Source organism: Epinephelus fuscoguttatus, linkage group LG20 (assembly GCF_011397635.1).
Source record: "Epinephelus fuscoguttatus linkage group LG20, E.fuscoguttatus.final_Chr_v1".
In the NCBI taxonomy this organism is placed as follows: Eukaryota; Metazoa; Chordata; class Actinopteri; order Perciformes; family Serranidae; genus Epinephelus; species Epinephelus fuscoguttatus.
The window spans coordinates 33264954-33402528 of NC_064771.1; the positions used below are offsets into that span (position 1 = coordinate 33264954).

A 137575-nucleotide genomic window follows, 5' to 3' on the forward strand; every position below is an offset into this window, starting at 1 on the left:
GTGCCCTGGCAAAGACATAAAAACATGAGCTCATCGGAGCACTCACTTCTTTAGCTACACCGACAGAAAAAGATGTCTTTAGACTTTTAGGCACACCGTACAGACAGCCTCATGAAAGGGACTGGTGATGAGTAGCCAATCAGAATGCCTGAAGTGGTCTCATAGATGATGATGATGAATGATTGATGACAATGAAAAGTGCAACTATGCTCAAACTACCTGTTTTAAGTATGTTTTACTGAACTGACTTGAATGCTAATTTTATTTCAGTTTTTTGTATGGATGCATTGTATTTGTATTTATCACAAACAAATCAATAAATTAGCTAACAAAGATAATTTCATCTTTGAATGGCTTTGTCTCTTCAGTATCTCTGTCTCTAATGTACTCCACAAACACTTCACACACATACACTGATCGCTCACTGGTGAACACACACAAGAGGTGGTGTCCCTACTACAGTCCGTCTGCTAGCATCACATCTTTGGCTCGTCTTCCCCTAATGTTTTCACTTATGCTTCTTTAAATGCTTACTTAAAAAAAGCTTGTTTTTGGGTGCAGTTTTGGTGCCCCCCTCTGGGAGACGCCCTGGGCAGCCACCTATGTCAGCTACAGGAGGATGATCTGCTGACAGCAGGTGAGCATTGGCTTCTGCTTGGATATAACAACACCACTGCAGTAAGCTGTAATATTACAACTGTAACATCTTATTTGAAAATAATGATTCATTTAAATCTTAGATCAGGGGTTGTCAAAGTTGTGGTGCCAGTTAAGCCAGCATATGACAGAGGGACGCATAGAAAGAGCTCACCCACTATGACTTTATAATCACTTATTTATGACATACTATACTGTGCAATTTATAACATTTTGATAACGTACTAACACTTAATAAAACTATGACAATCATCAGTCCACAATCATACTACATGTGAAAGAAATGAAATTAGCCAACAAAGAATAATGTCGCAAAACAATAAAAGAATATGGATGTGCAAACTTGCTAATTTTGTCTTTTCCTTTTTAGGGTCCGGGCACCTAAGCTGACAGGACACTATTGTAATCCTAGATATTCTTCTTCCGAGGAAATCATACTTCCCATGGGTGAAAACTCACCAAACTTTGCACAAAGGTCCAGTCTCATGCCAGATATCCTCAGCTGTAAACTCAAGCCAATAGTCCTGATGGTGGCGCTACAGCAAGCGTCTAAAGTTCAAAACTTTGAAAAGTCATAACAAATCAACCATACGTGCTACAACTTCACAACTTTCATCAAACTGTAGCCCCAATACTGAAGAAACTTTTGTACATTTAAACCTATTAAAAATTATGAAGTTCATCACTCTGTTTTTTTTTTTTTTTTCAAAAACTGTAAAACATCTTAAACCTATCTCCTCCCACAATTTTTGCTCAATTGACACCAAACTTGCTACAGAGCATCTTCAGACTGTCCTACACAAACTACGTTTGTCAGATTTTTGATTTATCAAAAATTTAGCCTACAGTGCATCAGAATGTTTGACTTTAAATGGTACTGTAAACATATACATGCAAATTCTTCCTAAATAAGTCTTCAATGTTCAAAATTCTAGAGTCATGGTAGATGATGTGTGGCAAATTTCAGAATTTTATCTCAAAACTGAATTTTTGACAGCATTTTGAATTTTGCTCTAATGTGAACAATTGGAGTCAATGTAAAAATGGTAATTTTCAACATCAGTTTTTCACTTATGGAGCAAATCAATCACTGTTACAAACAAATTACCAACATCTCCATGCTGTCTAGATGCAATATGTGTATTTTCAGATTTTTGTTTCGATAACTGAATTTTTTACAGTGGTTTGAAATCTGCTTTTCCATGCATGGACGGCTGCTAAACCTGCATGTCTGGCTTAGTCAGTTTGTGAAGCTACACATGAATTGTCACTGACTAATTAGCTCAGTGAGATAGAAACTGATTCTTAGTCTCAAAGGTTGTGAGTTCAAACCTCAGCTGATGCAAAAGGCAGATTGTGTTGCTAAATGTCTTCCAGTTCTTCTGCTTGTTGTTCAGAATTGCCTAAAAATGCCCGGATCCGACCCATCGCTGCACAGCAACTATAATTTCTGTTTGTTTTTTGTGATGTGCTATAAAAAGGTGTTAAGAGTAGAAGATATGACTGGCTGCAAAGGTTAAAGGTCAAGCCCTGGGGGTGAACATTCTATATTCAATGCATGGATCATTTGGAGTAGAAATAGAAATATATTTGAGTATATAAAAAATAAAAATGAATACGTTATTTTTGGTATAGATTTCAAGGGGACGCAGGGGGCTCGTAACTTGTGCATTTGTCTCCCCTGGTAAAACACTTAAGTAGTAGAGGGACTTTTATTATGACAAAATTAAAGACATTTCCACCATAAACTGATGCAGAAAAGGCACAAATTGGTGCATCAAAGTTCAGCAGAATGCAGGAAATTAAGTGTTTGATGCACCAAATTTTCTGGTGGAGACCCTCAGACCCCCTGGTTCATATTTGTCCTCCTAATATTGCAACAAAACCTATAAGTGCTTCTGTTTGTGGCGCTGAAGAACAAGCTAGGCCTACATAATATTTAAAAAGATATAATAATGAAACTGGGATGTGCAACATAATATGAGTAAAAAAATATCACCTAAAGACATAAGACATCATTAAATATCTAACAAAGACAATGAAATGAAACAACATCACATCCCTGGCACAGATCATGAGCAACAGCAAAGTGGGGCATTAACCCACATTAAGGTCGAGGCTGCAGAAGACAGAGGAGACAAATATAGACCATTTCAAATTGTGTCTGCAGTCCCTGACGCTTCGCCAGCTCTGTCCACATACAGACACTTTCTCCTCACAGTCTGTAAAACAGAAGGTGTGAAGAGTGTCCATGTACAGAGAGGATATGGCTACTGTTCCAGCCATGTGGCTTTAAATGTAAGCTGTTGAACTGTTTGCATTTACCCCGAGCTGTGAATACACTGACTCCAGTGTGCTGCTTTTGTTTTATTCCAGAGACTGTGTGAGGATTGTGTGTGTGAGGCTGGCTGTAATTTGAATTCCTCAGGGACAAATGAGAATATGAGATATATGATATAAAGTGCAGGTTGCAGAGAGATTGGTTGCCTTGGCTCTGCCTCTAACATGCAGGGTGACTCAAGCAGGAGATGTTCTCGTTAGAAGGAGAGACTGACGCTCCTATTCCCGCGACATCATCATCCCACACTAGTGGGGCTCCACGGTGTGCGATGTGATGCTCAGTCCTGCACAGTAGCAGCTACAGGAGGCGTGCGCGTCTCTGCCACAGGAGCACCGGAGCAGCACCGGAGCAGCGGCCAGCAGGCTATCCACCGGGCATTGGACACATCGAGAGACAGAGCGCTTTTTTGGGGGGTGCTCATCCCCCGCCTCCCACACTACCCCGAGCGATGGCATTTACGGATCGATCATCGGGAGCGCGTGAGTTATCCTCCTTATACAATCCGTGCAGTGTCTTTCATGTGACGGATACAATGTGTGTGTATCTGGGTGTCTAATCACAGCCATGTTTTGGTCATCGCACCAACAGCCTCGTTTTCAAACGAGCCACGGGGATGTAAGCTTTAACATAATCATCATCATCATCATCATCGTCATCTGCTGCTGCTGTGTTTATTTATTGTACGCGCAATTTATTTGCAGTGTCCACAGCTGATGCATACATCTCCTTAAAGGAGACGCGTGGTGCTCGGCCCTTTGGCAACATCAGCATCACACACACACACGCACGCACACACACAGAGCGATGCCATGGCCGCAGGCAACCTTCAACTTCAGCTCAGTGCTGATGGAAAGCGGTCAGCAAAAGTAGCCCACATCTGTCGGGTACTTGTTCTCTGGCCTCGTTTCATCACTGCATGCTCATATCCAAGTCTTAAACACACTTACGGAAATCTCACAATAGCCCTCTACAAATGCACCAACCAAAAACACTTCATGTCAACATTGGATCATGTCTTTTTTATTTGCAGTCAAACTTGGTGTGACTGTGTGTTACCTAACCTCTCCTGTGAAACAATAGCTTCACAGTGGAAGGAGAAAAAAAAACCTGCTTGTGGGGCTGTTGGAACATTTTGTCTTGGAAATACAAACTCATCAGGCTAAATATAGATGCTTACATTGCTCATCCCTTCTCCTTATATTAGAAGGCTTGCATGTGAATGATGATGTTTGAGATGATTACAGGAGGTAACAGCTCTCAGGATGGCTCTTTATAAAGACATCACAGCTGAACTCGCCGTGCATATCACTCCCTCGGATTGCCATTTGAACGGCAGGCTGTAGTAATATCACAATAGTAATAGTACGCCTGACGGTTCAGTAATATAAACACTCTATCCTGTGCTGCAAAAACTTACAAGCCTGCGGGAATATTTAGCAATGTCGAGCCAGCAGTTATTTTTAATCTGAAAATGTGTCAATATTTTGTCTAAAACAGAAAAAGTAAAGCGCTGGTGGACTGTCGGACCCTCTGTGGGGTGTTTATGGCTTGGTAATACAAACACTGTGCATCAGACGAATTATAGATGAATACAAAGGGAGAAAAAAAGGAAGGCAATGCATGCCCTTTTGTAGTATATCTACAACTGGATCAATCCATCATGCTGCAGGCGCCAGGCACCCACAGCCCCTAAGTGTCCAACCAGCCCTGAGCATCCTCCAGGGGATAGACGTCGGCCACCTGCCCACACAGCCCCTCTCCCTGTCCCTTTAATATTAAAGCTTGCATGTGGATGAAACTGTCCTGAACATCTGGATGATTTTAGTAGAAGTAACAGAACAACAGCCTGACTCTAGATATCCCAGAACAACTTTCTATAGAGGCATCTCAGCTTAGCTTTGACTGTATGTCACCCCCTCCAATATAATTTCAGTGTATTAATATCAATACCAGAGAACAGCATGAGTCTGATAAATAAAACCTACAAACTCTCTCACATCAAAAGCTGTGATGTCAAATGTCACCCTGCTGATGGTGCTACGAAAAGTAAAGGGATCGCCGAATTTTGTGCCAAACTATCGAGTAGATTTTGTGACATGTCAATCCAATCCCGAGAAGAAATGTTGGCTTTGCATGCTCCTGCAAATTATGAATACGCTTCACTTTATAACATAGCAGGTATTTTGAAACTCTAGGTTTCTATGTGTTTCAACAACATAGTGGTTAATGTGTGGTTACGTTAAGGTGCAAAATCCATCTGGTTATGGTTCGGAAAAAATATCATATTTTGGCTTTAGATACTACACAATCCCCGTTGGAAATGCAGCGATATCTCAGTAAAAAACAATCACTTTTGCCGGCACAATCCATGGTGGATACACACCAATGTCTTCGTAAAAAAATACCTGCTTTTGCTGGCACAATCCACGTTGGAAATACAGCAATGTCCCGATTAAAAAAAAACAACTTTTGGTGCCATCATCCCCAGGATAAACACAGCCACATCTCAGTAAATCACCTCTTTTGGTTCCACAATTCCCTTGGAAATGCTGCGCTATCTCAGCATTTCAATTACTTTTGGCGGCACAATCCGCGGTGGAAACACAGTGATGTCTCAATAAATAAAAACTGCTTTTGGTGCCACAATCCTCGTTGGAAATGCTGTGATGTTTTGGTAAAAACAATCACTTTCAGCGGCACAGTCCCAGTTGGAAAAACAGTGATGTGTCAATATAACACAATCACTTTTGGTGGCACATTCCCTGATAGAAATGCAGTGATGTCTCGGTAGAAAACAACCACTACTGGTGGCACGATCTCCGGTGGAAATGCAGCAATGTCCCAATAAAAAGATTACTTTTGGTGCCATCCTCCCCAGGGAAACACAGCCACTTCTCAGTAAATAACCTCTTTTGGTGCCACAATCCTCGCTGGAAATGCTGTGATGATTTGGGTAAAAACAATCACTTCTGGCGGCACAGTCCCCGTTGGAAACGCAGTGATGTTTCAATATAACACAATCATTTTTGGTGGCACATTCCCTGATAGAAATGTAGTGATGTCTCGGTAGAAAACAATCACTATTGGCGGCACGATCTCCGGTGGAAATGCAGCAATGTCCTGATAAAAAGACTACTTTTGGTGCCATCGTCCCCAGGATAAACACAGCCACTATCCCTGGTAGACATGTAGCGATGTCTCCATAAAAAATAATTCCTTTTAGCGGCAAATTCCCCAATAGAAATGCAGCAAGGTGTTGGTAAAAAAAAAAAACAACCACTTTTAGTGGCACAAACAATGGAAACGCAGTGATGTTTTGATTTGATTTGGTGGCAAAAAAAGGAGAAAGAAACGCAGCAACAGGACGCTAAAATATTAAGAAGTAAAAAATTGTATATGCTGGTGGCACTAGGGCATCATAAAGTCAGTAGGGTCTATCCTGTGGGGACCACGAGAGTGAGCACTCAATTTCATGGCAATCTTTCCAAAAGTTGGCAAGACATTTTAACTCATAATCAAACATTTCAACCTGCTGGTGGCGCTACCGGAAAAGCTTAGAGATCGACAAAGTTGTCACAATTCATCCTGCGGGGAGCATGCATCTCTGTGCAGAATTTAATGGCAATCAGTCTGCCTCACAGTGGTGAACCACAGACAACACTGCCATCCGTCCTCCACATATAGCGCGGCTATAAACCATAATAATATAAGGTGAGGGCAATATTAATGTCTCGGAGCTACAAACACTGAACATTAAAATAAGTGTAGATGAATACAGGATCCTTTAACTGGAAGAGTTTGTAAGTGAATGCTGCACTGGGTATCATGATAAAATGTTCCTGATTATATTGCAGTGGTGAGGTCTTCCTTTACAACAAACACAAAGGTTTTTTGTGTGAAGTGAAGCTTTAAGGAGGCCTCTTATTGTCCTCAAAGAAAGCCTGGAGTGGATTAAGAGCGGACAGCGACGTGGTGCTGAAATGCAGCCGGGTTTACCCTCACTGGTCTCTCACAGCTGAGAGAAACATGAAGCGCTGATAACTTCTATGAAGGAGGCGTGCCTCTGCTTACTCATGCTGTTTGCATTCAGATCAAGTCATTATTTCACATGCTCAGACAGGCCTGATGATAATTAGCTCCATGCCAGTCTGTCAGTCACTGCGTGTCTCTGCAGTGGCCTGTGAGAGGGGTCAGTAGGTTATATTACAAACTCCTTATTTTTCGCTTCCCATCCATCTGCAGAGCCTGATCCTGCTGGTCTTCACTCCTCACTTGATTAGCACCACTTCATTTGAAGTATTCAGCCCTCCCTTCTTGTCAGTTCCCATGGTGTCATGTCCAAAAGAGCTAATTTAAGGAAGTGAATCATGACTTTAGCCTACCTGCTAATCACTAATCACATAGCCACTGTGCTGCTGCACAGTCTCTCGCGGGCTGGGCTTGTTTTTCTGCATTTTCGCCCTCGTTAATCATGTTTTTTCCCCCCCTCGCTCTTTTAAATTGGATCCCAGCGAGCTCCTCCATGCTTGAAGCTGTTGTATAATGTACTTTGTTATGTGCTGATGAGTGCTGTTGATGCTGTTTTTCTGAAACATGATGCGCTGTGAAGTGAGGTGAGAGTACGTCCGTGATTTCATTTTCACGAGGGAATAGCCTTCCAGTTTGATTTTGTTTAGGAAATTATTCAATTACCACCAAGGACGCTGTCCAAGTACAATACACAATACAATACACCTTATATTTTTGTTTTATTTTGTTCAATGGCATCCTGACGCTTTACAGGAAAATGCATCACAACAGGTTTGGTTCTGTCATCGTGCATGATTTATAATCAGAGACACACCTGTCAAGTGTTTGTTTCATTTAATTAGGGTTTTTGACGCTGCATTGTTCCAGCTGACCTTGAGACGGGTTATTCTGGGGTAAACGTGTAGAACGAGGGTGCGTTTGTTTGTGTATATGCTTGTGTTTGGGGCGGGAGGGGTTGTGCGCTGACGCAATCAGACTGAGAACATTGGCACCTTCGATTGAACAGAGGAAGTGTTTTTCTCTGTTGAATGAATTAACTCGCAGAAGCAAATGGGAATCACAGCTGAAACCGTCGCCCTTAGCACGACTTGTTCGATGTTCTGGATAATGCTGCTCAATCTGGGAAATCATATCCTCACAAAGATCTTTTTTTAAAACGAACAAAACTGCACTGCAGTCGCTCACAGCTGCAGCAACACATTACAAGGCAAAATCATTCAAATCAAAATAATCTACCTAAAGAAACTTTTCAACTCTCAGACAAAAAGGAAGCATTTGCAAAGTGTTGCCTCAGCATTGCAAAGTCAAGAAAAACAGTGGATGATGAAGTCGATTTTATTGTTTTTTAGTGGCACATTTTGAACCCGGCAGATCTCTGAAAAACAGTGCAAATGTGCAAATTACACATTTAATTCTGACAAGCATGTAAATATGAATCTGTTTTTCACATTGTTATCATAAGCAGTATTTGTCTCTCAAACACATGGACAGTGACATTCATTAAATTTGCATCTGGTGCCAGCTTTTTGTGACTTTCTGTTTCTCCATCTCATAGATGTTAAATAAATAAAGTCAAATGTAAGATTTTAATGGACATTTCTGACTTTTTTATGTGTATCGCGTAAATGCTGCTCATTAGACGTGTCCAACAACCTTTCACCCCTTCCAACCGATGAGCCCATGAGACGACTATCTGCAGCTGTGAGTCTAATAAGTCCTCCATCAAAAACAGTAGATTACATATTCTGTCAGTGCCTTACAAAAACATTACAGCTGATTCATATGACGGTTTCCTATCTGTCCAAAGGTTTAGTTAGGATTAGGCAGAAAAATTACATGGTTTAAAGACTACAACAGTGTTGGACTCATGGTGGACAGTTGAAAAAAAACAGCAGCAGAACCAGAAATGTTGTCTTGTTTATTCCACTTATTTTTTTCATACTTGTCAAAACCTGGTGCCTACATTACCCACAATGCAACTTGAGATTCTGTTTTGCTAGTAGCAGCTAACATATCCTTGAGTCGAGAGCCTCAAGCAGACTACTTAAAGGGAAATTTTGGTTTATTTCAACCTGTCTCCTATCGTCCTAAATTTGTTTCAAGTGACTAGTGACATAAAAATAATAGTTAGCATGTTAGCCGTTAGCCTAGATACAGCCGGGGCGCATAGTAGTGTCAGACCTGTTAAAACGTAAGTGAATGGGCAACCTTCAAGTGCAAAGTTAGTCCACTAAACAAGCTTTTTTTCCACAAAGACCGCCTCATATCGTTAGGATAAATGTCAGAGAACATATAGAAAACGACATGTAAACGTGTTGTCTTACCTTACCGGTGTGCTGCCATGTTTGTTTACCATCTAGCTTATGTTTCAACAGGTCTGACGCTACTATGCGCCCCGGCTGTATCTAGGCTAACGGCTAACATGCTAACTATAATTTTTATGTCACTAGTCACTTGAAACAAATTTAGAACGATAGGAGACAGGTTAAAATAAACCGAAATTTCCCTTTAACAACTAAAGCTCATTTCCCACTGGACATAAAGCCCACTAACACCAACTAGCACCTGGCCTTTGTCTTTAGTGGGAAAGGTTATGATCGGTATTTATTCCTGGGACAAAACACTTTGCTGTAGTCATGGTTATTTATCGGCTCCAGCTCCAATCAATGGAAATATGACACTTAGGTGGACATGTTATTTCTGCCCCTTTTCCAACACGATGCCACGATGGCTTGTCGCCTCCACTGGTAACTTCTGCAACTGTTTTACAGCCATCTCTGTCCAAGCAGTAGCACCTCCAAAAATAACAAGAGCTGACTTCCTTTAAGAGGCTGTGGTATGCTTATTTTCTAAGCTAGTGCAAAGTCAGTGGTACCTTGTGAACTAGACAACCGTACGCATTGATTGGTACCAACCATGTTGGCTTTACTTGCTGGGAAGGACGCTAAATAACTCTCCAAATTTACCTCCGTCTGTAACTTCTGCGACTCTTTGTCATCTCGGCAACAAATTCCATCCATCTCCCTTGAAGCAGCACATGAACATCGTTCAAGACTTTAAGTATTTAAATCACATAAAAAAATAACCATAAGTGCTATATCGTATAGGCAACTGGACTTGCTTGCATTTCTTGAAGACGTTTCGCCTCTCATCCACGAAGCCTCTTCAGTTCTAAAAGAGTGGTACAAAGTTGCAGGCTATAAACCCTGATGAGAGGTGAAACGTCTTCAAGAAACGCAAGCAAGTCCAGTTGCCTACGATATTAGCACTTACGTTTACCATGACCTGGATGACTGAGAATCTTCACCGACAAAAAAAAATCACCATCAATTTGAGTCAAGTAATTCTACCGTAAACCAAAAAGCTACCATTTTTGTAACTACATCAAATAAAACTAAATAGACAATAAGAACTTATGTCACTACAGCTCATAGAATTTACCTAATTTACTATATTAAAATTTATGTTAGTACTCTAATAAATTCTATGTATTTCAAACATGTTAATGAACATCAACAATAAAATTCTATGGAAATTCTATGGGCTATAGTTACATAAATTGTCGAAGTCTATTCGTCTCAGTTTTATCTGATTTATATACATAAATGGTATTTGTTGTTTTATGTGAGAATTACTTGATCAATTGAACGGAAATTTTATATGTAATTGAAATGCGTAAAACTGACGAAATATATCACATAATTTCTTTGAATGCAACCACCATAACATTTTCATAGTGCTTTCTACCGCTTACAATACTGTTTTCAGGACATTTGTGATGCTGAACGTGACACACCAGAAACAAGGAAAAAACAAAAAGGCATACACATCCACAGGCAATGGGAAAAGAGTCTGTGGCCTATTCTATTGTATTTTTATTATATGCATTCCACATAATACACATTAATTTGTGCAGAAAAAGAGTATCATTTTGTCATCTCTGTTGTGAGGACAGACTAGTGAGTCAGATTAATGCGTTGCATGATCTGGACGTTCACTCCGTGTTGTTTCCTTCCCTGAGTCTGACTGTCCTCAAAACAAAAACTGAGAATCAGAGCTGTCAACTTCTTGAGAACAACACTGAACACAACACTTTTTACAAAACATAATTGTATTCATCTTCTTTCACTAACAAGGTCCTTTTGGAGGCAGCTCTGACATAATAACACACTGAAACATTTCAGAATCCTCAGCAAGACAGAAGCCAATCAAACAAAGGACAGACCATAATAACATTCTATCAGATTGTTGCTTTTTTTCAAAAAGGTGAAGATGAGGAAACTTTATTGTCCATTGCATTACATGAAACGGAAATTTGCCTTTGGCATTCTGGCAACACAAAGACAGTAAAGGGCAGTTAAAATATGTAAAATACTAAAATGTTTTGGGGGTATTTTATTATGTGTCTGAGCAGCAGAGGGAACAAATGACTTTTCGTACCCATTTTTTTCTGGCAAGTGGGACCTTGAATGTCCTGCCAGATGGCAACAGCTGGAATGATGACTGAGGGGTCTGGGTTGCCTTTTTGGGGTTTGGATCATGCTGGCCTGGTTACAGCTGGGGTAGGCAGAAATACGGAAAAAGCAAAAACCCACACAAAACAAAACAGGCAGAATTTATAAATACACTCTCCTCCTGCAGCTCTCCCCTCTGTGTCCTAAGCCCCTCCCACTAGACGACCACAGGCATGTGCTTCATACAGTAACCCAGTGTTTCCCATACACTCATTTATTTAATCTTATTTAATTTCAGCCTCTCCTTGCTGTGCTCTCTCTCTCTCTGTTTATCAGACCACAAATGAAACACGAGCTGTCTCATTTGTGGACTGCTTTGCGGGATGGAAAGCTCAGGAGATGGACCTTTGGTCAGCGGCTGTAGTGGCTCAAATTCACCTAGTGCAAATGGGTGTCATAGCAGGCTAGTGGCTAGGTCTAACTTGCGTAACAGCAGCAACAGAAAGTTTGCTAATCTGGCAGGGAGTCAGACCTGTCCAATCCCTCCTGCGAGGTGGTCTGTAGCGTGGAGTTAGACGGAGGACAGACTGTGATTTGAGGCTCTAGCTAACATTAGCTACACAAACCCGAACATGAAGCTGCAGCTATGAGCCTCTGACTCCAGTTAGCAGAAGGCTAAACTATTAGCAACATTTTCTCTCCATCTCTGAAACTCTTCGCTGATACTGACACGTGTTTTATTTCATTTAAGTGTCAATTTTTTAAAAACTGCTTTCCTTTTTTGGGTTGCTTTGCAGTGTTGTTGCCAATGCTGAAATAAAAACTTTATTTGCAGGATTCTCCGCCATTGCACCTAGCTTTCACCATCTGAAGGGTCACGCACGCACATCTGCTCAGGTGGTCTGCAATCACCTTACTATTATGACAAAATTCAGATGGAGGGCAGAAAGTGATAAATCCATATACTGTGTAAGCTGGAAATAGAGGAAACTGACTACATAAAAAGGTTGGATGAATCTGCAGGTGGCAGGTTTGGTCAGAAAAATGAAACTCATGTTGGATGTGACTCTTACAAAACCAAGAAAAGGGGGCGTCGGTAGCGTAGTGGATAGTGCCGGCGCCCCATGTACAGAGGCATTGCCTTGCTGCAGCGGCCGCAGGCTCGAATCTGGCTTGCGGCCCTTTGCTGCATGTCAGTCCCCACTCTCTCTCTCTGTCTCCCCATTTCACTCTCTGTCCTGTCAATAAAAGCAAAAAGCCCATAAAAATAATCTTTAAAAAAAAACAAAACCAAGAAAAGTAATTTTAGTTAGCTATGGGAGCGCCCTCTTTCTGAAATGACCTGTGATCGGGCAAAGTCTCCTGTAACGTGCTAGATTTTCTAAAGCCTGAAAACAAGAGCCAAGAGGAGGTGCAGAAGTCTAGGGTTCTGTTTGTCCACTTTATGAGATTTTTGCCCAGAGATGCCAAAATAACCTACTCCAGCTTTAGGCACCTGGATCAGCCAAAACCAATAATGCTGGATGTCTTTTGTGTTGTAAAACCTTTGCCTCCGGTTTTCAGCTCCATGAGTGAAGAGCTGCTTGAGTTAAGGGTTGTGTTTTTCAAACTGGCCTTCAAAGTAGGATGGGATTTGAAATGCCACAGATACTGTGTAGTTTACTTCCTGCTCAGTCTGCTGAGAGTTTGCTGCACATCGGCTGCATAAGGACGGCACAAACTGTGAATGCTTGTCTGTTTCTTTGATCGTGATGGTTGCTCAGTTTGGATCAGATGTTCTGGCACTTTCAACGATGTGTTAACGATTGCTCTCACCTGTGTCGCAGCAGGGCAGGTTCAGCATAAATGAATAAACCTCTATTAAATCAGTATTGATTTAGGTAAAATTTGAAATGGGGATTGTGGCAGAGGCCTGTTGGTGAGAGGATGAAGAAAGTGTTTATAATACAACCAAAGACTTTAAGAGTAACTTTGTTTTCAATCTGGGCCTTTCTTTTTTATTCATTATCTGACTATTCCAACCATTTACTTAAGTTATATGACATTTACACCATGTCAGCGATTAACCATTAATCTGATTTTCGCTAGCCGTGTCAAAATGTGGAAACATACTGCCCATCCTCTGGGCCCGACCGGTTAGCTAGTCTTGGCTGCTCTGCACTGCACACCAGCTGGGTCAGGTAGGAGCTAGCTAGCAACAGCATTCATTAAGGTTAGATTACCGCCAGTAGCTGTGGAAGCATTGTGCCCACCCTCTGGTCTCCTCCCTGGGAGCCCAGCTGAGCAAATGGTTTAGTTTTGAGCCGTGAACCCCCTTTAGCATTGTTAACCATTTTAGCTTTGTTAGCACTGTTAGCAGTGTCAGCACGGCTAGTGATGCTAACATAGTTAACAATGCTAAAGGGGTTTTGCAGCTCAAAATGAAGCCGCTTGGTCACCAGGGAGACTGGAGGGTGGGCACCATGTTTCTCTAACACAAAGCAACACAGAACATTAAAATTTCACCACCTCTACATGGATAGCGCTTTGAACTGCGGTGCTAAAGCTAACACTGAGTCAATGGAGTGCCAGACCAGAAGTAAAAGCTTCTCTTATTACGTGTAATTGTGCATTATTTTCCTAAATATTAACCAATTAGTTGCCAGTTAGGGTGTCTGGCTATCAAAGCTAACGGTTGTATTAACTAACTGGGGAAGGCAGCTAACGGCTAAAAGATGACATGGAGTAGTAGAGCGCTGGATGCACACAGACGGCCACAATAGCCATGCTTCCATCAGCCTGTTTAGATGCGTATCTAGAAGTATCGCATCGGAAAATTATAATGGAAACGCCAAAATTCGAATTAAAATCCCCTGATTCGCACAAACTAAAATACGCTCGCTTTAGCCGGGTTTTGGTTGATTTGAAAAAATGTTGATTCGTAAAACGGGGGATGGAAACAGTTATGTTCGAATTAAGTCTGACGTAGCGCACCTCTCTCCATGGTGATATCCACACTCCGGGTCGGGAGGGCGGTAATGCATTTACAAGCTGGTTGCCAACCGCCAGAAAACGTAGAAGAAGAAGAATGCGAGACTTGTTTTGTTTCCGGTTCTGCAGAAAACTTGCGCGAGTTTGTAGTTTTCACGAAAGTCTGTACATTTAATGGAAACACACAGGATTCGTATTTCTTTTAATGCGCATTTCCCAATGATTTGAATCACTTTTGGATGGAAGCATAGCTAATGTTTGTCCTCCATCGCAGGAATATCAGGAGAATCTCAACTAGATCTCAATACTGAAAGGCTTTCATGACATAGCGTCACGTGAATTTTTCGCTCCAGTTGAAAAATGTTCGACGCTCATGTAGACGCAATAACACAAATTTCGCGTCATTCGCATTGACCTGTGTGAATGCGCGTCTACTCACATTTTTGCATTGACTGCGTATGTATTTTCACTGTGCAAAACACTTTGCATGGCTCTAAAAATGGTAACGCTGATCTGATGGTTAATCGGTCCACCACTTTGGCTGAGAGTTAATCATATCCACAATTATTGGAGATATTGTTATGAAATTTGGTGCAGACATCATGATCCCAAGAAAGAAAAACCCCACTGACTTTGGTGATTCCCTGACTTTTCCTCCTGTGCTGCCTTTAAGATGGCATTCATGGTTTTCATGAAATATCTCAAAAACTATTGGACGTATTGCCATGAAATTTGGTGCACACGTTCAATCTCTCCCCAGTTTTAGTAATAATGACTTTTGGGATTTTATACTACAAATAAAGTTCTGTGTTTGTTTGACTGCACAGCACAAATTTGTGATAACTAACCCACCAGCAGGCTGCTTGTTAAGCTTGTTTTGTGCTTTAAGTTATTACATTTTCCAGTAATAAAAGTGTGATTGTAACATCGCAACAAAGTTAATACAGTTTACGATACATTTAACAGTAAACAGTGCTCTGAAGCTGCATTAATAACTCTGCAGCTTGATGATACTGTAGTTTCAGCACCTGAGAGCCCGGCTCAGACATGAGAATATGAGGTCATTTATCTCACTCTGCAGTATCATCACCGTTGGGCAGCATATATTAGACCCAATACGCACACACACACACACACACACACACTGAGGAAATGTCCTGCCTAGAAACAGCGCTGACATAATTCGCAGAGTGCTAATTTATGCAAAACCTATTCCATTTCCTGCGATGTCTCTGCCCCTTTTTCAAACTCATTTTCAATGTTTCCTGCTCTGCCTGGGAATCCACACACTTATGCTATGATTATGTTCATATACATAAATATGGACTTTTATGTAAGCTACTTACAGCTTGAATGACTAAATGAAGAGGGGGAGCAGAGGCCCTGCTGGCTGATGGAATATTCATAGACGGCTTTCAAGGGTCAGCAGGGGTAAAGGAAGGGGGAGACAGCCAGAACAAAGAGGGAATGATGCTGAACTGCTGTGCTCTCGTCTGTATTATATATCAGATGTTTCAATTTAGGCCCGGCTCTTGAATAAGTCGAAAAAATTGCACTGTGTCAAATGTTTTGTTTCATAACTTAATGCAGCAGATTTTTATATGTTTGACAAATTAGAATTTTGCACACAGTCATCATCCTGGGCGAAAACAGAACATAATGACCATTTCCAAAAGATGCTAACAAGTCACGACTGGTGACTAAGTGTTAATTATTTTCAATACGGCAAGTACCGAAATCCAATTAACCATAATACGTCCTCGGGCTTGCCGGCACATAAACAAAGATGAGAAACTCTTTTTGAAGTGTGGTTGATAAAAGTGTTGCAGAGCACAGAGTGTCAATCTCCTTTCATCTTTAATCCTCACAACAAAAAAAGGAGCAAACAGGAGCCAAAGTGGAGCCAGTGACAGACAAGCGGCTCCCCGGAGTACAGACACAATGTCCGTCCAGCACCAGCCAGATTTCACTAATCAGGTTTATGGCAAAGTGTAAAATGCTGCCAGACCAGTGACACCTGAAGGACATTTCTGTGCCAAATCAAAGCCCTGATAATTCCAGGAAACAACGCCTCTGAGGGATCCTCCTCCATTACCTTCAGGAGATAACAAGGTCGAAAACCCTGGAGGCGGGAGCGCATTCACAAACACACAAACACACCTCATATTCACCCTCGTCTCCCTTCATTTCCTCTATTTTTTGCTTTAATTATGTCCGCAAGTCTTTGAAGTTGCTGCCATTCAGTGTGAATCTGCAGCTTGAGTTTGCATGATTCTATAAAAAAATTTAAGGGGTCTTATTTTTGTAGTTTTGGTCATCATTTCTAGAGGCAATAACACACTGTAGTGCTCACAGTTTTAATTAGGGATGCACTAGTCTGACTTTATCAGCTCCAATACCGATACCTGGGCTTTTGGGTGCCGATCTGATTCTGATGATTAATCAATAAGCTGTGCGCCTCATTGTGTTGAAGTCTCTTATGTGCAAAGAAACATGAGGCTTGACTTAAAGATTGTGTTCCTAACTCTAAATATAACAACATAGAAAAGTACACTCAGTAAAGTGCAGAGGGGTATTCCAGGTAGGAGGTTCAACAAACTCTGAGTCTATCCCTGAACTCTGAGTTGATTTACTCTGAGACAGGAAACTCTGAGTTACCGGTTCCAGAACAGCTGATTTGAGTTAGTTCAGTCAATTCTGAGTATGTTCACTCTGAGTTAAGCCGACAATAAAAAGCCATCATCAATGGAGCTCCGACTCCACGATTCACCATGGCAACAGGTAAATAAAAGACAGCGCCTCCATTTTAATCCAGTGGATGTAGAGATATTAATGCATGTGTAGCAGACGGTGCACGTTTATCTTTAAAAGAAGAGCCTGAGTCAGAGCGAGGAAAGTGTCAATAAGTTAACCATAAAGTTAATAAAAAAGTTGATTCATCATTTATCAGACTTACATTTCCTTAATGAAGATAAAGTGGTGGAATCTGACTGTGTATCACGCTGTAGATACATTACATTATATTAATAATATATAATAATATATTTGTTCAGATTTAATCTGATGGGGAGGCTAGGCTAGGCTATTGATCAAAGACATAAAGACATGACTGTAAACTCACAGTCTGACCCAGTAATAATATGTTTGGTGATTTGCACTTGAAAAGACGTTGAGGTTAAAATATAGTAGATTTTAAAATGTTGCACATCTATTTGTATCTTGACTCAACAGCATTCAGTGACTTTATTTCAGCTACAAATGTAGCAAATTTAAAGACACTGAAATGCTGCACCATTGCTCACTCAGAAATATGAACATATAATCCCCAATATTAGGCTATAGGAGTTATGTTCCATCAGTGCGACCAATGACATCAGTGACAGAGATCATTAGTCATTGATACTACGTGTCTAAAGCTTTATACCGATTTTTAAAATTTAAATAATTAGACCTACACATTATGTGCAATAAACATTTGGGAGCTGCTCTAACAGACTGACAGTCTGATCCTTGTGCACAGTGTTATACAAAATAATAAATATAAAAAGGACGGAGGTTTGATTCTGAGCTGAGGGTGAATTCTCGCTGTGTAATATTTGAATGTAAAGACAAAAACTGATGTCCAAAGAAATGATTGATGTGCATAAATTCAGTAACTTAAGACAGTCCTGAGTAACAAACTAATATCTAGCAGGATTTAGACTGTGACAGACGGTAAATCTCCGCTAATGAATGCGCTTTGATACAAGCTTTGACACGGACTGAATGAATGAGGAAATGAAACAGAGAGGGAGGAGACAGAGAAAAACTCAGGGTTTCTTAAAGAAAACCTGCCATCGAGCAGGTTATGTTCACAGAGTCTGTAACCATGGTGATTGACTCAGAGTTTCAGTTACCTCTCTTTCTGCAACGGATAACTCAGAGTTTCCTTCATCTCAGGGTTAACTTACTCTGAGTTTTCACATAACCCGCTTTCTGGAATACCCCTCAGATCTTTGCCAGGCGGCCACGTTCTCGCTGCCCCAGCTGATAGCTTCAGGCAGCGCTTGTAATTCCAGCAGACGCACAGCAGCACATTTTTGAAGATACAATATAATTATGAGGATTTATCTATAATAAGTGAAACAGCCACAAACCTTTGATCCAACTTATTCATAAGCTTTATCTGAAGACTACAACACAACATAATAGGGAATAACAACAATAAACACAATTAAAATAAACCAGAAAACAAAAACAAAACCTGCAAGTCTAGATATTTAGGAAGGCAAAATGCTCCACTTTTGAGACGCTCCTGCTGCGGTATGACGGACCAATAGTGCGTCACAGCCAGTTTGTGGCCATGACTGTTACTATGAATGAAGGTTGGGACATGGTCCTTGACTCCATGGGAGCTCTGGCACATGCGCAAAGTAACTGGAGCTGCGATGTCAGAGGGTTTCCGCAGATGGTGCTAGAAATAAATGGATGGTCAGGAGCTCTTTCGGTGCGATCTTTTAAGCCTCCTTTGATGTGCTCGGCCTTGAACTTTTCGGATATGCTCAAATGGATAATGATGAATATAGACTAGAACATTTTTAAATAGAAAACATTCATTTATGGTAATATATATTTTTTTATTTTTATTATTTTGTTTACGATATGTTCCAACTCAGAGCCCGGTTTCACTCCAAAGTCGTCGTCGAAATCAAACGCTTGAGCAGTGACTTGCAGTGTCTAAACTAAAAAAGGCGTCCTTTAACGTTGGCATGATACTCGGCCAGTTGCCATTATAGTTTAACGCCGCCCGGGGGCGTCAGGGGAAAATGCAGCAGGACAAGGGCAGATGTTAAGGCGGCGAATGTCCAAGTGGGGTGAGCGGGAGGGGTGGCTTTTTTCCTACACCTAACCACGTGTTTGTTGTTGAAGAAAAAGAAACACCAATTTGCGGTGTTGTAATAACATAATGCTTTTATTTTGAAAGACACTGTATGTTAATGGTAAATTTCCTGTGAAAACAGAAGTGTATTTTGAAAGAGGACGATGCATGTAACAGGCAGAACTTGACACGGTGTCCCAGAACGTCAACAACCAATGCACCCAGGGTACCTTGCATGTCGTATGTGGACGTGGAAATTCCGTGACCAAACGTGGACATGTGACGAGGTCGGGGTGAGAATGTGTTGCAACTCATGGCCAACTGTGGATGCCGCAGTGAAGCAAATCAATCATCCACACGTTCTATGATAGTGCTGCATCTATTGAGTCTTTTGGGAGGCACAGAACAGATTTCACTGCGCTTGTGTTGTACCCCAATAATATGGTGTGATACGATGTCATGTGTCAGCCTTTATTTAATAGCCCTGTGTGGAGTGCAGCTGCGCCCCGTGGAATTGTCCCCCCTGGCTCCCTTATAGTTAAGATGGCAGTAAGGATAATGAACATGATTTATTCATCATGTGTTGTGCCTTACTTTGGTGGATCATAACATACCAGGTATGGAATTAATCTGCCAATGCTCCTCTTCAAAATGAGTTCAAACTTTTCTATTGATGTCAGTTTTTTTTTTTTTAAAGACTTTTTTGGGCATTTTTGCCTTTATAGATAGGACAGTTAAGTGTGAAAGGGAGGGGAGAGAGAGAGGGGTAATGAGATACAGCAAAGGGCCACAGGCTGGAGTCGAACCTGGCCGAGCCTTGTACATGGGGCGCCTGCTCTATCCACTAAGCCACCAACGCCCCTTGATGTCAGTTTCTGAGCCCAGATAAGGGCCAGAATGTGGCCTGCAACACACAGTTCGGCTCGTTTTTTCTAGCTGAACCGATTTCTGGAAAACTTGTGCCGCCTACCAGCCGGTTAAAGAAGTGAGGAGTCAGCAGTCGGTATAAAACAATCAATAAAACAGGTTTTTCAACAGTTGTGAATCAATGCAACCTCAATAGGTCCTTGAGTGTACAGTTGTAAAGGTGCACACAAATTTTTAGGCTAACTGGTCCAGTAGTATGCCAGGTTAGCTGTAGACGAACAAATTCACACACACAGCAAACACATGACCCAATGCATGATCCCCTTCAGGGTACACGTGATAGAGATAACTCAGGGTAATTCTAATCCCGTCTTTCCTTTGACTCTGTACGAAACCATATAAAATTCACGTTGCCTTCACACAGCAAAAGAATATGTGGACAAATACACTGCTGAGGAGTTAGATTTTTCCATAACGCTCATTCTTTACAACCATCACCCCGCTTTGGCTTCACTCACTTTGTCTTTTCTCTCTAACTTCTTTTCTCTCCATAGTTTTTACATAACTGTGGTGTAATATCTGTGGGCCAAGGCAGTGACCACTGATTCTCTCTTTTTCTCTTGCTTCTGAAAAAGCCATGGGCGGCCCACCTGCATCAAGGCTCTCCTCTCTATCAGAGTTTTTGGCTTTAGATGAGTCACTTTGCCATATTCTTTCAGGGAAGAAAGCCTAACCTCTCTCCAAACTTTGCTTTGCTGCTCTCAGAAAGCAACAACCTCACACCTCCTCCCTGTCCCGGCTGTTTTCATTGTTCCAGAGCAACCCCACTGACTGCGCCAAACACCACCGCCGCATCTTCTGCACAGGAACGCCGTGACGTGAGATGTGTGGTTTTTTTTTTTTTTTTTTTTTGATACGGAACCTTGAACATTGTGTGACAACTGGAGGATGACATAACAGGGTTGTAGTTGTGTTGCTTTTGTTGTTAGAGGACACCTGGTTGCTTAGGAGACTGAAGGAATGTGATGTAACTACAGTGTAATGTGACCACTCACTCTCTCAGCCCACGCAAGGCACTGTGCCGACCGTGGAGGCATAATGTAGCGTAATATGCACTCTGTGTGTGTGTGTGTGTGTGTGTGTGTGTGTGTGTGTGTGTGTGTGTGTGTGTGACCAGAGCAGTAAAACTGTGTGACAGAGGGGCTCTTAAGTACCTGCAGAGTTATAGTAAGAAGAGAGGAAAATAGACACTCAAAAGGGCCTCGTGTGTGTGTGTGTGTGTGTGTGTGTGTGATATCCTGCTTCCAGAAAGAAGTAGACGTCCGTTTTGAGCCTGGAGTCTTGGCGCTCACTGGGGATTCACACGATTCTTTTTGTGTCTCAGAAAAACCAGGTTACCCACTTGCTTGTCACTCGTTACTGGACGTGCTAAACTCTCTCTGCTGCGCCTAAAAATATCTCCTCACGCTCTGAGAATGTCTTGACCGTGTTTTATAAGAAAACGTTTGCTATTTTAATTCTGTGACATTCTTCCTCTGCGTCTACTGAAGGGAATGCACACACAAAGAAACAAAAACTGAGCAGAGTCAGGCATATTGACGACACTGTCACATCTCTCCTGTCTGGATTCAGACCTAACTAACAAAACAGCCGCCACATTGACTCAGAGGACACAAAGAATAATTTCATGTGTGAGATAATGTTTGTGTTTGCAGCAGGCCCGGGCACAGCGTATAGATTTCCAATAAATATGTAGCTGAAATACAGCGAGCATCAGAGAGAGTGACGAGGAGGCTACAGAGCAGCACCGAGAGGAAGCACTGAGGATCTGTTTGTATCATCTGTGCTGCATCATTTTATTTTGCACAGCAGAGGAGAGGTGGACTTATGTAGGTCTTTACTTCAGTGACTAAAGAGGACCAGCTGCTTTGTATTTACAACCTCGTCGTCTTTGATGGTGTGTTTTTGTGGGCCAAACACAGAGGACTCACTCGTTGTTAGCAGACAAACAGTGCTTGTTAGCTCGCCAGTGCAGGTCAGGAGGACGTGCATATGAGGTTTATATTTAACCGCTGCAGTCTTTAAAGGTGCCCTGTGGGATTTTTGTCCACTAGTGGTGCTGTGGAGCGATGTTTTGACGAGTGGGTCCCTGTTTAGTGTGGATCATGAGCCATTTTCTCATGAACTCACAACAATGTTTGAAGGATGAGGTTTGGACATTCTCCAGTGTTGCCCTTTGAATGTGTATTGTCCGAGTCAGAAGCGTTCTGACTTCCTGGAAAAAGGCGAGGGGTAGCACCTGGATAGAGCATACAGGAGGCAGGACACGACGCAGCCCTGTAGCTGGTTTATAATTTGGTCTTCAACAACCAAGTCTCTTGCAGTTCCGTTTATTTGTCTGCCGTCTTCATGCAAATGACCTTTCTTCTTCACCCTCTGATGTTGTATTTATTTTGCTTTTTGCTGGGTTTTGCACGAGCAGCATGACAGAAACTTTGACACTCTCTTTGAATTCTTTGCACAATTACCTGCTCTATTACACAGGGACTCAAATTCAAGTCCATTAAACATGCAGTGCAACAGATTCAAACATCTGCGATCTCACACACAGCTCGTCCAGGTTATATCCAAATCATTTCAGGTTTGCAGTGCATGTGTGAGAGGTGCTTTATACTCTATGCACGCAGAGGACATTAGTGCATGAACATACATGTGACATGACATTCTGGCTGACTGCAGAGGGCAATAATGCAAATGTGCACCGCATGCAAGCTGTGCTAATTCACCAGCGTCGGCAACATCAAGAGATGTAGCAATGTGCTCAGAAAAGTGCAGAAAGGAAGAAGAAGAACATGAATGCAAACTTTGCAGGTTTCAAAATATCCAATGATTAGTTTGCAAAAGTGTGAAAGAAAAACATTCAACAGGTTTATTAATCAACACAGTGTGTTTTGGTGAGACGGACTGAATATAAAGAGAACTCCACAGGGCACTTGTAACGTAACCAGCAGAATGGGTAGCTTGAAAAGCAAAAGCTTTTTACACAGGGCTGTTTAAAGCCAGTGGAAAGATGTGAGTCACAATCTGAGGTGAAGGTGCGTATGGACGCGAGGTGTAAATGAGTTAAACTTTGCATGAAAACAAAGATGATAGACTCTATTTAAAGTACGGTTGGTAGATGTACTTGACTCCAGAGCACACATTTTCAAAGATTAATTAACCTCTGAGTAAAATTCTACATACCCTGTTTGTTCATACAGCAGTCAATAATGTATTGCTATTTTCTGTCACTGTATATACCTGACAAATGTTGCTAGCATACCTTTTCTAATGTAAGCAGGTTTACAGAGTGGCATTAACTAATACTGTATGTTCACTGTTTTGTCTGAAAATTCAAAATCACAGAAAATGTCACAATTGTGAGTTTCTGGAGTTAATTACTCTTAAAGGGTACATTCGAAACTTCTCAATCTGGACCCTGGTTTCTCATGTTTTTGTGTCTAAGTGACTAATGGGAACAACAATCTTTAAAACTGGTCAAATATTGAGTGAGAGGGCGACAGCTGGCAGCAGTGAAATAGGCTGCAATGTAACCAAACGTGCACTCCGTCAGTGTAGGTCCACTAGAAGAAGTTTGTTTTTGCCACTGACAGGCTCCAAATTGTTGTTACAAGTGTCTGACAACATTATAGAGAGGATCCCTACAGAGATGGACCTTTTGTTAAAGAGTAAGATTGCTTTTGTTTAACCAGAAACAGCCCTGAATTGACTATCAACAAGCCCACCAGACTCCATTTAAAAAAACAGTAATTTAAGCATGTAAAGAGTCAACATGTTTTAACATCTAACTGGGTGAATTAAAGGTTTATTTCAATCAAACGAGAGCTGGCAGTTGTTGAAACAGTTTAAAGACAAACCAAGACAGTTTTTGTAAATTTTACTTTGTTTCCATTGACTCTGAATTTTGTGTGTTTTACAATGATAAAATCACCAATTATTTGAATGGGCTCTGGTGGGATTAACAATAGCGATTTTGGGGCTGTCCTTCCGATCATCCCAAAATGAAGGCAAATTTCGTCCTGTAAATCTTAGGCCCAATCCCAATACCCCCCCTTGTCCACTACCCCTTGGCCCTCGAAATGAAGCAACGAGGGGTAGGGGTTGAAATCTTTCCCTATGAATTGGGACACCACTCACTACGTCACTGCGTCGGTTACGTTCACGCATACGTAACTATTTTGAACAGGAAGCTGCGAGCCATCTACATTTCCAATCGGCATCTACAATGGAGTCTCCAGTTGAGTTCATCCTACCTATCGCGTTTGCTGTATTCATCATGCTTCGTCTGATGAACAACAGATGACAGGGGACTTCTGCTAGCTAGATAGCAAGCTAACCTGCTAACATTACGAGGCAGCATAGTTATACTAGCTGGCGTGTTATCGTAATGTGAAAAATCCAACAATTTTGAAGAACAGGACAGATGACTGACGCCAGCTAGCTAGCTAACAAGCAACCTGACGACGGTAACGTTGGCTATGTATGAGCTTTTTCCCCCGTCTCTTGCTCGGTGGTAGCCATGGCGATGTCTACCCCTCTCTGGCAAGTCAGCATCTGAAATCCCTCGCTCCAGAGGGCTAGTTTCATACCCACTACCCCTCGTTAAGCCCCCTACCCCTACACGCAAAAAGGAATTGGGACACCACTACCCCTCGCTGGAACGCGCAAATGTAGGGGTAGGGCCAAGGGGTAGGACTAAGGGGGGTATTGGGACGGGCTCTTAGTGAGTTCAGACTAATGACTGTTTATAAAGATGGACATCACATCTCCACTTACTCCCACTGTACAAAAATGAAGAATATGAAATGAAAAATATCCTGATACGGCTGCCGCCATCTTGTGCTCGTGACGTCATTTGGAGCCGGAGTCTGCGCAGTAGCGATCCCCGCGGTATCAAGCTCCACCGTCCCACCCAAAAGCAAGCAGCATCATTGATTGCGAACACACCAGTTGGCTCACGCAGCTGTCAATCATGATGTTAGACCCCCTTTTAATAGCATCAAATATCGAAATGAAAACAAACTGCAAAAAATGAACACTTGAAAAAACATCAGCGTGGTAAGAACTGCCTGAAATGACAGAAACCATCATTGGGAAAAATTTATTTGATGTGCACTTGGAGTATTTAATCTGGCCCATGTCCCAGCTAACATGGAGGGGGTGGGGTTTATCGATCAAGATATTTTGGCTTCACTGTTGGGAAACTGTCGTGTTGTCCATTTTCATTATACAGTCTTTGGTGTAATAGATTTTCTGTCTCACTGAAAGAACATCACATCTATTCAAGGTCCAAGTATGTGTACGAGCACATTGTGTGTCTTGCAGGAAAACCTTGGTGGTGTTGCTGCCTGCGTGGGCTGCTGTCCATGGTTACTGAAAGCCAATAACCAGATGAACCTTACACAAAGGACGGAGACAACGACTTCACGGTTCCCGGCGCAAATCAATACGACAATATCGATAATTCAGAGGGATCTATTTCCATACCCTCCTCATCATTTCCACACTGGGACAAAACATCTTATGTAACACTCCTCAAGAACAATGTTGCCTCTCCAGATCTCACGTCCCCGACTTGGACTGCTATCACTATCACTGCTACAGTGAGACACACAGAAGCACTGCAGGTTAGAAATGAACACATTATGAGCGGAAGACAAATAATATAGTAGCACACGCACCACCAGAGTTCACAATCCATTTCAAAAACTGCTCTCATGTATCACTTCCTTTTATTGTGTGGTTGATGTTACAGTCAAAGACCTCTTTTCAACACCTCCCTGTGCATCTTTTATTTCACGCCAGACGATAAAAGATAGAGAGGTGTTACATGTGTGCAGGAGCTTACTATGCACAGACAAAGAACAAGCTGGGAGCCTTTTCTCTGTGTGGCGCACGAGTGGTGTTTCTTCAGTTAATGACGAGCGAGCAGGGTCTATACGTGTGAAGTGTGCAGAGACATGTGAACTGGAACATATGGGTTCAATGCCCTAACAAGTCTGTTGTTGTGCCCGTGTCTGTGTGTAATAATTGGCTGTCGAACGCAGACCCTCTACATGTTCCTATAAACAGAGAGCCCGGCCTGCGAAGCGTTCATTCATCCCCCCCCTTCTCTTTCATCCCCTCATCCTTCCCTTCTCTCCCTCTTCTATCTTTGTTCATCCTGTCAGCTGTGTTGTAATCTACTGTAGTTGTTTGCTTTATTCTCCACAAGTGTTGCGTGCCGCTCTCACTCCGCTGCCATTCTTCTGTTTCTTCCTCTCACTCTGCTGCTGGCAGCTGCATATGAATGTTCTTAGCAGTCACAAAGTGTGTGGTGGAAAAATTCAGATACAACACCGTGATTATACTCCACCACACTAAATACTCCAAGTATGACAAGTAAAAGTACTCAGTGTGCAGTAAAATGTTTTTGGATGAATATCCCTACTTCATTAATGTGTATGTTGCATTTTCCTGCTGTAGATGTTCAAAGTTGATCTCATTTTAACTCCTTTATATACTGTTAGTGGATAGTTTTATCCAGAGCATCATATTCCATAAGATCATCATATGTCAACACGTTTTCACTCCCAACTTGTCAAATACAGCAGCGTGGTCGGTGGCCCTACGCTTCAAACTATGGCTCTCTAGGTCAGTGGCTCTTGATCTTCTAGCAACAGTTACAGACGATCAGGGACGCCAAATGGACCTGAACTTGCCTTTCAAAGCTTCTGACCACTCAGATCGCTTTTTACACTATGAGTCACACACACATTCATACACTCGTGGCCAAGGCAACCCTACAAGGTGCCACCTGCTACCCAGTTTTTTACATACTCAAACTCCAATGGAACAGCCACTGGGTATCCAATCTGGGAATCTATCGGTAAAAAAACCCCCAAAAAAACCCTCTGGAGGCACAGCCCGGACTAATGGAAGTGCAGGGGCCTCGGCGATCGCTCACGCCCTTCACTTCCGGCGGTGCCCCCAGGGAATCGCCATGTTGTTTACAAATACTTTGGGTAGAAAACCAGCAGCGTTTATCTATATATCACATTTTTCATGTCACTATATCACTGTTTAGACTAATCTGATGTTTGTTAAGTCTATAAACACAATGATTGAACAAGCGTTACTATTTCTGTGTTCACATTTTGTAATTAATAACATGGTTATCGTAGATTAGCTGGGCTAACCGTTAGCTGTTAACGTTAGCCATTAGCAGTGTCTGTAATAACCATAGACTGTATAAAAAGGTAATAAGGTAATAACTCAATAAACGGTCCGTGAATAAAATATTTTTCCAGCGGATATCTTAGTTACAACATCATTGAGCTAGCAAAGCAGTTTTGTGTTGCTATGTGTGGTATTTATTCAGTTTTGGGAAATCACGATGTCTAGAAAGCATCAGTGGCTGCAGCTGACAGGGACAGTTAGCAAAGCTAACATCAGGACGTCATCTGTTAAAAGCCTCCCGTTGTCGGATACGACATGAAACTATTCCAGTTAGCTCAGTCATGTTGTAACTAAGACATCAGCTGGAATTTTTTTTTTTTTTTTCATGTTGACGAGACAGCGTTTTGGGTGGAGCGATCGCTATGGACGCGAAGCTTGCCGTTTCTGTAGGTACACATTTCCTGGGGACACCTGCACGTCTTGGCCACGCCCCCTCCATTGTGACTGGCTAAAGCGCAGCATCGTTCAAACTCAAAGCTCCGCCCTCCCTCCCTGTCTAGTTGTCTTTCACACAGAGCTGCCGACAGATTCTACAATGTAAATTGCAGAATCTGTCTTGAGAGATTACGGGGTATCTTACTCATGGAGGAGCTGGGGATTGAACCCCAATCTTCCTATTAATGGAAGACCCACTCTACCTCTGAGCCACAGCCACCCCAATGACAGCGTGTCAATATCTGCTTGTAACATGCTACAGTGTCCTTTCAAAATAAACTTCCATGTTCACAGGAAATTTAAGTTTCGGCATTGTACATTTCTGCAAAGTACTGATACGTCGCATTTGCAAGTTACCCAAGCATGACACTTTACATTTCAACAACAGTGTGGTTAATGTGTGGTTAGGTTGAGGCACAAAAACCACTGAGTTATGGTTCGGAAAAGCTCACATTTTGGCTTAAAATACCCCGTTTTAGAGGCCCAGCAGGAAAAGCAGCAATGTCTTGGTAAAAAACTACCAAATTTTCATGCCTAATAAGCTGATGGAAAAGCAGCGATAGGTCTTTAAAAGAATGTTTGAAACACAGCAATGGGTCGCTACAAAACAGTCATGTTTGGTGCTTGAAAAGCTGATGGAAACACAGCGACAGGTCACAACTAAACACCCACATTTGATGCCTAAAAAGCCACCAAAAACAAAGTAATCGCTAAAAACCAACTGGTTTTGTTGTTTCTTGGTCTCAAACAAAGGTCTGCAGCTTCACAGCATCTCGCTTCAGTGACACGTCATCCTCCATCCCCTCCAGAAAAATCCTTTGTAGTATACCTTTAAGTAAATACCATAAAACTTCAATTAGTAGCCAGGGCTATTATTTGTCTTCTGCTCATTGTTTCAGTAAAATGAAATGAACCGAGCTGACGATGTGTGGCATCTCCATACTGACAAAAGTTAAACACAGTTGAAGTTTTATAGTCTATAAAAATATTTTTTTTTAAATTGGAATGTATAACTTTCAAATAAACTTGATACCATTTGAAAGTGAGATGATCAGGTGTGCCCACAGGTATGTTACTCCCGTCACATAATTGCAGTAAAAAAAAAAAAAAGTTGCATATTTTACTCATGACTAAGTTGAAACGATAACCAGCACTATGCCATGGTACGTGTGTGTGTGTGCATGGGAGTGTGTGTACAGTGTGTCTGTGTCTAAACAGTGTTTTGACACACTCTCTCTGTTATTATGTGTGTTTTTGTGTTTCTGCCTGTGTGTGACATCCTGATTTACTCCTCTCTCTCTCTCTCTCTCCAAGGACCCCACATCCTCCCTTTTCCCTCCAGACTTCAGTGGAGTTACTCGACTACATTCTTTACGCCCCTTACTCCATCCTCCATCCTCCACACCCTCTCTGTGTTTTGATTGCCTCAGCACACACGCACATGCTCCTCCTTTCCTTCACACTCAAGTCTATGGGGGAGGGGGGAGGGTTTGATGTGTGTGTGTGTGTGTGTGTGTGTGTGTGTGTGCGCGGACTGGGGAGAAAGGAGAGCGGCCTTCAGTGGCTGAGCGGTTGCGTCCTTTGCCAAGGACACTGACTTTCATTAAAGTAATGTGCTAACGGCTCGACAAAGCTCGACACGTGCAACCAGAGCACACACACTCATTCAGCGGACACACACACACACTATTGTTGTTTTAAATGACACCTGGATGAGCAGAGGTTATATCCACTGTGTATAGATGATGTCACACATGTGCAAACATGGCGAGCACACACATGCTCTGCTCCCACAATGCACCGCTCGTGTTTATCATATATTCTTTCTGATCCAAGCCAGTGCTCTCTTTTCCCCCTCACACATCATCTTGTCTCTGGACTCATCCAACAAGCAGCAGCAGCAGCAGCAGCAGCAGCAGCAGCATTAATTAATCAGCACACACAGATTGTCATATCAGCACTGGGAGCCAATTAAACACTCAGTTATATTTTCTGTCTTAAGCAGGTTCTCATAGATCTTTATTTCTTACAATAATAGAGGCCAGAGTTGGAATTAACCTCAGTTTTTGCAGCTCCGTCTCCAGTAGTTTGGATTATTTTTTATTGGATGTGATTCGATTTGGATTTGTTATGTAATTTAGATTTGTTTAACTATAATTATAGGCTCCAGCTCTCTGCAGCTAAGCTCTTGTCTGTATGAAACCATGTTGTGCTTTGCATTTGATGATGCATCTGTGTGGGTATGTCTGTTACGTATGCTGTTCTTTTGTGCATTTCGCATAAATCTGGTGTCTCAAGAAATTCTCTCGATAGCAATTACTTCGCACTGAATAGGGATGACGTTGAATTTAAAAATAAATTCACAATTAATGTGTTTTTTTTAAATTATTTTTTCATTTTTTTATTTTATTTATTTAATTAATTATTTTTCATTTGGTGCACCTTTGGTAAACGCTGATGTTTAATTTTAGTCATTTTAGCTATGTCAATGCGCGTGTGTGTGTGTGTGTGTTCGTGTGTGCCAAACTCTGTGTGTCTCTCTATCAGTCTGTCTTTTAGTCAGTGCATGACAGCAGAACAGACACATTGGAGGAGGATGTGATGTTCTGTGAAGCACACAAGCCTTTAGATGCCGGGGGAACAAGACAAGAGTGAGAGCCAAGTACGAGTCAGGGCCACTGGCGCTGGAATGATTCGAGCTGCTCCAGCTGTCAAGGTCTCTGGCTGGCATTAATGTATGAATTTACCGTGAGGCGGAGGCTCACGGAGGTGTGTGAGTGTGTGTGTGCGTGTGATGAGATCTGACTGATACCGCTTTTCCACGTTAAGGCTGTGAAGTCGCAGCACGCTGTACCGTTTTGCATTACAACGCCTGATCCTCCCTCGCAGCTGGTTGTGGAAACTCGGCTGCAGCGTCACTAAACGAAAACCACAAAACCAGAGCCACACTGTGCCCAGAATGATGATTGCAAACCATTGATAAATAAACCATAAGGCTCATGGCATCCCACAGAGCTTCGGACCCTTCTCCTCAGTGAAGCCCACTGCACAGCAGGCTACATATGATACCAGAGAGCTTCGGCTCTAAATTAGGGCTGCAGTATTTTCTTTATCAACAAGTTGGTTATTTTTCACATTTATCACATAATTGTGTAGTCAATGAAATGCCAAACAAAATGATAAGGGGCCAAAGGGGACAACCTCAAACTCCTTGTTTTGTCAAAGCAATAATCACAAACCCCAAAGTTACTCAGTTTTCAAGGATATAAATCTGATAAAAGCAAGAAAGTCGTCACATTTGAGAAGCTGGAACCAGAGCGTGTGTACAGCATATTTGCTTAATGAATTATTTAAAGTAAGACTAACTTATTAAAGAAAGAAAAAACTAATTCTGTCTCTAACAAATAACGAATTCATAAGCAATAAAACACACCCTTCCTCCAATTGAAACACTCCACAGTTCTCTCATGCCTTCCAAAATGACTTACATGACAGGTCCCCAAAACAAAATTTATGACTGTTTTGACGAATGGTGTTTTAAACATGACCTTAACGTCATGAAACAGTCACAGTTCTGCTCCAAAACTGTGGTTAAGTTTAGAAAAATCATCATGGTTTGGCATAGAGTGCTGCAGGAATGAGTCCTAAAACCCAGAGATGAGTTTGAATTTTAGCACTCCCAGTTCCCTAATATTGAAGTCAATGTTTATTTTTAATGGGTTTTTGGTTAGATGAAATAAAGTCTGTGGTTCACACAAGCTTAAGAGAATTTCAACCGTTGTCGTCTAAACAGGGCCTGAGACTACAGAATGTCTTCACTGCACAAGGTTTTATAGCCTTGTTGTGGCGACATTAAGTCATGTGACCATGATGCAGTTCATTTATAGCCTAACGTCAGCTTTTTACTTCTGACAAATGCATTTACGCTTCAAAGATCATGAAAAAGGTGTTCATTTATGAAGATTATCTTGAACAAAATGTGCAAGTATCATTAATGTTTGTGTGCCACAGAGCTTATTTTCTGCAATGATCCAAAATCTAACGGAAAATCCCAGTGTCTTTTTGACGAGGTAACCAGTGCGACGCTAACTTCCACAAGTATTTTTGTCGCTAATTTTATGTGATATATGTCACGTGACATACGTCATTAGCCTAGCATGCTACACTTACTAGTGTACTACGCTACGTTAGGGTTGCATGATATTGGATTTTTAGCCAGTTTCTGATATGCCAATATGTAACAACTCATTTAACCAATAACCGATACTGATATCAATATATCCTCTTTCTTCCCCACCTGATTTCAGTGATCATCAGGTCTCTTCTGTCATGGAATTAACATCATATTATGCATACACACTCTTATCGTGTTGGCCCACCAGCAGATGGAGACATGAAATACAATACTTTTTAATGTATGTGATATTTATCCAGTGTGCAAAATAATAAAAAGCATGTCGGCCGATTCTGATAACGTGCAGATAATATTGTGCATCTGTACACTATGTTGTTATTAAAACAAGGCAACGCAGACTTTGGGACACAAACATCGGTCTCCTACATCATGCGCACCCTCCTCCTCCCCTGTAATAATTACTACGGCCAATACAGGGCGTGACCTTACATTAAACTCAAGTATTTGTCGTAAGAAGCTTCTCATACAGTCGACCTATGTGGTCATTTTTTTCGGGTGAGAGCAGGCTGACAGTTTTGCTGCTGCAGCCTGAGTTGGTCTTGGACCATTAGCTCATGGTGGCTAATGTTAGCTAATTCAAATCATGCTGACGATGGCCGGTCTTATTTCAATGCAAAGATCTGTGCATTAGCAGGAATGTACCCGAACAGGGAAATAAAAGCAGTGCTCTGTTTATTTAAATCTGAAAGTGAAATAAAAACATTTTTCCCTAAAATCAATCTTATTAAATAAGCGTGATTATCATTTTGGCCATAATTGTGCAGCAGTTATGGAGCAACAGCAGAATTTATTTGGGGTTGTGTGTTTGTGTCGACCAGCATTCTCTGTTTTTGCTCCGTTTTTGTTCTCCACCACCTCCTGAGGGAAATATCTGTCTCTTAAGCTGTTAAATGCTCCACTGTGTTCACCAGCTTACTGTGTCTGTCTGCTGTTTGGCACTGGACCGTGTACAATTGTACAGTTAACTGCATCCACAGCTCTCCCATCTTCTCTTCTCACCACAATGAGCATCTCATCCGTCCCGAGCAGCCATCTCTCACTCCATCCTGCCACCGCGCCAACAGCGCATTGTGAGAAAGCATCACACTCTCTTTCTTAATACCCTTTCTGACAGCTGAGGCCAAATTACTGGCTTTTGTTTTACTGGGAGACACAAAAGTGCTCGCGAGTCATCCAACTCACTCACCCTCACCCAGCATATATATATACTGTATGTATGGCATGTGCTCCTGACTGCTTGTGGCCGTAGTTAATTAGGGAGGCTAAGCCAAGTTGGTAGAAGGAGGGTGGGCTTCTTATCTTGTCCTCTCTGTCTCTTTCTCCCTGCTCTTTGCTTCTGGGCAGCAGCTTAGCTCGACTTTGACTCAGATTTCAGAGCGAGGGAATCCAAGTATTGGATTGGTCGTAGTAATAATGAGGAGATTAATGTCTTTTGTGGGGAAAGTTCTCATTCAAAGTCAAGATAGAGGTTTTTTCCCCCTCTCTGCTCAGGGGGGCTGTGATGAACTTTGCTGCTGAATACCAAGATGGATGAATGACGGAGTGAGGGAGCAAGAGGAGGAGGGGAAGAGGGGGTGGCGGGGGCAAAAAACCCCCAAAAAAAACAGCAGGGAAGGGATTGACAGTTTGATACAGCTCCGGTGGAAAGAAAGATGAGGGAGGACAAGAGAAAAGAGCGATGGAGCAGACAGAAAACAGAGTTGAGACAAAAAAAATACAGCAACACAGCTCATTGTCTCCATCCTGCCCCTGCCATCAATCTCCTGAACGTCAACTGCCTGCCTTACTCACACACACACACACACACACACACACACACACACACACACACATACACACTCTGCCCGCCTGCCTACATGGCTGATTCCCTGAGTGATGAATCATGGCGCGGTATGGCATGGCACAGCACGGCATTTGTTAGAGGTGGTGTTTTTCTCCTGTACTGACAGGCTCTGTATAAGTGCTTTGTACCGTGTGTGTGCACATAGGTGTGTGTGTTGTGGATATGGACAGTAGTGGCACGTGGCGTGGGTGCTGGGCTGAGCTGTGACTACAGTGCAGTACAGTATACATGTGTTTTAAGAGCACATCGTGTCTTGTAGGTAACCGTGAGCGCCTCGCAGCAACAACAGCTGAGCAGCGCAGACAGAGAGCTGTTACTCAGCCTTTACGTCATCAAACAAATAGGATTGTGTTGTGAATCGATTCAATGTTCTGTATTCTGTAATTAAACACTACTAAGAATAATCACATTAATATAAATCATATTATGTAACATGATTTATTTCTTTTTCTTTTAATTGAATTAGTTCAGTTTATTTTGCCAGGGCTCCAATTTACATTCCACCTGCGACTGGTGCCATAAAAAAACCTTAATTTGGTAAAATGGTGAGGAACAGAGCCAGCAGGCTGTATAAATTAATGGACATAGCCACCGTGACGTCACCCACTGCTCTGTGGACTCTTGTTTTGAAGCTTCAAGTTTGGCATTTTGGCTGTCACCATCTTGGATTTTTGGAGCGCTAAAGAGCGTTGGCACCTGGCAGACAGCCTGTCACTCAAAGTGGCCATGCCTTTTATTATACATAACTGTAAGCTTTAATGAAATTCAGACAGGTGAGTTATATATAATTCAGCCCCCGTACAGTTGTCAGGAATATTGAAATTAGCCACAGAGACCAAAACGGTTTTTGCACCAGGCTGTAAACGTATTTATTTCTGCTGTAAAGTTAGGCATTTAAACATGGGGCTCTATGGGGATTAATCATAGACTGTATAAAATAACAGACGTAGCTACCGTGACGTCACCCATTGGTTTGTGGACTCAAGTTTGGCATTTTTGCCATTGCCATGTTGGATTTTTGGAGCCAAAAGTGACCATATTTGGACGAGAGGATTGAGATAACTCTAATGCTAGCTGCTAGCTGGGTTAACATGGTGTATTTACAGCCAGTGGCAACCAACCAGGCTGAAAAATGAAGCCAACAGGGAAGTGCCAAAAACTGCAGTTCCTCAAATGGCCACTTGAGGCTGGCTCCAAGAATGAGTCAGTCCCCATATTAAAATGTCCAACTTTACAGCAGAAATAAACATGTTTACAGCCTGGTACAAAAAATGTTTTGTTTGTTATAGCTGATTTCAACATTCATGACAACTGTACAGGGTTGAATTTTTTTTATAACTCACTCATTTAATTAAGGCTTAAAGTTATGCATAATTAAGGGCAGGCTGTTTTGAGTGACATGCCATCTGCAGTTAGTGTCGTCAGCCTCTTGGTATTTCGCAAAACCAAGTACGGCAAGTTCGGACTTGCGCACTTGGGAGTTTGGACTTGGCGAGTTCGACTCCGGTGTACAAAGTGCCATTGCCGCTGGTCTGTGAGAAATGCATTCTGGGATACCTGGCTGTTAAAAGTCCACACAAGTCACCTCCCGATGTATCCTCGATGGAACAAGCAGAGCAAGTTCACATCCGGGCATTTGGACTGTACTTGGCTGGATGCGGACTTTGAATTGGAACAGTGCTTGGGCTGTGACTGATGACGTTTCACAAGTCTGCAAGAACACAAGTCCAGGCAAGAACGCAGATTGAGAAATGCCATCTGAGTCAGATCCACCCCTAGCTCCTCCACACCTACATCCTCTTTCCAAATATGGTCACCTCTGGCTCCAAAAACCAAGATGGCAGCAGTTGGTGCCAGACTTGAGGCCTCAAAATGGGAGTACACAAACCAGTGGGTGACGTCACAGTAGCTATGTCCATTATTTTTACAGAATTTACACCTGTGGTTAACTGAGATAATACTTATGCCAATTTTTGCTAGAAAAAAAACAGTTTTAAAACCATTAAAACCAAATGTACGTGCTGTAAAAACTAAACATCCGACATCTTAGAGCGTCTTTTAAAACAACCAAATGTTCAACAAGACTTTTTTAGACAACCAAAACGTCACATTTAACAGTCTACAGTATCTGTGAATCTGGGGTTGTGCAGGGTTACGTTCCCTAACAAACATTGTCACTGTGATAGCAACTTGTCAACAGACATTATCCACCACTCAATGCAGCCATGCCCTGTATGCATATTTTCAAGTCTTAAAAACATTTTAGTGGGTGAGTTGTATTTAAACTTACCCCATGACATTTGTCATGAACGGGGAAATTAACTGCAGAGACCAAAACTGTTTTTGTACCTGGGTGTAACCATGTTTAATTCTGCTGTAATGTTGGGCATTTTAACATGGCGGTCTGTGGGGACTGACTCGCTTCTGGAGCCAGCCTCAAGCAGCCATTAGAGGAACTGCAGTGTTTGGCACTTCCACATTGGCTTCGTTTTCCAGCTCCGGAGGTTGCTGCTTGGTCTAAACCAGCTGTACACACGTCACATGGGATTCAGTAAGACCAAACATGTGCAAGAATGAGTCATTTAAGGACACAAATTAAGGGTTTAACTACCAGCTGAGGACACTGAGGTCATGTCCATGTATTTTTTGACAATCAGGAGGAGTTTTAGTTTTACTGGCTGATTCCTGCAAAATGATCCCCGTGTCAAAGCATTTCTGATAAAAAAAAAAAAAGGAGAGAAAAATAAAAAGAATAAAATAAGATTTAATTGAAACTGCAGGCTAAGACGAGATAAAACAACTATCATTTAAAAAACTATTTCAGGAGAAAGCAACAGTGAAAAGATGAGTCTCAAGATTTCATTGTAACATTTCAACAGAATCGAGCCCCGAAGACCTTCAGGCTGACTGTTCCTGAGTTTAGGGGCATAATTAACAAAGGCTGCCTTTTAGTTCTGACCTCTGGAGCAATCAAAAGGTTTGAGTCAGAGGGTATTAGGGACGTCACAGGTATATATATGTATATCTTGATAGTTTAGATAGACTTAAGGTACGAAAGGTGTGGAATCTTTGACCTCCAATAGCACATATTTACCCCCATTTTGCTCGTCCTGATGCAAGTGGAACACATAATGTGATGACACATCTCTGCTGAATGGTTTCACATTAATCCAGTGATTGACATGTGGCGGTAATGCATCATGAAATGCAGCAACGTGCCAGCAAAGGCAAAGAAGAAGAAGGCCAACTTCATAAATTATTAAAGGACTAGGGATGGGTATTGACATCAGAACCAGGATACTTTATTTTGGGGGACTGTTTTGACCCTGTTTGGAATAAATATATCAAGCTGTGCACCAGTGTTACATAAAAATGAAAAGCTTTGCCTCATATTAAATAGTTCACAGAGCTGAGAGAAGTTTTCTTGGTTTAAATCAGGAAGTACTCAACACATAAGAAAGGATTTAATACTCACTATCAATACTGGAAACATCAATATTAGAATATATAGAACGTATTATGTCTGACTAAACGAGAGCACATTTTGTTCTTTACTCAGCTGCACATCTTTGCCTCCTCTCATCACAGCTTGTCTGAGCAGAAAACAGGCCTTTGTCTCCACTACTTAAAATAAATACACCATGCCTGCATTAGAAATTAGTGAATAATAATATATTGAATAATTGGACAAAGCAAATATGCCTGTGCTTCTGCACTAATTCAAGCACTGTAGGTGGTTACTCTGCACACTTGACACACGCAGGCAGGTGAGAATGACAATTTCTCAAGGTACCTGACTCAAATAGTATTTTTTATAATATCTCTTGGCATTTGTTTGAACCAGTCTGGAGGACCAGATGGTCGGGTTTTTATCACATCAGGTTGGACTTAGATTTATTAGGCTAGTTACCAAAAAGGATATAGCTCCACGCGTGTGCTCACAAATCATTTTTCTTTTGTCTAAACTTTTACTTTGTTGCATCGTTGTTTTTAGTTTGGGTTCACACCGCCCACTGTCAACAGCAAAAAGCATTATTTTATCTATTTAATAGTTTTGGCAAACATTCATACATTAAGGTGAGAGACAAAAGGACCCTCCATCACAATCAAAAATATTTTCTTTACTGTGAGTCTGAATACCAGCATTAGATTACAATGGAATCCATCCACTGTATTTTCCTCTAAGGTACCTCCACCTCTCCTCTGGTGCATCAAGTATGTTGAGACAAATGCCTTTATCACCATTTAACTCAGGTCTGACAGCTATCAAGAGGTGTTTACCCACAATGCTCTCCAAAGGACATTCAACTGTCCATCATCACCAATGACTGGCAGTCTGGTATAACCCTGTATGGCAGGTTTCTGCTAGGAAATTGTTTATCTGAGGAGGTAAGCCACTTTAGACCTTGAAGAAATTTGGCCTCATAATTGGTTTATTTCGTAGATGACGGTCTAAATGGTGAGCTTGCTAAACATCATGGCTTTTTACATAGAGGCTAAAGACCCCCCCGAACTAGAAAATGTGGTTTTCTTATGTTTATGTGCCCTAAAATATCTGATCTCGACTGTACTGGCTTGTATACCCCAAAAATCTGAGGGCAAACCAGATCAGCTGTGCGTTCCAGTACCCATACTACCATACTATATAGTATGCCAGGAAAAGATTTAGCATGTCCCAATACATATCAAAAGTGCTAGTATCATAGGCAACTGGACTTGCTTGCGTTTCTTGAAGACGTTTCACCTCTCATCCATGAAGCTTCTGTACTACTAAATGACTGGTACGAAGTTGCAGGCTATAAACCCTGTGTGGGTGGGAACCCTTGCAGAGTCGTAGGGGTCACATCGGAGGGATGTCCCTCCCCAGACGACTTCACACCCATTCATCCCTGGTCCCACCTGACCCTAACAAGTCACATGGTGGCCAGTAGGGTTGGTCGGTTCTCAGTAATACCAATTCGGTTCAGTACTCCGTCTTGGACTGTTTTTTTTTTTTTTTTTGAGACAGACCAGACCGCATAATCGGGCGGAATGTACTTAGAGCGGACGCCGCAGAGGTCCGCCTGGTAAAAGCGGACGTCCGTAAGCCCTGTGCGCGCAAAGCACTACCGCACAGACTCCAGTGTCACACAAAAGACTGCTCGGCATGTATTTTTCACATCGCAGGGATTTTTCACAGACATTTTTACAGGAAACTACAACGCGGTCTACAACGTATGGTCGTTTTTTATTTTAAATGAGTCAATTGCGCCCCCAAGTGGCGAAAATCCAGCATTACCGACTTGATGCGGTTTTTCACAAAAACCGGACTGTTTTTTTTTTTTCTCATACTGACCCAACCCTAGTGGCCAGGTGGGTCAACGACTCACATTGTGACTTTAACGACTCTGAAACTAAGAGCTCACTTGACCCCTACGACTCTTTCGTTTATAGCCTGCAACTTCATACCAGTCATTTAGAACTGAAGAAGCTTCTTGGATGAGAGGCGAAACGTCTTCAAGAAATGCAAGCAAGTCCAGTTGCCTATGATATCAGCACTTACAATTACCATGACCTGGATCACTGAGAATCTTCACCGACAAGTCCCAATACATAGTATGTCAAATGCAGTTAGCCAAAAATATCGCCATGTTCTACTACAGTACAGGCCAAAAGTTTGGACACACCTTCTCATTCAATGCGTTTTCTTTATTTTCATGACTATTTACATTGTAGATTCTCACTGAAGGCATCAAAACTATGAATGAACACATGTGGAGTTATGTACTTCACAAAAAAAGGTGAAATAACTGAAAACATGTTTTATATTCTAGTTTCTTCAAAATAGCCACCCTTTGCTCTGATTACTGCTTTGCACACTCTTGGCATTCTCTCCATGAGCTTCAAGAGGTAGTCACCTGAAATGGTTTCCACTTCACAGGTGTGCCTTATCAGGGTTAATTAGTAGAATTTCTTGCTTTATCAATGGGGTTGGGACCATCAGTTGTGTTGTGCAGAAGTCAGGTTAATACACAGCCGACAGCCCTATTGGACAACTGTTAAAATTCATATTATGGCAAGAACCAATCAGCTAACTAAAGAAAAACGAGTGGCCATCATTACTTTAAGAAATGAAGGTCAGTCAGTCCGAAAAATTGCAAAACCTCTAAATGTGTCCCCAAGTGGAGTCGCAAAAACCATCAAGCGCTACAACGAAACTGGCACACATGAGGACCGACCCAGGAAAGGAAGACCAAGAGTCACCTCTGCTTCTGAGGATAAGTTCATCCGAGTCACCAGCCTCAGAAATCGCAAGTTAACAGCAGCTCAGATCAGAGACCAGATGAATGCCACACAGAGTTCTAGCAGCAGACCCATCTCTAGAACAACTGTAAAGAGGAGACTGCGCGAATCAGGCCTTCATGGTCAAATAGCTGCTAGGAAACCACTGCTAAGGAGAGGCAACAAGCAGAAGAGATTTGTTTGGGCCAAGAAACACAAGGAATGGACATTAGACCAGTGGAAATCTGTGCTTTGGTCTGATGAGTCCAAATTTGAGATCTTTGGTTCCAACCGCCGTGTCTTTGTGAGACGCAGAAAAGGTGAACGGATGGATTCCACATGCCTGGTTCCCACTGTGAAGCATGGAGGAGGAGGTGTGATGGTGTGGGGGTGTTTTGCTGGTGACACTGTTGGGGATTTATTCAAAATTGAAGGCACACTGAACCAGCATGGCTACCACAGCATCCTGCAGCGACATGCCATCCCATCCGGTTTGCGTTTAGTTGGACCATCATTTATTTTTCAACAGGACAATGACCCCAAACACACCTCCAGGCTGTGTAAGGGCTATTTGACCAAGAAGGAGAGTGATGGAGTGCTGCGGCAGATGACCTGGCCTCCACAGTCACCGGACCTGAACCCAATCGAGATGGTTTGGGGTGAGCTGGACCGCAGAGTGAAGGCAAAGGGGCCAACAAGTGCTAAACACCTCTGGGAACTCCTTCAAGACTGTTGGAAAACCATTTCAGGTGACTACCTCTTGAAGCTCATGGAGAGAATGCCAAGAGTGTGCAAAGCAGTAATCAGAGCAAAGGGTGGCTATTTTGAAGAAACTAGAATATAAAACATGTTTTCAGTTATTTCACCTTTTTTTGTTAAGTACATAACTCCACATGTGTTCATTCATAGTTTTGATGCCTTCAGTGAGAATCTACAATGTAAATAGTCATGAAAATAAAGAAAACGCATTGAATGAGAAGGTGTGTCCAAACTTTTGGCCTGTACTGTACATCCAGTCTGATTTTGCAGCATGCAAGCCAGCATGCTTTTCTCACTCACAATCCTCTGCGCAGTGGACGATACATCACATCAACTGAGCTGCAAACAGATAACGGCTGATTGACAGCTTTCAGAAATGACGGATGTTTATTTTGTCTTCAAGGTAACGGATATAAAAGCAAGAAGGTCAGAGTTCAGGGTATAATGTAATGAGACAATAGTATGTCCTGATTGTGTGCATACTGCATGCAACAGTATGTACTTTTCAAGGGCAGCTGCAGCACCTACTAAAAGTAAAAAGACAAAGTATGCAATTCAGAACGCACCCTTAGTGTGTCATGAAGCACAGAGAGCAGAGTTAGCATTAGCATAGTCAAAGTTTTGACAGTAAACATGGTAGAGGTTGTGACACCAGGTGATCAAATGCCAACGTAAATTCTGAATACTGACGACAGACATTGTTAATATTTTGCTGGTTTTAAGTTGTGTTGCCAAGTAACCAAAATCTAATGTCTTCCTGCCAACGTCATCTTGATGCAGTATAAAGACATTTAGTCATAAGGTAGAAGAACAAAAGCCAACGTCTGCACAACATCATATTTTAAAGTCCACACAAGTCAATTTCTAACATTTTTAGACATTTATAATATTGTCAGCCCCATTTAATTCCAACCAAAATGTAATGTCTGTCCAACGTAAGAGTTCAACGTCGCTGACATCATTCTGACAACCCGTGCCAGCAGTGCACTACCAGTTAGCCCACAAGCTAACAAACAACATAACAACTACAAAAATGCTAACTACCATTCTGATGCGTCTGGTAGTCGCAGATTTTGGTGCGCAATCAGCTCCTCATCTGAGTGTGGGTCTGACTGAGGCTCAAACATGGACGGCTCAATCTCTCTGATGTGCCCTCTAATGCTAACGCTAAGCTATCTTGATGCATGCTGCTCTTTCACCAGTCAACCTGGCACTAGTAGCGCTGTGCCAGAGCTGATGAAAGCGAAAGCAAAACCTACAACAAGCAGCAGAGAAAGGAGAAAGGGATGGAGAAAGAGTGGATATGCCTCCAGCCACTTCTCACAGTTTGTTTTATTTTGTTTGTTTTTAACTTTTTATGTGGGAACACCATGTCAAACAAAATATTAATCATAGCAGAGTATTTTTACATACTTACATAAATGTGTCTGGAGGGGGGCTTTAATCTTTTATTTTATAAAAGTGAACTTTTTTTAAGGATGTTAGGGGAGGTTGGTGTCTGCTTTAAACGACGGGGCCCACCTCTGCTATTAGCCACTGTGGAAAGTCTTTTGTAAGCAGCATACCAATTATACAGCACTGCAAACAACCAGATTGCAACTGTGTTTATATTGTATACAGTAACTATATGATATGTAAATAGAAACTGTACCAACTGTTGTTTATCTATTTTCATACCCGACAGCTGCTCCCCATCTCATATATCAAATATGAGGTGTATGTAGCTATTAATTTATGTAGATATTAAGTTGATACCAATGCTTTTTATTAACTCCAGCAATTTTTTTATTATATTTGTCCTGAAGTGTAAATCACTTCGTAGCTGTTACAGTATCAGTTGCTAGTTTTATAATGACGGTCGCTAACAAACAGTATTTGATGTGGATCACACGTCTGGCTCTTAAGTGATCCATTTAATAAGGTCAGTGCACAGGGTCGATACAGATCCAGTACACTGGGTCAGTGCATCAATACCTACTACCTGTCTCTCTTTGACAAACACACACACACACACACACACACACACACACACACAGAGCACTTTTTTTGCTTGCACTGCTGCTGCCATGTCCTTGCACTGACACACATAAAACACACACTCCCTGCACCGTCTCATTTCCACACGCATCGCTGTGCATGTGCTCAGTGTGTCCGCTTGATACACACACTCGTTCACACACAATCAAACGCTACCTGCCGGCATGTTAATAGGTTCTCAGTGTGTGTTGTTCTACTGTCCAGCTCTGTTAAAAAAAGGAGACTTTAGCAGGGGGAACAGACACAGCGGAGTGAAGCTAGGCATTATGGGAGCATTTGGTGGATGAGCATGGGGCAGAAAGGCACACGCCTCTCTGCCCTGGACTCTCCATTCACAGACATACTGTCTGAGTCAGAGGTGCCAAACGTCCAGCCTGCAGGGATCACGGGGTGGCATTGAGAAGAGCTGGACTGTTTTACAGTGCCAGACAGAAAATAAAGGATGGGACAGAGAGAGGAGAGAAAAGGTGCAGAGAGGGTGGGTGAGAGGGAGAAAGACACTTTGAAACCATAGACTGTATAACATAATGGACGTAGCCACCGTGACGTCACCCACTACTTTGTGGACTCCTGTCTTAAAGCCTTGAGACTGGCATTCTGGCTGTCGCCATCTTGGATTTTTGGAACCAGAGGTGACCGTTTTTGGATGACACGGTAGAGATAACCGTAGCTGCTAGCTTGGTTAGCACTGTTAACTGCATGGATGTACAAAGAGAACTGGATACAGCTTTGGAGGCTGGCCCCTGGTGATTCCTGTGAAAGTTGCAGGGTGGCATACGAACTCAAAAAAGCTTGATTTTTTGCAGTATGAAGTTACCCGAATCTTCAGCATTGCAAGATTCATAGAGCACAGTACACTAGAGATTTACAGTGGCAGAGTGTGGTCAAGCCAAGGTGGGCACAGCCGAGCAGATAACTTCCTGTTTAGCCCTCTGCTAACTTGAATGGGGGGAAAAAGGATTTAATCATGCCTCTCTTCAAAAATTTTGATGTGTATTTAGACTGAATGAATCAAACCCTGACAATCAAAACAAGTCATTTCACAGTGGTTGTGACACTCAAAATATTTATCCACTGATTTACAGACGTTTCTTTTACAGTATAAATCTATGGGAGGAAGTCATCTTGGGCCTCATGGTATTACGTGACGGACCTGGACCGTGTAATTCCAATTTTGGCCATGGTGTAAAATTGGCCTCAAAGCCCAGCGCTGTTCCTGGGGGGCTTGGGAAACCGTAATAATGCTAAGGCTAATTTTCACTAACAAAAAAACAGGCTTGAAACCATTTTAAAAAATGTACTTAGCAGAAAAATGAAACATCTGACTCCTTAGAGGGTCGTTTAGTACAACCAAATACTGAACAATACTTTTAAAGAACTGTAATAAGAGGAGCAGGTGGCTGGGTTTGATTTGACTGTTTTTTAGATTTTTACCCTCCCAGAAGCTACAAATATTTTTCCTTGAGCATCCCTGAGTGACTGGTGGAAAATGCATAACCCTCCGTCCACCATAAATTAGTTGTTAGATTTCAGTACCCTTTGATGTTTGAAAGTTCAAAGTTGAAGACGAAATCTTTGAGTTGAAAAAAGCCTTGGTTTTTCACTCTTGTTGTGCACGCTGGTTAGTTAGTCAGTTAATAGACAATCTATTTGGACCAAATTTTAAAATGAGACACGTAGAAAAAAAAGTGATTTTCAGAATATCACTATTTTAAACTCAGATTTGGTCATGTTTTTCTTAAGAAAGTGTCATCCCATATAATGTGTTCAAAAACAGCCATAAATTTGAAAATCCAACGAAAATTTTTTAGTCTCTGGATGATAAATGATGTAATTTTCGTGATTTTTTTTAAGAAAACATGGTAGTTTGAAAGGGATGTTTTCTTTAAAAATATGTGGTAAAATGAATACAAAATACAGCCATTACAAGTTCTATGCCGCCCTGAGACAAATAAAAAGCATACCAGTTTAAACAGTGAACAGTCCCTTTAACAACCAAGACGTTAAAATTAACTTTCATAAACCGAAAACACACTGAAATAGCAACAGCTACACCTATGCTGTGAATGTAGGGTTATACCATTGTTACATTGTCAACAGACAGCACCTACCTGCCACTCAAAGCAGCCACACCCTTAATTATGCATAGATTTAAGCCTTAATAACATTCAAACGGGTGAGTTATATAAAAATTTTCCCCTTGTACAGTTGTCATGAATGTTAAGATTTACTTTAAAGATGAAACTGTTTTTGTACCAGGCTGTAAAAATGTTTATTTCTGCTGTAAAGTTGGGCATTTTAACATGAAGGTCTATGGGGATTGACTCGCTTCCTCTAGTGGCCATTAGATGAACTGCAGTTTTTGGCACTTCCGCCTTGGCTTCATTTCTCAGTCCCGCAGGTTGCGGCTTGTTTGAAATACATTAACAGCCGAGGGAAGGATGAGAGGGAGATAGAGGGGAAAGTGGTTGCATCCCCCTCATACAAGATCCAACATTCAAATCGCACACTGCAGGGACTCACTCCCCCAGTTTCCTCTTTGATCCTGGTTCTGTTATCACCAGAAAACCCAGCCCTGACCCAGCTGGCACGATTTCCACTGCGCTCATATATTTACGCCCTGGGATACAAAAGAGACGCAGAAACACACAGACAGAACCTTCCACATAAACAGGCTTTAGGGAGAAGAAATAAATAGCTTATGATGATATAGCTTGTTACCAAAGAAACGGTCATGCCACAAAGCGGGAACAAGAACAGAATGCATCAATATTAACATCTGTAAGAGGAGATTTGCACCATTACAGTCTACAGTGAGCCTCGATTAGCTGGCAGACACAGAGAGAACAATCATCTGTTGCTTCAATCCTCAAAGGATCCCAAAAAATATGATTTGCGGTATTTACAGAGAGCTCCAGCTCTGGGATTTGATTGGGTTATGCATGTTTGTGAATGGATAAGGCTTGCTCTTTTCCACTCATCGAGGAATACTCCGGCTTAATGCTCGAGCTGCTGTTCGTCATGTTAAATCGAGGATACATCAAGTGTGTGAAATATTACAATTTCTCTTTTAAAGTCAAAGTATAGTAATATTTCACAACCTCACAGTCCTGTCGTAGTGCTAAAAAACTGGAGACCTGATCATGCTGTAAAGGAAACACGTTAGGATGGAAAAAAAGGTGTTTTGTAAATGAAGTTTGCTAATAATTTATATTCTGCAGACAGTTTGGGGAAAGAGTTTTCATTGTGTGTCAGAGTCATTTATTCAACACAGAAATATTTGTAAATAATTTTTATTTTGTGCTGTTTAATTTGGTAAAGACAACAAGGTCTAATTTTAACATAAAATACTAACACAGCTCCTTCTATTTAGTAAATAGGTAGAACAAGTGATTAATTAATTTGCTTGTAGTCATTTAAATGAAGCTCTGACGCCTGGAGAGTGCACCATGTTTGACCTTGCTTGGTGTTGTGCATGTTTTATGTGCTGTGTCATTTTATATTTTGAAGGAGAGTCTTTTTCGGTTGTGATTTCTTGAAAATACCTACTTAAGCTATAGACAGAGCCACAATAGGAAACACCAACACAGTGTATTTGTAAAATTATTTTCTATTAGAAAGGGGGGCAAAAGAAAACAAGAGATTCAGATGAATAAATAAACTCAAAGAACGACAGCGGCCAATCAAATCCTGCGTACACAAGTAGAGTAAAGCCCTTGTAGGAATACTTAAGCCCCCACATGACCATTTGTGTGTCAATTTCTCACCCTGTGTTACGTTGAATTTGTAAGAAAACTTTCTCTCATGCCTGCACGGTGAACAAAGAATCCAAAAGCTGAGGATTCTTGATGGATTAAAGTCAAAGGGGTTCGCATTTAACAACAGCAAAACTATATCAAAGCATCTGTTCACAAACTCTCACACAACTCCTGAAGTATAATCCAAGTCTCATTTATCCAGTCGTATGCTCAGCACTCCCCAAACAGACAGATCTTTCCCACTGGCAACTGGACTGAAAATTAATCTTTCTTCCAAACCAGACTCCATTGATAAAAACAGTAATTTTATATCACTGAACACAGCAGCTGCTGGTCTACTACTGACTCCATCAGTTAGTTTGTTCGTGTTATTTTCTGACTTTGGTGTTTTATAGGGTCATTTCAGATTCACTAAAGTCACACAATAACACAAACAAACTAACTTATCAAGGCAGCGGTAGACCAGCAGCTGCTGTGTTCAATGAGGTAAAATTACTGTTTTTGTCAATGGAGTCTGGCCTTGAAGAGAGAAAAATAAAGTTTCACTTCCGTTTTAAATAGTAAGGTTTTAGCAAAAATGCATATGTTTAGGAAGTACTGAGCTTACGACTGGATAAATGTGACTTTGCATGAGGACTGCTGCATGAGTTGTGTGAGAGTTTGTAAACAGATGTTTTGATATTGTTCTGCTGTTGTCAAATGCAATCACCGAGGACTGACCTATGAATTCGTTATGAATTTTAGTGGTTTTTGGATTCTCTGTTCACCTTGGAGGCATGCAAAGAAGGTTTCGTCACAAATTCAGTGTGACATGGGATGAGTAATTGACACACAAATGGTTGTTTTGGGGCTGAAGTATTCTTTTAAAAGGTTGACCTGATCCAGCCAATAGTTGTGGAGACATTTTACTTTAAACCACAAATGTACATCTCTTGGTGGCACTTGAGGAAAAGTCAGAGGATCACTGAAGTCATTAAGATTCATCCTCTGGGGATCATGAATGTCTTTACAAAACTACATTCAAATATTTGTTATATTCCAGTCTGCAAGTGGTAAACGAATGGATGAACTTTATCATCGATACATTCATGTTTAGCCATTCCACTAACATAGCTAAACATGGCACAACACTGGGGAAAAGGCTGAATGTAAAGCGTTCTTCATACTGTAAGCAGTCTGGACGTTTAGGGAGACTGAAGGTCCAATGAGAATGAAGGTTTTTTTCATCTTCTGGGGGAAAACAATAACTGACAAAACATTTTAATAGACCTGTAGGTGAGGTGGGCCACAATTTCTTTGAAATAAATCATTAAGCCCTGGGGATAAGAGCTGTGGTACTATCTCATACAACGAAGGCAGTATATTTAATGAGTGGGGTTATTGTGAAAGCCGTCATCTACTGAACTGATCACAAGACAAGTTTGCTGTGTGAAACCCTGCAGACTGACCTGAGGTGAGAAGAATCTCATCCGCAACAGAAAATTGCCACATACACACTATTTGTGATTTTAACACAAATTAAAGTTAAAAAACCTGTCAACAATAAAATATATAGCTATATATATATATATATATATATATATATATATGTTAAGAGAAGTTGAAATTTTGAGAATAAAGCTGAAGAAAAAATATTAGAGGATGAACTATTGTTTATTTGCTTTTCGAAAATAAAGTTGAAATTTTGAGAATGAAGCTTAAATGTTGAGGATAAAGCCGTCGAAAAAATAGAAGAAAATAGAAGAGAAAGGTTTTTATTTATTTTGCTTTTTGAGGATAAAGTTGAAATTTAAAAAATAACACTGAAATGCCAAGAACAGTTGAAATACCATTTTGAGAATAAAGTTAAAATGTTGAGAATAATTACATTTCCTCAAAGAAAAAAAATGTATCAGAGGAGGAAGTTTTTTGTTTGTTTGATTGTTTTTTCTGCTTTTTAAGACATAAGTTGAAATTTCCAGAATAAAGTTGAAATTTTCAGAATAAAGCTGAAATGTCAAGAGTAATTCAAAGACCATTTTGAGAATAAAATCAAAATGCTGAGAATAAAGAGTAAAGGTTGCAAGTAAAGCTAAAATGTTAAAAATAACGTTCAAATATCATTTTTAGAATAAAGTCGAAATGTTGAGAATAAAGTCAAACTTTAATTCTTAGTGTCGAGCATAAGAAAGAATATATCAGAGGAGGAAGCTGATTTTTTTTGTCTTTGTTTTTCAAGAATAAATTTGAAATACCATTTTTAACATACAGTCGAAATATCAATTATAAAGTTGAACTTTTAAGAATAAATCAAATGATGAGCATTAGTACATGTGGCTGCCTCTACAAAATGCTGTGTGATGATGAACTGCTGAAACTGTACTTCAGAATCGGTTTTAGTTAAAAGAAAATTATTTCTCTTTCAGCGCATAAACACGGTGTGGTATTAAGCATTCAGCCTTTGAAGAGATTGTGCTGAAAATTTCATCGTATCAGAAGGAGAAATCATATTCAATCCATAACTGCTAACAGACATATGCAAAGGTTTCAATGGTTACACCTGCGCCCATTACAGAGGGAATATGTTGTATCACAAGACACAATTTGACATACCAATAGAGCTGATTTTATTCTCGACATTTCGACTTCAGTCTCAAGTTTTCCACTTTATCCTCAATATTTTGACTTTTAAGAAATCTTCCTCCTCTCATTTTCCCCTTACGCCTGGCCCTGATACTCCTCTGTAAAAATAAACCCATTTAATTGCTCTCTTGATTTAACCTTGTGTTGCTGCAGCCTTGACGTTAATGTGACGCGTCGGAAGAAAATGTCAGCAGGTTCGACCCCGTCAGATTGTTGTTGTGACGTTTAACAAAAAATAGCTCATTCAAACAGGAGAGCTACATATAAAATTGCCACCACATGTAGGTAATGACAACAATAGCTTGTCACAGTCACCCACTCACTTCATGGCTGTAGCCTTTGCAGGTCCACTGATGACGACAGCAGCGTTGGCCCTTTCAGTGTACAGTGACACAGAGGGAGGGGAGTGGTGCTTTAATCTCTAGAGAGAAGAGGAAGGAAAGGGGGACAAGGGAGCAGAGACAGAGGACAAGGATGGGAGTCTCAGTGGGACAATATATGCCATGTGGGCCCCGGGTAATGTATGACTTCTTGTGGTAATCGCTGTAATGAAGCAGGGAGCTGGTTGGGAACGAAGCGTACGCTTTCACTTCTCCAGTCCGGTGGGGCCCCGAGAGCCTCAGCAAATGAGCCCAGAGGTCCAGGAGATAGAGTGGATAGTGTGTGATTGGGAAGGAGGAGGGGTCGGATGAAGCCGGATGAGGGATATTTTGGGTAGAGGAGCAGAGAGCAAGAGAGGGATCAGGGAAGGGGAGCTTAGTAGGAGCTCTGCGAGTGTGTGTGATAAATGCCTCATTTCTGTGCTGCCAATGTGAGGAGCCCAGACAAAATGGATGTTCCTGTGTCCCTGTCCTTTATTTTATCCACTCTGAGGCCATCCATCAGTGGCCACTGTATCCTCTTTACCACAGCATGTGAGCTGCTAGATGTCGTCGAGCTGTAGATTAGAGATTAGTCTTTTATTAGCCATGTAGGGATGCAGCCGGTGAATAGGTACTCCATACACAATTGAATCATAACATCCACTTGGCAATTTTATCAGATTTTTTGGTCTATGGATAATTATGTCCTCGAGCATGCACGTAGGCGGATGGTGTGTGCCGCTTCCGTGGGATGTTTATGGAAATGCGGTCACTACATACAGCGAGGTGAAAGCCTACCCGTCTAATATATATGATCCATTCCTGCTGGTTTCCTCATCTTGTCATATATTTCCATACTTTGATTTATTTCCCTCTTTCTGTTGTTTTCCTAACAGGTTGAAATCTGTTTTGCTCAAATGCAACACACAAAACATATCATTTAAGGCCTCTGAGGTGTGAACGGGGAGAACTTTTCGGACACGTGTTCTTGGCAACAACAATAAACCAATGTCCAATTCATCAGGTTTCTTTGCGTGCGGTGACCCATTTATTTTCACATGAACATGACTCAAAACAAATATGAAGAATGTTATTGTAGCTCCAACACACAGTGAGTACCGTCTGGACATTCATGTCTACAGGTCAGGGGTTAAGGGCCCAATCTTGTTGGGATACAGAAGTAGGATAAAGTGTTCGGGCTACATGGCCGTCCAAACAGAGGTTTTTCCAGACACACTACAAACTGAGTGCAGTGAGAAATTAGGCCCGTTTCCACTGCAGGAACTTCAGGGTAATTTTACGGGGCCGGGGCCGTTGGTGCGTGTCTCCACTGCAGGAACTACTCCCAAAGGACAGAGTTCCGGAACTTTTACAGGGGCTAAACAAGTCCCTGCCTCGGAGTAGGTACTCAGAACGGCCCCGAGACTGGCTGGGGCTTGGGGTTTACTTGGTGCTGATTAGATATACTCAAGGCGGGATGTGACGTTTTATAAATAACAACATAGTTATCGTAGATTAGCTGGGCTAACCGTTAGCCGTTAGCGGTGTCTGTATTAACTCAGTATCTCAATAAACGGTCCGTGAAAAAAATATTTTTTCCAGCGGATATCTTAGTTACAACATGATTGAGCTAGCAAAGCAGTTTTGTGTTGCTATGTGTGGTATTTATTCAGTTTTGGGAAAGCACGATGTCTAGAAAGCATCAGCTGACAGGGACAGCTAACAGCAGCAGCAAAGCTAACATCAGGATGTCATCTGTTAAAAGCCTCCCGTTGTCGGATACGACATGAAACTACTCCAGTTAGCTCAATCATGTTGTAACTAAGCCATCCGCTGGAAAAAAAAAAAAATTTCACAGACCGTGACCGAAGTTATTACAGACACCGCTAACCGCTAACTGCTAACGGCGTCCCCATGCCCCTACGTCGCCCCGGTCAAAATGGTCGCACAACGATTACGTCACATCCAGAGCCCGGTAACTTTACAGGAACCTTCCTCCTACTCCGCTCTCTCAGTGGAGACACGGCGGTTGAGGGCCGAGCGAAAGGACGTTCCTGTAGTAGTTCCTGCCCCCCAAATACTATCAGGAACTTCTTCAGTGGAAACGGGCCTATTATTGGCAAGGTGGGCGCACAAACAACAAAAGAAACGTCTTTATAACAAGCCAATGTATCCTCATACATCATACGAATCAGCGCCCCACAAACGACGTCTCATACTTAACCTAAAGTTATATACTTGACGTAACGGTGCGGAGGTGAGGATTGGCCAAGTTAAGTTACTGTGGTTAGCTTTCAGAAAAGAAACATGTTGACAACGTGGGAAGTTCTTGTGTGTTGTGACCCATTCGTCGCCTCAACCTGCCTCCTGAAGGCACCACTTCCTTCTTAACTTCCAGGGTATTGGTCATGTGATCACAGCGTTCCCAACACATGGGTTGTACGAGCTCATAATAACGTAGGGTATAAATAAATTTAGGGGCATGACTTTACGTAGTGCATGAGAACAGCCTGAACAAGCACAACAAAAAAAAAACAAACCCTAGTGGTAGCTTATTCTAATGTCTCGGTAGCTGACTAGCCCGGTCTTGTTTAAGATTCTTTTTTGTGGCCTTTGCCTTTGTAAGACAGGACAGGTTAAGCATGAAAGGGGAAGAGAGAGGGGATGACATGCAGCAAAGGATTGTGGGCCAGAATTAAACCTGCCGGCACTGTGGCAAGAACACTGCCTTTGTACATGGGACGCCTGCTCGACCCACTGAGCTACCAGGCACCAGACAGTCCCAGATTTTGACATATTTCTATGTTGCAATTCCCCCTTTGATGGCATGTAGCATCCAAACTTTAACTAAAGTCCAGTAGTGAAGTTGCTGCACTTGTTACAGCTCCTCTAATATCAGAGCAGACTGGCAGGAGGAGCAGAGATGTCTCGGTAGCAAAGAATTGGCTTTTCATGGCACTATCCACGCCGACGGGTCGCAACAAAACACCCACGACTGGTGCCTGAAAAGTGGATTGAAACACAGCAATGACTTGCTAAAATACAGCCGTTTTCATTTGTGGTATGGAACAGTCGTCTGCAGCAAAGCAGCCATCTCGCCCAGGTGACATGCCATCTGTTGTCCCCTCCACCTCAGAGGAGAAAGTCAGCTCATATACTACATCACTTTGGAAAGGCAGAAATGTGCAAATATCATGTTTAAATAGTTTGCAGAGACATAAAATGCCAGCATTTTCTTCTGGTGACAGGACTGAGATTTCAACCACTACCCTTTGTACCTGTGTTACAGGCAAAGGGGCACTGGAAAACAAGGGGTAAGGGGTGAAAATAAGAAATAGGATCGGGCCATTAGAGTGACAGAGTGCTCGCCAGAGAAAAGCGCCCAAGCCTCGACAGCACGGTGTCAGCACAGAGCACATCACAGGACCTTAATATCTTCCTGGTGTAAACACCAGTCTGCAGGCAGCTGGCAGGTGACTGGCACAGTCCATCTGTGTGTGTGTGTGTGTGTGTGTTTGTGTGTGTGTCATCTCTCTGATCAAACAGGCATTTTTGTCCACACATGCATTTTCTCTTTGTGTGACTCTTCCTCTGTGTATTTTTTTTTGTTTTTTGGCAGCATGTGCACAGACGTGCGTTTGTGTGCATGTGGGAGTGCTTTTGGATCATCCTGTTAGACCAGCGAGGAAAAGAGCTGTAGATTGGCTGAGGCTTTATCCCCCTCTCTCTTAAAACACAAGGAAAATAGCAACCGTGGAGGAAGGGAGCAGATGAAAATAGCTCAGTAGGCAATCGCTGACTCACAAGGCAATGCTGGAGTCAGGAAGGCATCCATTCCAGTATACATCAAATCAACTCGCTGTTGTGTAACTCCCTCAGTACCCGTAAATCAAACCGTTATCGGTGCGCCTCGCTACGTCTAGTATGACTTTTGTGCACATGTCCCCTCTGTGGCTGCATGAAAAGAGGGCGGTGACATCACAGGTGCCATTTATCATTTTGACAGCATTGCCCTAAGTCTTTCGGGCCGGGAGGCCAAAGCTGGTTGGCTGCGATATAGCATGGTCAGCTAACTACCCAGCTCATTCATCATGCCACTCAAGGAGCGTAGGCTGTCACAGCTCATGTTTTTTTAAGTACCGTGAAATGGAACAAGAGCACGAACCAGACTCATATGTGAATCACAGTCTGATTAACATATCAGCCACCGTACATGAACTGGTTACTCATGCACCTGTAGGGCAGCTCTCACCAAAAATAATATGTAGTTAACGCAAAAGAGAGATAAAAGGCGCTGAAATTCTTTGGGCTGTGTGAGGTAGACAAAATGTTTACATGCACAAAAGAATGTGATGTAAAAAATTATAGGCTCTTTGTCAGTAACACAAAAAGTATCATGATGTAATGATGCTCTACACGCAGAAATATCCTCGTCTTCCATCACTGATAATTCAATGGAGAAGCTAAAGCCATCAAAGTGAATGCAGCCAGTGCTGGGGAAGCTACTTTGAAAGCTTTGCAAGCTACCAATGTCTTCACACAGGAAGAGGTTGAACTACAGCAAAGCTGCCTCAGGGAGAAATCAAGTTTGGTTAACTAAAGCTGATTAGAAAAAGTAGAGCAAACGACTTTGTAAAAAGAATGCCACCTAACCGAATTTGTTGCAAAAGGTGCCCACTTGTTCACAGGTCATAACCCAATGAAATAAAAATCCACACTGTTCATGGGAAAGTGCAGGAATGTCAGCTTTGGTTTTGTATGCTATGTCCATCTGTCAGACACCTGCAGTTCAGAAACTAGTGTCTTAGGACCAGATGGATAAACGATGTGTATGCCCAAAAACCATGCGTACGACTTTTCTTACACAAACTGGTATATATACAGTATTTATATTTATATAACAACGTGCGTTCTTCAAACCAGGCGTACACACGTTTTAGCTGAGACAGTCATCAGTGATATAAAGGACATCATTAAATGTTAAGTTGAGAGACGGATAACATTGTTTCTAGGTTGCTTGCTCATTTTTTTTTTCATGGTGTTCTGTAAAATATGAATCAAAGGTGCATTTATGAAGTTCACTGATGAGTTATTTCTTTTAATTTACATTCATCTCCCTGTCAGCGATTGTTCAATTTTATCCTGTGACGCACTTTGTAAAGTCAGTTTCAACACCAGTGCTCCAATTCATTCATTCATTCATTCTTCTGATGTTTAAAAACAAGGATGATCGAGATTTTAAAGCTACGATAGTTTGCAGAATTGTGATGAATCACAAGGACGCTACAGATATCCAAAGCCGTCTCTGATGTGACTCAGTGGGTGTAATTATGCTTTCTTTACCGTTCTCATTGAGGTCTAATGAGAGGCAGGGGGGCACAAGTGTTGCAAATGAATGTTTTGGGGCATCATTTTATGGTGAACTGTGGTGATTGAGATTTATAAAACAGAATAAGGCAGATGCACAGCTTTATAAATCTGACAAAAACATGCGCTTTAGATGTGAATCTACACAGAGTTTTATGCATCTGGCAGGTGGGAGTACTGCACCAAGCGTGATCACACAGTTAGCCAGGTGACTTTCAAAATAGCATGCAACAACTTCTCAGAACATTTGGTAATAAATAAAAGTAATTCATACTTGCAAACACAAGCCAATAGTCCTGATGGTGGCGCTACAGCAAGCGTCTAAAGTACAAAACTTTGAAAATTCATAACAAGTCGACTGTATGTGCTACAGCTTCGCAACTTTCACTAAAATGTAGCCCCAATACTGAAGAAACATTTGTACATTTAAACCTATTGCAAATTATGAAGTTCATCACTCTGTTTTTTTCAAAAACTGTAAAACGTTTTAAACCTATCTCCTCCCACAACTTTTGCTCAATTGACACCAAACTTGCTACAGAGCATCTTCAGACTGTCCTCCACAAACTGTCCTCACAGATTTTTGATTAATTAAAAATTGAGCCTACAGTGCATCAAGACGTTTGACTGTAAACAGTACTGTAAACATATACTTGCAAATTCTTGCTAAATAAGTTTTCAATGTTCATGAAAAAACATTAACAAAATTTTGGAGTCATGGTAGATGATGTTTGGAAAATATCAGAATTTGATATCAAAAACTGAATTTTTGACAGCATTTTGAATTCTGTCCTCATGTGAACCATTGCTGTCAATGGGAATAGAGCATCTTTACACATCAGTTTTTCACTTAATATGTAGTAGATCAATCATTGTTAAAAACAAATTAACAACATCTCCATGCTGTCTAGATGCAAGATGTGTATTTTCAGATTTTTGTCCTCATAACTGAATTTATGACAGCAGTTTGAAATCTGCCTTGACAGCTGCTGTCATCCTGGTGGCTGACTTAGTCAGTTTGTGAAGCCACAAAAAGGTTGTCACTTGCTAATTAGCTCAGTTAGATAGGAGATGCTTCTTGGTGTCAGAGGTTGTGAGTTCAAGCCTCAAATGATGAAAAATGGTCATTGTAATGGCAACTTTCTTGTTGTCTTCCTATTCTGCCTCTTGTTGCTCAGAATTGCCTAAAATTGCCCGGCCCCGACCATTGCTGTGCAAAGGAGGCTAAATTACAGCAAGGACATAATGGCAAAATAAAAAGAATCATTCCTTTCTTTTTATGGCCCAAAATTATTTGTAGTGTCAAAAGTTAACTACACAAAAAATGGCAAAAAAGCAATTTAACTACTTGAATCATATGCAAAAACAGTACTAGTTTAATACCGTGTAGTTCACTGCTCCCTGACACTGACTACAGCAGTGTGTCCAGGCAGCCAGACACTAAACTGTTGAGGTAACGTGTTGGTACAGAAATGACAGATTATCTGGATGTGGAGGAGTCAAAGAGCGGCCCACACCGCAACAGATGATCAGAAACTTGGATAATCTTAAAATGTCTTCAGAGTTGCATCACTTGTGCAAGTGTGACAACTCCACTAGTGGTTCCCAAAGTGGGTGGTGCAGAATGTGAGGAGCCTGAGGGACGGATCAAGGATGCTGCAAGATTTGTTTATTCTAATCTTTCTCTGCACATTTTACCAAAACCCTCACAAGACACAGAAATAAAATAAAACAAGGCGAAACTGACTTTAAAGCAGCTATAAAAAGGTGGCCTGTTGCATTTCATCTAACTGTTTAGCTGTCCAGCTGCAGCTTTACTGTTTAAGTTCACTCTCAGCGTCGTTTTCTGCCCAGCAGTGACTTTCCTCGACACACAACAACAAACAGCGATCAGCAGATGGAAGTGATGGAAAGATCTGCCACTGTAAATAAACTCAGAGAAATGCATCTCAGTATTCAGGAGGCACAGAAGTGTACTCTGAAAGCTAAGTGCCATGAGAAGGAGTCTGTATGGAGGGGTGCTGTGGGTTAAAAATATTTGGGAACTGCTGCTATGATCATTGTGCAGCCTGTGTTTATTTGCAACGATGCAATAACTGTGCAGACATTAGCTATATATTAGCTAGCAACTTATTTGTGGAGTCATAAAGTCTTTGGTTTAAAGCAAATTCTTCGCTCCAGTAGAGAAAAGATTCTTATTGTGTCCTCACTCACACTTTGGACAATCTTCCATCTGTTGGCATCCACTGCATTGCATCTTTGCACCGACTTGCTGTGCAGTCATGCTGCCTCTTAACTTCGCCTCGCCTTCTGTCTGAACAAAACTTTATAATCTAGAAGAAGGGAGATTAACATGTGCGTTTGTCTTTGTTCAGTATAAACGTAGTGTGCACATAAACATACTCAATGCGATGATGTGACGCAGTGCCTTCTCTGATGTATGTATCCACCCAGTCATCTTTAAATTTCACATGTCCCTCATCCTGCCTCCTGTCTCTGTCTGTACCCGCTTTGCTTTTGAATATTTTACATCGTGTGTGCCAGAAATCCGACTGCTCTCAGTCGAACGTGGCTTTGTTCTTTTTTGTTTGTTGCGAGTAGCTGCCTGCTTGATGTTTTTAGCACTGCTGCGGTGGCACTGATAGCCGACCCTCTTGCCAGGATTATGAAACGCTTTTTTGGGGTAGGTACATTTAATTGAATGGAAACAATCTGGAGGTTTAATAATTAATGGGCAAATAACTGTCTGTCCTCAGGTTGAGGCTCTGAGTGATGCAGTCTCTGTTCGGAGGAGGGGAGCTGGGGCTGCTGGGAGGAGGCGGCGACGCAGGGGGCCTGAAGGAGGATGGCTGCGGCAGCGTGGCGTGGCACTCCTCGCAGCTGCCCCCCGACGACGTCTACTCGGCCTCCCACTTCGCCCTCATCACTGCGTATCAGGACATCAAGACGAGGCTGGCCTGCCTGGAGCGCGAGAACACCAGTATCAAGAGAAAGCTCAAGATCTATGAGATCAAGGTGAAGAGTTTTCACTTCAAAGCACAACGTCAAATATGAAAACTAATTATTATTATTGTCCTTGTTGGTATCAGACAGAAGGTCTGCAGCTCTGACAAGGATAAAGCCCATTTGTTTTTTGATTTATTAGCCTTTCAAAGACGGAATGAGCCGTCCACTCAGCCGTAGTGTTATTCAGCCAGTGAGATTGTACACAAAGATAAAAAGGGAGAAAGCTTTGGTGGGCTTTGATCCTGGACCAGTGGGGGAATAAACAGCAGAGATCACTTTACTGTATCCAGGCGGAAGGCGACTGAAGTTTTAAGTCATGTTTAAGTAAAAATAATGTTGAGTAACAACCGTATGGAGCCCTGGGAGCAACGGAGGGGCTATCAAACACATAACCTCCTTTAAAGTAACTGTGGACCCCCCCCACCACACACACACACACACACACCTCTAACATGCATTCTGTGTATGGAAACAGAATCTCAATAATGAGGGAAGGTCACAGGCGTTTGGGTAATTGGATCTATTGTCAACAAACATGGCGTGTCCCAGGTCACATGGGCTCTACTTATCTTTTGCTTTGTTGAAAAAGAGGCTGTCTGTACATTTTTCAGGCTTGCTTGAGACAACAGGAAGAGGCAGAGTCAAAAGGTCAATATTAGGGCTGCAACTATTTTGATTATCGACTAATCTACAGATTATTTTCTCAATTATTCAATTAATTTCATCTGCAAAATGCCAAAAAAATTGTTTAAAAAATGCCAGTTATAGTTTTCGGCAACCCATGGTGATGCACTTAAAGGAAGAGTGTGTGAGATTTAGGGGGATTTAGTGGCATCTAGTGGTGAGGATTGCAGATTGCAACCAGTGGAAACTTCTCCTGGTTAGAATTCCTTCGCTGTCAGTTTTGAAATCAGTTTCAAAAATGGGAGTGGCCCAATTTAGAGCCAGAGTTTGGTTTGTCCATTCCGGGCTACTGTAGAAACATGGTGGTGCAACATGGCAATCTCTGTAGATGAGGACCCGCTCCGCATGTGGATATATACAGCTCATTCTAAGGTAACAAAAACACAACAATAGTCTTATTTTTAAGTGATTATACACCAAAGAAAACATACCAACATATCCTCCTTAATCCTTCACACTGGACCTGTAATAGCTTGCTGTATGTGACCAATGCTCCAAAACCCCAAGATATTGAAATGACTAATTATAAATGAAAGAAAAAAGCAGTAAATCCTGTCATGTGAGAAAGTTGGACCCAGAGAACGTTTGGCTTTTCTCCCCGAAAAATGACTAAAAAGATTAATTGGTTGTCAAAATAGTTGCGGACGAAACAATGAATCGACCAGCTGTTGCAGCGTCAGTTATTGTGCTTCAAACAAAGTGATTGTTGCATCGTCAAACTGTGTCTGAAACCCACACACACATTTTCATGACATTGGAAGAGGCAGACACACACAACGTCACACATGTCATACATGTCACACACACTGGTTTGTCTCAAGCAGACGCTCCTGTATGAAAGCCCTTTGTTACCAGTGTGATCAAATGAAGCACCTGTAATTAAAGGTGATTGTAAAGAAAAACTTTTTCAAATAATGACTCAGCATCTGGGGCGACCGCTAGTTCACCTGGTGGAGCAGGTGCTCATGTACAAAGGCTGTGTCCTTGCCACAGTGGCCCTTTGCTGCATGTCATCCCCACTCTCTCTGCCCCTTTGCACTGTATCTGTCGTATCAAATAAAGGCAAGAAAGCCCCCCAAAGTATGCCTTACAAAAAGACTTAGCATCTCAAAATAATGAAAGGTCTAAAAAAAATAATGACTTACTGCCGTTTCATATTAATTTGAGATAATAACTCATTATTTCTTTTACAAAAAAGTGTCTCATTTTGAGGTGCAAAGTGATTATTCTGAGAAAGTTTGTCATTATTTGGAGAAACTACCTAATTAAATGTATTATGAGAAATTTTTTAATTTTTTTAAAGATACAATTTTTTTGAGAAAATAAATCTTTTTTTTTGAGATATTAGGTCATAATTTTGAGAAGTTTCTCAATATTTTGATAATTTAGTAATTATTTTGACATACTTAAATGCCAGCTCATTAATTTAAGGTATTAGGTCATAATTTTGAGAACATTTTTCATTAATTTAGAAACATACCTATTATTTTTGAGAAATGTTCAAATTTTTTGAGATACTAACAAATTTTTTGGGATAGTAAGTCAAAATTTTGAAAGTCATTCTTTTGAAAAAGTTAAGAGATATTAACTGATTATTTTTGAAAAACTTAGTCATTTGAGAAACTTACTCATTATTTTGGTAAAGTTTCCTTTTTTTAGATACTATTTTTTGAGATAGTGAGTCATTATTTTGAAATACTAAGTCATTCTTTTGAGATATTAAGTAATAATTTTGAAAAAGTTTGTCATTATTTTGAGACACTAATTCAGAATTTTAGGAATAATCTTCATTATTTTAATAAACATACTTATTATTTTGAGAAATTTTCAAATTTGTTGAGATACTAACAAATTTGTTGAGATAGTAAGTCAAAATTTTTTAAAACTAAGTCATTCTTTTGAGAAAGTTGAGAAAGAGGTACTAACTGATTATTTTTGAAAAACTTAGTCTTAGTTTCTTTTTACATACTTATTATTATGAGAATTTTTTTTGAGATACTAACAAATTTTTTTAAGATAGTAAGTCAAAAATTTGAAAAACTAAGTCATTCTTTTGAGATATTAAGTCATAGTTTTGAGAAAGTTTGTCATTATTTTGAGACACTAAGTCAAAATTTTAAGAATATTTTTCAGAATTTGAGAAACTTGATCATTATTTTGGGAAAGTTTCTTTTTTGAGACACTAACTACATTTTTAGAGATAGTAAGTCATTATTTTGAAATACTAAGTCGTTATAGAGAAAATTCCTCATTATTTTGATATAACTCATAATTCTGAAATACTAAGTCATTCTTTTGAGATGTTAAGTCAAAATTTTGAGAAAGTTTCTCATTCTTTTGAGATATTAACTGATTATTTTGAAAAACTTAGTCATCATTTTGGGAAAGTTTCTTTTTTTGAGATAGTAAGTCATTATTTTGAAATACTAAGTCACTGTTTTGAGATATTAGGTCATAAATTTGAGAAATGTTCTAATTATTTTGAGATACAGACCCATTAATCTGGAAAACATATTTTTTATAACACATTTTTTATGATACTAAGTCATAATTTTGAGAACATTTCTCATTATAATGACTTACAGGATCTCTTTTTCATAACAATGACAGAAATGGGCTTCCATACTACTTCTCCTTAAAGTGGCTTTTGTTGGTGGATATTTTCATAAGATGTAGGTAATCTGTACAGACTGCTTTCACTCCTGGCTGTGATTCGATCACAGTGTGTTACACTTGCTTTACATTTGGTTTCTTTATCTAGAAAATAAATGTTTAAAGGGGCCATGTAGGCGAATGTTACTGATGAACAGAGTCAGTTGAAGCTGAGGTGAAAGAGATAAATCATCTTGATATAATTGGATGATGTGAAGATAAGTCCCAACCTGCATGACCATACGTTCTGTAAATATACTCCTTCATTGATTTTGGTTTGATTAATTGCGTCAATATACATTAGGATTATTGGTGACATCGATTGGGAGTCAGCAGGGAAATAGCTACTGTACATGAAGAATGATGGTGTCAGAGGGCTGCACACAGAGTTCACAGAGGCTCCTGCAGAGGGTCAGGAGAGATCACATATTGGAAGTCTTCACAGAAAACGATCTGCACAAGTCTTTCCACTGTTGAATATGTGACGAATCAGCTGAGCTTCACGAATTAAAGTCAGTGACACTGTTAACATTTGTGCATAGCTGGGCCTGTTTGCTGGGTGGTGGAAATCACGCTACTTTGCGGCTGAATGAGAGAGCAGGTGGAGCAGAAATCCCCCCCTGAGCAGTAGCCGGGCTGACGGGCACATATACAGAGGGGGAAAGTAGCTTATAGGGAAAGCATGGGAGGACAGAAAGTGAGGGAAAGTGGAGAAAAATAAGTGGAAAGAGGGAGTTAAACGGGCGGAAGGATGCAGTGTGAGACACACAAAAGGACGAGAGATGAGGGAGTGGAAGGAGATAATGACGCAAAGAGCAAGGGAGAGATAAATTGCTGAAATTAAGAACAAAGGAGGATTAAAGAAAAAAAAATCCTGGATGTTCTCATTATTATCAAGAGCGAGTGGTGTTCTACTTATTCTAGGAATTATATGGTATAATGTCCCCACTTTCCACTCAATTTTTCACTTGCGGTGCACGAGGACGTTCAGCAGGCTGTGCTGTTTACAATGCCGGGGAGAGACGGGGAGGATGTCTGACAGAGGAGGGAACCAAGTGCTTCAAATGACAAAGAGTTATCAAAGAGGCTGCTGTACTTGAAATGCTGAGGAAGACGATTCGGAGGAGATGCAAGCTGTTGCTGCATTATGGCCTACTAAGGATACTGTTGGAGGGGGAAATGAAACTGTGAATCTTCTGTGATGCTCCGGTTGAATATCTGTAGCTCCAGAAAGCTTTGATTCTCAGAGGCTTGCATCAAAAACATGATTAGTGCTGATGTTTTGACATATTTGTTGGCTTTACAAAAGGTTTTGCATGATTTTCAAGTTGCTGGAAATGCAGTTTGACTTTGTCCTCCCTCTCCCGACGTATGTGTCGGTGCAGAAATCCTGCATCCTTTTAGCGAGCAGCTGTTACCGAAGGCTGCAGGCTGCCACATCGCTGTTGACTTACTCACAAGCGGCAGTTTGTTCAGGGCCCATTCCCAGAGAGACAGGTGTTGATTTTGGGGAGTGCAGGTGCAGATGCTGGCTGTTTGGAGTGGGAGCTGTCACATCTGTGCCTCTGTAGATACAACAAGTGCCTTTTATTTCAGGTTTGGATAATCAATCGAAACACTGATCACAATATTGACTTGTGAAAAGTCCAAATCCCCGTGTGCAGAAATTATTTTTAGCCTTTTTGTTCCCACAGCAGAGGTGGTGTTGCTGCAGGCTTCCTCTAAACACAAGATGCCTGAGTACAGCCGCTGTAATGATGCAGATGGAAGTGCTTCCTGCTTCTTTGAACATGGGTTGAAGTGAGGTTGTTCTCCGGTTTAGAGCTCCCGACGCTCGGCGGTATGAGGATTCTTGGGCCCCCTGGGGGGTTCTGCCCTTGTTGCAAACATTTACTGTTAAACTGAGCAGAGAGAGGTGTTCCTGCTAAATGGAAAAGGGTTGTTTGCTCCTCAAATAGACATTGCATCAGCGGCAATGACTTCACACAGAAAATGAAAAGCCCTCCCTGCTCACGGTAGGCACTCTAAATGTAAATGTGTTCATTTAGGTTGAACCACATGCAGTTATGTAACTTCTCTTGTGTGTTTCTAGCACAGGAGTCTGCGGCCAAACAACAGTTTAGCACCATAATGAGACAAATTGCTTACTTCACAGATAAAGCAACAGTAAATGTGATAAATGCATGTTCTACAGAGTTACGATTACATAATCAGTCATGTCTGCATAATCGTAGCTGCATGTAATGCAATTATTTCTGCATAATTTACATGTTCATATGTTGTGGTGTTGCATCATACTTGCACCTCATATCATGTACAACAGTAAATATGTTTTCCCCCATGAATCCTTAGTTGTTAACGTGCGAGGCAACATTATAGGAGCTCTTGTTTTTTCCTTAGCAGATACAAATGGAAATATTTGAATGTTTTTTTAAATTGTAAAATCACATAAAAAAATTCCAGATATAGAGAACTACATCATCATATTCGTACTAGTTAGTTGTAATCAATATATCTACAGATTATTTCATAACTACCATAAAACTTCAATTAAACGCCCAGTCTCTTTTACTCTTACTTACTCTTTTGTCTCAAATAGAGGCCTGTCTCAAATAGAGGCCTGTCTCAAATAAAGGCCTGTCTCAGATAAAGGCCTGTCTCAAATAGAGGCCTGTCTCAGATAAAGGCCTGTCTCAAGTAAAGGCCTGTCTTAAATAGAGGCCTGTCTCAAATAAACACCTGTCTCAAATAGAGGCCTGTCTCAAGTAAAGGCCTGTCTTAAATAGAGGCCTGTCTCAAATAAACGCCTGTCTCAAATAGAGGCCTGTCTCAAATAAAGGCCTGTCTCAAATAAAAACCTGTCTCAAATAGAGGCCTGTCTCAAATACAGGTTTGTCTCAAATAAAGCCCTGTCTCAAATAGAGGCCTGTCTCAAATAAAGGCCTGTCTCAAATAGAGGCCTGTCTCAAATACAGGTTTGTCTCAAATAAAGCCCTGTCTCAAATAAAGCCCTGTCTCAAATAGAGGCCTGTCTCAAATAAAGGCCTGTCTCAGATAAAGGCCTGTCTCAAATAGAGGCCTGTCTCAAATAGAGGCCTGTCTTAAATAGAGGCCTGTCTCAAATAAACGCCTGTCTCAAATAGAGGCCTGTCTCAAATAAAGGCCTGTCTCAAATAAAAACCTGTCTCAAATAGAGGCCTGTCTCAAATACAGGTTTGTCTCAAATAAAGGCCTGTCTCAAATAGAGGCCTGTCTTAAATACAGGTTTGTCTCAAATAAAGGCCTGTCTCAAATAGAGGCCTGTCTCAAATAGAGGCCTGTCTCAAATACAGGTTTGTCTCAAATAGAGGCCTGTCTCAGATAAAGGCCTGTCTCAAATAGAGGCCTGTCTCAAATAAACGCCTGTCTCAAATAAAGCCCTGTCTCAAATAGAGGCCTGTCTCAAATAAAAACCTGTCTCAAATAGAGGCCTGTCTCAAATAAAGGCCTGTCTCAAATAGAGGCCTGTCTCAAATACAGATTTGTCTCAAATAAAGGCCTGTTTCAAATAGAGGCCTGTTTCAAATACAGGTTTGTCTCAAATAAAATCCTGTCTCAAATAGAGGTTTGTCTCAAATAGAGGCCTGTCTCAAATAGAGGCCTGTCTCAAATAAAAGCCTATCTCAAATAGAGGTTTGTCTCAAATAGAGGCCTGTCTCAAATAGAGGTTTGTCTCAAATAGAGGCCTGTCTCAAATAGAGGTTTGTCTCAAATAAAAGCCTATCTCAAATAAAGGCCTGTCTCAAATAAATGCCTGTCTCAAATAAACACCTGTCTCAAATAGAGGTTTGTCTCAAATAAAGGCCTGTCTCAATTAGAGGTCTGTCTCAAATAAAGGCCTGTCTCAGATAAAAGCCTGTCTCAAATAGAGGTCTGTCTCAAATAAACACCTGTCTCAAACAGAGGCCTGTCTCAAATAGAGGTTTGTCTCAAATAAAGGTTTGTCTTAAATAAAAGCCTGTCTCAAATAGAGGCCTGTCTCAAATAGAGGCCTGTCTCAAATAAAGGCCTGTCTCAAATAGAGGTTTGTCTTAAATAAAAGCCTGTCTCAAATAGAGGCCTGTCTCAAATAGAGGCCTGTCTCAAATAAAGGCCTGTCTCAAATAAAGGTTTGTCTTAAATAAAAGCCTGTCTCAAATAGAGGCCTGTCTCAAATAGAGGCCTGTCTCAAATAAAGGCCTGTCTCAAATAGAGGTTTGTCTTAAATAAAAGCCTGTCTCAAATAGAGGACTGTCTCAAATAGAGGACTGTCTCAAATAAAAGCCTGTCTCAAATAGAGGCCTACTTGAGCTAACATTAATTAGTCTTTTAGATTGTGCATATAAATATTATTGTTTAAACTTTTGTCAGTATGGAGATGCTACATATCGTTAGCTCGCTTAAATTCATTTTACGGTCACAAAGTCAGAATATGTGTCCATTCCTCGATTACCTGGTGAGTTATAGATATTAACTGTCCACCAATCAAAAGAATCAAAAGCATTTTTTTTAAATGAATCCCAGTCATGAATATTGTTTTCACAGGATAAAGTAATGTTGTGTCAGAGCGCCAGGAGCCGTTATCCTCTGGTGGCGTAAAACAAGTGTCATAACATAACACATAATGAAATTGTTATTTGAAACCTAATTTGTATACAAGTAATATTCATATTGGTTCAGATAAACAGTTTGATAGTATTTTCTGATCTTTGCTGAGCAACAGTTTTGTGTCAACGGAATTAAAAGGCCTGCCTCTAATACAAGCCTGTTGAGTTCAGTGATTTAAGCAAATACTAACTGAAGTTTTATGTAAGTGAGAACTGAATTCTAAATATATTAAAATAAGGTTAGGTATTCTCAGTGGCGTAAATATAGACAGTGCAGGCAGTGTGGTTGCACTGGGGGCCCCTGGGACGAGGGGACCCATAGAGAGAGCAGGCCCTCCAACAGCGCGTTGGCCAGAGAGCAAGCTCTTATAACTCATTCAGAGTGCCACCTCAGAAATACAGAAATGCATCCATGTTCAAAGAAGAACCCATGTTAAATTTTTTTTAAAAAGTCAGGCTAACTGCTGTATATGCCCTTGAAAATGCAAACCCATCTCCGTCATGTTTTCTGAAAGAGTCAGTAGCAATCTATTCTACAATAACATTAAACATTTACTTCACATATACTATAAAACAACAAATAAACTATAAAAAATATATATATAATTGAATAAATACTTCATTATTTTATTTGGTTTTTGTGTCACATTTGCTCTGATGTTTGCTGGGTAATGTTATGTTGATGTTGGACAATGTCAAGTCATAGCTAGTTCAGATGCCAGATCTTGCAGGGGGCCCATCCTAATAACGTGCACTGGGGCCTCCCCAGCTGTCATACGCCACTGTGTCGCACATGTCAAAAATGCGATTGTTGATGTCTGTCACAATCATTTTTTAACATGTGGAAATTCAGTTGTAGATATGTGTAATTGTTACTTATAAAAAAGGAATTACTGATATTTATAATTAAATCAAAGATGTCTGTTAATCTTTTTTAACTAGTCACAATGTTATTTCTACATGTTAAAATATATTTTTAATATGAAAAATTTATTTCACAGATATCTTAAATTAACCTTTTAACTGGCCAAAAAGATATTCTGACATTTTAAAATGTCATTTCCGCCACTGAAAACTAAATCACTACTTGTCAGCCGTACTGATTAAATGTTAAAAGGTGTTGCCATACACTGTTTCACTGTGTGACACGTTCCTTCAATAGCATGAACACACTCGCTGTAGTTTATTTTGACTCAAACATAAACCGTCCTGCAGCTCCAAATACTCACTAGAGCACCAAATATGTATTAATCCATCAATGTAAATAGTCCCTAATAAATGCACTGTTTGTTTGATTGAAACAGCAGCGATCAGCTGTTTGATGGAACTATATATATTTTTGAAATCCTTTTAAAGATTAACTTAGAAACCAATTGTTTTTGAGCTTAGAGCCACAGACAGTGGTAGGGAGGTCAGAGCTCCTGTTTACACCTCGTATTGACATGTGTCTTGAGTGATCCAATCGCAGGTGGACAGCTCTAAGTCCGTCTCACACTTGTGTCTAGAGTGACCATTTATAACTGGATCTCACTTTCTCACTCTATATGCAATTAAACACATAAATAATTTCTGTTTGCAAGGACCAAATAACACGCCCCACAGTCCTGTCCCCTCCCTGCTGCTAGGAGACTATTGCTGCAGTAATGTGAGCTCCATGCCTGAAACAGTTGGTGAGAGTCCAGCTGTACACACACAGTGAGAGGGCTAACTATTGGTTGTACACAGTGAATGTTACCTAACGGTAATTAATGACAGAGTCGAGCAGTTTCCCTGCATGTGTGAGTTTGTTGAGACCGTTTAACAGCTGCTGCTGTGCTAGCTTCTGCTAACTGGGCAGAAATTGAACTGACCGTTCACCACGAGGGGAGCGGCTCCAGAGACGGTCCTCCATATTTAGGACATGTGCATTTGTCCCCCCTCCTAATGAAAAAATTAAAGTAGGGAAGGACTTTTATATTTTGACAAAATTAAAGATATTTTCACCATAAATAGATGCAGAAAAGGCACAAATTGCTGCTTAAATATTCACTTGAATGCAGGAATTTAAGTGTTTGATGCTCAAAATTTTCTGTCAGATCAATCCCCCAACCCCTCTTCTAATACGTGTACCCCCCAGTGTTGAAACAAAACCTACGCCCTTACCTTCAGTGCTGTGTCTAACCTGTGATTATGATATGATGTAGCAGGCAATCCTTCAGTGAGGCCCGGGACACATTAGCATACACACTGCTGAAAGAATGTGGCTTCATGTGGCCCAGTCCACCTCTGAATGTGGTCTGAGCGAATCAGATCTCAAACCATATTAAGGATGCAGAGTGCATTCACATCTGTACTCAGAGCTGTCTACTTGTGATCCAATCACCCAGGAAATATTTTAATACCAGGGGCCAGGTGCATAAAGCTCAGTGTAGATTTTTCGACTAAAGCTGGCAGGTCTTCGCATATACATTCCCTTCCTCAGATTTATAAAACCACGAGGGCACTAGCCTCATTTCCACTCCCACAGTGAGCCATAAAAAGACGTAAAACAAGCTTAAATATCCGTCTGCGTATCAATATCTGTGCCCCCCCCACCGAGAAATACAGGAAAGCAAGTGCAAGGTCACCGATTGTGTCACATCGCTGAGGTTCTCCAACAGTGCCGGAGCAGCTGTCATTACTGTAGCATCAGTAGCTCTAATTCATCACATTTCCTGGAAACCATCATCAAGATACAATCTGAATTATCGTTATTATTAAACATCAGAGGGAGGATCAATGATTCACTCACAGCGCTCATGTTGAAACTGATTTTACATGATACAATCACATAGCAGGGAGATAAATGTAAGAAAAGTCATGAGTAATTTATAATTAACTGCATCTTTGATTGAGCATTTACAAAAAGATGTGCAGCCTGCAAGAATAATCCCACAGTCAGTGACATCAGTAAGCAACCTTTAAACAATGTAACCTGTCTCTCACCCTGTATTTAATCTTGTCCTCATTAAATCACCTGTTGCTGTCTCAGCTAACACCGTGTGTATCCCTGGTCTGAAGAATGCCTGAGGTGTGCACATTCTCACCACACATTGTTATCCATAAATACCAGTTTGTGTGTGAAAAGGCGTACGCATGTTGTTTGTGCGCACACACTCATTATGCATCTGGCCCCTTGTTGGTTTTGTTTTTTCATGCAAGTCGTTGTCAGTAACAAAATAGAAAATCTCACCAGCGTTGGCCTTTTGCCGAATCAGTGTAATTCTGAAAATGCCACCGCGGAGCGATGAGATGTGACACTCTCCTGCTAAGTGAGAAAATCTGACACACAGCATCTGAGAGATCGTGATTGGCTTAAAAAAAACACCAAAATGAACATTGCAGCACCCACTCTCAGGGCAATGGTTGTAATTTTGAAAAAAAAAGACTGTATTATTCTGCAGAGTTTGTCAAACTAACTGACGGATGCACGGACGAACAGCAGCTGAGTCACACACCCACCCCAGATTTCACTGTGTGGGACTGAATTAAAAATCAACTTGCTGTGTAAATTCAGAGTAGCTTAGGAGAGCTGGAGAAATGAAATCTAGTTCACGAGGAGGAAAGAAAAAACATGACATTAGTTAAAACACCCTGATCCCCTGAGTGATATCTGGGCCAAACAGAAGTTGCAGTTGATACAAGATGAATCTTTAATGATCACAGCGTGAAATCATCAAAAATTGCAGAAAGCAGCAGGAAAAAGAAGTATAAGCACACAAACAAACAAAAACTATGAATAAGCAAAGGGTGCCTTCGCTGATCTCGTTCTGTACACTCAGTCTTATTATTAAAAGTCTGATTCTATGTTGCTATAATGCTGTTTGCTTGTTTTTTTATCTGCAGTTCCCGATGATCAACGAGTTCGGGGAGGACACCAACTCCTACTGCTCCTTTGAGAGCAAGGAGACGGCGCTACTGCAATCAGAAAATGGCAACCTGCAGCAGAGAGTCAACGTCCTGACCCACGAGGTGAGAGGAGAGATGAGGACACGAGGGAGACAGACAGACGGAGGGAGGGAGGGAGGGAGGAGATACACAAGGAGAAATATGAGGAAAATCCGTTTTACTATATATTCATTTGAATTAAGTGGGCAGAATAAAAACCTTATCACACCGAAGGTTTCTCTCGGCACTTGAGTTCTGCAGAAATCCCTCCCTGCATGTAAATTAATTGAATTAAAAGAAAAATCGAGGCCAGCCCTGGTGGACGCACGCTGAAATCTGTCCAGAACTAATTAAGCACTAAAGCTGCTGTCCAAGCAAAAAATGACTGAGATCAGGGTGTTTTTAAGAAAGCGTCCAAGGAGCACTGTGACATGGGATTTTCACGCTGGCGTTCTATTTTTGAGACGCGCTATAATTGGGAACAAACCTGGCCAAGATTTCTGCTGAATGCGTACGCCTTAAAGAGCTGATAAAACATCTTGAAAATAACTGGTGTTATTTAATACATACACAGCGTGAGTTAAAATATAAAAGGAGATGCGTGCACACTACACACAGACAGAATATCACAAGAACTAAGAATCAGTTTTACTACTTTTCTTCTTCTCCCTTCCAAAAATGGGCTGGAGTGAGCGAGGAGAGTGGCAGCACCCAAAATGTGCTTGGATTACTCATTCCCCTTTGCTTGCAACTCTACTGGTTTTCTATGACTGTGTGAACGAGAGCGTAGGGAAACAGAAATGAGAAACGACTGACACAGGAAGGCAGTGGTAAAACTGGTAGTGGTTAAAAAAAAAAAAAAACAGAGCTCGAGAGCAAGAAAAGAGGAAGGAAATGGTTTATGGGAGCAGCAGAAGCGATTAGTGCGGGACACACAAGGTCACATGGCTCTGACACCGGGCGTTCAGAGTGATGAAATGTGCCACGGCTCGCTGAGCATGCTCTGTTGGGACGGGACCCCCCCCACCACCACCACCACCACACACACACACACACAATCCTCTCTCTTTCGGTGAAGTGGTGACTTGCAGTTATCAAGGAGAGGTAAAGAAAGGTGACATATTTCCTGTCACAGGAGGCATTGGAGGAATTTTAAAGATCACAAGGCAGAAAAATGTCACTGGTGTTTATGTGATAAAATACAGATAACACAGCAACTGAACAGCTTCTCCTTGTTTCCTGCAGACACAATATCAACTGACATAAGGATCTCAAAGTGGGTTCTGCTTCATCATTAGATTTTGAGGCCTTGTTTTGCAAAGTGTCTGTTTTAAAATCTATTTTTAAAGACTATGCAGGATTGTCCTGAAAAACAATGTATAGACTCAAAAAGTAATCCCTCCTCATCATCACTTATGACCCCACTAGAAGTGTGTGGCAGTGTGTTTATCTGCCTGTATGTTCTTCTTATATTGCTTTGGTTGGGACGTTTCTTGTCTGCACCTTTGGGCAGTTGGTGTGTAGCCTGTGCAGCCAATAACAGCACCAAGGTGAGGTCAGGACTTTAAAATAAGTAGTAGCTGCGTGCAGTCTGGTTTAGAAGAGAGCAGAGATAAGTTTCAATTTCAGTTCAGTTTTTAATACTAAAGTTTTAGTGAAAATACACGTGTTTGGGAAGTGCTGAGCATGCAACCCAGTCTCACTCCAAAGTTATCGAAAACCAGCACTTGGTCAGTGACTACAGCGTCAGACACAGATGAAAAAAGACGTCCTTTCACGTCAGCATGGTACGTGGCCAGTCACTGTTATTTTTTTATCTGCACCCGGTGGCACCACTGGCTGTGCACGTAAGTTGTCGATGGTGACAACGTGTGTGTCGGCTTCGTCAAAAAGTGCAGCACAATGCTGGTATATGACAGCAAAAAGATGGGGACCTCGACACTTAAGAGGCACATGACGAAGGCTTGCCATGGAAAGAAAGACGAGAGTCAGCCTTCAATGTCCATGTTCGTATCCTTAAAAAAGTGTCGGGTTTAAACCAGGCTCAGGCTCATAATTACAGTTAAAGGGACGGGCCGAACATGCACAGGCTCAGGTGGGGTCAAACTGGATTTTTTGGGCCCGATCTAAGCTCTAGTTTGCATCCTGTGAGATTCTAAAACCAAGCCCTGTTCTTTTTTTCTAAACCTACCCACGTGCATTAGTTGTTCAAGGAAAAAAAGTCAATTGGCAGTGCTGTACCAACGTAGTGCTTTTATTTTGAAAGAGACTGTATGCAAATTGTACATTTTGACACATTTCCTATCAAAACAGAAGCGTATTTTGAAAACAGACAATGCATGTAACAGGCAGAAGTTGACACGGCATCCCCGAACATCAACAACCAATGACCCAGGGTGCCTTGAACATGATATGTTGACATGGAAAGTCCATGACCAAACATCGATACGTGATGAGTGAGAATGGATAAATGAGATTTGGATTATACTGAACAAATTATGCGAGAGTTTGTAGATGTTTTGATATAGTTTTGCTGTTGTTCAGTGTGGACCCCATTTACTTCAATTCAGGAGGAATGTTTGCCTTTTTTGGATTCCCAGTTCACTGTGGACGCATGTGAGAAATATCAAAGTTGTCTTCACAAATTCAGTGTAACACAGGGTGAGTAACTGATGTACAAATAGTCATTTTGCAGGTGAAGTCTCCCTTTAATTGCCCTATAGCAGATTAATCCAACCATGATGATAACACAGAGTACGGACACATCCAATATTAGTGTATGGATACATTCAATTGTTGATCTTTTGAGTTAAAATTTGTATGTTCTGAATACTTTAAAGACTACAGACAGTGGTGTAATAACTGATAGAGATGGTGGTGATATAATGATGACAATAACACTGGTTGTTAAACAGCAGAATTAAGATAACTTCTTTTAACCTGAGGGAAACTGCTGTGTAGCACATGCAACACAAAGTAGGAACGAGTGCAAAAATAAACATCTAAAATAACAATAAAACTCTCATGCTTAAAATCGTGCAGCTTTAGCCGCCCTCCCCGTCTTCCCCCTCTGATGTATGACAACAGAAGCAACATTTAAACCAGCACCTTGAATTCATTGCCTTCCAGAGGAAGCGGAAAGCCCGTGTTCCACACTGCAATCACATCAACTGCTTTATACCAACTAATTAAGCTAAAAATACTCGCCAAAAAATAGCACAAAACCAGACATCTTTGAACCTAAGGAGTCATTTAAAACAACAAACCCATCCTGCACACAGGCTCCAGGCTGCAATGGAAATGTAAAAAGGTGATAATGAGAACGTCTTTGGGTATTTTTTCAAATCTCGTCTGTGTGTATCTCCTCACAGAAGCTCCCCTCAGTCACGACGCTGTTGACAAGCCGTCCTCACCTCACCGCCAAGCATATGTTACCATAGACACACTGAATAGGCGTCACCGCTCCGGCACACAGCAGTGATACACCTCTTTGTCCTCGCTGGCTCTCTGTTTATCTCACTGCCTTGCTTCTGCCGCTCCCACTCGCAGTACTCCGTGGCATCTAGAGTGACCATATTCTTCAGAGGAAAAAAAAAAAAAATCTCGCTTCCTCGCCTGTTTTGAGAATCTCTCCATTTCACTCAGTTTGGTGGATGTCACTGCCCGCAGATCTGTCAAAAAGTGTGTGATTACAGCTCTTATTATGCCACAGTGTGCGGAGGACACATCAGCAAGACATCAAAAAATTCATCATTTTAAATAGTGTTGAAGATGGGTGTTGAAATCATGATTTCTCCGTGTGTCAGGATTTCTGTGTCCTAAATTTGCTTGGTTACACAACAATTTCTTAAGAGACACGTTTGCCGACTCACAATGGAAGTGTTTGGTGTCGTCCCACCCCCCCCCCCCCCCCCCCTCTCTTTGGGAGGAAGTTGGAAACTGACAGAGAAGGGGGGGGAAAGTAAATGTATGTCAACCCTTTTCTTTTTGTTCTTCGGTCTCAGCTTCTCTGTCTCTGTACCTCGCTTTCAGCTCCAGAAGAGGAAGGAGAGAGAGGAGCAGCTGGAGGATGTGATCCAGGCCTACGAGAAGATTCACATGGAGAAGAGCAACCTCCAGAGGGATCTCGACAAGATGGTCAGAGACATTACTCAGTTCACTGCACTGTGCATTCCTTATTTTACAGCAGCTTCACGCAGGAGCCATATGGCTCATTAATAAATTCTTACAGTTTCACATTCTGCTGAATAGAAAATGTAAAACTCGGCATGGCTGACATCATGAAGTGACAATGAACAGAAGAGACAAGTACACTTAAGTCACCAAATACAGTATGAGGCCAAAAGTATGTGGACACCCATAGGTGGATTAACAGGCACAGGCTCAGGGGCTCAAAGTGTCAGATGGCCCCCTGGAAATATTGCTCAAATTAACACGTACCGACCAAGAGGAGACTTAAAATGACCACAGATGCAAAATAAACAACAAAGAGACAGAGAGGAACGACAGTGAGACACAAAATAACTGAAAAAATATGCAAAACAACCACAAACAGATATGAAATGACTAGAAAGAGAGACAAGAACAACCACAAGGAGACACAATATGACTACAAAGTGACACCAAATTACCTAGAATTTTAGGTAAGAGACCCAAATGACTCAAAAAAAGAAAAAACAACCACAGGGAAACATAAAACAACTACAAAGACACAAAATGTCCAAAGACCACACAAAATTACTTCAAATAGACACAAAATGACCTCAAGGAGACACAAAATGACTAGAAAGATGTAAAAATTACCAAAAATGACACAGAATTGCCTCACAGACACCCAAATATGCACAAAGAGACACAAAGCAACCACAAACAGGCATAATATGACTACAAAGCAACACAAATTTACTTGAAAGAGACCCAAATGAGTATGAAGAGAAAAAAAACAACCTTAGGGAAACACATAACAACCACAAGGAGACACAAAATGACTACAAACAGACAAAACAACCAAAAGGAGAAAAAAATAACTACAAAACGACATAAAATTATCCCAAAGAGACACAAAATTACCTCTTGAGACACAAAATGAACCTGAAGGAGACACAAACGACTACAAAGAGAAACAAACACAACCACAGGGAAACACAAAACTACCACAAGGAGACACCAAAATGACAACAAGGGGACACAAAATGATGACAAGGAGACAGAAAATGACCAAAAGACAACACAAAATTGCCTAAAAGAGACACAAAAATACCCCACACAGACCCAAACGACTACAGAGAGACACAAACAACCAGAAACAGACACAAAATGACCAAAAAATACCTCAAAGACACGCAAACAACTACAAAAAACAACCACAAGGAGACACAAAATGACTTTAAAAAGACGCAAAACCAGAAAAAGATGTGTTAGGACAACAGACCCAAAACCACCAAAAAGTCTTTGTGTCTTGCTCCTGTGTTGAAGAGATGGTGAGGCCCTTTCCATATCTGTGCCCAGGGGCCCACTGGCTCATGATCCGCCTATGTGGACACCTCCGTCCATACAGTACGTTTGTGGTAACTTTTGGTCTGCAGCTGTTTTTAAGGTCAAAACATCCAGCACCTTTGGGATGAACCTGAATGCAGATTTCTAACAGAAAACCTGCATCACAAACTGAAGATGTGGCGTTTCTAAGAGCAGGGAGAGTCTAATTAACGTCCTGTGTACACGTATACAGATATTTTTTAAAAGTGAATATTTTCCCCTCCACGAAAAATAAAATTCTGTCAGCACGACCTTCATTTTACAAAATATCTCCGCCCACGCAAGACCAACTCCAAACCCCACAAAGGAGCTCATGGTATGGACATGCCAAAGTTTGTCTTCCACGCCTCATCTATACCAACCCCACTCTGGAAAATGTCTCACCATCTGCTGGTTTGACCGGGCCGGATGATTCAAGACCGCCGTTTCTCGGGGACCTTTAACTGCTACTGAGGAGGCGGACCACATAACACGAGGCACAGCAGATGCCTCCGTCCGTCCATGAAGTGATGCAGCAACACTAAGGTTAAGTGCAAAGTAGTCATTAGACTAAGCAGCACTAACACAACGTAAACAACCAGTCGCCTGGCGTTGCTGTTACTGTTTCTGGCTCATGGTCATTACACAAAGCGACAATGAGAAGATGACATCATCACTTTTCAAACACTCCACTTTACATGTCCTCATGGATACAAAGTGACCAGAGTTTTGAACAATCTGTAGTATACAAGGCATTTTAAAGAACCTCAGTTTTAGTGACCTACATGTAGATAGGGCCTGAAGATGCAGTCCAGTTGCACCATGGGAAATGCAGTATCCATTGTTTTAGAAGCTTCATCCATAGTAAAAGTTGGGATGTTTCTGCAGCTGCTGCTTCGATTTCGGCCATTCTTTTAAAAATCTGTCTGTTGCATGTCTCGCATCTTTATCCTCCTGAGACCTGGACTTTTGTTTGGTATGCATTTTTTATTCTCCTGGCGATTTGGGATCAGTAGCACCCGATAAGCATAAAAAACTAAGCATTGTCAACAATAACTAAGACCCAACGTCCTCAAACAAGATGATAATAAAGTCCCAATGTCTTAGCTAGTTACAGTTGGTCAAATTTGTTGCCATATCAAACTACAAACATTGTTAATCATAAATTAACAAGTTTCAACCATAAAATGTGTTGGACCATGTCAACTTTTGTGTTGGGATCGGCTGCAGACTGACTTGGCAGAGATGGCAGCCATCTTGTTCTGACCTGGATTAGTGCATTGTGCAAGTTATCCTTCTGCATGTTCACCAGTGGAAACCTTGTTAGGACTATTACTTCCTTTAGACAGTCAAGTTTGATCGTCTTCTCGCAATTCACCAGAGCCATTAGATGGGACAAAAAAGTGTCCACAAAAACAAGTCTTAGTTAAACAGAATGAAGAATTAGGTCAAGTAAAGCCAAACTGTGATATCTTCATGGCAGTGCAATAGGAAATGGCTGGACTAACCCTTTAAAGTATGGCCCGTCTACCTAGTCATAGCGTTTTCATACCAAGTACAATCTTTTTCTGACTATACAACTATATTTCTGTTGCAGACTTTGACAAGAACACCAGCCCTCTCCATGTTACCTCCCTTTAAATATTTCTATTTCAGTCTGAGCATCACGACCCAATGTAAATGGTAATTAAAGGAAACAGTAATGTAAAGGACTGTCCTCTCTCCTGACATTACTTTTACATTTGTCACTCTGATCGTATACGACCAAGAGAAACAGACACTTCATTGGATCTCTGTGACTGAGCACTTTAGAGTACACTGCTCATTTCAAAGTAATCGCCCTCTGAGCAAACTTTTTTCATTACTTCCTATACTGAGTCACCAGTCCTTCAGAGAGAAGAGTCCTTTTAGAGTCAATCAGTGGAATTTCTCCTCCTGATTGAGTTTTTTCACTGTAACATTACATATATCTCTTAATTTACCAAATTATTGTTGTATTTATTCCAAGATACTGCAAGTTCATTTAATTTCAAACATACTAAGCTTAGTTTTTAGCTTCATCCTCTCATTGTCTTTTGTTAATACATGTGCAACTGTGAGAATTTTCTTTTTTGGAACACATTTCTGTAACTGGTAACAAATCAAAGTCGATCCAGACCAGGTAGACGCATCCAAGTGAACAGATTGGCTGGCTGTTCTTTCCCAGATCCCCTCTGTGATAATAAACCCTCTCATATGAGAGTGAAGTCCATTGAGCAGCTCATGCCGAGCAGCCTCAGCAGTTTTATGTGGGCAGAGCGATTACGAGATGAGGCGCGCCCAAGATGTTGGATGTGCCACCTGCCGAGGAGTGACACAGTGTCAATGTCACCTGAAATCTGTGACGGCGACGGTTAATGCGGCTCCAACTACCTACTGAGCTTCATTGACCTTTAACCTTCCAACAGTGCACCCACTCACTAATCTACATACCGGATATATGATGGTGTTTGTGTGGACTTTGCACAATGACAAGGAAAGACACAAAAGTGAAATGAATTTTTTTTTTCTAGGAAGGTTAAAAACATGTAAACCATTTTGTGTGTGTGTGTGTGTGTGTGTGTGTGTGTGTGTGTGTGTGTTGTGTTTGTACAAATGCTCCATCACAAACATTCCCATGAGACACCAGGATAGTTTAATATCTCTCTGACAATCTGTTCTGTAGCATGTTTAATGCCTCTGATGTTTTTTAGATGAAGGCAGCGATGGGCTGAGTTTTTCCCGCTTTTTTTACGGGTACATAGATCAAACTAATTCAGACATACTAATGAAATTAAATACCAATCCCTGGTTGCAAATATCAGTACTATAATATCAGTGCCAGGATATGAATGTAGGTTAGAGATACTCATATTAAGCTTCGAACATGTTCACAAACCGGCTTTTAGCCAGTTACAAAGAACAAAAGTGGCCTAGTTGTGTGTAGCAGGCCACAAGAACGTATTGTATATATTTGTTATTTTTATTGAGCACATTTTTAACCAGGTAAGTCCCGTTGAGATCAACAATCTTTTTTTCAAGGATGACCTGACCAAGACAGCAGCATAAAAAAGCTACAGACAAACAACAATTACCACATACCAACCGATTCATCACCCTTGCATTTATGACAGTTTTAAAATCAGTCAGAGACCAAATCTCTTTTTGGATTTTTTTTTGAAGGTTATTCCAACTGAGAGGAGCAAAGCACATAAAAGATTTCTTTCCCAGCTCTGTCCGTGCGTTAGAAACAGACAACAAGAGTAGACCTTGAGATCTCAAACAGTCAAATCTCTGTTCAATCAAAGTGCAAATGTATGATGGGAGTTTACCCAATGAAGCTTTATAAATGAACAAATACCAATGACCAAGCCTACGAAAGGTCACAGATAGCCAAGCAGCCCTGGAGTAAAGCGTACAGTGAAGAGTGTGGGCTTTTCAATAGCAGATGCATTCAAGCAAACAGATCACCATAATCTAGAACTAGTAAAAATGTGGCAGTAGAGTCTTGACTTGTTTCTGAAATAAAACCCTGACTTAGGCCTCAGCTTTTTAAGAAGATTACCAACCTGACGTTTAAAAGAAAGTGAGTCATCAAACCAAATACCAAGTTACTTATAACAAGGGACAACTTCTAACTTCTTTACTTAACATAATAGTGTTCACAAAGTATTAACATGCTTTTTCCTTGCATTTGAGAAATGCATTACTTTAGTTTTAGAAGCATTTAAAACCAGCTTTCATTGTAAACGCTGAATCTGGATAATATTAAAGACAGCCTATAATTTGGCCACAGTCTCAGTAATGAGGGAACTGGCACAATAAATCACTGTATCATCAGCATAATAATGAAGGTTGGCACCATCCACATTTTGGCCTAAATTATTTATATAGGAAATAACAGCTGACCTAGGACGGAACCCTGAGGCACACCATTACAAGTGTTTAGCCAGTTAGAGATGACCTCTTCAAATTAGATTGGACACACTGAGATCTTTCTAAGAGGTAATTTACAAACCATTCCATTGCCTGGTCAGATATACCAAATGTATAACCGCTGTAAATATTTTAATCCTGTATACTTGTAATGGAACTGATGAATTAAAACAAAATAAATGTGTATGATTTCAGACCAGCCTGGTGGAGAAGCATGTGGAGCGTATCCTAGGCCTGGAGTCAGCTCTGAGGCAGAGGGACAACTCCCTGCAGAAACTCAACATGCAGCTGCACAGCAAAGACATGCAGTACCTGCAGCTGCATGCCGGCCCCGATGCGCATAGTAAGTGACTGACAGCTCTTAGTAAGGATGTTGATCTAATGCGCCGGTATACTGGTTTTACTCAATTTCTATTACCATCATTATCATGTTTATCGCCAATGTTATTGTTACAGTAAATGTTAAAAGTCTTTACTTATATGACCAGATGTAAATTATTTGTGACTGAATAATAATTTGACTTGCAAATAAAGGTCAAGCCAAGCCTATCGATCTCAATGCCCTGTCAATCTCACTCAGACAAGATGAGGAACTGATTTGACTTTATTGATTTAACTTGTCCTCAGGAGGGAGCCTGCAAAATGTTCCAAAACACAGTCCACAAGATCAAAACCTGCCAAAAACAATTTGAAAGTTTAAGTTTATTTGCACATTTAGATAATAGAAGAACAGCTATAAAGTAAGATAAAAACAGTTTTTACCCAACCATTTAAATTACAAATTCAACTGAGCAGAAAACAGCCAAATCTAAGAGAAAGAGTCCATGCATTTACAATCCTGTCATCAGAAAAAATGTCGCAGTTGTACATGTATTTATGAATTTATACAAAATGTAAAACACAGATTTCAACTCTAATTTTCAACTTCAATACCCATTTTGTACAATAAGTAAATACATTTCTCTATCAATCAGCCTAGACACAGTTAACTCAGCTAAACATTGCTGATCTTTTCCCTGTATCTTCAATCAAACCCAACAAGCTGGCTGAAAAGCATTCGAACAGAGGTCGGGTTAATCCTCGGCCTGTTGGAGAGAACCAGATTGGACATTTTGTTCCAAATCCCCAGCCACAGTTGCAGAAAGAGAGAGACCTCCAAATCAATGCCGGCTCTTATGATTGAAACTCAAACCATGTGAAGGGCCTGGTGCTGTAAATTTTTAGGATTTCTCCATATTATTCAGCCTGTTGCGTCCATCTGTACCACCACGTAATCTCTGTTGTGATTAGTCTGCATCACCAAATGCTGGGAAAGCTGTGAGATAATTTGACTTGTTACGATGCAAATTAATTCCTGATTCAGAAATGTGTAAAAGTTTGAAAGATGCTTCGAACAAGGCAGGTCACTCACACAGCTTTCACTGCATTTGTGATTTTGGATTGTAAAGCCAAACTGCTGTAGAGGAGATAGTGTTAAACTTTAGATGCTAAACTCTGCCCTCTTTAATGACGTGGGTGGCTGATGGAAACCTGGAAGAAATGTGTCACCAGCACCTCAACAGATGCCTCTACTGATGGTATACCTTGATGAAGAGGAGGTGTAATTTTGCATAGGCATCAAACTCTCACATTTAATGGAAAGAGAGTTTTTCTGCTCATTTATTTGCGTGTGAAGAGTCAGAGTTTGCATGTAGTACAGCTGATCGATGTGAGAAAATATCTGCGTACAGTATGTGTGCACCTGCACATACGAGTGCCTGGGTGAGGAGGCAGGAGGAGCTGGGATATAAAAGATGATGCGCTGTTACAGTGTCTTCTGGCTCAAGGACTGAGTCTGTGTGAGCGGAGCTGAATCACTAATATGCCCACGCAGATCACATCAGGTACAAACTGAAAGATGTTGCCCTTGGAAGAAGTCAGCTCTTCTGCTCTTTCACACTCATCTATTGTACAACAACCGTGGACACGAGAACGCTCCATTAGTCAGCGTGAGGGCGATGAAAATTAAATGTTTTGACTCGTGTATTTTCATTTTCTCCCTCTTCCCTCCCAGTGCTGGACTGTCCAGCGCTGACCCTCCAGAGTTCCCGCAGCCTGGACGCCCTGTCCGACCTAAAGCTGCAGCGGCTGGAGGCCGAGCTGGAGGGGGCGCGGCACGAGGCCCAGGGGGCATGTCAGCGGGAAGAGGAGCTGAAGGGGGAGTGTGAGAGACTGAAGGAGGAGATGAGGATGCTGCAGAACAGCCAGAGGGACAGGGTCAGTGTTTGTTTGTTTTAGTCTGCTTTGGGTGCCACAAGGGTGGAGTTTAATGCATCTCGACATTTTAAAAGGGTAGTTCAGATATTTTGAAGTGGGGTTGTATGAGGTAGCTATCTATAGTCGGTACGCTCTCGCCACCAGACTCCATTGGAAAAAACAGTAATTTTAGCTGTCTGAACACATGAACTGCTGGTCTACCACTGCCTCGATCAGTTAGTGAGTTTGTCTTATTCTGTGTCTTTGGTTAATCCGAAATAAGCCTTTTAAACTCCAAAGTCACACAACAACACAACCAAAATAACTGATTAAGGTAGCGGTGGACCAGCAGCTCTTATGTTTAGCAATGTTAAATCACTGTTTTTTTCCAATGGAGTTTGGCTTTGAAGAAAGGAAAATAACGGCTCCAGTTCCTTGTTGGAAATCGCTGTCTGAGGGAAAGGTAAAGCACTGTATTTGACAGCCTGCTTGTCCAAACTGAGGGCATACTGTCAGTAATTCACTAACTATCGAAAAGTACCTCATACAAACCCATTTCAAGAAATCTGAACTATCCATTTAAATATGTAAAGGACAGCGTCAGAGACGCAGATGACCCTGGTACTTTCTTGTGATGCATTCCATAAATTGTATTAAGAAAAATGTAAATGTCAAATCTATCTCCAGGACATTCATTCTGCAAACCCCTTGATTACATTCAAAGCCAACATTTTTGACATTAAATCATTTGACGTAAATCACGAGCTGCAGCATCGCCCAATATGAACATAATTTGCAGGGATTCTGGGCTGCACATACTTACAGTGGTGTTCATCCTATAACAAAACATATCTGTGTTATTCAAACAGCTTTAAAGCCCCTGAGGTGGGGACATATATTTCTGGCTCCAGTGGGACACAAAACCCTGACCTTAGTGTCAGGCTGTAGGCACTGAGCTGTGTAGGGACTAAAGATCCCAACACAGCAATGTCAGAGTCCAGCTCCAACCAGGACATGACAGACAACTGCATCTACAGTGCTGCATTCAATACTGTACCTAAAGGAATAGTACATGATTTTGGGAAGAAATCTTATTCACTCTTTTTGCCCAGTGTTATACGGGCATATTGACATCACACTCATGTCTGTACATTAAATATGAAGCTACAGCCAGCAGCTGGTTAGCTTAGCTCAAAGACTGGAAACAAGGGGAAACTGCTAGCCCGGCTCTGCCCACATGGAACCAGTGGAATCAGCTAAGTTGCCACAAGAAAATGTTTGCATTGTATGTGTCTGCAAACCATGGAAACGTTACATTTGTACATTTCATACGCATCATATCAATGTAGTATCAACGTTGTATATGAGCTGATTTTGTCATCAGGAGGTGGAGGGGATGGTGGATGGCGTGACACTTAGAAGAGAAGGTCCATCTCTGGTGCAGCTTGACATGGCGCAGGTCAGCATGGCACAGCGCCTGTAAACTGATAATGGAAATGCAAATCAGTGCGTCATGACTTGACATGACGCAGCCAAAAGTGACAGTGGAAAAGGCCCATTGGGCGAGATACCTACAGTGACAAAACTGTTGTGTTTTTAGCCAATCATTGCAATGTTTTCAGCGGCATTTTAGGCACCAAATGTGGCGTTTTATTCCTGACCCATCACTGCATTTTTAGCGGGGTTAGTGCTACAAAAAGTGTCTCCTTTTTAGCGAGGCATTGCTGCATTTACAGCTGGATTGTGCCAAGGAAAGCAAGTATTTTAAGCTCAAATATAATCTTTTCCTAACCATGATCAAATTGTATTTAAGCTTAAACCTAACCACACGTTAACCACATGTTAAGTTTTAACATTTCAGCTACATGATAACATGTGACGTATCTGTGGTTTGCAGGAACATACAATGTAGGGCTGCAACGATTAGTCGACTAATCGATGACTAATCGACTATTAAAATAATCAGTGACTATTTTAGTAGTCGACTAATCGGTTTGAGTCATTTTTCATAGAAAAGTACTATAAAAGTACCCCAAAATACTCTTACTGCAGATTCTTGCATTCAAATATTGGCATCTTTACACACTCTCCCATGACGGTGAACTAAAACCCTTTGGCGTGAGTACGAAACAAGACGTTAGATGATGGGTTTGGGAGAGATGGACAAAATTTTTCAACATTTTAACACATTTTTCGATAAAGTGATTAGTCGACTAATCGAAGAAATAATCGACAGATTAGTCGACACTGAAAATAATCGTTAGTTGCAGCCCTAGTACAATGCCAACATTTATTCTGCCATGTGGGTTGAGAAATTCATAGTATTTGATTGCAGACATCCTGGTTGCAAACCAGAATTGATTTTAATCAAATGACTGTCATTAAATGACAACCTTAGCCAGTGAACTTTGGTGTATTATATTGTGTGGCAAAGAATGTCGTAAGCATACTATGAATATGTAGATTGGCTCATGTAGCTTATATAGCTAATTACAAAGTAGTTAACTACTGAAAAAGCTACTGAAATTCGAGGGTAGGTAAATTGCCACCCAACAGCTTTTGTGCAGATGAAACAAGCAAGATATAAAATGATAAATTATGAGCTTCAGAGGAGTTCACCGTTTAACAGAGCCTGGTGAGCTGTTTACCTTTGTGGCTAATTTTCGTGCTAAGCTAAGCTAACTGGCCTCGAGGGGTGGGTCTATATTCAGAGATTGGTGTCGATCTCACTCTCAGCGAAACAGATGAACTCAACATGTTGAACTATTCCTTATGCTCTTCTTACAGCCCATTGATGCCACATCACAGCATCTTATTAGTCACTAAAAAGATAACAGAATCTCAACATTCCTCATACAGTTATCCCTCTCTTTGTTGGAGCCATGTTGCTAAAAAATGTGGGCTTCTTGGATGACGTCACCTACACACATGAAGCTATAAATGATCCACAGTTGCACATGAGCACACATATGAATAACAAGTATCAATGAGTTGGGCCTGTTTTCACCCACGTCCACTTCCTTTCTTACGGCGTTACCTTCAAACATGTTGCCTCGATGGGCTCTTGCTGTCAGATTTTGTCCAATATTCTACCAGCACCTGCATGCTAATCTAATTTCACGCTCTACTTCTGCAGGAAATGACTTCCCCGTGCAAGCAGTGTGATGTGGAGTGGATAAAGAAGGTGGGAGATGAGCAGTAAGTGACCACAGCCGATCTCTGGGCCGAGGGAGAAAGGAGGGAGGGAGGGGGAGAAATAAAGCTAGGAATGACAGAAGGAAAGCAGGAGTGAAGGTAGTTAGGAGAGATATTGGTTTAGGATAATCATCTACGGCAACAACAGAGGAGAAAAAGAGCAAAAGGAGAAATGTTTCACAAAAAGCCACCGCTCATCTGTATCTTTGTTCTCCTGCTGTGATGCGCTCAGGCCGACCTCCAGGGGCCTCATTAGAAACCAGATGAGCTCTCCATCGCTGGCTAACTGGGTTCAAACACAGCATTAATAAAGGAGTATTACTCTTTGTGCACAACACCTGCATTAACCATATACTCCAAGACATTGCATTCTACTCTCACACCAGTGTTTCTGTATCAGTAGGGGGCAGTGTAAGCACAGTGTAGGACACCTTCCTGTCCATTTCCTCATCTCTGTGAGGCATCAAGTCCAGCCTCGTCTATCTGTGCTCTTTCTCTTACCTGAAACCACACAAAAAGAGCAGCAGTGAGTGTTAAAGCTGCTGCGTTTCCACTCATCTCTCTGTCACGCACAGCCAACGAGAGAAACTTGTGCAGAGAGGAAAGAAAGCAGCTCATCTTGATGTCCTCATCAAATTGCCCCAGGCATCGCACGGCTGCTTAGAAGGTGTTACAGGTTAGAATTTAAAAAAAAAAGAAGAAGTAAAAACCACAGCAGTATGGGCAGATGACTCCCACACAATGAAACCCCAGAAGTGTTTCGATGGGGAGCAAACTGAAAGTAAATGGCGCAGCAGCAAAGAGGCTATACTGAGTGTGTGGTGGAAGCCTACTGCTTTTTCCAGACCTTGGTCACCTTTTGGTTTTACTCAACAATATCACTTACTCCCACTGAAAACCTACAGTGCCTATACTCTGTTTCCTGGTGCTTTTTCTTGTAATTGGGCTCATTTAGTGTAAACTGCACAGATTGATATGGGGATCTTGTGGAGCATTTACACACCACCTTTACTAGCACCCTGTAGTGTGGAGGAGAGTCTGCTGGTGGAAACTTGTGTCATTCAAAAATAAGGCTTTTGCCAGTAAGTTTCACTGTGTTTCTGCAGTGTAGTTAAACAGTTGATAACAGCACTTAAATTGATTTCATGAAGCTTTCACCTAAAAGCACAACAAGCTGAATTTGATCCTCCATTAGTCATAAAACAATCTTGTTTTTGTCATGTTTCTCTCATTTTCCGCCCCTTTTGTAAGAGTCGGTGCAGTTTGTGGCCGATTCTAAAACCAGTCACAGTTTTCGTGACTACACTTGTGGATTTTCGTGTGCCTCACTCATAACTAGTAATACGTGAATGAGCTGCCCTCACAGACCACAACCCACACTGCTGGAGACGCTGGCAGCCACCTGGCAGTACACCCCCCTTCTCCCCCCACTCCTCTTAACTTGAGTACACATGGCAACTGACTAATCCCTCTTCAGCTTTCAGAAAATAAGAGCTGTTTCCAATAAATCACAACATGATGACTTTGAGTTGAACTCCCATTTCTTGGTGAAAACAAAGCAATGACACTTTTAGAAAATTTGATTCTGCTTGAAGCTGAGCCTGATTTTTAAAACCCCATAAATACTCTGTTCTAGCTGAAACCCAAAATAAATGTTGACATGCTTTAATGGTCAGAAACACTATTTTCCTCATACTGTCTGTGCTACAACACCTGTATTTACCCTCTGTCTGAAACGTTCCATTTTAACGCAGGCTGCTCAGATGGGTCAGCGTATCTGAGTCTAGCGAATCTCTATGTCTCTGCACCATCATTGCAAGTGGGGAATGATCGTAATGGGGAATGGCGGCACTTTCTAACATGAAAAATCCCAAATAAAAGCTCCCAAACATGACACATGTTCCAGCAGGGATATGATCTGAAATCAGGGAGAAATGAACAACATCAGCAATTAAGATAACATGTTTCCCTGACCTATGTAGCTACACGTAGCAGTGTACTGGCAGCCAGGGAATGTCTGTGTAAGGCAGCACTTTTTCCTGTAAAAAAATTTATAATCAAGGCTTCTAAATACCCCCAGGCATGTTCCAGCTGGAATCTAATCCAAAGTCTGCAAGAAAGTTACAACATAGGCAACCGAGACTACATGTTTCCCTGACATTAGCATAAAGCTGTATGTAGCAGTGTACTGGCAGCTGTGGAGTGACTGTAAAGTAGAGCTGCACTTTCTCATGTCAAATATCACCAGTAAATCTTGACAACTGGACATGTTCCCACAGGAATATGATCCGAAATCAGGGAGAAATGAACATCATCAGCAATTAAGATAACATGTTTCCCTGACCTATGTAGCTACATGTAGCAGTCTACTGGCAGTCAGGGGATGGATGTATGGCAGCAGTTTTTCCCATTAAAATTTAACAATAAAAGCTTCTAAATACTACCTGACCAGCCAGGATTCGATCCGAAATCGGCAAGAGAGTTACAACATAGGTAACCAAAACTACATGTTTCCCTGACATTAGCATATAGCTACATGTAGCAGTGTACTGGCAGCTGGGGAATGACTGTAAAGTAGAGCTGCACTTCCTCTTGTTAAAGATCACCAGTAAATCTTGACAACTGGACATGTTCCCACAGGAATATAATCCAAAATCAGTCAGAAAAGCTTCTAAACACAACAGGAAATGGTCCAACCGGGATATGATCTGAAATCCATGAGAAGTTAACATCGGCAACTCACATTACATGTTTCCCTGATGTTAGCATGAAGCTACATGTAGCAGTGTACTGGGAGCCAGGGAATGACTGAGTATAGCGGCACTTTCTTCCGTCAAAAATCAACAATAAAAGCTTCTAAACACAACAGCAAATGGTCCGAAAGGGATATGATCCGAAATCCATGAGCAGTTAACATCAGCAACTCATATTACATGTTTTCCTGATGTTAGCATGTAGCTACATGTAACAGTGTACTGCTAGCCAGAGAATGACTGAGTATAGTACCACTTTCTTCCGTCAAAAATCAACAATAAAAGCTTCTAAACACAACACGAAATGGTCCAACAGGGATATGATCTGAAATCGGGGAGAAATTTACGGAGTACACCCAAGTGAGAATAGTCACACCGCAGCTACTTGGCTACTATCAGCTATCCCTAGAGTGCATTATTATGGATCCAACTGCGAGTTGTGATTGGCTAGTACTTGTCATATTGATGCATTGAGGTTGGAAGTGGTAAGAATCAGGGCAAAGAGGTCATGGATAGAGCTAGTACTGGCCTTTCTAGATATTCTTTGAGATATAAGTGGTACATTTACAAGAAAAGACACACAGATGTATTGCCAGTAAGTCACATGACATATTGTCAAGAGTGACACGGTCCATGAAGAGAGCAGGATGTGGTAGATGAATGGGTCGCCCAGGACTTTTACCCAAGAGACTGGGTAGTCATGAGCAAGTCAACATTGGCCGATTATTTTTAGACTTACTAGTAGTTGACTTATTATTTTCAGTATTTAAGCTGCTGAATAGCTTAATAGACCTGTGCATGTTAACATCATATTTCTGTTAGGACGACCAGGATCATACACCCAGATGTACATAGTAGTTTTGGCTATGAACACCTGGGTAATGATGGCATCTGCCAGAAATTAACTACACTGGCAACCAAGTTTACATGTTTCCCTGATGTTAGCATGTAGCTACATGTAGCAATGTACGGCTACATGATGTATATGCTTGCAGGAGCGTGCCTGGAGCAGATGACCATATAAAGAAAGCTTGTCTTGAAAGTAGAAAAAGCATTGGAAACAGAGAATTCAGAACCCCGGGGACTGCTTTTACACATTTACCTGATTATTTGAAACTCTGGCCACATTTGATATGAACATCAGTCAATGTAACTTTAAATATATGACAGAAAATAAAGTATAAATCAGTTCCATTCAAAGTTACCAGGTAGCTGAACACACTGAATGATTGGTGCACTTGTGAGGACTGTTTGACACCTCTCCGTGTGAGTGTGAAAAGCCCCCACAGTTTAACACCTGTCCCTTCGTGAGGCCAGAGAGACGCAACGAAGACCAAAAATCTGTTTGTTCATTTCTTTTAAGCACCATGGATATCTCACTTGTTCCCGAAAACAACCACACAGTGCCAGGTTTATGAGAATATTTGTTGTTGCCACGTCACACTGACAGCGGTGTATTCAAGTGTTAGTTCCTCCCCCGAGGCCACGTCTCTAATGAGAGTGACTGAGCTCCAGTGGGTTTGAAAGAGAACACTTATTATCAGTATTAGCCAACAAAGAGGAGCTCAGATCTCGCAGGCAGCCGCAGTGACGACTCCTTCTTTGAAACGTCTGATGAGGAGATCAGAGGTCAGATTCCGGCCCACACTCTCAGCTCTTGACTTGATCCCCCTACACACACACACACACACACACACACACACTCACACATACAGTATACACTCTTATATCCGATCGATTCAGTGGTGCAAGTCTCATCAATGCTGCATCGGCATTATCACACCCCTCCTACACACCGTATATTTTACAGTATGTTCGCACAGTTACACACATGTATGAAAAAGGAAATAAATGCAAAAGAGCAGATGCATGCTGGCAAACGTCTACAGGTATTTTTAGAAAACAAACATGAGACCTGATTTCAAAGACTTTCTTAAATGATGGGAAACCCTGTCAAGCCTGTGCACTCGTGTGCAGGTGTTCACACATCTGCTTTACTACACAGGACCATGAGTGAGAGGTGTTGCAACCCGACCCCGGCCTTTGACACAGATTGTCATTACACAAATAAAAGGGTGAGACAGTAGTGTGTATAACTCTAACCAAAAGTGTGAAAGGAAGAGGTGCATGAGCTTAGAACTGTAGAGAAATTCAGTTCATACCTGCGCTTGTAAAGAGAGAAGTCAAAGCAGAGCTGGAGCTCAGAGTCAACTGAGAGTAGTTAAGAAAGGAAGTGGATGAATTATATTTTATGGGCGCTTTGGTGATATCAGTATTATCCTACATGCTCCACCCACCAGGCCAGTAAGTAATGATTGTTATTTTCCAACAAGTATTGTGTTTGTAGGAGATTTCAGATGCACCTAAATCAGTTCGGCGACTTTTACCACAAAGGAGGATGTTGTTTGTTCTGAGGTGGGGGACGACAGGGGGTTCGATACCCCATTCTGTGTGAGTCATAAGAGTTGGTGGAAAACTAGGTGGGCCACTAACAAAAGCCAGATAACTCGTGGAAGTTATGACTTACTTTCTGTTTGTTTTTTTTTTCTTTAAATAAATCGCTGGCTTCCTTGAGATAGGGCCCTTTGCTTTATTTAAAGTGACTTTTGGGCGCTGAACTCGCAGCGGTGTGTCATGGCTTTATAAAAAAAGTGTGAAGACGCAACACAGTGAAAATGTTTTTCAGTGTAAAGAGGTGCAGAATGAGATTGTAGCTCAGAGGTTAAAATGAACCTGCTTTTATTAGTACAAAAAATATGTTGTTCCTGTCATACATACCCAAGCAGCAGGCTTACACGCACAAGTGGGAAGACTCAATTAAGTTAGTGCGCGGGTGTGCCGGGGAACATACTTTTAATTTGACAGCGTGTTTTATTTGCTGTGTAGGCAGGGTACATATTTTCTTTTTTTTGGTGCTGGTGCTGCAGCGGAGGCTCATATCTGTTCCTATTTATGCAGAAGAAAACCCCAGGATATGCTTTTTTGTAATTGTTTATCTGCCACGATCACTGTGGAGAAATGAGCTATGAGTCAAACTCTCATTAACAGAAAGGTTCAAATTGGTTTTCGGAGGTGTTTTATCAGATCTTAGCCTGGTAACGACCTGGCCCTCAGGTGCTTTTGTCTGTTTGTCTCAGTTTAGCATGAGTGACAGGTGTTACAGTTGACTCAACATTTGACTCTGTGAGGTGTTTTCTTTTTTGTTTTCACTTTTGAATACAGTCAGGCTATTATTTGCATAGCACATACTAGAGGTGTGGACACACATGACGTGGACACGAGACAGACTTGAGTCACAAATTTGATGACTTTAGACTTAAAAAAAAAAAAAGAAAATAAAAAAGACCTGCAACTTCATTTGGACTCTAACATCAGTGACTCGTGACATCACTTGGACTTGAGCCTAACCCAAAGACTGAAAGCAATTTATTTAAAAAGAGTGCACCGAATCGATTCATTGTCCTTTATTACCTGTGATGACAGCATTCTTTCCCAAGCAGACGAAACTCGATTCTAAAGATCCATTTTGTTTGAAAATATCCTACAGAATCCTTACAGCAAAGAACCATGCAGGGCAGATGAAAAATTGTGAGGAAGAGGGGTGCATTTCTTGTGTATTTCTTTCTTTCTTGCTTGCTTGCTTTTTCTCTTTTTTACTGTATTTGTTCATTTGTTACCTCCAGAAAAAAACAGGATGGGCGCCCACTGGCGAATATTTATTATTATTCTTTTTTATTTTATTTTCATTTTTTTCCCAGCACCCACCAGATAAAAAAAAAAAAAAAAAAAGAATACAATATGCAAAACATGCAGGTTGAAAATTACAGATGGAGATGCAACAACTACCAAAAAACATATTTTAACAAATAAGTCCAAATTTTAAAAGCATTCATGATTTTTTAAATTTAATACATTATTACTCTGGGTCTTCCTTCATTTCTATGCAAACGTAGGCAATACAGCATTCTCGGAACCCATCGGCTGTATTTGGCCTCTGACTTCTGGCAGATGGCGATACAACCTCTGGGGGCAGACCGCCGATTTTTTGGCATTCCAGTTTGATTTGGGCGGAAGAGGTGAATTTCCGTTTCCAACCTCCGTTTATATATAAGTAAATATGCTGAACCATTGCAATGGATTCAGAGTTTGCAGTGACGCCATTCACGATACCAAAATCTTTGTTTCGGTACCAATGCCAATATGAATTTCGATACTTTTCCATACTCTTCGGTACTTTTCCTAAGGAAAAGTCCTTTTGGATACAAACCTTTAGAACAATTAATAGTAGGGGTGTAACGGTACCAAAAAATCATGGTTTGGTAAGTACCTCGGTACGGACGTCACGGTTTGGTTGCTCAAATGTCCCACCAAGTTGGTGTTGTCTCGTGTTGTCTCCCTTTGCGAGGCAGACTTTCTCTTGTCTTTTTTCACGTGCGCCAGCTGCGAATGTTGATACAGGTGTTGTCATACACACCACTTGTGCTCCAATAGGAACAAGAAAGGCGTTTGTGTGCATAAATGAGTAAAATAAATTAACTAAATTAATGAATTGAATCAATTTCAAACTACCGGTATTTTCCAAATGCAGTATAGTACCGTTTGGAATACTCTAGTACCGCGGTACTATTTTAGTACTGGTATACCGTGCAACACTAATCAGAGCAAAATCAGCAGCTGACGTCACATTTAAAGCCAGAATCTGACAGTTGGCCAAACAGTAGGGGTGGATGTCACAAACAGGATTTTGAAAAGAGGGGAAATTCCCCCTGTAGGACCTGAGTTTAAAGACTTTTGAAAGAAAGAAAAAACTGCATAAAATTAATGAAAATTAAAACACTACGAACAGAGACATAAATACAGGATAAGAGAGCAAGATGCTTCATGATGAGCGTTTCAGATTTGGTGCAAAACATAAATGTTTTTTAGCTTGGATTTAAATATGCGAGTGAAAGTTGATGCAGATCTAATATCCTGTTGAAGTTGTTCCCAGCTCTCTAACAGCTTCACATTTGTTATTGCATTTATGAAACTAATCAAACCTTTCAGATGCTGGTCTGGATACAAGAAAATGACTCACGCTGGCAGGATAAGCTGATTATCTTTACAGATTTCAAGTTAGATTTCAGGGTTTCACGTTTTGCCAGTCTTGCAGTTACGGTGCTAATCTACCGCTGTCAGTGCTGGAATGAGTGAATTTCAGATCAAGACTGGGGAGTTTATAAAAACTTGGTTAGACATTTGAGATAAGCTGTGCGTTATCAGATTTGAGGGGGGCTGGCACCAGCAGTGACTAACTACTGTAGTTGCTTTTCTCTGTCTGAACAAAATCCTCAGCCAACATACAAATCTAAGACTCTGTGCTTCTAACCACACTCAGTAAATGTCACTTTATATCCCATCTGAGCCATCACATAGATTCTTAATGATACACACTGATGAGTCCTTATATCTACTTGTGTAAAGCTTGTTTGACAGTAATTCATATTGTGGGGACTCAGATCGGTTTCCAGCTAATGAGTTGACTCAAAGTCAGCTTGTTGCCATGGTTAAAAGACACAGAGGCATGTAAGCCACCCGCGCTTGTTTATGGTTCTTGAAATAGAGTTGCTCCGTCAGCGAGGCCCCTGAGAGAGAGAGAGAGAGAGCCATGTCACATCTTGCATGAAATGGTGTGATTTTATGCACTTCAAATTATGCGCTGTGACATGCAATCTAAAAATACAAGCCTATAAGCCTCTCAATGAGCCGGCCTGATTTGTGAGGCTGTGTCAGCGCTGCAGAGCGTCTTCAGTTTAAAGAGGAGATAGAGATCAGCGTGGATTTGTGATGCCGTTTCAGACATCTTAACAATATTGAAACTTTAATTAACTTCCATCCACGGTATACATTTTTGGTGATTAAACAGAGATTGCAGTTGTAGTACACTAACAGTCCACTGACACTGTAATATTCTGTAATGACAATGATTATGATAATGACATAATTGCCTTCCTTCCTCCAGGGTGAATTTGGCTCTGGCCTACACAGAGTTAACAGAGGAACTGGGACGCCTCCAAGCACTGAGCTCCAAGCAGACGGAGATCCTGAGGAAGGCGTCACAGGAGCAGGCGAGTCCAGGTAAGCATGTAAAATACTGCACATTAACAAATGTGGAAATCCTGACTCACCAAACAGTCCCTCAGCCGGGGAGGAATTATTATTATTATTACTTGAGTAAAAGTACATGCCACACTGTAAAAATACTTAATCACAAGACAGTCCTCAGCGCAGTCACCAGAAGAAAATGTTGGTATACATTTGTACGCTGCCTGCATATCATATCAACATCTCTATAGTGATGTGGCGTATGAACTAATTTTGTCATCTAGAGGTGGAAGGGATGGTGGATGGCAACACTAGGTGTGTCTTACTGCAGGCGACAGTTTGAGACCAATGAACAACAAAACAGGCTGTGATTTAGCGAGTCATTGCTGTGTTTCCAGCAGCAGATAGGCACAAAAAGTGGTTGTTTTTTTTACAGATACGCTGCTGCTTTTCCTGCTGAAATAGTGGCAAGAAAAGCCATTGCTTTTTACGGAGACTTTTTTTTTTCTGCCACAATAGTGGCACAAAAAGCGGTTTGTTTTTTACTAAGACATCACTGCTTTTTCTGCTGAAATAGTGGCAAGAATAGCAGTTTTTTTAACTGAGAGATCACTGCTTTTCTTGCTGGGATAGTGGCACAAAAAGCGATTTGTTTTTACAGAGACATCGCTGCTTTTCCAGCTGCAATACTAGCACAAAAAGGGGTTGTTTTGTAATGAGACATTGTTGCTTCTCCTGCAGCAATAGTAGCACAAAAAGTTGGGTATTTACTGAGACACCACTGCTTTTCTTCTTGCTAAAGTGGCACAAAAAGCGGTTGTTTTTTACCGAGACATTGCTGCTTTTCCTGCTGGGATGGCAGCACAAAAAGCAGTTGTATTTTACTGAGACAATACTTGTAGCTAGAATTGTGCATCTCAAACCTGGTATTTTAGGCCCAAACATGCTCCCTTCCCAACTTCCTGAGAGAAAGTATACAAGATTATTAAAAGTACTCAATGTTGGAAAAAAAACATCTGTGAGTTTTATACTATTATATTATTTAATTCAATCACGACTGTCTAAATTAGTTGTAGAGCAGTAGTTGGTAAAATTTAAACTCCTTTACACTGTTGGGTAGTTAAATCTAGAACAATGTAACATGTTTTATAAGATCATCATATATTGTGTGTGTAAAATCTTTATTTTAAGAAAAGCATAATAAATGCAGTGGAATAATATTGTAAATATAGTACAATAAGGTAGCATGACATTTAAATACTCAAGTAAAGAGAGAGTATTTCAGATTTGTATTTAAGCTCTGGTTTCATCCCACCACTGAGATACTTGCTGGAGGACAAGTTGAGCTGACAACCAAATCAATACATAATATTTTGTAACTTTCTAAATAGAATTTGATTTTCTTTTTTGTTAGAAGCTGATTGTTTTCAAATTAAGTATCATTAAAATAAAATACTATGAACACATTACTGTTGGTATCGACACGTTTTCCTGTGCAGTGCCCATGACACATAAAAGAACTTCTGGTTGTGATTTGTTCCTTCGGTTTTTCTCACCTAAAAGTAAACAGAAACTGGCAGGCACGTTGTAGAGTACAACTTACAAGTGTTAAACAGCAGCAACACCTTTCCTTTGTTGCACACACAATCACACACATAGCTAATGTCTCACAACCATGCACCTACTATGCACCACAAACCAAAAGGCACCCACATGCAAAGCCTTTACTAAGGTGTATGTGGCACAAACTGGAAAATTATATTGCGTAAATCAGTGACTACCTGAAGGTTTTAACGCAGCTAACAGCGGGGAGAACACAGAAAACCCCAAACTGCATTTGACTTTTCCCCAATGCCGTGTTTTGTCACATTAATGTAGAAAATGTGACTTGAATGGCACTTCTGCTTAATTAGTTACAGCATCGTGCGAGTGATGTGATTGCCTCTTGGCTATCTTTAACAACTAAACAAATATTTTTCATGAGACGTTGAAATAATCACAGAGGTGGGAATTTGTGTGGCGCCATGAAAACATTCTCCGGGGTGTTACAGTGTAAGAGTGAGTGTGAGCTGAAGAGTCCCATTTGACTGTTTCCACCTCAGTCAGAGGCTCACAGAGAGCCTCAGAGCACAAACACCGCCTCCCTCTTAACACCTCAACCAACCGGCCATAAATGATGTTTCCTCTTTGATATGGGAAGTGAAGCTGAAGCGGTGAGTGCAGGGGCGACTGACTCATCAACGTATCTTGTAATTACATGAAACTGTACAACTGCACAGATCTTAATCTTTTTATGAATACAAAGCGGAACATTATGTGCATCTCTATTTACTGGACATCTTCATATAGCACCTGCAATAAGCTTTAATTTGTTATGAAAAAAAGGAACATCAGTATCATATTTACGCAGAATAGAAGTGACATTTTCTGCTGCTTGCACTTAGAATAGCGACAGATATAACTGGCTGTTTTGGTACAAAACTGTTGTCGATGTCTCTCCTTCTATTGCACAGCATGGCCAAAAGTATGTAGACACCTTATCGAATGTTTCTACAGCTGGGAGGCACTTTGTTGTGTTTCAGGCACAGGAAGAAATTCTTTGTAACATAGAAGCAGCATGTCACAGGAGTCGCAGGCTCATGTTTACTTACCGGCTGTGGGTAATCACTGGCAGCAATTCACTGCTTTAAGTTATCCCCAACATTTAGTCTGGCCGCACTTCGTCGCAGAATCAAATCGTTGTAGCTCAGAGCAGCCGAACGGCTTCCCATAGTCATTGCATAGCAGCACTCCATCGCTGCTTTCAGCATTAAAGCCTACAGTTTAATGTTAAATATTAAAATTACTTATTCAGGTGTTTCCCATCATGCCCTGGGTTTTGCAGTCAGCGGAGAGCAACTGCAGTACCTGGGTCTACAAACTGAAGCTGCCTCCTTCTCACAAGGTTACCTTAGCCCAATTAACATGACGTCAGAGCAAGTTAGGATCAAGTCGGACACAAATCTTTCCAGCATGCAATCCCTGATAATTCTGTGCAGGCCTGACTCATCTCAAACGAGCCTTTTAAAATTTTCCTCAGTCTAAACCACGATGACCAGCCCAAAAATACACAAAAGGTATGCACGAGAGTGGCTTTGGTGTAAAGCAGTGATTCTTACACGGCTCCTCCACATTTTCATTGACAAAATTCAAAACTTTTCTCTGTCTTCTTAAGGACCATGATTAAAAAACAAAATTTTCTTGCCCCACTTGCCCGGCGTTTTCAAACTCTTCAAACATACTCTCAGTTAGCTGGCTTACATAAATTGAGAGACAGAACGCAGGGAGAGAATTAAGAAAAGCACATGATGGTAAACAAAACGTGACAACAAATTTCCATGACTTTCCCAAAACTTTTTACTGATTCCATGACTTCCATCCATGAAAATGTAATCTCGAAATCCCAGGATTTTGACCAGCTATGTTTACATATAACGCCATCAATCATGACACATTATCAGGTGTGTGTATTGAATGTGTTTCTGTTAGCAAGCTAAAATTCTCTAGGATACAGTGACAGAAAAAAAGATCATTTCTTGAAGCAAAATTGTTATGTACCAGTAAAAGCTCTGAAACGAGTGGTCAGGGAGTATGAATTTGAATTAATTAAATTTGGATTTGGTGGTTAGCATTGTCGCCTCACAGCAAGAGGGTTCCTAGTTCAAACCCCAGGGTGGAAGAGTCCTTCTGTTCAGAGTCTACATGTCAGCGTGGGTTTCCTCCAGGTACTCCAGCTTCCTCCCACAATCTAAAGACATGCAGGTTAATTGGTGACTCTAAATTGTCCGTAGGTGTGAATCTCTATGTGTCAGCCCTGTGATAGTCTGGTGACCTGTCCAGGGTGTACCCCGCCTTTTGCCCAATGTCAGCTGGGATAGGCTCCACCACCCCTGTGACCCCCAACAGGATAAGCGGTTAAGGAAAATGAATAAATGAATAATAATTTGGATCCACAAGTCACATAAGTTTGAGAACCCCTGGCCTATAGTAACAGGTTTTCAAATGTGTGGGTTTTTTTGTGTGTCTTCTTTCAGTCCAGCGTCACTCTCCCATCCACCACCAGCGCCACTCTCCAGTATCTCAGCGCCACTCGCCCATCTCACAGCGCCATTCTCCAGTCCCACCTCCGCCGCACCACTCCCCAATCCAACAGAGACGCTCCCCAGTGCTGCAGCGCCTCTCCCCGGACATGCACCGCCGCTCCCCCCTGCTTGACGTCAACGATGGACCGGCCTCTTACTCCTGCCGGCCACCCAGCCAGCACCTGAGGGCCAGCTTCCAGGGCCGTCGCAGTTACTCCGAGGTTGCCGACCCCTCTGCTTACCAGTGCCCGCCACGCTTCTCCCTGGACCCTGTCTCCACCCTGCCTAAGCCCCGGCCCTACATTGAGGGCTACGCAAAACAGCAGCCCCAACACGTGGGCTCTCCTCACGGTGGACTGCAGCACAGAAGCTCCCCGTCTCCACATCAAGGTGGTGCAGGAGACGGGGGCCACGGGGAGAGCTCCATGCGCCACTCCAGAGAGATGCCATTCCCACTGTCTGAGGTGGCACACCTGCATTTTGAGCCCCCTCCTCCTTCCACACCGGCCCCCCAGCCCCCACAGTCCTCTGAGGATGAGGAGGAGTGGACCTGCCCGCATCCCATCAGCCCACCGCGGACGCTCGGCGTGCTCTCCTCTGCGGTGCCCAGTGGCGTCATGAGAGGTCCGGCGTCCTGCTCAGTCTTCCCCATCCCTCAGAGGTCGAACACCCTCACCTGCCACCCACAGCCGGGGTACATGTCAGCAGAGCACGCTCAGTCCTGGCCTTCAATCAACGTGAGTCCAAGCAGAGCGTAAAACTTGATTACATCTAAAGAGTACACGTTTGAGAGATTTTGAAATAATGAAGTTGTTTGTGAAACATGTTTAAAAGTGTCACTTTGTCGCAATTGCGGAAGTGCTGAGCTGGGTCACAGAAAATAGTTTTCACACTGAATGTCACAATCGTCCAAAGGCCTTTATCTTTACTGTGTCTCTTTCTACTTCCTTTAAAATAATTGTGCAACAGAAATACAGTTATTTGCTTTCATGGTGAGAAGCCTGATATCAGTCTAATATCTGTGTGTCAAGTACAGAGCTGCAGTCATGATGAGTTTAACCTATCTTAGCAGAAAAGGGAAATAACTGTCCAAAGTGAAAATATGAGACGAACATCTCTAAAGCTGTCCGAGTAAGATATGCTATCATGTTTGTTTAACCTGTGCAGAACATGAACAAAAAAACAGCTTTTGTGGTTTTAGAGTGAGTCGGTGCGTGTTGGAAGGACTTCTTGGCAATCAACAGTTGGGTAAAAATACAGCGTCTTCCAAGTAAGGTTTGAAAACATCGTGCCTGAACGGAGACCAAAACCAAAACCTGTACTTACCACCCAATTCTCACAACCCACGCTAAAGCCAGAGGTGACACACTGAAGTACAGGATATTTGTCCGTCAACAGATAAACACCAACTAAAGTATTTCACTGCAGGAAGGGTGGTATTTTCATAAAACTAGGGTGTCTATGCAGTAAAGAGACAGAAATACTTTTGAAATTGGTGCTATATGATCAGAGGAAACAGAGGAAAAAGTATAAAAAAGAGGAAGCACAATCTGTAAGTCAAGCAACTGGCAAATGAGCAGGGAGATCTGGGTGCTGGTAAGTTGGAGGGCAGTTTACCACAGTTCATTTACACACAGTTATGATACAAAGCTGGTTGAAAGTCAGCAAAGTATCCCATTAAACTAAGAAGATGCGTGTGATTTAAACAATGTTAGTAGGCCAGGCTTGTTGCTTTAACTGCTTTCAGTCAAGCTATGAGCCCGACTATCGTCACAAGAAAAACTGTCTTTCAGCAAATGCCAGTAACGACATATGTTTACGTTCAAGCGTCAAAGCCCTTTAGTGGATATTTGGAAATGTGACGCTTGTTCATTGGTTGCAAAGGAGGAAGTAGTGTGACAATATTGTAAAGGCACAAAATCTGCAAATAGATGAGGCCGAGGTGGGTCGATAGGTCAATAGGATGTTTGACTTTCTTTAAATCAAACTGATGAAGGTTCCCTAACCTTAAAGCTGTCATTCAGGGGTAGGCAACCTGCGGCTCTTTAGCCCCTCTCCAGTGTAACAGTTATTTTTTTATCAGTTTAATTTTAATTTTTCATTGCTGTAGGCCTAAAGTGATTCTGACATTTTCCAGTCGTAAAACATGCGTCATACATTTATGGCCTGGTGCCTTCTCCTAAATTTTGGTGACCCTAAATAGCTAGGTAGCGGTGGAGTCTCTCTCGCTAGGCTAGCTTTTGATTCCAAATCCAAACCAGAAAAAGTCTCAAGTGCACCGATTTCTTTGCTTTCACCGCCAACACTGCAACGTTTAAAGGAGAAGTCCGGTATTTTGCACTTTGAGCCCCATTTCTGGGTTGTTTATGATGAAATAGAGTGGTTAAGACCAATATAGTGACGATTGCTCCTTTTCGGAGAATTTGTCTTACCTGGCTTAACACTGCTGCCTATGGCCATGTGTGAACCTGTCCTAAACCCACCCTAGAGTTGGTTTTCAAAGCCATGAAACTCACAGAGTGGTCAGTGGTGTTCGTTGATGTTCTGACATAAAAGCAGCAAAAGTAGCAAACTGTGGTTTCCGTGATGATTTATTTGACATTTTGTGTAATCCATTGACTTTCTATAGAAGCCTCATTATCCGTAGCTCAGCAAAAGTGCCGACTCGACAGTGCTGTGTGCGCTCCTGGAGGAAGAACGAGAACGAACAATAAAGTTTGTAATAAGTTTAAACAACTGTTCAATGGATTACTCGCTTGTAAACAACCTTCACAGTGCGATGCCTTTGAACACAACACCAACCTTCTTCTTCTGCGTCTTCTCTGTGTCCCATTACATTGCAATGGTTTCCTGCCGGTTGGCTACACCTATGTAAAGGAGCATTATCGCCATGAAGTGGGCTGGAGTGTGTAATGCTTCAGGGTCAAACGAACGATCAAGCGGAAGTTTACACACGGGTGTGAGGCAGCTGAAAAAATAGTTCCACAATCAAGATGAAGAGCGAAAACACAGATGTAAACCACAGTTTGCTACGATTTTTATGTCAGAACGTCAACGAACACCACTGACCACTCGTTGAGTTTCATGGCTTTGAAAACCAACGTTTAGGGCAGAGGAAAGCTACCCTGGAAATCCAGAGTTCTCGTGAGAGCACAATTTGAATTTGCTCAGCGAGTCACTCTGGCAATCAGTAATGATGCTCATTACCCATGCTGTTGGAGCCGAGCTGCACCAATCACATCAGTGTATCTGATATAGGCGGGTCAGAGGCGAGCTAAACAGATGACGACAGCGCTGCGACTACGAAGTCCAGAATCAGTCAGTAAACATTGCAAGATGGCTACGGATGAACACCAGTTGTTTGAAACGGCTTTGGCCGCTACAATGAACGAGTTAGACTTGGCTTTTTCTCTAAAAGAGGAACAGAAGACAGCGCTCGAATCTTTCCTTTGCAAGAAGGACGTTTTTGCTGTTTTGCCGACCGGATACGGCAAGAGTCTAATCTACCAGTTAGCTCCGCTGGTAGCTAAGCGTATACGTCACCCCGTGTATTGTTCTGATTGGTCGTTGTGTTATCCAATTGCGTGCAGTGATATTTACAAATGCATGCTTGGTTCCGCCCATCGAGTTGGGCCATTTGCATTACTCATGGCCAGGCCCTAAATCTTTCTAGATTTGGGTCTGGATTTCCAGGCTAGGGGAAAGTCAAATTCTCTGAAAAAGAGCAATCATCACTATTTTGGTTTTAGCCACTCTATTTCATCATAAACAACCCAGAAATGGGGCTCAAAGTGCAAAATACCGGACTTCTACTTTAAGTACAAAATAATCATAAGTAGCCCACTGCAGAGTCGCCACCTTGTGCTAAACAGTGCACTAAAATATGTTGTTTCATGCACTACTGTGTGGATGTAACAACAGTTTCTGCAAATATGACAAAAAGTTTTTTACTGAAGTGCTATTTTAACCCAAACCAGAATCTTTACCTACGTCTAATTAAGCTGGTTTTGAGTTGTAGTCAGACTTTAACTTTAGGCTTTGCCAAATTAGAAATTACCTTTAATTTTATATCAATGGTTTCTTTTTAGAAATCCTCCATAGTTTTGGAGGGTATTCACTAATTGTCGTCTTGCTGATGGATCAGAAAACATACATATGAGACATTCTTGAGGGTAATTCCTGGAGGGTAATTCCTTTTTCTCTCGTTCATCAAAAGAAAGCAAATAATTCCCCAAGATGTTAAAATCTTCCTCTAATTAGTCACCTTGTCTCTAAACTGAACTGGATTACCCGATGAATCAGTGCTTGGATGAGAGTTTCCACCTGGATTTACTACAAATCATCCATTTCACAGCAGAACCCTGTGAAGTGATCACTCACCGAGTAGTAATGTAATTTTGCTGCCTCCCACAGAATGACTAATACAACCCAGCGAAGTTGGAGACCGCTTGTGATTTATCCTGTTGTCTAATTATACGTGTGTGTGTGTACCTGTGTGTTCGTGTGTGTGTGTGTGTGTTGCCCTGCAGCTCTGGATGGAGACAGAGGAGAGCGACATGCGGAGCTGCCCTCTCTGCCAGCTGATATTCCCCGTCGGTTACCCTGACGATGCCCTCATCAAGCACATTGACTCCCACCTGGAGAACAGCAAGATCTGATCGCCATGGCAACCAGCCCGCACACATCTGCGCTCTCCTCTTATAGATTATGCAAGAGGATCGGCAGACCTGGCCAGGATGGGAAGTCAGAATGTGGGATCAGCAGTTAGCCATGTGCGATAATCTATAGGTAGGGATGCAAAATGGGCGCAGAGGGGCCTGTTATATTTGGGAGGTACTTTAACACGGGTCTGTGCTGGACTTCTGTGGTCCATATGCAGAGTCCTTTACTGATCGCCCTGACGACGGCTGCCTGTATAACTACTGGCTCTGGTCGCTGCTGTTTTGTTATGAGTCTTGTTGTGCGGTTTCAGACAGTTTCAGGTATCGTCTTGTTTTTCGCTTCAGTGCAGTTAGTACACTTTGATTTAGCAAAGTAAGCCAAAGACGAGGTACGAGAGGCACGCTGGCAGGTTCAGAGGGCTCTGCATGTTGAAAAGTTAGTTTCAGTGTTGTCAGTAAATGATCAGGGAGATCTGAAGCGACTTTTCTTTGACAGTATATTTTCACCACTTAGCTTTAAACACTGTACACCTGCTTGGAAATGTTCTCACACGCAAACACTACAGTTTATTCTGCAGAGGGTTCTGTGCAGGAAGCGCCGAGGACTGGTAGAAGCGGGCTTATTGAAATGATCTGACAGATACACGTTGATTAGTGGGAATTTTAAGGTTTTGATTAAGTGAGGCGAGGGCGACACTGTGAAGGAATTCTGTCTGTCGATCAGGGTTTTGAGGCCAGTTCGCTTTCACTTCTCTGAAACAAGATTTCCACGGCAGTTAGGAAAGTCTAAAACATTCCAGTCTAACATTTCATCTCCGAACAAATCAAGCTGGAGAATATGAATGTGAAAGTGTATTTGAAACCCAAACAGAGTCATGATGATGCCCTGCAGGGCGGGGCACTGGTATTGATGCGTCTTCTCTACGAGTGGAGGGAAAGTTTTAGTCAGAATTTACCTTTATGCTTGCAGCTTGTTCAAAAATCTAAGTATCTTAGCACTTTAAGTTGGCATAGCCTATACGATGTATCCAGTTTCAGTCCCCATATATATTTTCCATGTATAATTTACTATTTATATTGTAAGGCAAAAAATATGAAGATATATTTTTGCAGAAGTTAACGCACCACATGTCTCATGTTGGTGTTTCTCCCACGTGCTTGCACACTGTTGTACATAGAGCAGTCGAAGGTCAAAATCCCGCCGCATGGGATACTTTTCTGTAAAAAGACTTTGAAGTTATCAACTGGGATTCTCCTCGGTCTTCCTAAAGATCTGACCTTCAAAACAGTTTGATGTCACGACTGCCCAGACCACCCAACAAAAAAAAAAAAGAAGACACACAGCTGGCTGCATGAGATCAAGACTTGTGACCTGCTCTTGGGGAAAAAGTGGCAGACTTTTTAAGTGTACTGTATTTCTATCTCGGAGATCTGATACCAGAAAACTTCATCTCCAATCAGCAAAGTTATCTCTGCAGGGTTTCAGCAATGACAATACTCTTCTTTTGATACATGGGTTTAATTTTTAACACGAGTGGAATCTTTACTCGAGATCTGCTTGTGGGGACTTGAACTTCTTTTTGAAAAAAAAAAAAGGAAAACTAAAAAACCAACAAAGTTACACTGATGTCAGCTTATCTGAGGCTTTCAGTTCCATGTGCAGTTTCTAATGTAGGGGACGTCCCTACTCACCCACCCATGCATTTAAACTGGTTTGAAGTTACCGAAGAGGTGAAATGTGGTAGATCAGAGCACACAGGGCAGTGATTGTGGCGGCAAGATGATGTAGGACACTGGTTTTAAGTCCTACCCCACTGATGTTTAGCAACACACTGAACCCCTACTAGCTCTGGAGGCTTCACTCCAGGCGACAACTTTTCTGTGAAGTTTTAAAGAAAAAGAACGTTCAAATGGGGGTCGAGGAACATCAGATGAAAGGATAACTGGTTTATTACCATTTGAACCTCATTTTAGTTGGTTTGAACACTGGTTCTATTGGTTACAATAATACTCTACTCACCTTGTCGATGACTCTGGAAAAGTGCAACCGTTGCTAATTGCTGTTTTTGGCGAGCTAACGGCTAACATGCTACAGTGTAGCTACCCGACTCATTGTTCATCATTGGTCGTCAACGGAAAATAACTGGCTCCAAGCTGTTAGCAAGAGCTTGTTAGCTCATTAGCTTAGCTTTGTCGAAGTTTATTTAGAAGAGTTATTTGCACCGTCAGCTCCTGTCGCGTAGCCTGTTAACCACGTGTCTTTCGTAAGGGCAGTTTGACTCCAACAGACAAAGTTTTATAAAAGTGAATGTTGCAACAAGGCCAACAGCTTCTGCCATTTTGGATTCTCTAACTTTCTGTTCTCTAAAAGTTCTGCATTGTCATGATGACTTGCTGCTGGTAAATGATAAGAATTCACCACTCAATGTTTACTCAAGATGCTGAAAAAAAAAAAAAATGGTACAAATTTATTTTGCCAAACCAACAATCATGGCAGCTGGAATGACTTAAAGTCTTTAATTCTGCCATTTCAAATGCTGGTGTTGAGGCCTGTTGCCCATTTCATTTTAGTCCATTTAGATACCCTAAAGAAAGCCAAGGGTGTATTACGGTAAAGGCGCCTTGCCTTACCAGAAACAAAGCACGCCTCCACTAACATCAGAAGAAATTATTGCACTTACTGTATTTAAAAGCAGAGGCTACATATATAAAGGGTAACCTCCATATTTTTAGCCTGGACCCTGTTTTCCCATGTTGAGTGATTGAGTGAGTGAGACAGCAGCCTGTAGCGGCGAAGCAGGCTGCAATGTAACCACTCGTGACCTTTATGCACCATTTACTTCCACTAAAAGTGTTTGTTGTCCTCACTGACAGGCTCAAATTATTATTCTAAGTGTCTGACAACTTATGGAAAGGATCCCCACAGAGATAGAATTTTTTATTCAAGAGCAAGAACTTTTTTGTCAAACCAAAAACAGCCCAAAAATTGCTTTCAGCATACCCACCAGACTCCATTTTAAAAAGCTGTAAGTTTAGCGTCTATAGAGTCAGCATATTTTTACATCTACCTGGGTAAATTAAGCAGTTTATTCCAGCCAAACCAAAGATGGTGATTGTTGGAACAAGGGAAAGATAAGCCGAGATGTTTTTTGTAAGATTTATTTTGTGTCCGTCGACTTGAATGACATATGTTTAACAGTGATAAAATTACTGTTATTTAAATGAAATCTGGTGGCTTTGGCCGAAGCAATTTCAGGGCTATTTTTGGTTAAACAAAATATCTGTAGGGATATTTTCAAGATAATATCAGACACTTAAAGTAATAATCTGAACATGTCAGTAAGAAAAACAAGCACTTTAAGTGGACGTAACCTGACGGTGCCAAATGCCCCTATGTTTTTACATTGCAGCCTGTTTTGTCGCTGCCATCTGCCGAAGTCCTGCTCAGTACCAGACCAATTTCAAAAACTGGTGTTCTGATGAGTCAATTATATTCAAAATTATGAGAAAAAAGGGTCCAGTTTGAAAAATACTAAAGCTACCCTTTAAATCATTTTAGAAGCCCTAAAAAGTGAGTTACAGTGTGTTACAGTAGAGGCGCCTAAAATAAAGTGCGTCTCCACTAACATCAGAAGAAATGATTGCATTATTGTGAAATATAAAATAAGCGGAGGCTGCGTAGTACGGAGTGAGCCCAGTATTATGAATTGATCACAAGATGAGCTGCATCAGGTTTTGTTTGATCCAGCTCAGCGGGTGACATCGATTGATCCCGTCGTACTTTCACTTTGCAGCAATTATAAGAAAAGTGTGTTGCAATGTTGGGGTGACAAAAAAACCTTTGAGTTTTCACAAATGGGAAATGCACCTACCACCTCTACTAACCACGTCCTGGGGGAAACCCTGAAAACGGCTCAGAATTTCACAAGAAAAAGAGGTGAAGTTCAGAACAATCTGAAAAACAAACACAATTATATGATGTAGAATTTTTCTTATTTCCTGCCCCATTAACCGTCTTAATGACCCCTCATGGGGGTTTTGATCTGGATAAACAATTTGCTCATTTATAATCTGCCTGATCATCTGACTGTTTGTGTTTTTGCCCCGTCAGACTCAGAGATTTGAGCAATTAACTCTGTCATTATTGTAACCGATAGAACCAAGCTGACATAAACTGGAATGATCCTTTAAAGAGCTTCATCCTGAGGTGTACAATAAAAACTTCAAGGCAGTATGAAGATACTTGACCATTAAACCGAAGAGGGCTTTAATGACTCCCAATTACTCTATACTGTATGTATGTTCCTATATCATCTATGTAAAAAGAAAAAATATTTAAAGTTGTGTACAGACAGGTTATTTTGCAAGTGTGTAAGGCTAATGCAACGTGTACTCTATTACTCAACAACTTCAAATTGGAGTGTCTGTAAATCAGTATATAATCCTAGCCACCACCACACTACGTATGAATTATATGCGAGTTATATACAAGTACTACCCTACACCTTTCCTCTTTTACTCACTACGTAGTGGTATGTCCTCTAGTCAACTAATATCCAATGGCAGTCGCAGCCTGCAGATAAACATCAGTTTATTTTAAGCTGTGGGATGTGTAATAGTGTGCACTTTCAGGCTTTGTCACATGTGACATTAAATGATCTGAACTAGAAGTGCACTAGGTTGGAGGAAAAATCAAAAATGAATGTTTTTCTGAAGGTTTCAGTCCTTATAAAGAAAGTGTGTGATGCATATTTTTCTAGTCTGATTTATCACTGAGAGAAGACAGAAAGAAGCACAACGATCAAACTGTGTCTTCACCACAAATTGGAAACATTTAAGTGCAGTGGTTAAAGATTTCACAAACAATATGTACTCCCCCATCACTCAAAGAGAGGACTTGCGTCAACTCACAACCAAAGACAACAAATTATTTCCTGTATTTTGAGAAGCAGAGGACACAGTTAGTGTTTCACGTTCATGTCAGTGTGTGGGGAGGTGGTGCATTGTGGTTAGTGGTGCTTGGATGCTCACAAACCACAACCTGTTGGCCAGCAGCAGCGAGGCAGAGCGATCATGGCCCCTAAGAGCTCAAGATGTGACGTGCACCGATGTTTACGCTCGACACATTCACACGTACAGACGCTGTGCTGAGGTCAGTCACCTTAAGATTAGAATCGCTAGTTCAGATTTGAGATGTTTCTTTTCTTCCTCATCTGTTTTTCCTCATTGTTGTGTCCTAACAGCAACCTGTCTCCTTGGTTAACTCAGGAGATGAACAGAGAGACAAATCCAGATCTGTCAGCGTTAGATTACGATTTCTTTATCATGAAATTTCACTCAAATTTTCCTCAGATTTACTCAGGAGGAAAACAGCTAGGTCCAACAAAGAGTAACAGTTAAAAACAACCTCTTCATTCCTGTATAGCTCTCCTACGTGAGTCAGGTTGTTCTCCTGGGTAACACTAAGCGCACATGAAGACCTCAGCACTAATGAACTCTCCACAACACTAACGAGAAGTAATGTCGACTCTACGAGGTTTTGTGTGGTGGAACAACACCGCTGGCATTCAAGAACTTTTATGAGTGTGATAAAGAAAAGAGAGCAGCAAACAGAGGTATATAAAGAGTCACTTTTTCTTTCTCTCTCTGTCTGTAAATATTCTAATAAATAAACTGGAACATGCACTGAAGTCACGTGCCGAGTGGCCTCTTTATGCTCAAGTGATGATGTCACTTCCTCTCGGCTGCATCTCACATCCTCTTTCTTTATTGTTGTGAACGTTAGAGCTTGTGATGCACGTGCATGAAGCTAGATGCTACTTCAGGTGTTACAGTTTGTGTGGTGAGAATTAAAAAACACAGATCGGGGTGAACATTTAGCAAAATGCTGCAGTTACAAGAGGAGTTTTCTTCAGTTTGCATGCGTCTGAAACACGTTGAGAAGCATAAATATTGCTTAGAAGCATAAATTAAAATATGTTCAGTCTGTGTGCTGCATCCTTGGACTTGCTGCAGAAGAAAGGAGCATTTGGTTCAGCTGCTTGGGCGCAGAGGTGACATTTTAAGATGACTTTATTCCACAACTTTACCTAACACTGCCCTTTTTATGTTTACACAGTGTGATTTGAATATTGCATATTTTAACATACTAGTTTAAAAATAATAAAATAAAATAATAATAATATTGAGAGCTTCAAATTCTTGCAGTAAAGTCGCTCTATTTTTTTGAAATTCTTAAAATTTGGACTGAATTTTTTATGACACACTGCTATTCCAATTTTTTCAAAATATAAGAACTTATGAACACACTTTATCACTCTCATAAGAGTAATGAAAAATATGTCGGGGGGGACTTGAGAGAAAATGGACAGCAGTCAATGAGGTTTGCTGGAATAAAACAACATTATAGGGTCATCTATCCGACTGGTTTCCAACCTGGGGGTCGCCAAAGCTTCACTGAGGGTCGTGAGGCCTTCTGAAGTTTAAGGGGTGCAAGAAAACTTTTCAAAAATACACACAGAAGGCTTATATCTCAGCGTTTCATTCATTTCTGTGAAGAAAATTGCGTTAAAGTGATGTTTTTGGAGTTTGGATTATTGTTCGTGATATAAACTTCAGCCTTCAGTCTGTGCTAGGGGACTGTTCATTACTTATGAGGGGGAGGGGGTGGTGCAAAAAAGGAAGAAGCATGTCAAATAATTTTTAAGCACTGAGGAGGGACTTTTACTTTGGCTTTGGGGAGGGGCATACAACTTTAAATGGGTGTACTTTGTATTTATTTTACCAAAGATTAGTAAAGAAAACAGGCGCTTTTTTAAAAAAAAAAATCACCAAAATCACGCCGTTTGTCACAGCCAGAAACTTTAAAAACAGAAATTAATGTTAGATTTTGAAATTTTCCGATGGTCCCTGAACACAGCATGGGGGACAAGCCCTTCCATCAGAAAAAAACAACCAAATCTGAGTTTGAAATAGTTTCATATTTCATCAAAATCACTTTTTTTTCACAATTTGGACAAAAATAAATCTTTCACTCAAACTAACCAGCGTGCTTGACATGAGTGGAAAACCAAGGCTTTTTTTCAATTCCAGAATTTCGTCTCCAACTTTTAATTTTCAAAAGTTCAAAGAGTACGTTTTTAAAATCTACCAACTAATTTATGGTCGATGGAAGGCCGTGCATTTACTGCCAGTCACTGAGGGAGGCTCAAGGAAAAATATCTGTAGCTTGGAGGACGGTGAAAAAATACAAAAAATAAATTAAAAAGTCACATGCTAGGCACCTCCCATCCTCTGATAGGTAAAGAACAGTCCCTAAACAGCGCTGTCTTGCATTAGGAAAGTATGCAGTTAAACAACCAAGGAGCTAAAAGTAAAATGGCCAAGAGTCAAGTAGAGAAGGAGAATACAGAAAGGGAACTCATCTCTGATATTCAAAGGTAATAATCTGCTTAAAAATGCTCTTGTAACACAAATTTCCTGCAGTTATTGCACTCACGGTTTGGGTTTATTGTACTGTTCCGTACTGTTATTGTTATCCATTGAATATAATATGTAATATCCATACAATACAATGACATAGAAGGGGTCCAGGAAAGGGTTTGGGAACAGCTGATTCACCCAATACCACCACAAACTCTGGCCAGAAGGGACTTGCATATCTCACCCACTTGGTCCAGAATGCAAGCTCTATTTTTAATGACTTTTTTTTGCATGTGAAATCACCTAAAGTGAAATTGAGGCCTGAAATGTATTCACACACTTCAGCTTCAGAACGACATGTTGATATTATGTTATTAACAAACATCACTCACCACTTGACAGATGATAGAGAGAGGTTGGCATTTAGATTAGGTTTGGTGCACACACACACCCCACTCACTCACACACACAGAGACGTGATAGACATGAGTGTGTGTGTGTGTGTGTGTGTGTGCTGTTGTGGCTGCAGAGTCCTGAGGAGCAGTAATCATGTTATTAGTTTCCGTCAGCCGGGCTCGATGCCGCTGCTGCTGCTGCTGCTGCTGCTGCTGAGAGAGCCGAGGTCGCTGCAAAAACACCACCCATCGATGCCGCTCAGGTGCCACTCACAAATCAAAACTTTTGTGAACAGCTAATTTTAATGTCTCAGATCTGAAAGAACTTATTGCATCAATAAAGTACATTTCACTTTGCCAGATTCTGAGCTCACACTGAAGATAAGTGATGTGGTTGATGTTTAAACTTTAGTTTGTCTTTGTAGCTGCCTCATTAAACACATAAATTACCCAGATAACAGCACAGCAGATGATTCTCTGTTTGCTTCATATGTTTGCTGTTGTTGTGTATTTATTGAATAAAAGATTATTTTCCTGTTTCCCTCACATCTCCATACACATATTGATATAACAAAAACAGACAGATTACAGCTTTAAAATGAAAGGTACCATCTCATGACCTGCCTAACCTGGTTTCACTTTAATGAATCACTACATTTATATCAACAGCCCCACGACTTTCTGTAATTAATAACTGAAACTTGATGGATTTGATAACTGAAACTTTATCTGCGCCTTGATTCAAATGTGCTTCAGTGAGCAGAAAAATAAAGTATTTATTGACGATTAAAAGGCGATAAGTAATGACTTGTGTCATCATGAATGTGTAGAAACAATTTCTATTTTGATGGATATTCACGTCACATTTCTGACTCACTGTTTTGTTTTTTTGTTTGATCTGCACATTTCAGAAGTGCTCCTGTTGTAAACATGAACACAACCAACATTTTTAAAACTTTGGTGCACACATAAAGTAATCAAAGAGCAGACCAAACAAACAAACAAACAAACAAACAAACAAACAAACAAGAATATCCCCCAGCCCACTCTGTGTGAAGTCAAGCTCATTTTGTTTACCTCAAATCATGGCCTCCCTCCCTCAGCCGCCAAGTAAGGTTCCTACATCTTTAGCTCTGTGTGCCGCTAACCTCAATGCATAGCCTACATCAGGAAAAAGAAAAATGCACCCACCCATCCGGGGCCACAAAACCACAAACCCTGGTAGAATACATGAGCAGCTACACAGGCAGCAGAAGCTACGCAGCGAGAACTAACAGAGAAAAACCACACGAAGTCTGTCAATAAGTCATGAAAAGCAGCGCTGATCAAAAACAACAACTTCTCTGTGCCGACACACACACACACACACACACACACACACACACACACACACACACACATGCTGCTACGATACTGTAAATACACACCAACATGCAAGCATCACACACACACAGAAACAAGGTACACAGTTCTTAGAAGTCACCATTTTTTTGTCATATCTGTATTTCCAGTAATCCTCACCACATCACTTCTAAACTGCAGCTTTTGGCAACAATAAGGTTACTGTTTGATACGCTGTGAATATTTGTACTTATTTTAAAGTTGTAGAAAACGTGCATATTCAATTTCACATTAAAATGACTCATGTTATCAACATAATTTCCATGGAAAAGAAATGATGCTTTAACATACTGTTTGCCTCACATGCAGTAACAGCATAAAACCATCAACACATTCAACATTTTTTCCAATATGCTGCCTTTTGTTGTTTTTGTTTGTTTACAGGAGTGACTCAGGTCGTGATTGAAAAATGTCACACTGTGTTTGTACATGGAACAAAAACACACATGAGGTTAACATCTCTTTCTGTGTTGTGGTCCATCAGTGTTTACACACACTGTTGACACAAACAGCAATTTACCGCAGGATTATTGACATGGCTCTTGACTTTGTTATTTTTCTTTTAAACCGTGATGTGTCATGTTGACTAACAGCGTTTCGCCAGCTAGTGTTGTTGTAGAGCAGCAGACATTTTCCAGCTGAGACATGGATCGTGTTTGAATGTGACAAGGAGATACTGTGAAAGCTATGCAAGCTACCAAATGTTTCACACTGGAAGAAACTGAGCTACAGCAAAGCAACCCGAGGGAATAATTCAGTTTGGTGAACTAAATCTAGTTCAAACTACTTTGTTCAAAGAATATCATGACAATGCACATGTGATGTAAAATTAAACCGAATATAATAAAATAAAAGTCACATTCCAGCAAAAATGTTATTTAATTGAGTTTATCGCAGAAGTGCCAACATGTCCAACATGTTCACAGGTCGTACATAAACCGAAAAAGTAAAATTATACACTCCACTTTTCAGTGCAAGAAATGTCAGCTTTGGTTTTGTATACGACCTCCATCAGCCAGACACACGCCCTCAAGAAACTAGAGTCCACGGGTCTCATTTTTAAAACAATGCGTAGGATCCATATTAAAAATGTACGTACAGACAAAAGCCAAAAATGGCAGGTGCCAAAAAATATTCGACAATTTCTACAATCAGGCTTCCACCTCCCTTAAATTTTCTGTCTCCAAAATGTTCGTAAGTCCTTTTTTACAGTTAATAACTTTTGCGTGGGAAGTGGCGTACGCCTCTTTCAGGCCTTGTTTTGTGTGTACGCAGTGTTTCTAAATGAGGGGGGATTGCAACAAGCAGGATTACTCAGTTAGCCAGGTAGCTTCAAAATAGCATGCAACAACCTCTCTGAACATTTGTCATAACACAGGAATAATCGCCACTTATGAGGAACTGTGGTCAAAGGGGTTCAATTACAGTAGAGAAGCAATTGGAAAATAAAAATCAAAAAATTCCTCCGTATTCATGGCGCAAATTTGTTTGTAGTGTCAGTAGTTAAAGGTCCAGTGTGTTGGATTTAGTGGGATATATTGGCATAATTGGAATATAAAATAATAAGTATGTTTTATATAGTGTAAGAATACCTGAAAATATAAAACCGCAGTGTTTTTCTTACCTTGCAATGAGTCACTTATAGCTACGTAGGGAGCAGGTCCTCGTTTATGGAGTCGGCGCCACTGATGCTGCACTATGTTTTTACAGAGGCCCAGAAAGGACAAACCAAACACCGGTTCTAGATGAGGCCATCTGCTTTTTCAGCCACCGCAGTTAGAAGCCCCTCCTCAACGAGCAGCATCAGAAAAGTACCAATTTATGACATTAAAGTACTTTATTCATTGCTTTTACCGGTTTAAAACACCGGATTCATTTGTTCTGAGTGAAAGACACCTCTGCAGATAACTTGGCTCCCAGTAAAAACCTCCTGATGAATGAACACTGAAGGAAGTCTCACCATAAGTTAGAATCCTCACCGCTAGATGCACACTGGACCTTTAACTACACAAAAAAATGGAACAAAAACTAATTTAACTTCTTGAATTACTGCACACATATGAAAGTACTTGAACTACCAGCAAGCTACTGCAAAAGTAGTTTAACTACTAGTTTAATCACATGTTCTTCACTACTCCCCAACACTGTGTGACAGTGCTGGATAAGAGTGACAGTGATAGGATTGAGTTTGAACTACAGAGAAGTGCCGAAAAATCAGGGCAGAGAAAGTGAAAATGAGGGGCTTCTTCTTCTCATTCTGACATCAGCAACACATAGCAAACTGAAAAGAGCGGTTTCTCACTGACTACATTTATGTAAATCTGACAGAAAGTAGTGGCATCACTCAGAGGTCAATGATTGTAAGATGGATAGATGATTTATTTATCCTCAGGGGAGAGGATCACATCACAGCTGCAGCACATAAACGAAACCACAATGAACAAGACGAGAGTTTAAAGCAACTACAAATGTGTTAATGCAGGAGCTGTGGGGTTCATTTCCAACAGATTAATTACAAAAACAAAACCAGAGTCATGTAGGAGTTAAATATGCTCACAGTCATTGAGGAAGTTTCCCTCTGCTGCTTCGCCTCTGCGTCTTTGATCTCAGACCCAGCTCAACTCGACGCCTTATTCATAACACGATCCTCCGGTCCATGTGTTCACTTTAAGACTAACTCAAATCTATTTTACCTGATACTTATTACTGTATATAGTTGTTGGAAAACTGTATTTGTGTATTGATTTCTACATATGTAATGCACAGCAAGTCATCAGCAGGTAAAGACAAACATCTTCCATCCAATGTTTAGTTTCCATGTGGGAAGTGTTTCAGCAGCCCACTAGATGGCCACATAAACCACATTAACCACAGAACTTTGCCCTACTTCACTTCAAACACAGCAGACTCTGGCCAAGACATATACGTGTTTGTCTCAACGTTTATTGTAAATAAAAGAAGGAACAAGCCCTTCCTGTTGCATTATGGGTGCTCACACACAGGAGCAAAGTCCACTGAATTCACTTGTAAATGGAAAAAGGCAGAGGTCATGTAAAAGTGGACTGTTGCTACGGACTTAATAAAAAGAAGAGAGAATTTGTGCATGTTCAAATTAAAGAGATATATAATGAACCATACTTGGTCATTCCAAAAGTGTTCTCATTTTTGAGACGATGTCCTGATACCAAAAAAACATCCTTACTTAGCCATAATATAGAATCCACTCTGACAGCCAAGTTTTCTTCACCTCTTCTCAGATACTTAACTGACAACTGTAAATTTTAAAATGGGTGCTTTGGTATTTTTCATACTGGACTTTAAAAAAAAGTCCCCAGAGTGAGGAAAAGTGAGCTTTTGAAAAACACAGTCGAGGGCTGTGTACCAGAATAGTTAAAAGGCCAACTTTCTGTTTCCGATTACTCATGTGATGACTTATTTTAACCACAGCTGTTTTCATTAACCTGTGTTTGCATTATCTTGTCAGGTAACATTATTAGTGATAGCCCAGTTAACTGGTCGGCCTAATAATCAGGCCGATGATTGTCATTTTAAGATAACTGGCACTGGTCGATGCCTGTGCTCATGAGGCTGATAAAAAATATGTCTGCACGCATCTCAGTGTCTCGACCATTATATTTGGGGCAAAGGGGCACCCTGCCTTTCTGACCCCCCACCCAACATGACGGATGAGGAATTATTGATCTCAAACATTTGTTTTTTTAATAATAAATAAATATATAAATATGAAGAAATAAACATGATATTTGAGGTCGAAATAATGTGCATTAATCAAATAAAGTTCCAGTAGTGTGTTTCTCTTCTGAATGTTGTGGTCTTATTTGCCAAACAGATAGAAAGCAGACAATAACAGTATCAAATTAAATGTTCAATTAAAGACACAGTGTGTTATATTTAGGGGATTTAGTGGCATCTGTAGATTGCAACCAGCTGAAATTTCTTCTGGTTAGAATTCCGTCAATGTTCATTGTTCAGGAGGTTTTTATTAGGAGCTGAATTATCCACAGAGGTCTTCTCCTCTCCAAAACAAACAGACCAGTTGATTTGAACTGGTAAAAACCCTGATTAAAGCAGTTTAATTGTAAAAAATATGTGTCCTTCCAACAGCACTCACTGCAGAGGGTTTGCTAACTACAGGAATTACACAAAAACATGAATGTCCCAACCTAGAGCCAGTGTTTGGTTTGTCCGCTCTGGGCTACTGTAGGAGCACAGCGGTGCAACATGGCCATCTCTGTAGATGAGGGCCCACTCACTATATAAACAAGTTATTCTAACAAAAACAGAATTTTCAGGTGATTATACACTCAAGAAAACAGACTTACTACATTAAATCTATGCCAAAATATCTCCCTAAATCCTACACACTGGACCTTCAAGTTCAGCAGTTTTGTGTCTCATTTGTTAGACTATTTGTATTTTATCAGAAAACAACAACAACAACAACATGATGGTGGCATTTATATCAGCCATCAGCTGCCCTGCTCTCTGAATATCGGCACTGGCCATTGAAAAACCTGCATCAGTTGACCACTAAACATTATTATCATAAAATGGTGATTTGACTGATTTGATCTAACTGACTGACAGGAGTTATCATTGGCCTGGTTGACATGAGCCTATGAGCTGTGTTTAAATTATCGGTGTACACTGGTTCAGTTGTCTACCGACAGAAACAAGAAAATATGTAAATGAGAACAACTTAATTGTGAGTTTGTCTGTATTAAAACACAGTGTAGATCAAAACAGAGAGCAGGAAGGAACAGAACACAGGTTAAACCAGCTGAGGCTCTGCAGACTGTACGTCTCACTCTTTACCAGATGTTGGCTGTGATGCACAATTTTGTTATTTGTCGAGCAAATTAGGACAAAAAAATAAGAGATTAACCTTTTTTACTGTTATCATTTTATTGTGGCTGGATAATATATGGAAACAACTTCTGTAAATGCATGGATGTATTACTGGATGGGCCTACCAGCAAAGGCCCAGGGGTCCAAAGTACGAGCCCTGCCCCCTGGCCCTCAACTGTAAAATGTCCCTCAGATTAACACGTACCAACCAGGAAGGGACTTAAAATGACCACAAGGAGACACAAAAAGACCACAAAGACATGTGAAAGAACTGCAAAGAGACACAAAATAACCTCAGAGTCACAAAATGACCTCAAAGACTCACAAAATGACCTCAAAGAGACACAAGATAACTTCAGAGTCACAAAATGATCTCAAAGAGACACAAAATGACCTCAAAGAGACACAAAATAACCTCAGAGTCACAAAATGATCTCAAAGAGACACAAAATAACCTCAAAGACTCACAAAATGACCTCATAGAGTCACAAAATGACCTCAAAGAGACACAAAATAACCTCAAAGACTCACAAAATGACCTCATAGAGTCACAAAATAACCTCAGAGACACAAAATAACCTCAAAGACTCACAAAATGACCTCAAAGACTCACAAAATGACCTCAAAGCGACACAGAATGACCTTAGAGACACAGAATGATCTCAAAGAGACAGAAAATAATCTCAAATACACAAAATGACCTCAAAGAGTCACAAAATGACCTTAAAGAGACAGAAAATAATCTCAAAGACACAAAATGACCTCAAAGAGTCACAAAATGACCTCAAAGAGACACAAAATAATCTCAAAGAGACACAAAATGACCTCAAAGAGACACAAAATGACCTCAAAGACTCACAAAATGACCTCAAAGCGACACAGAATGACCTTAGAGACACAGAATGATCTCAAAGAGACAGAAAATAATCTCAAATACACAAAATGACCTCAAAGAGTCACAAAATGACCTCAAAGAGACACAAAATAATCTCAGAGACACAAAATGACCTCAAAGAGACACAAAATGACCTCAAAGAATCAAAATGATCTCAAACAGACAGAAAATAATCTCAAAGACACAAAATGACCTCAAAGAGACACAAAATTACCTCAGAGTCACAAAATGACCTCAAAGAATCACAAAATGACCTCAGAGAGATGGAAAATAATCTCAAAGAGTCACAAAATGACCTCAGAGTCAAAAAAAATGACCTCAAAGAGTCACAAAATGACCTCAAAGAGACACAAAATAATCTCAAAAACACAAAAAGACCTCAAAGAGACACAAAATGACCTCAAAGAATCAAAATGATCTCAAACAGACAGAAAATAATCTCAAAGACACAAAATGACCTCAAAGAGACACAAAATTACCTCAGAGTCACAAAATGACCTCAAAGAATCACAAAATGACCTCAGAGAGATGGAAAATAATCTCAAAGAGTCACAAAATGACCTCAGAGTCAAAAAAAATGACCTCAAAGAGTCACAAAATGACCTCAAAGAGACACAAAATAATCTCAAAAACACAAAATGACCTCAAAGAGTCACAAAATGACCTCAAAGAGACACAAAATGACCTCACAGAGACACAAAGCTTCAAAAAAGGAGGAAAAACCACCACAAAGTATTGATGTAGTCTTGGAGCGCACAATGTGTCACATGGATGTGCAAAGAGATACTCAGTGAAAGATCAAGCAAGATGACTACTACCACAGTATTGATTGTTGCGTGACATTTTCCTTTCAGTGACTGAGCTGCACACAGTGATACAGCTGATCCGGCCCAGGCCAGTGATCGAACCCCTCAGTCCTATGGCTGAGTGAGTAAACACGCAAGCCAACAAATACATACAGTACGATGACACACACATACACTCATCGCACACTCTGACTCTCCAGCACACTGTCTGCACGGGTAGAGGCACAGCTAGTGTTGGCGTGAAGCGGTGAACTGCGTTTGAACCGGCGACCTCTGTAACTCACCCATATTGATGGCGGGCAGTGCACTCGCTCACAACACAGCGCTTCAGCAAGCACAGCGTGGCCCCAGGGACCGCAGGCGTCAATGGAGGGAGAGAGGGGGAAGGGGTGGGTGGATGGATGGATGGAGGGGTTGACAGGCAAGTTAAAAATATTGCCAGTCAAGTTTATATGTCAAGGTGTTATGGTGGAAAAACAAAGAGACACGGAAGACAGTGAGAGACTTTCAGTTACAGTATGTTATGACCAGTGGGAAGGTTCAGTGAATGAGGAGAGAACACAGTGGTGTGCTGCACTGAGACTGAATGTAATTCAGTTATTGTGTCCTGGGGGATTAAATGGAGGTTCCTTCTTTCTTATACTGGACTATGAGGATCTTAACTGTCTATGGCTGACAGTATGTTTCCAGTCTTTCCACATGTTGTAGCTGGCAGCAGGGATTTGCTTCCATTCAGCCACGAGTGAAGCATCACTGGGGTCGAACTCTGATGTTGGGTGATCAGATCTGGCTCACAGCTGCTGTTTCAGTTCATCTCAAAGGTGTTCAGTGGAGTTCAGTTCAGATCTCTGTGCAGGCCAGTCAAGTTCTTCAACACCAAACTCTGGAAAGCATGTCTTTGTGTAGCTGGTTTTGTGCACAACGAAAGTATCATGTTGAAACAGGAAAGGGACAAAAACTGTTGCCACAAAGTTGGAAGTACACTATAAAGTCGACAATTGTGGTTCCCAACCTGGAGGTAGGGGCCCCACAGAAGGGGTTCCACAATAAATCGGAAGGGTCACAAGCTAGGCTTGGGCGATTTGACGAGATTCTCATCAATAATGCTCCTCACGTGTCCATGATAACAGAAAGATATTTAATTATACATGAATTCTGTGCTACATTCAAACTGTTTTTCTCTATGTTTAACTGTATTGTTGTATCTAATGGTGCGAGGTCGGAAATTCCCAGTTCCCAGTCAGAAGTTTAAACTCGAACGCACCCTGAGATCAGATTTCCAACTCGGAAACTCGGAGCAAGCGCATCAACCCCGATTTACAAATTCAAGATGGCTGCTGGTCACATACATAGTGAGTAAACACTCTGCTGAAGTACTGTTTGTAGCAATCTTATCTTATTTGTTTTACATTAGGTCAGCCATACTCATAGTGCTGTTCAATTTTTTATCCTTGGGCATGTTGCTACGCTGTCTGTATGTGCAAAATAAGGTTTTGAAGCTGTCTATACTCCAAAAGTGCAAGGGCAACAAAGCCTTTCTTGCGGACGTCCATGTTTTTTCCGGCTTGTCCACTGTTGTCAACTAGAATGCAAAAACTGTTGTCAACTTGGAGGTGACGTCATTCCCACTTCCGACTTCCGACCTCTGAGTACAAAACGAACGCACCAATAGCATATCAAAAAAAGTAACAACATGCTAGTAGGGAGGCACGATAGTATCGGGACATCATCCGTATCGGCCAGTATCGGCTTTAAAATTAACTATCAAAATCACCCAACAAGCTTATTTTTCACAATGAAAGAATATTACATACATTGAAAAGTATTGTATCTGCTGGTGGGCCATTACGATATGCACGCAGAATATGATGTTAATTCCAGAGGCAGAATAAAGAAGATATAGAAGACAATAGAGACTTGAAGACACTTGATCATCACTAAAATTACGTAGGGAAAAAAGTGGATATATCGATAGGAGTTACCACCCGAAGAAGTTGTTTTATATCAGCATATTGGATATCGGCAGAAAATCCAATATCGTGCATCCCTACATGCTAGCGTACGTCTGACACTGAACATATTCACCCATATAGGAAAGATTCTGCTCTCATTAGCACAGAGGCTGCAAATGTGCCTGTTTGTGTGTATTGCAACATATGCATCTCCAGTCCACAGATATTTGTATCTCTATGTGTCTCTCTTCATCTCTTTTTGGATGATTATTTTGTATATCATGGTTTTTCTTCTTCTAAGGAATATTGTAAGGGGAATCTTAATGTACCAACCCAAACACACGATGATGAAAACGGAACAAAAAAAAGGAAACAATATTTCTGTTACATAAGACTTTCCTCTAATTTTTGTTGTGTAATACTCAATATGTGCAACTTCAGATGTGATGTGGAAAGGGTGTGTCCACATACTTCTGGCCACATCATGTATTAAGATAAAGCACAGGCATTGAGAAATCATTATTTGTACTGTATCTGTTTACAAGTAAACTGTATACATACGTAAACCATTCTGTCAAGCAAATGTGTTTATCTGTGTGTCCCCAGCTGCAGGATGTGACCTCATAGAGCATTTTTATTTCAGTCATGTGACCTCTCCAAGACCCCACAGACTGGTCTCAACTACCACCAGGGGTGATGCAGAGGTGAGCCACTGTCTCCATAAAACATTCATGCCATTCTCATGTATAATTGTCTAATTTTGCATTAGCAGCATAAAGCTACAAGCTGAAGCATCCTCTGGAATCCTGGATGAAATATTTAGCTTCATGCAGCATCTCAATGCAGTGCAAACATTCATATGTTCTAATCCATAACACATGATCCATTAAGGCTGTTACTAGAAGAAGGTTACTACAGTCAGCATTAGGGTGGAGGTGCCAGTTTTTTACTGTCAGCACTGCCTCCTTCTTTAATATTTGATCAAGAACAGGCAGCCACTGACGTATCACAAGTGTCCTCAGCAGGGTATCTACCTGTATGAAATATCTCTCAGATGCTTGACACACACAGAGACAGTGAGTTTACCTTTGTCCCAGTATCATGAGGAAATGACCTTATTCATAGCAGGCTGGGTTACTTTCACACCTGCTGAGATCAAACTGGCTACAAGAGAATGCGTTCAGAGACCAAAATTATTGTAAAAGCACCTACTCAGGATCACCCGGGAGAGCGGTGTTCATGTACCGTAAGAGTATAAAGCCAAACCCTGTTCTTTTTTCCTAAACCTAACCACGTGTTTTTTGTTGTTGGAGGAAAAAAGAACGTCAATTCACATTGGTGCACTGAGTTAGAGCGTTTATTTTGTAAGAGACAGTACATAAACAGCTGTGATAACAGACATGTATTTTGAAAGAAGACAATGCATGTAACAGGCAGAACTTGACACAGCGTCCCGTAACATCAACAACCAAGGAGTAGGGTACCCAGGGTACCTTTCATGTCATATCTGGATGTGGAAGATCCATGACCAAACATCGATACATGACAAGGTTGGAGTAAGAATGTGTTGTTTAGGCACAGAAACCAACTGGTTATGGTTGGAAAAATATCATGTTTTGGTTTTAAAAAAACTCGTGGCACAATCATGGCTGGAGAAATCTTTAATGTCTTGGTAAAAATCAAGAGTTTTTTGAGACAATCCTTCCTGGAAATGAGGCTTTGTATCTGTAAAAAACAATTGTTTTTGGTGGCGCTACCCCCTGTGGATACACAGCGCCAGAACACTAAAAACACCCAAGTTCGGTGGCTAAAAAGCTGCTGGAAATACAACAAAAAAAATGCTACAAAGAACAGGTTTTTTTTTCCCGTTTGTTGGTCTCTACAGCTTAGCAGGCATCTCACCCAAGTGTTAGATCATTTACCCTCGCCTCCACCCACCCATGACAAAGTGAGGTCATGTGCAACGTCACTTTAGAAACTTCAATATGATACATATAAAACGTACAAATGTAATTTTTCCATGCTTTCGAGAGACGTACAATGCCAACAATTTCTTGTCCTGGCAGGACACTACAAATTATTTAGGTATTAATTAGGGCTGGGTATTGGTACTCAATACTTTTTAGGTATCGACGAAATAATCTAATACCAAGTAGTATCGAAACTGCTCCATTCAAACGAGTACTTCATTCGATCCTTTTTGTACACAGATACAGAAAAATTCTGTGATGATTTTCAAGTCAGGGAGCGGTTGTGAGTTGTGTTGTGTCGAGATGCGTCCAGAACAGTCCAAAGTATGGCTCAACTGCATGCCGGAGGCTTCTGACAAAGGCAAGTGCTTAAAATGTGGAAAAATTATTTTGGGAAAAACAGGTGACACATGTAGCATAGCATGATGAAAAAGCATCTAATCAAACAAGGAAAGAACTTGAGGGTGGATAGCTGCACTGTGTTCAAGCTGCGTCTCGAGAGCATACACCGTCCAGTAGACAAGCACAGAGATCGACTACTTCAGGTAGCCTAATGATTAGCTACTAACATTACTCATCTAGGTATCGAATGATGTACTCATTTGGAATCGGTATCACTTTTAGTGTACTGGTATTGGTACCGGTATCGTAATTTTTCAAACGATACCCAGCCCTAGTATTAATACAATATATGGTCAAAAGTATGAGGACACCAAGATATGACTGTTCAATGCGTCATTCCCAAAATATGGACATAAACATGCTGCTATAACAACCTTCACTATCCTGGTTCCTTGCTTCCCACAGATTTTGGAACCCGGCTGCAGGAATTATCTTCTAATCAGCCACAAGATTAAAAGAAGGACCTCATTAGTTATTACGGAATTCGTTTATTTGATTTAGGGTGCACAGTATGAGAAGTTGAAGCGATATGTGAGGGGTCTATCCCTGAAGTCGAGACAGTGGTGAGTGGGTGGTGAAGGAGTGAAGGTGATGTAGATCTGGATGGATGTGATCTGGAGTGGGACACCTAATCCTGAGCTCACTGGAAGGACACACTGGACAAGTTTATTCTGAAGCAAACTGGAGGTGAATGGTGTGGAAGTTGGTTCGAGTAAATCGGACAATAAAATGGCAGCTGACGGCAGCAGAGAAAGGAACAGTCAGCTGATTGACTTGGAGGCAGGAAAAGACTCTTCTGATTTAACTTTTCTCCAACCTTCATTAGTAAGGTCCAACACTGATGTTGGGTGATAAGGGCTGGTTCATGCTAGACACTCAGTCAGAGCTGGGGTAGGCAGTTTTATTTTGGCTTCAGCAAAAATCCCATAATAACCTTTGAGCATATTGTAACTCAAATGGTCTGAAAGAAAACTATGGTTCTGCACCTCTGCTTGGCTCTGCTTTAAGGCTTTAGAAATCTAGCCCATGACGGGAGACTTTGGCCAGTCACGAGTCAGTTCAGACAGAGGGTGTTAAGATACGCAAGCTCGTTCCAGATGATGAAAGAGAAAAAGAAAGTTGCTATTCCTGCATTGGCAACCTCAAAAAAGGACGACAGACTTATCAAAAACAGAGTCTGAGAGAGAGTCTGACAAAAAATGAAACAAAACGTATTTGTATTGGCGAAGTGTTGAGAGATGGAGAGAAAATGTTGCTAATGGGGGGGATGATGAACAGAGAGACAGAGAGAGAGAGGCTGAGCAAATCCATACGTTGCATGCAGCTCTACAATGACATGAGATTTTAGCCATTTTAAAATTTGCGGTAAAGTTGCTGTGATTGGACACCACTGCAAGGTCGCACAGAATTCACAGGGATTGGCGTGACGTTAACTAGAGCCTCGAACCACAGTGTGTCCTCTCAAAGGGTTTTACAGGCACAGACCTTCAGTCAGTGGCAACTGGAATCCAGCCAGCACAAACTCCAGTGCCAGGGCTCTGATCCCGGACAGCCCTTATTGCCGGTCAGATTAGCAAACTTTTTGTTGCTGCCATTACACAGGTTAGACCTGGTGCTGCTGCTGGCCACCAGCCTTCTGTGAGCCCCAGTGCTGGGGGGGTTTGGGCTGGCTCAATTCAAGCTGTTACAGCCGCTGACTGTAGGTCCATCTCTGGAGTTGCTGCCCGCTCTCCTCCTAACAAAAGTGGCGGGGACTGAGGTAGGGGATCGTGGGCTGTCTAGCTAGCTAATTCTTTTCTGATATTTGGAGAGAAAAGTCTAGTGGGAGGGGCCTAGGACAGAGAGGGGAGGGCAGCAGTAGGAAATTCTGTTTTGCAGACTCCAGTTTTAATCCAAAAGGTGCTGGAAGGGGTTAAAGTCAGGACTTCCCCACCAACCTGGGAATCCATTTCTGTGTGGAGCTGGCTTTGTGCAGGTGGAAATGGAAAGGGCCTTCATCAGAGTGTGTCACAGAGTTGGAAACACCACATCATCGAAGATGTTATTGTTCTGCTTTAATTGGAACAAATAGTCAGTGAAAAACATGACAGATCAATAGTACCCAAAGGAACTTTTGTAGACACCCATGTCCACATACTTTTGGCCAGCCATAGAGTCTTTTAAAAGCTCTAGACTGAGCTTAATAGGGTTATTTTAAAGGCCTGAAATAATACAGTGTGTAGGCCGTTTCATTTTGTTCCAAGTATTCTTCAGCTACATGTGCCAAGCCTCCAAAACTGTAAGTATTGATCCAAAATCACTGGCAGAAGTGTTCTCTGTGCTGCCATTAATGCTTATTAATTATAGAAACTCAATATGGAAATAGCTCCGCAGCAGTAAACTGGACTGAGATCACTCGTTCTGCGACTCAAACACACACTTCCAAATCATCTTTGAGGCAAACAAATAGAGGCAGGTGCTTGAGAATCTGCCAAATCAACCATATGGCCCCTGAGGTGGAAGTAACAAGAGTGAGTGCACAGAAGCTCTCGTTTCCTTTCCACAGTGCAACATTCAGCTCAGCAGACTCCATCCAGGCTGTGGGTTCTGGTAACAGATGTGACAAAAGGTGTTGTAGCCCGGAGCAGCCCACTTGACCTCGGCTGCTTTGGGTGAGAATGTCTTCTTCGAAAAAGTGTTGATCCTGTTTCAACACTTGTAGCTTTATTGTCAGCTACAATATGGAGTGCAGCATCACTCTGCTGAAGAGTGAGGCTGCACTGGTCTCCACTCTGTGACAAGAGATGGAGATACGTCTGTCTGCACACATATCAGCTCAGTGATTGGTGGGTATATTGCTCGACTCGGGGAGTTTTCATCATTAGCCTGCGCTGCATGGCAAACGGGTGGTGTGGCCCCCTTTTTTTTTCCCTTACAGGCGGCAGTATCACAGCTCTGATCTGTCACCCTTCGCTTGCCTTAATGTGTGAAAGCAAGACGTGTTGCGCCTATTAGCACTTCTTGGCAAGGCTGGCATGCTGATCCCTCATCCCCGGGGAGCCCGGCAATATGGTGCCGCATGGTGACCGCCCGCCAGCCCTGGCTCCCGCTGTCACAACACATCACACATCCCCAACAACCACCGCCAGCACCTCCTCTTCCACCACACCTCCATCACTGGGGCTGGATGAGTGACAGGGGTGCCATACAGTCAGAGCCAGGGGTCCACTGGGTGAAATAAAAACAAAAACTTTTACAGAGAGGGAGGGCGGCTCAAGAGGGCTGTTTTTTCAATTAGTAATCTCACGTTTGGGTCAATGGAGAGAGTGTGGCTGAATTGAACTCAGATTCGGGACTGCAGCTCAGATCACACATACAAGACGATTGTGTTTATGAATATACGCCTCCATTTACTCTTAACTTAACCTACTAACCTACCAGCCACTGTTCAGCTTATGGCTCTAATTCTCACTCTGGTAAAGAAGGCCATGAATGACTATGAGGAGGGGGACTGAAGTCTGCACTTTCTTTGAAATGTATATTTTTGGGGCATATCTGCCTGTGGTGTCTGACAGGAAATACGGGGTGAGGGAGATAAGGGCTCGATCAGGGGATGTTGCGATCGCACAGTCAGCAAGTTGAAAACCTAGGTCACGCCAGGAAGTGTTTTTGTGTTCTTTGGTTTACAGACCTGCCAACCTTTAAGAAAGTCTTGTAGTACCAAAAGAAATGCCCAAAAAAATTCAGCTCATGTACATGTGTGGCCAAAAAGAGAAAGCACATAGTATATTTTGGATTTCGGACACTTTCTAGGAATTTCTGTGGCATTCATTGCCAACACTGATGACTGGTGAACAAGCAAGCTAGCTTGCAAATACATATGTAACATCAACTTAAAGCAGCTATGCCGAACTTTACATTTTCGTTGATTACAGCGCCCCCTTTGGTCGAAGCGGTATGACACCCACAGCCTGGTGTTGTAAAATTCCGACTGCAGCCGGCATTCGGCTTCATTCGTAAAATCTCGACTGCAACCAGCAATTACCACATGCATTTGTTTTGGAGAGCGAGAGGATTAACGTTACTAACGTTACACTTCGGTTACACACTTGAACCAACTGCATCTGCCTGCTGTATATTTGTGTTCATGGTCACAGTCACAGATAATTTTGTGGCGTTTGTTGTAACGTTACTAGACTAAAGCAGTTCACATCAGCTAAAGTTACATTTAGCTTGCTTATAACTTCCATGTGGTCATATACTGAAGTGAAACAACATCTAACAAGTTGCGGTATATTCTCTAAATAAAAACAAAAATACATACCTGTCGATTAGGAAAAGGGCCAACTCGGGATCAGTTTTAAAACCTTTCAAATCTCTCAGCTCTCTCCACTTGGTGAATGAGGTTTACACGCGTTTGGGCTCGAACCCTATCACTGTCCCATTAGCCTTCTTCTGTTCTTCTGTTCTTTTTCTTTTAGATGGTGCTCCTTCTTTGTCCGACATAACATCGAAAGTACAACCAAGTCCTTAAAGATACATCTGGTAAAACTGCTATGTGTTCAGCAATGCCCATTGCGTACCGCTTACTCGAAGAACACTGTCTGTAAACACGGCTCCTTCTTCTTCTGTGGTTTAATGGCTGCGGGCTGCTGCGGGCGTGCAGACTTACTTCCGCCTCCGGGTGCCGTATTCTGGTTTGCTGACTTCCGCTGTGTCCGACCCGACCGAGGCTACGCTAAATAGCCATATAGAGAAAGGCTTTTTTGTCGCTGTTGGGTTCAAATAAATATGTGGATCTTCAAGGGGGGTGATACGAACTAGGGACAGTTTTATAAATGGTAAAACGTTCCGCACAGCTGCTTTAACCCTAGTCACAATCTCCAGTCTGGTCCATTTTCTAGGGCTGCCCCCTGAGAGTCAGGAATTCGAATCATCAGTCGGGGACCCGTCAGTCGACTAAGACTGCTTAGCCTTTTTTTGTTTCTGCTTTTTGCCAGTCAGTGTGTAGTACAGGCTACTTCTGGGGACGTTTTGGTTCCCCGATTTACTGCAGAGGGAGCGCGCTTGACTTTGCTCTGTGGTAAAAGGCAGCTGCTGGACGAAGAAAGGCTTTGCCCGGTAAGACTCCAAGATAACGTTTTCTTCTGCCTTCTGCTTAGAAGTGGTGCATTTACAGCTCACAGCAACTGTTTGATATCTAGTGTCGGCAAAAATGTTGTAGCACATTTCCAACCCGTCCTTTGCGCAGTTAGATTAATTACTACAGTACCTGAATGCCGCTGTCACTGAATGTCCTGTTGAACCTTGTTAAAACTCTCAAACTCTATCTGGATAAAATGGAGCTTTTAGTGAGCATCTTTTACTGTGTGTCTTTTATACAGATACTCCTCTGATGTGAAGAATATTTTCTCTTCTGGGAGACAATAAGAACAACCTTAACCTTGGCCTGTGCTGTGCTGCAAGAAGCTTGGGACAAACAGAAGACAAGTATGTGGGAAGACTTGACCCTAATCCAGCAGGAGCACACAAACAGTTCAGATTTTCACCCCTGCATCAGTGCTGGTTCTGGGAAAAGGAAGATTGTGTGCTACCTTCAAAGGCAAAAATCTACAATACAAGTGGCCATATACATGCAACACTTTTGCGCTTATTTTCCAGGGCACGACTACTTTTGGGATGCAGCAGTGCGCGCCACATGACATGTGATGAGGAACAACCAATCACAGCCAGAATATATCATTCCTCTTGTCCATAAATATCAGTCTGTGGTAAATATGAAGAAGAAGTTGATCAGTTCAGTCCAGGGCTACCTAGAGCTTTACATCTGTCCCATCTGTCAGGATTTCTGATAAGTAAGAGGTGTGATACGGTGCTGGTTATGGTTGATTAGCAACCTCAGACACAGCCTGCCTCTGTGCCCTTGGAAGTTAGCACAGAGTAGGCACAAGAGTAGCGCCCAGCACCCGACCGCGCATTTTCCAGGTGGTTAAAGATGCGGCATGAGACACATTTAAGTCCAGTCTCTCTGAAACGTCGTGCCATGTCGGGCTGGGTGTTGACTCTCAATACTTTTCTGGAAGGACCAAAAATTGAAAAATGTCAAGTACAAAGAGTTGGCACTTACATCTGGTCAAAACTGTGATCAGAGTTACAGGTTTCAGGTTCAGCCCCAGATTAAAATCTGAATTTATCCAATTTTATACGATTTTAATTTAGACGAAGGTTTGCCGCTTTTGTTTAGACTACAAAATATCTTGAAAAACATGTTTATATTCCTCAAACAAGGCATCAAAAGTGTATCTTTGTGTCTATCAATACCTGAAACTCAGGGATAGTAAGCATTAAAACATCTGAAACGATACCCAGTCATATACCGCAAAGACAGGACAGAATGAGGTCACAGCCAAGTGGAGGGTTAGGTTCAGATCTGTGGTCGATTAACTTTGTGTGTGGCATGATGACTGGCAGATTCATGGCATGATTCACTTTGGAGATAACTTCCATCTGGTCTGAAATCCTTCACTCTTTCTGTATCTCTCACCCTTTTAATCGCTGCCCACATCTCTGATTTATCCAATGATATGAATACATGAATGCAGTGTGAGATTATCAGACCAATTAACCATCAGCTAAAAAGACAAGCTCACTTCTTGCTTTATAAGTAAAGAAACAGACACCTACTCACATGATTTACCCATTCATAACTAAAACCCTGCAGAGGTGGACACCTACAGTGAGCTGACAGGCTTGTTTGTGGGATGATGGAAAACCAGTATATTTGGAGAATTATACACAGAAACTGCAAGTAAACACAATAATGGCCAAACTGGAAACCCGAGCAGGGCTATTAATGACGTCTGATAGTTTCCATTCTGTAGTGATAACCTGCCTATGTGTAATAGGCTGTGGCAGAGTTAATGACTGTGCTGTGGGGATGTGGGTCTGATGATGAGTGGTCTCTGCCTCTCCACCTGAATGAGTCATGAGGCTTCCACTGAGTAACTTATCGTAGACCACGAGACAACTTATCAACGATGTATGCGCGTGGAATCCACCTACAGCGTCTGTGTTTTTTGTGTGGGCAGATACTTTTACAGTAAGAGGAAATGAATTAAATTTTACGCACAGGTAGTTTGAATTCTTTTCACTTCAATACAGCTGTTTTTTTAAGAAGTCCCAATACCTGCATGTCAATCTGTGTTTTGTGTGTGAAAACATTTGAAGAAGATGCATCACTCCTATATTATAAATGCAGAAATCATTTCGATACCACATGCAAAGATGCAAAGCAGTCTTCCAAGGGGGGGGCATGGCCACCCTGATGCAATTGTTGCCCCACCCACTCGCAAAATTAAAAGAAGGCCTATATTACTGTCTTTAAGATGCTGTGGTGCGCTCAATTTTTAAGCTAGCTCAAAGGCAGTGGTATCTTCTGAAACTAGACAACCTACGGCATACATTACTAAATTTTGTCAAGTGAAGAATTGGCATGGTCAGGGTCCCCTCAACTCTCACCTCAAGATATCTGAATGTGTCTTGTGGGCAGCAACGAGTCTCCCCTAAACTTGAGAAACCCTGTCACCAGTAAAGGTTTTGTTCCTTATGATCAATGTTCTCCTTCAAATTAAAACTGTATATTTGTCTTTTTAAGGACAAGCACAACCATTTGAAGAACAATCAGTCGCCCTACACATGCAGACATATATCACATTAAAACAGGATTGTTGTGCAACTGACAGACACTTATTGAAGCAGTTTCAGGTTTGTAAAAAAGTCTGTGTTTTCCTGATGCTTCTGGTTACACAGGAGCTTCAAACGACTGTGGCTGAAGCGAAAAAACACAAAAAAGCTAATGGCCTAATCCAGAGACAGTGTTTGGTTTGTCTAGTCTGGGCTACTGTAGGAAAATGGCGGTGCAACATGGCGATGAGGACCTGCTCTCTATAAGTCTTGTTAACGTGATAAAGAGCAGTTACAAGTAATGTGTGTTGCAGTAATAAGATTACTTTTTCCAGTAGCATCACATCACTACTGACTTGAAATACTTGAAATACAACATCACATCAGCGAACTCATTTTTGCGATCATCACGCTGCGCAGGCACGTTATAAATCAGCAAGCTAGTTTGTGAGATGCTATTGCTTACCTTTAGCGGCTGGAAATATTCCCATCACTTTAATTTTGTCGGAAGGAAAGATGACAAGAACACTGTTGCTGCAGGAAGTCGTACTGAAACTCTTTCCACTGCAAAAACACGTCCTCAAACCTCTGGTCTGAAATACCTCGACTACTATGACTCACAGCACAACAACGTGAATGTGAAGCTCCAAAGGTGAGCCCTCCTCGGCCACAGAGGTCAGCTGTAGCCTTTCACTGGCTAAACAACCAAAACTGGATTTGAATCGTGGACAGCTGCAGCTACAAAGAAGCTTGTGTCTGGATGTGTTGTGGATGAAATGTTGCTCCATGAGTGACCCCGGGTAAGCTGGCCCAGCCTTAGCTACACTGACTGGTGATTACCCTGACATTCACACAGAGTCACATCTGAATTTTGGGGAGATACGCAACTACCAGTTTTATGAGATGTAAAGGACTCTAACAAGTAATGTAACGAATTACTGTTGTTTGGCAGGGAGCAATAAGTAAAGTAATAGCATTACTTATGAAAAGAGTAACCAGTAATGAGTAACTTATTACATTTTTAGAGTAACAAGCCCAACACTGCTCCTTATGTAGATATAGATGGCTCATTTTAAGGTAGCAAAAACACAGCAATTCATATTTTCAGGTGATTAGACACTAAAAACATCATATTCTATTTTAGCCAATGTATCCTCCTAAATCCCACACACACAACTCAAACTACAGGCTCAGATTCTACTTTATCTAGTTTTATTTTTAAATCAAACATGTTTAACATGATGTGATGGCTCTGACTGGTCTTGAGGCCTGAACAGGAGGTGGGAGTTTTGAACCCTGCACACCGCAAGACTGCTGACGTTCATGGTGCCATATTTAGATGAGTATGAAATCTGTTATCATCACAAAATCTGAGGTCTGTATCAGCTCTGGCTTTTAAACATTTTTACATTTCTGCATCACAGGCAGCCTCACACAGTCTCAGCCACAAAGCCACGATGTGTGCTGTGTACGTGGAGCTTTGCACACAGCTGTGTGAAAAGGTCAGCTTATTGGAGGGGCTTGCTACACAGCGTGACAGCGTCAGCCCACCGTACCTGCCTGTCACAACCATACAAACCCGCACTGGATCTATGCCCACCAAATATGTGCTGTTGTAAGAGTTTATGCCACAGATTAAAGCTGCAGAGTGCTGCTGTGACACTGTGGCTCTCAGCCATGAGTGTGACGCCTGCGAGGGGCCTGTTGTACGCAGCTATCACCGCTGATCCTCTGTGCCACACCATCGGCGCCCAGCGGGCATCTTCTGGAGCTGTTATGCATCGTAGCCAGAGCACCAGTGACGGACAGGTTCTGACCTGAAATTAAATAAAAATTCCATATGCCAGAGGTGATGCCTGGACAGTAAAGGATATTTAATCCATGTGCTGAAGGCAGAGAGGCGAGGGGAGGAAACAGGGTGAGAGGAGGTGGGAGCGGGTTGGGAAACAGGGGTTCGTCTGCTGATCTGTCACAGCTCCACGCCTGGCTGGCCATGCTCACATTAACACTGACAAGACAAAGAGGTGACACATCCCGGCCTGCAGGGGCACGGGTATATGGACACGTTCATGCACATGCACATGCAGGCATTTACTCACATTCACATGTGCACACATGCATTTACAGTATATGTCAGTGTGCACTGCAGGAACAGGAAAACTCTATAAATAAAGTCTTTCAAACACAATCCATTTGTCTGTTGTGTGAAGTCTCAGCTCTCTCTTTTTCCCTTTCATCTTTCTTCTTAAACAGAAATGCTGCCGTCTTGATTCCAAAGCCGAGTGTCATTTTTAAACATACCCATTAAAAATCAAAGAGCAGAGAGCAAACGGTGCTATGCAAACACAAAGCACAAAAACCTCAAAAAAGGAACCGTGCACAAACACTCTCACACATGCATCTATGATGCGCAGATCACACATGAAGTACAGATCATGGTTCACAAACAGTTTGGCTGACAGATGAAGGGTGGCAGAAAGCGATGCCAAAGCAGATTGAACTTTGGGACATCTCAGCTTTGGACAGCTTCAACAAGCAGAGGGCACGCGGCGGTCACTGGGGGCAAGGCTCCGGTCAATGGGGGCCGGCACAACATCCTGAGGAGGGTGTGGGGCCCGGGGGCGGAGGGGAGGTGAGGATGGGGGGGGGCGCACGAGGCGTTGTGGTGTCACCGTAATGTCAGCCCGTGTCAAGTGCAATCATCGTTAGCTGTAATTTTCTGAGCAATTAGAGTGCTTATATTGAGAATGCTCGCCAGCTGACAAACACGGGGAGTAGCTGAAGGAGTTCCTCACAGCCACGATGGACACACACACACATTCTCAAAGGGCTTCACACACATATATACACACACACAGACAATCGTTGAACTACAGCCAGCAATCAACACTTAGTTTTTCCTCTGTTCTGGTTGATTGCCGTCTATTTTTCCTCCATTGACATTATTATTTACATTTATATTAACACAGTCATATAACAGACTATAGCAGCTGTTTTCCCAAGACATCTTGCAGAGCACTCTCATTCATGTAAACTGCAAAGTTACACTACAGTTAATATTAATAAGCAAAACACTCACATGTCCCTTTAAATATTTCACCATTTTAACTTCAGCTTCTTTTCAGGTTGTTCGGGAATAATAAGGAAATGAAAGGACATTGTAGCAAAACACAACCCAGTAAAATTAAACCAGGTATTTCTTAAAATACAAAATGTCCTTGTATGAAAATATTTTGAAAAAAAAACAGAAGGTGTGTACGGTGCCGTGCCGCTGGTGTGTGTGTGTGTGTGTGTGTGTGTGTGTGTGTGTGTGTGACAGTAACATGATTTGGAGAGGCCACCTCAATCTGACACAGTTAAAAGAGGGGCATGTGGTCCCAGTCCTCTCACTCACAAACTGGGTGATGACTGACTGACCCCCCCATCATCACTTCAAACCCTCCACACACACACACACACACACACACACACACACGTACCTACAGTACATGTGAACAGATGCACGCTGAAATGATGAACACTCACATGCTCAACTGCAGCACATGTCAGTTTATACTCTGATCAGACATTAAATTGAAGAATTCACCATATAGAGTCCTTTGTCAATGTTCTTTGGATCTAATTCAAGGTCTTTTCTATGGTGTGCGAATTTATAATACGCAAATTGATGGCACACATTTTGAATACAAGAGGTTGCACAACATCCCAGCCTTTGACACTTGACAGGCATGCCACTAGGCACATGGGTTGTCTGCTCCTCCATTTCAAACTGGACCACAATGGCGGCTCGTTTGGAAACTTTTCCTTATATTAGAAGTTCACCACAATAGGGCTGCCACTAGCGATTATTTTCATTGTCGCCTAATCTGTCGATTATTTCTTTGATTAGTCGACTAATCATTTTTATTGAAAAATGTGTTACAATGTTGTTAAACGTCGGTCTGTCTCTCCCAAACCCCAAAATGATGTCATCTAATGTCTTGTTTCGTACTCACGCCAAAGGGTTTTAGTTCACCGTCATGGGAGAGTGTGTAAAGCTGCCAATATTTGAACTTATGAAGCTGCAGTAAGAGTATTTTGGGGTACTTTTATAGTACTTTCCTATGAAAAATGACTCAAACCGTTTAGTTGACTACTAAAATAGTCACACATTATTTTAATAGTTGATTAGTCATCGATTAGTCGACTAATGGCTGCACCCCTGCACCACAATGTGTTTCTGAAATTTTAGATCAACAGGGGTTAGATTAAAAGCTTTTTAAGAGTTTGCAGAGGCAGTGAGTTGCACCAGACGCCCCTGATTTAAATGTGGTAGCCTAGCTTCAACATTATTTCTCAAAACACAATGCAGCGCTACCAGAATGAAGTGCAGGGCTGCTCATTGACAATAGCTATGTTTCCATCCAAAAGTGATTTGAATCATTGGGAAATGCGCATTAAAAGAAATGCAAATCCTGTGTGTTTCCATTAAATGTACGGACTTTGGTGAAAACTACGAACTCGCGTGAGTTTTCTGCAGAACCGGAAACAAAACAAGTCTCGCATTCTTCTTCTTCTACGTTTTCTGGCGGTTGGCAACCAGATTGTAAATGCATTACCGCCCTCCCGACCCGGAGTGTGGATATCACCATGGAGAGAGGTGCACTACGTCAGACTTAATTCAAACATAACTGTTTCCATCCCTCGTTTTACGAATCAACATTTTTTCGAATCAACCAAAATCCGGCTAAAGCAAGTGTTTTTAAGTTTGTGTGAATCAGGGGATTCTGATTCGAATTTTGGCATTTCCATCATAATTTTCCAATGTGATACTTCTAGATACGCATCTAAACAGGCTGATGGAAGCATGGCTAGTAATGGGAAGTGTGGAAATGAGAGATCTTGTAGACGTGTACCATTAGGCATGAAATAAATCATAAACCTAAAACAACAACCTAGAACACAGACCTCAGTCAACAGCATGATTTTTTAAATGTATATTATGTATTTGATTTTTTTGCCACTGATTATAAGCAAACATCTGCATTATCTTCTGGTGAAATTCAATAGTGGATTCGCTAAACAACTGCTGCCAAGCTTTGGATTTCTCTCCTAATGAAGTGATTTGTAAGAACATTTAGGTTTGGAGTTTGGAGGATGGTGACTATTTTTAGCAGACATGTAAGGAATAGTTTTACCAGTGTGCTGCACATGTTAGCATGTCTGGCTAACTAGCTAACTGCTGACAGTAGTAATCATGCCCTATGTCAAAGGCCAAGGACCAGATAAAGAAGTACAGTAAGTTAGTTTGTGGTTTGGGTCACAAGTTATATTCAAAACTAGCACATCCACTTAGTACTATTTCCCCAGTGTGTGGAAGACAGTTGTGGTTGCTATCCGAGTTTAAGGGAGGCTTAAGGCCCATTTATGCCCAAATACACGGACGGAGCCTTCTGTCCATGCTCCGCGTTCATTTCGTCCGTATTTCTGCACGTTTCGATAAAGCTTATGGATACGGGCCAAACGGAGCAGTACCACCGGGAACCGTGGGGGCAGTGTTGCTGTCACTACCCGATACGTAGCTCTAGTGAGACACGAAGAATAAAGTACTAGAACTAGAGAAAAGAATTCTGCGTCCTCCAGTCGCGATGTATTTAACGGCCTCACCGACCACCACCTCCTACAACGCTGCCTCTGTTTTTGTCTTTTATGCAAGAGGTACATTATCAATATCTCCTCCATAGTCGCCATGTTTGTTTTTGAGTTTGTTGTTGTCATAAACTTTTGATGCTGGGCTGCCTCCTGGTGGATATATTGGTTAAAATCCATGCCAACGTAAAGGACGCATGGAAGTATGTGGGCAGTGACGGTAACATCATTTGAAACAGACGTATACATGTAGCATAAATGTGCCTTTACAGTCCATAAATGTGAGACAGCCTTACGTTCACAAAACACAAGCTATTTCTCATCCTAAAAGCCGTTTTTTTGGTGATGTTAAAAATGGAAACATCTTTTTTTTATCATACAAATAAGTGTGTAAGCGAAGCGGAAACATCCAGGGCTGAAAAATGACGCCAAAGCCAAGGTGCCAAAATCTGCAGTTCCTCAAACAGCCACTTGAGGCTGGCTCCATCCCCACAGACCCCCCCATGTTGAAATATCCAACTTTACAGCAGAAGTAAACATGTTTACAGCCTGGTACAAAACAGTGTTGGTCTCTATAGCTAATATCAACATTCACAACTGAACAGGGGGTACATTTTTATGTAACTCACCCATTTATATTTTGTTAAGGCTTAAAGTTGCGAATATTTTAAGGATGTGGCTGCTTTTAGTGACAGGCTGTATGCAAGGGGCAGAGGGAGAGATAGCGATGACTGAAATGCCAAACTCCAGGCTTCAAAAACAGCAGTCCAGAAACCAAACCAGTCCACTACAATAGGTGGCATCACAGTAGCTACATCCATTATTTTATGCAATCTGTGATGTAAGCTGAGCAGACAAGAGGGTTTTATTAGAAGGAACTTAGACATTTTTCTTATCATACTTACATACCACATAACATACTACATCACCTAACAACACTAGAAGTAAGTATTTCTACACTGCAAACCACAAACAATGCTGTCTGGTATTTCATATGATGAGGACGCTGGCTTTTTCCTCCAGACTTGTAGCTCTAGCTTAAGTCTTTCAGCACGATATCCTGCCGTGCATACTTAATACAGGGTTCTCCCTTTAATGCGAGTAGGCAGGAAACACTAATAACTCAGCTTGTGACTCATGTTACTAGTAGCTTAACTCACTTCCGCCGGAAAGTCTGCAACCACCTGCTAGAAAGGAGTCTGCTTTTTTTCTGAATCAGAGAATCAAGAACTAATTCTTAAAAAAAAAAAAAAAGATAACTAAGAATTGTGAAGTAAATTGGCCACCTTTATCATTGTAAACTGAACATAACAACAAGACAACACATGTTTTACTCCCCATGTTTTTGACGATCCCAAAGGAGAGGAAAAGGACGAACAAATAAAGTGAGAAGAAATGCAAAGATGGAGGCTTTGACAGGGATCATCCTGGTGAGCTGAATACATGCATGTGCATTATTAATATGTGTATGCTGTGGATTAAGACAGATATATTTCAGTCTCACTGTCCGCCTTGCTTTCACTTTCTCTCCGTCTCACCCTCTCCTTCTAAAACTTTCAGAAAGCCTTAACATCTCCCACCACACGGGCGTCCTCCCATGTCACCCGCTGTTTTACTGACACACGTCTATCTGGGACGAGTCGCTGCCCACATCCTGTCTGCTCACGTTGCCTGGCCCCTCGTCACCAGC

The 137575-nt window shown here is 41.4% G+C and overlaps 1 protein-coding gene across 1 annotated transcript; it reads left to right on the forward strand.

Annotated features, from left to right (window-relative positions):
• The first annotated feature begins 3164 nt into the window (after nucleotides 1-3164).
• Nucleotides 3165-108577, forward strand: tbkbp1 (TBK1 binding protein 1). Its single transcript, XM_049563830.1, has 10 exons — nucleotides 3165-3477; nucleotides 57850-58108; nucleotides 69925-70050; nucleotides 73999-74103; nucleotides 79630-79777; nucleotides 81488-81690; nucleotides 84806-84867; nucleotides 93619-93734; nucleotides 97775-98559; nucleotides 102352-108577. Exons 2-10 carry the CDS (start codon nucleotides 57866-57868, stop codon nucleotides 102478-102480), a joined length of 1917 nt encoding a protein of 638 aa, XP_049419787.1. The 5' UTR covers nucleotides 3165-3477; nucleotides 57850-57865; the 3' UTR covers nucleotides 102481-108577.
• The last annotated feature ends 28998 nt before the right edge of the window (nucleotides 108578-137575 follow it).

What these genes read in the sequence shown, in the direction of transcription:
- tbkbp1 (XM_049563830.1), top strand. Translation starts at nt 57,866, where the DNA reads ATGCAGTCTCTGTTCGGAGGAGGGGAGCTGGGGCTGCTGGGAGGAGGC. An exon ending in AGAACAGCCAGAGGGACAGG is followed by an intron (nt 81,691 to 84,805) that starts GTCAGTGTTTGT and finishes CTACTTCTGCAG; the next exon opens with GAAATGACTTCCCCGTGCAA. An exon ending in AAGAAGGTGGGAGATGAGCA is followed by an intron (nt 84,868 to 93,618) that starts GTAAGTGACCAC and finishes TCCTTCCTCCAG; the next exon opens with GGTGAATTTGGCTCTGGCCT.